Source organism: Pelecanus crispus, chromosome 26, assembly GCF_030463565.1.
Source record: "Pelecanus crispus isolate bPelCri1 chromosome 26, bPelCri1.pri, whole genome shotgun sequence".
In the NCBI taxonomy this organism is placed as follows: domain Eukaryota; kingdom Metazoa; phylum Chordata; class Aves; order Pelecaniformes; family Pelecanidae; genus Pelecanus; species Pelecanus crispus.
The window spans coordinates 1,450,055-1,579,507 of NC_134668.1; the positions used below are offsets into that span (position 1 = coordinate 1,450,055).

The window sequence follows — 129,453 nt, forward strand, 5'->3', positions numbered from 1 at the left end:
GCTCGAGGCGAACATCTTCAAGCCTCCTGTCGGGGTAAGAATTAGTAAGCGGCGTAAAGGTCCCTGCAGTTTCTTTTTCCCGACCATTGTTTCCATTAGCTGCCGTTTATTTTCCAACGTGAGGACTTTTTTTCCACCTTTGCTGCAAATAGAAGCTCGCTGAACAAACCGGCTGCTCAAAACCACCAAAGTTTGTGTCATTGGAAACGCTTCAAAACCCAGCGCGGGGGAAAGGTTTGCTTTCACAGAGAGCCCTCCATCCTGCGAGTGTCCCCGATTTAAATGCCGAGGAAGCGGCTCTGCCGCACGCTTGCCGGTGCTCGACGGCAGCTGGCACCGGTGCGGCCGGGCCCCGCTCGCCGGGGAAGACCCCGGCTTCAAGCGGTTCGACAGAGGCAGAAGTGAACGGAGCCACCTTTCAAAAGTGAAAATTAAAAGCGCTGTGACGTGGTTTATCCATTATAAAATAGTTCCCATTGTTGCCGTATTTTGAAATATATTACTAAGTAAGATGAAATGTTCATCGCTAACAAAAAAAAAAAAAAAAGATTTAACGCAATGCTGCGGTGGAGGACGGCAGCTGACAGCTCCTCACTGCTGAGCTGGGGACAGACCCTTCGTCTCCTCCGACATTTAGACTCAAGGCTACCCGGGAGCGAAGCAACGCCACGCAGCGCCGGTGGGAGAGAGGCAACGGGGATATTCTTCGGTTACTGCTGTAGGAACGGGCAGAAAAACGTCCTATCCCCCACTCCTAACCACTTGCGCTGGGGTCCGTCACACCAGCCGAGCTAACGTGGCCGCTGCACCCGACTGCGGGAGCCCGGCCTCGCTGCGGAGTCCTAAACCACAAAACCGGGTCCGGTATCATCCCCCCGCGATCCCACAGGTTATCGAGCGGAGACCGTCTCCCAGATAACACCCACGTTTCAGGTGCCTTAACCCAAGAACGGAGCAAAGACGGCTGCAGTTTCCGTCCTTTTTTATAAATAAAGCCAGTGCTTGACAAAACAGGGGAGGAGAGAGAGAAACCCTCCGAGGATCCAGACCCAGAAGCGAGGTCCGGCGGCGGGCAGGTGAGACGCCAGGCACTGTCTCCCATCGAAGCAGGGATGCCGTTTTTCGCTAATATTCACCGCATGCCATTTTTCACTAATATTCACTGCCCGGAGGAGCTCCTCCCAGCTGGAACCGCTCCTAATGCTAACACGACAGGACACGAGCCTTGCCCGCTCATTGATATAATTTCATTTAAAAGCCTACTGATGGAAAAAGGACTATAAACCAGCGCAGTGTAAAACGTAAAATTCCTCGTCTTACGCACGCTCCCGAGGTTCAGCGACTTCAACAAAGTTTTAATTCAAAGCAAACCCAGGGCTGTCTTCTCCCGTGTCTTTGTTCAGCGTCTAAAACCGTGTTGTGCCCTCTGGGCATCACCACAATACGAATAAATAATAACCGTGAGCAACAACGCTGAGCCTACAAAAGATGAAAAGACTTTTCAGGAGACCGCCCCGGCAGCGAAGGGAGGAAAGAGAAGTTCCTTCAGCGCTTACTTGGACAGACGGACAGATACGGACCGCAGGAGAGAGACCCCGGCCTTTAGGAAGCGAAGCCGTGCTGCGCTTTCAACGCCGTCGTTCGCAGCCCAACTTCGCTAACGAGGCTCACGCGCGTTTTAAATGGAGCTGATCCACCGAGAGCGGAGAAAAATTAATCCTCTGCTGGATGCTCCCTCCTCGCGCCCGTCCTGCGTCCGCTGCCCTCAGATAACCCCGAGGACAGAGACCACGTCGGCCCCTGCGGTTCCCGTAATTCCCCTCGGGAGCACAAGCCGCTGCTGTGCAAACAGAATCGGCGCTCCGGGGCCGCGCAGCTCGCTGGCTCCCCAGCTCCTCCAAACACTGACACCTTCACAAGGGCTCCAGAGCCCCGTCCGTCACGGCCGGCTCATCGAGGCCGCTCAGGTTTCCTCGAGTCCTTGGAAGCGAAAGCCAAGATGAGGCCAAAAATCGTTCTCCCGTCCTCGCCGCTCACCCCAGCTGTGCCACAGGACACGGCTCACCCTTCCCCGCTGGCCCCTGCCACAGGCACAGCCTCCGCCAAGGGGCACAGGGTGCGACCCGGCAGACGCAGACGCTCCCCGTTTTCTCTGTACCGGCACCCCAATACGCAGCGGGAAGGTATCCGCGAGCTTCTCCCGGCCAACACCGCCCTCGCCCCATGGACGCCGGCCTCGCCAGGCGCAAAGCGCAGCACGGGGACGCTGCCCGTCCGAAGCGCCAGCGCCTGAGGAAGTCCCCCCACGCTCGCAGCGCAGCCACGTGCCCAGGAGCTGAGACCCCACAAGGAGCAGCCACGAGCGGAGAACACATTTACAGCTGGGCTGCCCGCAGCGGCTTTGGCCCAAAAGCTTCCCCAGAGCTGATGCTGCCTCTTCCCGTGCCCCCCCCCGGGGTCTCTGGGTCCCCCTTTGGCAACCCCCATGGAGCGCCAGGAGCCGGGGCAGGGCATCAGCACGAAGCCCCCGTTTTAGACGACGACAGACGCACTCTCACTGCGAGCAAAACGAGTTGGTCGTTGGCAGCGCAGCTTCTCTTCAGGAGGGGTTCAACGGGAACGGAGTCAGGCAGCAGCTCCGGGACGCCGGTTCCTGGCTTTAGGGAACCCGTACCCACTCCCTGCTCCTCCCAAGCTGCCAGAGCCACGCGCTGCCCGTCCCGGTGCCCCCCCTGTGCAAGCAGGACAAGGGCGCAGCCCCTCCCGGGACCCCAGAGCCATTGCAGAATCGGGAACGGGGAGCAGAGGGGGGTACTGGGGAAAACGGGCTGGGCAAGACAAAAAATGGGGGGTGAACCCCACATCCGAGCATCCCTGTCACACAACCAAAGAGGAGGCTCCGGCGTCTACAGGCTGGTTGGGAAAACCCTGCCCGGAGCCAACGGCTTCACCCAAAAAGCGGCACCCACTGCAGCCTTGACCCCGGAGCCACCGGTGCGGCTGCATTACAGAGGAGTAAAAGTGCTGGGAAAAGGCTCACCCTAAAACCCCAAAGAAATGTCCTCTAAAATCCCCCTCTCGCAAAAGCCGACGCTCCAGAAAACGGACGCAGAGAAGGGAGGGAAGCAGAGGGGAGCGATCCCAAACGGAGCCCTTGGCGGAACAGGGACGCAGAAAAAGCACAAAAACTTCAGCGGGGCTCCCTGCTCCCCCCCGCGCCCGGGACCCCAGCAGCCCCCCACGCTGTCCCTCCGGCCAAGCCCGTTGCTTCCCAGAAACGTCATCCGCTGCTCCAGCACCGAGGGGGGGTCCCCCGCATCCCCTTCCCCGCCGGCGGGGATGATCGTGGCTGGGTCCCGGCGAGGGAGGCAAGACACCCCCAGCCCCCTCGTCCTCCGGAGCAGCCAAGTTTCGGGGCTGTCCCCCCACCCCCCGCAAGGAGGGACACCCCCCCGCACCCCAGGCCGGCTCCAGCCCCCCCAGCCGTCCTGGGGACAGGGGCTCGGGGAAGATTTTGGGGCCCAGGCCCTGGCAGTGGCCGCGACAGCAGCCCCCCCCCCCCCCCGCGGGGGTCTCGCAGCTCCCCAAAACACCCCCTGCCCACCCCCCCCGAGGTAGAGACCCCACTCAAAACCGTGACACCCCCCCCGAGACACAGCCCGCAGCACACGGACACCCCGTCGGAGTGCTCACACACACCCCCCCCCCCGCCCCCCAAGCCAGCCCCCCCAGGAGCGACCCCCGCCCCCCGGGGCCGCTCCCGCAGCCCCCCCCCCCCCAGCGTCCCCCCCAGCCTGACCCACCGCCCCCCACAGCCCCCCCGACCTGGTCACACCCCACTCCCTCCCCCCCCGCCCCAAACCAGCTCCCCCCGCCCCCCCCCGAGCCCGGTCGCTCCCTGACAGCTCCCCCGCCCCGGCCCGCGGCCCCGGCCCCGCTGCCCCCCACCCCGCCCGGCCCCCCGACAGCGACCCCGCTCTCACCGGCGGGGCTCGGGGAGGGCCCCCCCGGCCCGGCCCGGCCCGGCCCGGCCCGGCCGCAGGGCGTGGGGGAGCGGCGGGGGGGGGGGGCTCAGGGCCGCGGCGGCGGCGGCTCCGGCTCCATCGGCGGCGGCTTCACCTGAGGACCCCCCCGCCCGCCCCGAGCCACTTCCGGCCCCCGCGCGCAGCCAGGCCGCGCAGCCGAGCGCCGACGCCCTCGAGCCGCCGGGAGGGGGGCGCCGCGGCCGCCATGGGCCGGCACGGGGGGGGCTCAGCCGAGCGCCGGCGCATCGAGCGGCCGCCGGCTGCCCAGGGGCGGGCAGCGGAGCGCCGAGCGCGGGGCGGAGCGCCGAGGGCATCGATGGAGGCGGGGGGCTTCTGCGGGGGCGGTAACCCATAACCGATAACCGATAATCGATAACCGAGAAGGGATACGGTGGAGACGGACTCACGGGCAGGAGCGGCGACGCACCGAGAGGTACCGGGACCGTGGGCTCAGCGGGACCCCCGCCCCGGGGCGGCCCCAAGGGGACCGGTACCGGATGGGGGGAGCTGTCGGTGAGGCCGGGAGGCCGCAGGGTCGGGGGGGGCTGTGGGGGTCGCACAGGCCAGGGGGAGGGCCCGCGGGGAGGTTGGGGGGCCCGGGGGGGCCCGTAGGGTCGAGGGTCATACAGGGTCATGGGGTCCCATGGGGTCTGGGGGCCAGAGGGGTCCCGCGGATGAGGGGTCCCGGGGTGACCGGGGGCCAGAGGGGTCCCGGCAGCCGGTCTGTAGGGTGGAGGGGCTGTGAGGGGTCCCCCAGGGCCACCCCCCCCGTCCCCGTCCCCCCCACCACCAGCACCGCTGCCCCAGGAAACCGCCGAGTCCATAAAACTGCGCAATCTTTATGGAGCCACTTTCACACGTCGGGGACCGTAAAAAGCGATGACCTTTGAGCCGCCGCCGCCGTGGCCACGCAGGGAGAGCCGCCGGGACGGTCAGCGGCTGACGGTGACGCGGACGCGGTGCCAGGCGTTGCTGAGGACCCCGCGTAGGTTCCAGATGGGTGCCACGGTGTCGGGCTGCACGTTGTAGCTGCCGTCCACCGCCTTGCAGATGATCTCCAGCTCGGCGCCTGCCGCCACCGGCGCCTGCAGCTCCCACAGCGCCCAGGCCCAGGCGCGTCCCGGCACCGGCCGCTCGCCTGCCAGCCGCGCCACTCGCCAGGTCCGGCCGCCGTCCAGCGAGACGTCCACCCGCACCACCTCCCGCCCGCCTCCGCTCCAGGCATAGCCCTTCACCGTCAGCTCTCCCGCCGGCACCGCCGCCCCGGGACGCGGGTGGGTGATGGCCGACTGCACCGGCAGCTCCTGGATGGCCGGCGCCGTCGAGTAGTCCACCGTGTCCCAGTCCACGCAGGGAGAGAAGCCCTTGTAGTCGTTCCGCTGCCAGTGGCTGGGGCTCTCCGCCGGGCTGACGGCCACGCGCCGCAGCCACTTGACGCTGCGGGCGCCCACCACGCCGGGCACCACCACACGCACGGGGAAGCCGTGGTCGCGGGGCAGCTCCTCGCCGTTCATCTCATAGGCCAGCAGCACGTCGGCGGCCGGGCTGATGGCACGGCCGTAGGGGATGGAGGCACCGTACGGGGCCCCCCCGGCGTCGACATCCAGCCCCTCGAAGCAGACGTGCCACTCGCCCTCCCCGCTCCTCCCCGAAGCCGGCGTGCAGCAGGACGTCGCGCAGCCGCGCGCCACCCCAGCGGGCCGTGCTGATGGCCCCGATGTCCCACGACAGCCCCTTGACAGGGCGGACGCGGCTCATCTCAGACCGGCGGTTGCCGGCGCACTGCAGCGTGGCCGTCACCTCGTGCTTGGGGAAGCGGCTGCGCAGCTCGGCCAGCGACAACGAAAGCGCCTGGCCCCCCGGCCCCTCCACCCGCAGCTGGTAGGAGCCGGGGTCCACCACCGGCACTGGCAAGTGGTTGCGGGTGAAGAAAAGCTCGTTGGGTGTCAGGAAGCGCTCGGCCAGCAGCTCCGCCGGCGGCTCCGCGTTGAATGGCTTCTGGCTGTTGACACGCAGGCTGGGGTGCCGGGGGGGGTCCCCGGCGAAGGGGTCCTGGGCGGCATCGGGGGCCGGCAGTGCCTCCTCGGGGCTCAGCTCCCCCACCTTGTACTCCCGCAGCAGCTCCAGGACGTGGGGCTGGCTGTGCACGGCGTAGAGGGCCCAGAAGGGCTCCAGGGCCCCACCGGCCGCCAGCAGCACCTTGTCGGCCCCCCCGGGGTGCAGCTCCACGAAATCAGTGACGTCGAAGACCTCGGTGCCGTGGGTCACCCAAACGCGGTCCTGGGGGGAGCGGTGCCGCCCCACCTCCTCCCGTGTGTACAGGGGGTAGCGGGGGGCCGGGGTGGCCTGGGCCGCCTGGGCGCTCTGGGGGACCCCGGCCACGTCAGCGGGGAGTGCGGCACCCACTGCCCCCTCCCTGGGTGTCCCCTCCCCGGGGGTGCCCCCGCTGCCCCCCGCCTGGGGTCTCCCACCCAAACCGGCCCCCCGGTGCAATGACCCGCAGCTGGGCGGGGGGATGTGGCACCCCGTGCTCCCCCCCGGCTGGCCCCCGGTGTCCCCGTCCCACGGAGGGACCGTGGCAGGGGTGTCCCTATGGATTTGGGCATCCCGGTGCCGCCTCCCCCCAGAGCAGGACCCAGGGGTGCCCCCCCCACCCCCGGAGGCTCCGGGCATCCCGGTGCCGCCCCCCCCCCCGCACTCAGTGCCCCCCCGGGCCCAGCCCCTCCCGGTGCTGCTCCCACCCCCCCCCGCTCACCCGCCGCCGCCGGTCTCCGTAGGCCAGGACGGCTCCGAGGCCCAGCAACGCCGCCAGCACCGGAGCCGCTCCCCGGCGTCCCCCCACGGCCGGGCTGCCGGCGGGGAAGCGGGAGCAGCCGCGGCGGGGCAGCGGCAGCGGCGGGAGCCTGCGGGGAGAGCGGGGCTGAGCGGCCCGGGGCGGCGGGGGGGGGGGCACCGGGGGGCCGCGGGGAGCCCCCCGGGGAGGGGGGGCGGCTCCTACCTGTGCCCGGCGACGGCTCGGAGCAGCAGCATCGCGGCGGCACCTGGGCGGGAGAGAGCGGCTCGGGCGGGCACCGGGAACCGGGCACCGTTACCGGGAACCGGGCACCGTTACCGGGAACCGGCCCCGGGGGAGCCGCCACGGCCCCCGGACAGCAGGGAGCTGCGTGGGGCACCCCCGCTCCGGTGCCCCCTCCCGACTCCGGTGCCCCCCCCCTCCCCAGCCCGGTCCCGTTCCGCCGCGCCGCGCACCTGCGTTACGGCTCCGGTAGCGCGACCTCCCGCTCGGCTCTGCCGCTTTAAGAGAGGGGAGATGGGCGTGGCCTCGGGGGGGCGAGCCCGCTGGCCACGCCCCCTCCCAGCCCCGGCGGGGCGGCGTGGGCGTGGCCTCAGCCCGCAGTGGGGCCCACCAGCGGCGGGACTTAAAGGGGCAACGGCGGGCGGATTTAAAGGGCCAGCGGTGCCACCGGCTGCACCCCCCCAGCCGCCCCCCGCCGCTCCCGGTGGGCAGCCGGGCTCGGTCCCGTTGCTCTCCCCGGGGCGGGCAGCGGCCAACAGCCGGGGGCCGCCGCCCATCTGCCGCTGTGATAAGCGTTATCAGGGCGGGGCCGGGGCTCCCGGCCGCTGTTGGCTCCTGCCCGGTGCCAGCAGCCGGGAGAGGGGGGTGTCCATCCCGCCCCCCACCCCCAATCCCGCCCTGAGCACACACAAGGTGTTTTTCCTTTCTTGGTTTTTTTTGTTTTTTTTTTTTTTCCGTTTGTTTGGTTTTACTTACATTAAATACATCAGTAAATCAGCGGTTGAGTTCTGTTACCATGATTGTTATTTAAATGCAATGGAGGAGCTTTCTCAAAGCAAAAAGAAAAGAAAAAAAAAAAAAAAAAGAAAAAAAATACAACCAGAGAAGCAGCAGAAGAAAAAGAAAGTGAGAAAAGCTGCAGTGTCCCCATTTGGTCCAGGGTTTTGGCCAGAAGATGGGGGGGGGGGGGGGGGGGAGATGTGGGGCTGCCAGCATCATCTGGGCAGGGTTCAGGTCACCGTGGGGGGCAATGGGGTCCCCAGCCCCGCTAGCCACAGGCCCTTGGTTAATTAAATACAAGCCACCGACTTGGGGGAGCTCCGCCAGCCGGACCCCAGCCCCAGAGAAGCCGCAGTCGTTGCCCATGCCGCGGCACGAGGCACCAGCACGAGGCACCGGCACGGCCGGGGGTGCAGGGGAAGCCAGGCTGGCCCCGGGGGGCTGCCCCGTAGCGGGGGCCTCATACGAGACGGCTCCCTCCGCCCCACAGCCACGGCAGCGAGCGGGTCTCCCCCGCTGCCCCACGGCCCTGGGGGGGGGCACAGAGCCCCCCAACCCTGCAAGCAGGACCCCCCAGAGGCGGGGGGGAGCGGGAGGCTCCTGGCGGGTGCTGGGAGCTACAGGATGCGGCCCCAGCCAGAAAAATGCCCGCTGGGGAGCAGGGACCCATGGCCCGGGGGGTGCTGCCCTCCACAGATGTGCTGCTGCCTTGGGGTGTCCCACATCGGGGTGTCCCCACTTTGGGGTGTCCGCCCGCTTCGGGGTGTCCCCTTGTGCCGCAGCATCCTGACCAGAAGCACCTGCGCATCACCCGGGGGTGCCACCTGCGTCCCCCTCTCCGTGGGGCCCTTTCGTTCCGCCGCCGCCGGGACCGACCGACGGCGCTTGGCAACGTTCCCGACTCTCCCGAGCGCGGCCGCAGTGCGACCGTGAGTTTCTCCCGCCAAGAAAGCTCCTTAGGGAAAGCAGAAACAAAACTCGATCAGCGCGGTGCCTCCTTCCCCCTCCGCCGCCCCCGAGGGCTCGGAGCCAACAGGACCGAAAGAAAAAAAAAAAAACCCAAACAAAAAAAACCCCAAGGTGCATCTTAACAGGACATTTCCACGACTAAAGTGCAAACCAGAGACGTCCCTCGCCCGCTGCCAGACGGGGGGACGGGGACAAACTGCAGAGGAAGAGGAGAGATCGGCAGGTTTATCGGCGACCGACCGCGTCGGGATGACCGGAGGGACCTCGCTCGCGGGGCGGCCGCAAGCGATAACGTGCGACAGCTCCACCGGCAAAAGTGGAGTGGCGACGGGGAAGGGTCGCTCGTGCGGGCTGCACGGCGCTCAGGGTGCGGCGGTCGCCCCGCTTTCCCCCTCTCCCCCTAAAAAAAGTCCCCAGGCACTTCCGATCATCCAGCAAAAAAAACCAAAGGCCACCTAGGAGAAAATGAAGGACACTGCAGCTTTTCTCCCCCCCCCCCCCCCGACAGCCAAACAGAAGAAACAGGAGGGGAAGAAAAAAAAAAAAAAAAAAAAAAAAAGGGAAATTAAAAAGAAATCCATGACAGACCCCCTCGGAAAAATCCCATTTTTTCCAGAGGTCTCCGGTTCCAGCTGGTTCGCCACAAGGTCAACCTCCGAGGCCGATGCTGCCGCCTCCTCGGGTCTCTCCCTGCCCCAGCTCTACGGGGAGGGTGGAAGGAGAGGCGATAACGGGAACACAGATTTACCAAAGCAGAGAGGGAGGTGGGAGAGGGAGGAAAACGGAGGGAAGAATCAGGATATTAGGTTGCTATTTGCACCTATAATACAAAGTGAAGAAGAGTTTGTGGTTTTTTTGTTGGGGTTTTTTGGGGTGGTTTTTTTGTTGGTTTTTTTTTTTTTTTTTTTTTTGAAGTTAAGTCCCCGGCTGCTCTAGTTCCACTGCCTTTGGGATGATGGTAACGGGTGTCTGGTGGTGGTTTTGAAGCATTAAAAAGTGCAGTTAGAGGGAGCTCTCGGGAGGGTTTTGGTTCAGACGGGTTTCTTGGTGTGCCGTTATGGAGGTGAGGTGTGCTGGACGGGGAGGGAGGTTATATCTTAGCTCTTCCTCTCGCGCGGGCGCTGGCGGAGGCCGCCTTTTAGTTGCTACAACACTGGCTCTTGTTCTGCTGGCTCTGCTCGTGCAGGTCCACGCCTCTGCTCCTGCCCGCTGCTCCGCTCGTGCTCTGGGGCTCGCTCTTTGGCAGCTTCTTGGCTGGAGGGGGAAGATGGGCGAGATGGCAGCGGCGGCGGGAGCGGGATAGGGACCGTCCCTGCGGCACAGCCCTGCCGCTGTGGGCTTCGGCGCGGGCCGAGGGATCCCGTGGAGACCCTGAAGCCATCCCGGCCGTGGCAGCAAAGCCCAGGGGGGGAAAGAGCAGTTCCCCTTCGAGCTGCTCTTGGTGCCGAGCATCGGCTCCGCACGCCTCGGCGCTGAGCCCCGGCGGCGGCACCGCAGCCCGTGGCACAGCTACCGCCAAGGCCACGAGGAGCCATGCTGGCTGGAGGGCAGGACGGGCACCGGCTCTGCTCAGCCTCCCAAAAAACTCTGGGGGTGAAGCCGCACCCTGGGGCAGACCCCCTTACACCCCACCCTCACCCCCAGCCGCTCCTGGAGCCTCACCGATGGCCAAGAAGAGGTCATTGACGTTCATCGCCGTCTTGGCCGATGTCTCCATGAACAATAGGCTGTTGTCATCTGCGTAGGCCTGCGCCTCCTGCAAGAGACGCGGGTGAGGGTCCGGCAGCCGAAACCCCAGTGCTGGGGCGTGTCCAGAGAAGGGCGACGGAGCTGGGGAAGGGTCTGGAGCACAGGGCTGGTGGGGAGCGGCTGGGGGAGCTGGGGGTGTTCAGCCTGGAGAAGAGGAGGCTGAGGGGAGACCTGATCGCTCTGCAGCTCCTGACAGGAGGGGGCAGGGAGGGGGGTCGGGCTCTGCTCCCAAGGAACAGCGATGGGACGAGAGGAAATGGGCTCAAGCTGCGCCGGGGAGGTTTAGGTTGGATATTGGGAGAAATTCCTTCATGGAAAGGGTGGCCAAGCGTTGGAACAGGCTGCCCAGAGAGGTGGGGGAGTCCCCAGCCCTGGATGGGTTCAAAAAACGTGCAGAGGTGGCACTTTGGGCCATGGTTTAGTGGGCATGGGGGTGTTGGGTTGATGGTTGGGCTGATGATCTTAGACATCCTTTCCAACCTTAATGATTCCTCGTTTTTACTTTCATTATAAATGATCCAGTCACCACGCCAGGAAAGATGAAATTATGACTCTCCCCTGAACTGGTTTAGTGGTAGACTTGGCAGTGTTAGGTTAATGGTTGGACTGGACGATCTTAAAGGTCTTTTCCAACCCAAACGATTCGATGATTCTATGATCTCCCGCGGCAGCACCAAGGCAGGGACAGGAGCTCGCAGCGACCCGGAGGAGCCTGGCGCCGACACTTACTTCGTACTCCACCATGCGTTTGCTGGCCAGGTCAGCCTTGTTGCCCGCGAGGGCGATCACGATGCTGGGGCTGGCTTGTCTCTGCAGCTCCTTCACCCATGTCTTCGCCCGTGCAAACGTTTCCTAGGAGCAGAGGTGGGAACTCAAGGCTCGTCCCACCGCTGCGCTGCAAGGCGGGCGTCTTAGAGGGAACCCCCGCCGCAGCAAGAGCCGCCCCCAATTCTCTGCGAGGAGACGGCCCCCCCGGGGAGACCCCCACAGCCACCAGCACCCCCCGAGCCGCGCAGGCCTTCGCTCCCGGGCAGTTTAACCGAGGTGCCTCGCGCCTGGCAGCCGAGGAGCACGGGGAGGGACCCTACCTGGTTGGTGATATCATAGACCACGATGGCAGCTTGTGCCCCCCGGTAGTACATCGGGGCCAGACTGTGGTATCTCTCCTGGCCGGCCGTATCCCAGATCTCAAACTTTACCGTTGTGTCATCCAGGCAGACGGACTGTGTAAGGAACGCCGCTGTCGAGAGGAAAGACGGTTGTTAGCATCACGTCGGCCGCCCCGGCTGCGGGCAACTATCCAACGGGCAGCGGGGAACCCTCCCCACACCCCCAGTCTGGCCCCAGAAGGGATGCGGACGTGGGCGCACCCCGACCCCGCAGCCGGCTCCAGGACCAGCAGAGCAGAGAAGCCCGTTAATCGAGCGCGTTAGTCACGTCGAGCCCAGCTTGCTGAGGAAAAAAAAAAAAAAAAAAAATCCCATCCGCTCTGCGCGAGCAGCGTGGTTAGCAGGGGATCGGCACGGGGTCCTGCACCGGCTGCGGCCCGCCGCCGCATCCACCGAGGCGTCACCGCCCGCCGCCGCGAGACTGCAGGACGTGGCGTGGGGACCGCAGCACGTGGAGCGCCGGCTGCCGAGCCGTGGCAGCAGGGCAAGGGCTCGGCGCGGGCTTGTAATAAAGGGGAAATAAAACCGGCGCAAGGCAAAGCTGTGGCGGCGGGGCTGCGGGTGCCCATGAGCGTTACTTGAGGGTGCGGGGAGTACCCAGGGTGGGCGCCTGTCGCCGACTCACCGCCGATGGTGCTCTCCTGGTACTCGTGGAATTGGCCCTTGACGAAGCGTAGCACCAGGCTGGATTTCCCCACCGCCGACTCGCCCAGCAGCACCAGCTTGAACTGACAGATTTTACTGGCTTGGGACTGCCCGTTCGGCCTGGCGGCTCCTCGGCTGGTCATGGCCTAGGTGCTGCTGGCGCCGCGCGCCCTGCGAACCGGAGAGCCGGGAAGGCACCGAGGCGTCCGCGCCGGGCAGGGGCTGAGTGCAGGGTGCTGGCCTTCAATCTGCTCGGCTGTCCTGGAAGGAGGAGAGAGCCGTCAGCACGCTGAACGCACACAGCGCAACGCTCCCACGTTCCCCCCGGGACCGTATCACATCCACGGAGACACGCTCCGCCGAGCTTTAGCGGGCAAAACTCTTCTTGCCTCAAGCTACAACGCGTTGCTCGTTACGGGGTCTTTCCCTGGGGTCTCCCCACCACCACCCCAAGCAACACGCGGCACAGACCCGCAGACCGCGGCTCCGCTCCCAGAGCCTTTATTCCAGAGGGATTTCACGGAGCAGCAAATCGCTCAGTAGGAACTAATCCAAGAGCCAGGCAGACGGGATCCTCGCGGCCGAGGAGGCTGGGAGTGAGTCAGCAGTCCTCCCGCTCCCGGCCGCCACGGCGAGCAGCCCCCAGTGCCGGGACATGCTGCACCGGCGGAGCCGAGGAGCCGGGGCAGCGGGGAAAGGGGCGGCGGGAGAGCGGCCAGCCGGCGGCAAGCGGCTCCAGGCCTGGGCCGCTCTTGTTTATGCGGCAGCCGGGGAAATGCCACAACAGCTCTGGCTGCTTCCCCGCCAGCCGGCCAGGAGGAGGGGTTGGAAACAAACTCCCCAGCTCTGCCTTAAAGTTCCTCAGCCCTGGTTTGGTTGTTTGGTTTTTTTTTTTTCTTCCCTGTTTTGCTTTGTTTTCTACACTGGACATGAGCAGCAGGGGTCTGACAGAGCTGGGGGTGCAGGCTGCATCCCCCTCGAGGATAAGGCATCGCCTCAGCCGGTCGTGCGTCCCGCCAGCACCAGCCCGACGCCGGCTGAGCAGCTCTGCCTGGCTGGAGCTGCCCTCAAGCAGCCGGCGCTCTCGATCCCTGCCCGCCGAGCAGGCTGCCCGCTCGAATCCGCCGTCAGCAGGATCCAGCACAGCACCCGGAACGACACGCGGCTCCTCAGAGCCCGAGAGGGTGGGCGCTGGGAGGGGGCACTCGGGGGAGACAAAACCCGAGGGTCACTGGGCAGCCGGAGCTTCGGCATCCGTGGTTCACGCACCCAGAGAACGTGGGAGAAAGCAGGATTTGTATATTTTTTTTTTAGGAGCTAATCTCACTCTCCCTTGTAACACTCCAGTCCCAAGGTTGCGGGGCCGCAGCAGAGATTTATCCGCGCCAGCGGGACCAGGCAGGCGACAGGACAAGGATCGCAGAGACCAGAAGCAACAAGCGGAAAGCTGTTTGCTGCCAGTTCCCCTTCCCCATCTGCCTGAAGACGTAAGCAGGGCTAAAGCCGGACAAGCCCGGCAGGAAACGCTCGCTAACCGCAGCACTCACGCAGCGCGGACCCCAACCCAGCCATCCCTGGACCTCTCTGGGAGAAGGGGGACGGCCCTTGCCTCCCCCAAAGCACAGCAAAGCCCCGGGAACACAAACTCAAGGGCACGGGGCTCAGCTGGGCGCAGGGAATGCTGCCTCCCTCCTCCAGCACCGCTCGGGAGCGGGATGGCTCAGCCGCGGCCTCGGCAGCATCCCGAGCACAGCTTGGCTCGGCATGACCTGCCGGGAGGCAGCCGGCATAGCCCGGGCTGCCAGACCGCTGCCAATTCTTTTTGGTTTGATCCAGAAAGGCATTGAGAGAGCTCACGCAGGATGAGGCCGGGCACGGGCGCGGGCGAAGTTCAGGAACACTTCAGCCGAGCGTTACTCTCAGGAGCTTAGAGGCAGGGATGAAGATTTGACAAGTATTTTAACTATTCCGAGCAGAAATCCCCATCCCGGCAGCAACGCAGCCCATGACGAGACCAGGGCAGAGAGCAGGACCCGCTCCAGTGGCGGCACCGGGGCACAACGCTCATTTCGGCTCCAGCCGCCCTCGAAGCCCAAAGCACAAGCGGGAATCCCAAAGCCCAGAGCACAAGTGGGAATCATGGGGATGCGGAGGGACCGGCTCGCTGTCCGCAGCTCAGCGCTTGGCCTCCCTCTGCCAGCCAGATCAGCTCCTTCCCCTGCAAACATCACCGAGCTCTGAAGCAACCGCTGCTGGAATCCACTTTGGGAACAGATCCGCCTCGCCCTCTCCAAGTCTGGTCTCGCTCTCCTTCGCCAGCTCAGCCCGGCGCTGCCGGGGCCGGTCCATTCCGCAGGCCGGGAGCGACAGCATCGGTCCCAAGCCAGCCCTGAGCACCGCAGCCTGGCTCCCTCCTTCCTCGGGGCAACTTTCCTGCCAAAAGCCGCTCCCCTCCCAGCCCGGGTGCTATTTCAGCAGCAGCCCGGGCTCCCCGCAGGTGCGGAGGTCGAGGGCGCTCACCCAGACCCCGGCCGCAGCAGCTCACCCCGCGGGGACTCCACGCCGACTCCGCACCGCCACGCCGTTAGACCTCCGCCACCCGCTTGCCGGGGATTTACGACACCAGGTCCCGGCACCCTGGCTCAGTTGGAGCCGCGCGGCGAGCGCCCAGAATAGATCCTGTGCTTATTTATAAGGGAGGAGCTGCCAGGCAGCTGCGGGCAAAGGGCTCCAGCTCAGAGGGGAATGGTCGCTCCCCACCGGACAGGGACCAGCCGGGACCCCCCGACCACGGGCAGCGGTTTCACCAGGCGCCCAGCCTCACGCCGCACCTCTCTGCAGGCAGTTGTTCAGCACAAATCCCAAGTCACCTCTTCCAGGACCTGAGGAGCCACGTGGCCCGTGGATCCTGGCCATCTGCGGACCCCCAGCATCGCATGGGTCTCCTCATCCTCCTCCTCCTCTGGACGGTGAGGTGGGAGCTGCCTCCTCCACGCTGCTCAGGTGGGTGCTCCAGGGAGAGCTTTGCATACAGCGAGCTCCTGGATAAAGCCATCGCCGTCCCATGAAGCCATCGGCTGCTGGGAGCACTCCGGGGTTTGCCGGAGAAACGGCCCCGAGGCTTTGGCTGTTTTCGCCGGCATCTGGAGCTGGACGGCTCTGTCCTCGCCCGCCCACGCTCAGCAGGACCCCCGGGCACCACCGGCCATGGAAGGAGCCGCTTCTCCTGCCCAGGAGCCACTTCGGCACACTGAAAGCACAGTGGCCCTGAAATCCTGCCTGCACCGGGGCTCCTCCGAGGGATTACAATACAACCGCTCGAATTCAGCTGCCCTCAGACGAACCTGGGCTTCAGGGCATCAGAAGATCCATAGACCCTCCGAGACAACCAGATATTCACACCAAAACATGGCCGCAACAGGTGAAAAGCTGGCTATATGTCGGTCTATAGAAGTCTGCAGCTATTTTCGGCGCGCTTTCGTGTCATCAGCAATTACTGTCAGCTGCTGGTTGAGCGAGATTTACGGTGTGACAACGGCGAGCACCAACAACCATGAGCGGGGCTGCAAAACCCGCCGGGATGAATCTGCTCCTCCGCTGCCGTGGCAGTGGAGGCTTTCCCCGGCCGAGGGCTGCGCCCGCCGCCGGTGCGGCAAACAGGTCGACCGGTGCCTGATGAGGTTCGGGGTTGTCCGAGGCCGCCTCACGCCGTCTCCTCCAAAATGCCCTTCCCAAACGGGATCCCAAAGGCTCCCGGGACGCGGCGTTCAGAGGCAGCGTCTCACCCACCTGCCCAACCGCCGGCTGCCGGCACCACCGAGCCCTGTGGCCGAGGGCTGCGCCGGCTGAACCGCGCTCGGGAGAAGGGGGCATCCCTCGCAGGGGAGGGTTGCAACAGCCCCGTCTGGGCTAACTGCTTTCCTGTTGCCAGCGATACTTTTCCTATGTCCCAATCGCGCTCAAGCAACCACCCAGAGGCACGCGGGGGCTCGGCCCGCCGCGGATTTGGCCAGCTGGTGCTGGGGGGGAGCTCCCAGTTACAGAGGGAGTCCGGCTTTTACCGTGCAGGCGGGCAGCCCATGCCAAGGGAGCTCTGGCTTGCAAAGCAAAACCGAGCTGGTATGAGCCGGCGAGCGTCATACGAAGTCACCCCACAGCTCTCGTCGCTGGGCATCCCTCCTTAACGAAATATTGAGATCTTGCGACTCAGCCAGCTCCAACGGCTTGGCGACGCGAAGGTCTCGGCGAGCTGCTGCGGAGGACGGTGGAGAGCCGGCTCTCCCCCAACCCGCACGGCACGTAAAGCCAGTTACAGCGGCCGTACTCAAGCTGTTGCACGGCAGAGCCGGTTCACAGCCCCGGTCAAGGGACGGGCTCCGGCCCCGCTCGGCCGCACACCATCCCCCCACGCCTCACCAGCGTCACACCCGAGATAGCGCCGACACGCGCTCAAGGCCACCCCGGCGAAGCTTCCCGTCTTCCCAGGAGGGATCCAGGCTCCGCTCCGGCACCAAGCCACCGCTTGCTGAAGGTACCCGGTACAAACAGCGAGCCCTGCACAGACTTGAGGGATCCAGCCCAGCTCGACGTCCGCAGCTGCGGTGGGAGATGCCCTGTGGAAGAGGGGCCCGGTGGGCGGCTTCTCGGAGATGAGACCAGCATTTATTGATCCGCTCTTCCACGACAGCGCCGGGTCCCTCCATCTTGCAGCGATTTGGGCAGCTCCCACCCTGTGCCAGCGGGTTTGGCACCGGCTTGGGCAGCCCTGACTGAGACCCGTGTGCCAGGGACGCTCTCCCTTCCTTCCTCGGAGTGGCCAAAGCCGCAGCCCAGGAGCCCAACCCCACGGCCCGGTCAGCACCTCCGGCCTGAGGCAGATTTCCTCAGAGCCAGGAGAGGCTCTGGAAGCCAAAGCTCCCGGCAAAAGCGCACGGGAAGCCCCACTTCTGGGAGAACCACAGCTCTGGCACAGAAATCGGTGGGAAAGTTGAACGCACGGCAGATGTGCATCCCGTATGGGGGTGTGGGAGACGGGGAGCCCCACATAGAATGCTGGGGCCTCTCCCAGCTCCTCTGGATGCCCCATGGAGCCTCGCACGCCCATGGGGACGGCTCGGCCTCGGCAGGCAGGAGCCGGTGCCGCTCCGCAGGGATCTCGAAGGGCTTCTTGGCCTCCATGATTCGCTCCCGCCTTTGCCCTAACTGCTGCGATGTCACACCAGGGCCTCGTACGGGCAGACGGGACCGCAGTCGGTCCATACCGGGGAAGAACAGCAGCACAGACCCAATCACCTGAGGCCTCTCGGGCACCAGGACCCCACAGACCAACACTTACCACTCCAGCACCAGCTCGGTGACACCGGGGGGAGGATGCACAGCGGGGACCCCCCGCACCCTTCTGCCAGGGACCCCCTGGGGGCACCAGCCCCCTCTCCGCAGCCCCTCTGCGGTGCCCCGAGAGGCAGGGAGGGAACCACCGACCCCACGGCGGGGCCGGGGTTGCCCAGGGGGGAGCGATGGGTGCCACGGGGACCTGCCGCACCCCACGGGCAGGGGGGCAAACACCCCCGCAACGGGCGGCAGCGGCTGCATGCCCCCATGAAGGGACTGGGGCCCCCGCCAGCCCTGCGGGTGGGCGACCCGCCGGGGCCCGGGGGGCTCCCACCGCTCCGGTTCCCTGCGGCTGCGGGGAGCGAGGCAGCCCCAGCCCGGGGGACGGGGGGGGAACCTCGCACCCCGCCCGCTCTGCCCGGGGGGTACCCAGCCCCACCCCCACAGGCCTCTGTCCCCCTCGGAACCCCGCGGCCCGGCCCCCCCCAGCGCCCCGCGTCCCCCCCCGGGCCCCAGCACCGCCACCGCCCCAGGCCTCCCCCGGCCCGCAGGGCCCTGGGCCCCCGCAGCCACCTCCCCAAGCGCCCCCGGAGCCGCCCTCCCCGGCCCGGCCCCCCCGGTACCTCGGCGCCCGGCCAGGCCCTCCCGTCGCGGCCCCAAGCGCACAAACAGCGGCTCAACCAAACCCTCCTGGAGCGGGCGGGATTAAGAGGTGGCTCCGCCAATCGCTGAGGCGCAGCCGGGCGGTGGGCACGCCTCTTCCTCTCCGTTGGACCAATGGGAGAGGCGGGATGCGCGCCATCGCCCCGCCCCGCGTTGAAAAGCCAATCGGCGGCGGCGAGAGGGCGGATGGGCAGTGGTCCGGCCAATAGGAGCGAGTAGAGCGGACGGCCAATGGTCGGCGGGAATGTCATGAGGGAGGCAGTGCTTGGGGTGAGTGACTAGGCGTGAGGCCAACGGGAAGCGCCGCCGCGCGGGGGGCGACATGAACAACAAATAAGGTGACCTAAGGGGGAGGACCCCTGAAGACACAGAGACCAATGAGAGCGCAGGACGCTGCCGCGTCGCCCAATCACAGGGCAGAAAGGGCCCGGCCCGACCAACCCAAGACCAGCGGCACGATGAGTGACGCGTGAGCGAGGCGGTGCCTCGCGGCCAATCACAGGACGCGCTGCCCATGATTGACAGCCCGCTGGGCAGGGCGAGCGCGGGGACCGCTGGGAGCCGCGACCCCTGACCCCGCCCCCAGCGGTGGCTCCGCTCACCTGAATGCGGCAGCGCCCTCCCCTAGGGGCGGAGCCTGGCTCAGCCAATAGCGGCGCTCCAGAGCGGAGATGGGCGTGGCCAGCCAAAGGCGTGGCGGGGGCGGAGCCTCTGGCGCTGGGGGCGTGGCCAAGGCCGCGGCGGGGGGGGCACCGGGGCCGCCTATGGGGACCTATAGCGGGGGGCGGGGGGGGGACACGGGGCAATATGGAGCCGTGCGGGAGGGCCCCGCAGCCACGGGGGCTGGGACCGGAGCGGGGGGGGGTGGGGGGGGCAGGCACCATGGCGGGGCCTGGGGTGGACAGGGGGTGGTCACGGCCGGGGGGTGGGGGGTGATGGGGGGCAGGGGGGGGTGACGGTGTCGCTGCCCCCCCCCCACGCCGGCGCCACACACGGAGTCCGACACCGAGTACAAAATTGCAGAAGTTACAAAAGTCGGCGAGAAAAAAACACGGGGTTGGGGGGGAGACCCCGAGCGAGGGGGGGGGAAGGGGGTTGGGGGGCTTCAGGTGATACGGGGGAGCACCCATCGCCCCCCCCGGGGGGCAAAGCCTCTGCCCCAGGCGTGGCGTCACCCGCAGGCAGTGCCGTCCCGGTGCTGCGGGGAGGAGGAGGAGGATGGTGGGGATGCGGGTGCTCCCCCACCCCGTCCCAGCCCCCCCAGAGGGGCTGTAAGTGCCAAAAGTCCGGGCGAGGCGGGGGGGGTGCAGGGGGGGGCCTCGCCGCGTTGGGAGCAGAGCGGTACGGGACCTTTGGGCAGGATGGGACCCACAGCCGGGCCCTGGCTCCGAGCCGGGGGGGTCCTGGCAGCCGCAGGGGGGGTCCCGAGCCCCTGGGACAGACGTCAGCGCTCACAGCGTGGGGACAGGGGGGTCCTTTTGGAACGGGGCACAGGAGGCACCCCCTGCCTCCAGCCCCTCGCCGGGCAGCTGCAGGTCCCAGCCTGGGACCCCCATGAGTGCGGGCAGGGGCCGGGGGGGGGCCAGGCAGGGGCTGGGGGGGGGCGGGGGGTCCGGGCCGCTCACAGCCGCAGGTGGGGGACGGCCTTGGTGACATCGCGGAAGAAGGGGGTTTGTCCCAGCGCCGCCTTGGCCGAAATCCGCTTGTTGGGGTCATAGTGCAGCATTTGCTGGGGGAGGGAGAGAGGGGGACATGAGGGGGGGTCCCCATCACCCCCCCCCAAGCCCCCCACCCCCTCCCCGAGCCCCTCGCTCACCGCCAGCAGCTTCCGTCCCTCCTCGTCGAGCGGCGGCACCACTTTGCCGAAGTCCTGCCGGGCCCATTTGGGGAAGCTGGGCTTGTAGTCGGGCATGGGCGGTGACGCCGGGCCAGGCCGCCTCGTCCGGCGTCCCCAGTGTGCGGAAGATGCGGAAGAGCTGGTCGATCTCCGAATCCCCAGGGAACAGGGCGCGCCGGGTGATCTGGGCACGGCGGGGAAGAACGGGGACCATCAGGGGGCCGGGGTCCCTCAGGGGGCCGGGGTCACCCCCTCCCCGGGGACCAGGCACCCCTAAAGCACCCCGTGACGAGGAGGGGGTGCAGCCCCAGGGGGGTCCCGGCGCCTGGCCTCACCCCACGACACCCTGCCCTTTCCAAACCAACCCCGTGAGCTCTCACACCGGCTCCTTGTGACCGTCCCCACGGCGGGAGCGGGCCCCGGTTTCCCCGGCGAGCGCCGCAATCGGCCACGTGACGTGGACCCCCCGGGGCAGGGTGGGGGGGTTCACATGACGCCCCAGCCCCCTTCCTGCACCCACAAAGCCCCTTTATTCCCCGGGCGCTGCGGCGGGCGTCAGCCCCACGCCCCCCGTGACGCGAGGGCCGGGAGCCACAGCCGCGGCATCACCGGGACGGGCAGCACCCACATGGCAGATTCTGGGTACACCCCGATGCGTGGGGACCCCAGCGTCACCCTCGGGGTGGGGGTCCGGCACCCCCCTGCCCCTCGGTCACCCACCATCTCCGCAAAGATGCAGCCCAAGCTCCAGATATCGACGGCCGTCGAGTAATACTTGCAGCCCAGCAGGATTTCGGGGGCTCGGTACCAGAGGGTCACCACCTGCCATGGGGGGGGGGGACACACGATGGGCACCGGGTGCCCCCAATTCACCCCCCCGACACGTGCGGGCCCCCCCCCCCCCCCCCGCAGCACCCACCTCGTGGGTGTAGGTGCGCACGGGCACCCCGAAGGCGCGGGCCAGGCCGAAGTCGGCCAGTTTGATGGCGCCGTCGGCATTGATGAGCAGGTTCTGGGGCTTGAGGTCGCGGTGCAGCACGCGGTGAGCGTGGCAGAAGGCCAGGCCCTGCAGCAGCTGGAACAGGTAGCTCTGCGGGGACATGGGGGGGGCTCAGTGGGGTCTTGGGGGGCTCGGGGAACCCCCCCGAACCGCCCCCCCCCCCACCATGGTGCTCCCCCCCACACGCACACCTTGATGAGGGGCAGGGCGATGCCGCTGATGGAGGACGAGTCCATGAACTTCTTCAGGTCCTGGTGCAGGAACTCGAAGACCAGGTAGAGCTTGTTCTCCGTGTGGATCACGTCCAGCAGCCTGGGGGAGCGGGCACCGCCTGGGCCGGCGCCGTGGGGCGCCCCACGGCCATGGGGCAAGACCCCGGGCCACGCTCCCCATGGCCGCGGGGGTCCCCACGGCCACGGGGGTCCCTACGGCCACGGGGGTCCCCCTGGGCCATGCTCCCCATGGTCACGGGGGTCCTGATGGCCATGGGGGTCCCCCCAGGCCATGCTCCCCACTGCCATGGGGGTCCCCATGGCCACAGGGGTCCCCAAAGCCACAGGGTACCCCCCGGGCCATGCTCCCCACAGCCACAGGGGTCCCTACGGCCACGGGGGTCCCCACGGCCACGGGGGTCTCCAAAGCCACAGGGCACCCCCTGGGCCATGCTCCCCACAGCCACAGGGGTCTCTACGGCCACGGGGCACCCCCCAGGCCACAGCTCCCCACTGCCACGGGGGTCCCCACTGCCACGGCTCCCCACGGCCACGGGGGTCCCCCAAGGCCATGCTCCCCACAGCCATGGGGGTCCCTACAGCCACAGTTCCCCACAGCTGGGGGTCCCCACGGGCCACAGCTCCCCATGGCCACGGGGGTCCCCACAGCTGGGGGTCCCCACAGCCACGGGGGTCCCCACAGCCACAGGGGTCCCCACGGGCCACAGCTCCCCATGGCCACGGGGGTCCCCACAGCTGGGGGTTCCCACAGCCATGGGGGTCCCCACAGCCATGGGGGTCCCTACAGCCACAGCTCCCCATGGCCACGGGGGTCCCCACAGCTGGGGGTCCCCACGGGCCACAGCTCCCCACGGCCACGGGGGTCCCCACGGCCACAGCTCCCCACAGTTGGGGGTCCCTACGGCCACAGCTCCCCATGGCCACGGGGGTCCCCACAGCTGGGGGTCCCCACGGGCCACAGCTCTCCATGGCCACGGGGGTCCCCACAGCTGGGGGTCCCCACAGCCATGGGGGTCCCCACAGCCATGGGGGTCCCCACGGCCCCCTGCCCCCAGTGCCACCGGGATGGAGCCAGGGCCACGGCACGGCTGTGGGGCTCCGCAGCGCCCCCGCTGCCCCCCGCCCCATCGCTCACGGAGCCCCCCGGTACCCCCGCGCCGCGGCCCCCCACTCACTTGACGATGTTGGGGTGGTTGAGCTCCTTCAGCAGGGAGATCTCCCGGATCGCCGTGCTGGGGACGCCCTCGGTCTCCCTGCGGGGAAGGCGGCTGAGCCCGGGCCCCCGGTGCCCCCCCCGGTGCCCGGTGCCCCCCCCCCGGTGCCCGGTGCCCCCCACTCACGTGTCCAACCGGATCTTCTTCAGCGCCACCACCTCCCCCGTGACCTTGTTCCGGGCCTTGTACACGACGCCGTAGGTGCCCTCCCCGATCTTCTCCACCTTCTGGAAATTCTCCATGGGGGGGGCCCGGGGGGCGGCCCCGGGGGGGACCCCGGGCGGGGGGGTGGGGGGGGTGTCCCCGGTGGGGGGGTGTCCCGGAGGGGGGTGGTGGTGTCCCCGGGGGGGTGTCCTGGGGTGGGGGTGGGGTGGGGGAGGTGTCCCCGGGGTCCCTGGGGAAGGGGAGGGGGGGGGGGGGGGGGGGTCCCGGGCGCGCGCGCGCGGCGGCTGTCACGATCGCGGCCGCCGCTTCCCCCCCGCGCGCAACAATGTTGCGGCGGCCCCGCCCGCGCCGCTTCCCGCCTTCCGCTGGCTCCGCCCACCCCGCGCCGCCCCATTGGCCGGGCTCGCGGTGACGCGGCGGGCGGCGCGGGAGATCCCTTAAAGCGACAGGAGCGAGGGGCGCAAACCCGCGCGGGGCGATGCCGGGGGCCGTTTCCACCCCACCCCCCCCCACCCCCCCCGGCCCCGTTGGGGTCACCGGGGACGGGGTCGCGGAGGCTCCGGCCGGGCTGGGGCTGGACCGGAGCGCCCGGGCCGGGGTCCCCCGGGGGGTCCTGGGTCACCGGGCGAGCCCGGAGGCGGCGGGGCTGGCACCGGGGACCCGTGGAAGCGTCACGGGCTGAGGATCAGCCCCACGGACGGGGGCGGCATCCCCGGGGGGGGGGGGGACACACACCCGGGGCTCTCCCACGGTCCCGGTCCCGCAGGATCAGGCCCACGCACAGACACACACGGCCGCGGGCACGGGTGGGACCCGCACGGGTGGCACTGGGGACGGCTGGGAGCTGCAAACGTGTCCCTCCGTGTCCCCCCCCCACGCAGGAAAGGGTCGGGGTCCCCCCACGTGTGCGGGGTGGGGGTCCCTGTGTGCCTGTGGGATCGGGGTCCCCCCCGTGTGTGTGGGATCGGGGTCCCCCTGTGTATGTGGGATCGGGGGGTGGGGGGGGTCCCCCCCGTGTCTGTGGGATTGGGGTCCCCATCTGTGTACGTGGGATCGGGGTCCCCCTGTGTCTGTGGAATCAGGGTGCCCCCCATGTGTGCGGGATTGGGGTCCCCCCCATGTCTGTGGGATTGGGGTCCCCGTGCATCTGTGGGATTGGGGTCCCCCTGTGTATGTGGGATCGGGGTCCCCGTCTGTGTACGTGGGATCGCAGTCCCCCTGTGTATGTGGGATTGGGGGGTGGGGGGAGTCCCCCCCGTGTCTGTGGGATTGGGGTCCCCATCTGTGTACGTGGGATCGGGGTCCCCCTGTGTCTGTGGAATCAGGGTGCCCCCCATGTCTGTGGGATTGGGGTCCCCCTGCATCCGTGGGATTGGGGTCCCCCCCATGTCTGTGGGATTGGGGTCCCCATCTGTGTACGTGGGATCGGGGTCCCCCTGTGTCTGTGGAATCAGGGTGCCCCCCATGTCTGTGGGATTGGGGTCCCCCTGCATCTGTGGGATTGGGGTCCCCCCCATGTCTGTGGGATTGGGGTCCCCATCTGTGTACGTGGGATCGGGGTCCCCCTGTGTCTGTGGAATCAGGGTGCCCCCCATGTCTGTGGGATTGGGGTCCCCCTGCATCCGTGGGATTGGGGTCCCCCCCATGTCTGTGGGATTGGGGTCCCCATCTGTGTACATGGGATCGGGGTCCCCCTGTGTCTGTGGAATCAGGGTGCCCCCCATGTCTGTGGGATTGGGGTCCCCCTGCATCTGTGGGATTGGGGTCCCCCCCATGTCTGTGGGATTGGGGTCCCCATCTGTGTACGTGGGATCGGGGTCCCCCTGTGTCTGTGGAATCAGGGTGCCCCCCATGTCTGTGGGATTGGGGTCCCCCTGCATCCGTGGGATTGGGGTCCCCCCCATGTCTGTGGGATTGGGGTCCCCGTGCATCTGTGGGATTGGGGTCCCCCTGTGTATGTGGGATCGGGGTCCCCCCCGTGTGTGTGGGATGGGGGTCCCCGTCTGTGTACGTGGGATCGGGGTCCCCCCCGTGTCTGTGGGATCAGGGTCCCCATCTGGGTGCGTGGCCGGGGTCCCCCCCATGTGTGTAGGATTGGGGTCCCCCTGTGTATGTGGGATCGGGGGTCCCCCCCGTGTATGTGGGATCAGGGTCCCCCCCATGTCTGTGGGATCGGGGGCCCCCCCCGTGTGTGTGGGACCGGGGTCCCCGTGCGTCTGTGGGATCGGGGTCCCCATCTGTGTCTGTGGAATCGGGGGGTCCCCTCCGTGTGTGTGGGATCGGGGTCCCCGTGCGTCTGTGGGATCGGGGTCCCCGTCTGTGTCTGTGGGATCGGGGGGTCCCCTCCGTGTGTGTGGGATCGGGGTCCCCGTCTGGGTGTGTGGGATCGGGGTCCCCCTGTGTGTGTGGGATCGGGGTCCCCCCATGTATGTGGGATCAGGGTCCCCCCCGTGTCTGTGGGATCGGGGTCCCCCAGCCCGTGCACCCCACCCTGCACAACCGGGAGGCCCGGGCTCGGTGGGTGCTGGGTCCCCATCCCGTCTCCCGCCTGTATCCAGTTCGTGGGACCAAATCCTGGGGGTCACCGGGACGGTGCTGAGAGCGAGGGGGGCGCCCGCACCCCCCTATTCCCCTCCCCGAGCTGTGGGGGGGGGGTCTCCGCGTCCCCCAAAAAGGACCCCACGAGTCCCCCACCCACCCCGGCCGGAGCCGAAGCGTGTGACCGGAGCCGACCGGGCGCCGCACACACGTGTGCACACGTGTCCCCACGCAATTCAACTCGGGGTGGGGGGGGGGGGGCCTGGTCCCCCTCTTTTTGGGGTGGGACTATGCAAACGAGAACCCCTTCATATTCCCCTGTCCCCATCCCCTTCGCCTCTCTGCCCCGGCGGTGCCCGAGCGTGGTGGGGGGGGAGACGAGGTCGGTGGGACCATGCGGGTGCACAGGGCCATGGCGGTTTTGGGGACCCTCCTGGTCTTGGTTACGGCTCAACGGCGTAAGTGGGGTTTGGGGGGGGGGGATGCGATTGATGGCGAGGGGGGGCTGGGAGCATCCAGAGCCCAAAATGGGAGCAGTTGGGATGGTCCCGGCCGGCCGGCGAGGGGGCTCGCGGGATCTGGGGGGCAGCGGCGCTGCCCCCCAGATCCCGCGAGCCCCCTCGCCGGCCGGGACCATCCCCAGCCCCCCAGGAATTATGGGGTCCATCGGTAGGAGCAGACCCCCCCTCTCAAAGCCAAATCCCACAGGGAGCAGGATTAGACCCCCGCTAAAAGCATGGAGGTCACAGGTGGGGGCTCATTGTGGGGTCCCCATCCCTCTGCGGGATGCAGGGGGGGACCCCCCGCAGCCCTCCGGGAGTGGGGTGGGATGTGGGGGTCCCCATCCCTCCATGCGGATGCTGTAAATGGAGGGGGAGGGGACACCCCCATCTACCTGCGAGCAAGCGGACAAGGAGGGGAGCTGGCAGCTCCCTGTGAATTGGGGGGGGGGACAGCGGGGACCCGGCAGCCCCCTAAGAGCGGGGGGCCGCGGGGGGGGGAGCGTTCACCCCATCCCACCCGCTGCCGGCGCCGGCTCAGCTGAGAGTCACATGAAAAGGCTTTGGGCAGCGCTCGGCGCCATGTGATGGGCTTTGCCCCCGTGCATGGCTCGGCCCGAGCCCCGTCACGTGGCCGCCGGGGGTCCCCGGGGGTCCCTGTATTCCGGAGGGGGGGGACAGCACCCGGCCGGATGCTCCGCGAAGGCGTCGCTGCGTCACCGTGGGCATCCCCGGAGGGTCGGGGTGGTCGGTGGCCACCCCACGCGGGTGCTCCGGGTGCCGCACGCGCCCTCTCGCCTTTCTCCCGCAGGAGCCGGTGGCCGGAATCGTGGCCGGAGCCAGCCCTGGAGCGGGCGGCCGGCGCCATTCCGGAGCTGGGACGCGGGGCTGTACCGGCCGTGGCAGGAGGGGACGGCGCGGCAGCGGGACTGCTGGCGAGGTGGGTGCCGGGATGGGCGCCGGGGTCCACGCCGTCCCTCGGCGCCGCCGTCCCTGAGCCGCCGTCCCCGTGCTTGGCAGGCGGCGACGTCACCTTTGACATCGGCAACGACGCTCCCACCATGTCGGGCGCCAAGGCCACCTTCTCCATCGCCCTCCGCTTCCCCAGCACCCAGGCGGTGCTGCCCGACGGCCGCGTCGTCTGGAGCCAGAACTGCACCGTCAACGGTGGGCGCACGCCCAAAACCCCCCCTCCCCGCCCCCCCCACCCCGCGCCCCCCTCACCCTCCGCTCCCCCGCAGGCACCCGCGTCGCCCAAGGTGAATCCGTCTTCCCGGAGCAGCCGGCCGAGGGCGCGGATGGCGTCTTCCCCGACGGGCAGCCGTTTCCCCCCGGCGCCGGCGGCAAGCGTGGAAAATTCGTCTACGTCTGGTGGACGTGGGGTGAGGCCGGCACCGACCCCCGCCGGGGTTTTGGGGGGTCCCGGAGGTGGCGTCTGACCCCCGTCCCCGTCCCGCAGGGCGTTACTGGCAGGTGGTGGACGGTGCCGCGTCCCGGCTGACGGTGGGCACGGCGGGGGTGCCGCTGGGCTCCTACACCATGGAGGTTGTCGTCTACCACTACCGCGGCCGCCAGAAGTTCATCCCCATCGGCCGCGCCAGCACCCAGTTCACCATCACGGGTGGGTGCCGGGGCCGGGTGTGGGGACCCGTGGCGGGGAGCCCGGTGAGCTGACGGCACCCCGTGTCCGTCCGTCCGTCCCCCCCAGACCAGGTGCCCTTCGCGGTGGACGTGGCGCAGGTGCAGGGCACGGCGGAAGGCGACGGGCGCTTCGTGCGGAACCGCGCCGTGGCCTTCACCGTGCGGCTGCATGACCCCAGCCGCTACCTGCGCGACGCCGACATCTCCTACTCCTGGGACTTCGGGGACCGGAGCGGGACCCTCATCTCCCGCAGTGCCACCGTCACCCACACCTACCTGGAAGCCGGCTCCTTCGCCGCTCGCCTGGTGCTGCAGGCCGCCATCCCCCTCAGCCCCTGCGGCACCTCCGCGGCCCCCGTCGTGGACCCCACCACCGGGCCACCGCCGTCGGCGGGACCCACGGCCACGCAGCCCGCTGGCACCACGCCGAGCGGCGCCGGGGCACCCAGCGTGGGTAAGGGAGCACGGAGCTGGCCGCTTCCCCGCGGGTGCCGGCTGCCCGGGGTGGGTCCCACGGGTGCCCCTTCTCCGGGGTGCCCCCTCCATCCTCGCCCTGCCTGCAGCACCCACGGCCTCCGACGCGCCAGTGGAGCCCACGGGGGGATCGGCGGCCGCGCCCTCGGACCCTGCCGTCACCGAGCCCGTCCTCCTGGCACTCAGCACCCCGGCAGACACCGCCGGCGAAGCCACGGCGACCGACCCCGCTGCGGCGCCTGCGGATGCCCTGCTCCCCACCTCGGTGGCCCCGGCCGGGGACGCGCTGGGCACCTCGGCACCTGCGGAGGGAACGGTGGCTGCAGGTGGGTGCTTGCCGCGGGGCAGGGGGTGATGGGCTGCGGCCAGGGGGTCCCCGAGGGCTCGGTCCCCCCTCGCCCTTCCCCAGCCTCTTCCCTGCCTCCTGCTTCTCCTGCAGATGCGGCGACAGCCGGAGCCACGGCGGGAGCCGCAACTGGAGCCACGGCCGATGCCACAGCTGGAGCCACAGCTGCAGCCGCAGCCGGAGCCACGGCTGATGCCACAGCTGGAGCCACAGCTGTATCCCTTGCTGCTGCCACAGCTGGAGCCACAGCTGCACCCGCAGCCGGAGCCACGGCGGGAGCCACAGCTGGAGCCACAGCTGTATCCCTTGCTGCTGCCACAGCTGGAGCCACAGCTGCACCCGCAGCCGGAGCCACGGCGGGAGCCACCGTTGCTGCCGCAGCTGGAGATACAGCTGGTTCCACAGCCGAATCCCTGGTTGAAGCCACAGCTGGAGCCACAGCTGTATCCCTTGCTGCTGCCACAGCCGGAGCCACAGCCGGAGCCACTGCCGGAGCAACCGTGGGTGCCGCGGCCGTATCTCTGGCTGCTGCCACAGCTGGAGCCACAGCTGGAGCCACAGCTGGAGCCACTGCCGCCCCCGACGGCACCGTCGCGCCGCTGGTGCTGGTGAAGCGCCAGGCGCCGGCCGCCGAGCCCACCGGCTGCATCCTGTACCGCTACGGCACCTTCTCCACCCAGCTCGACATCATCCGTGAGTGCGGGGCCGGGGGGGGGATCTGGGGCAGGGGGGCTGAGCCCACTCCGGCGGCCGAGCCCGCTCCGACGCCGCGTCCCGTTGCAGAGGGGATCGAGAGCGTGGCCATCGTGCAGGTGGTGCCGGTGGTGCCGGAGGGCAGCGAGAACAGCGTGGAGCTGACGGTGACGTGCGAGGGGAGGTGAGGGCAGCCGGGGCACCGGCGGTGACCCGGGGACGGGGACAGGGATGGCGCGCTGGGGTCTCGGGGGTCTCGGCGGGGGTCTGACCCTCGCCCGCAGCCTGCCCGAGGAGGTGTGCACCGTGGTGGCGGACGCCGAGTGCCGGACGGCGCAGACGCAGACCTGCTCGGCCGTGGCACCGGCCGCCGGCTGCCAGCTCGTCCTGCGCCAGGACTTCAACCAGTCCGGCCTCTACTGCCTCAACATCTCCCTGGCCACCGGCAACGGCCTGGCCGTGGCCAGCACCCGCGTCGCCGTCGGAGGTGGGAGCGGGGCGGGGGGGCGGGTGGGGGTCCTGTGGGGCCGAGGGGTGCTGAGCTTGCTCTGCCCGCAGGCGCTGCCCCGGCTGCCGGCAGGACCACGCTGTTCGTGGGGCTGGTGCTCATCGCCGCCGCCCTGGGCACCGCCGCCTACACCTACAGGTCGGGCTGGGAGGGGGGACACGGCGGCCTGGGGGGGACACGGTGGCGTGGGGGGACCCCATGATGTGGGGGGGGACACTGTGGTGTGGGGGGGACATGGCGGCGTGGGTGGGACATGGTGGCATGGGGGGGACACGGCGGCCTGGGGGGGACACGGTGGCGTGGGGGGACCCCATGATGTGGCGGGGGGACACTGTGGTGTGGGGGGGACACGGCAGCATGGGGGGGACAAGGCGGCCTGGGGGGACATGGTGGCGTGGGGGGACCCCATGACGTGGCGGGGGGACACTGTGGTGTGGGGGGGACGTGGCGGCACAGGGGGGACACCGTGGTGTGGGGGGACCCCATGATGTGGGGGGGGGGCACTGGTATCGGGGGGACAAGGCGGCCTGGGGGGGACATGGTGGCGTGGGGGGGACATGGTGGCGTGGGGGGACCCCATGATGTGGGGGGGGGGGACACTGTGGTGTGGGGGGGGACGTGGCAGCACAAGGGGGACACTATGGCATGGGGGGGACACCATGGTGTGGGGGGGACACAGAGGCCTTGGGGGGGACACTGTGATATGGGGGGGACACCATGGTGTGGGGGGGACACCATGGTATGTGGGAGACATGGTGGCATGGGGGGGACACCATGGCATGGGGGGGGGGGGTCACCATGGTGGGGGGAGGACACTGTGGCATGGGGAGTGACACCATGGTGTGTGGGGTGGGGACACGGCGGCATGGGGGAGGACACTGTGATGTTGGGGGAACACCATGGTGTGGGGGGGACACTGTGGTGTGGGGGGGACACTGGGGCGTTGAGGGGGACACGGTAGCATGGGGGGGACACCATGGCATGGGGGGGGACACCGCGGTGTGTGGGGGACATGATGGCGTGGGGGGGACACCGTGGCACAGGGGGGACACCATGGTGTGGGGGGGGGACACTGTGGCACGGGGGGGACACCATGGTGTGGGGGGATACTGTGGTGTGGGGGGGACACTGGGGCATTTGGGAGCACACTATGGTGTGGGGGGGACACCATGGTATGGGGGGGGGACACTGTGGCACGGGGGGGACATGGCAGCACAGGGGGGACACCATGGTGTCGGGGGGACACAGTGGCACAGGGGGGACATGGCAGCACAGGGGGAACACCATGGTGTCGGGGGGGGACACCGCCGTGGCCCTGCGCATGGCCGCTAACCCTCCGGCCACCTCCGCCTCGCAGACGCGTGAAGTACAGCCTGCTGCTGGCCGCGGCCCCCCCCGGCCCCCCGCTCCCGGGCCTGGTTGCCCCCCAGCTCTGCCCTCCGCCTCCTGCTGCACCGGGCCTTCGGGGGGGCTCCCAGCGGCGAGAGCAGCCCCCTGCTCCGCCCCAACGCCATTTAGGGACCCCCACCCCATGCCACCCCCCGCCTGGCCCGAGCCCCCAGGACCCGGGGGGCCGCAGGGGTGAGGGGACGCGCGGCCCCGGGGCTGCCACCATTAAAGGCTCAGCTCAGCCAGTGCCTCCGCCTGGTTGTGTGGCTTGGAGGGGGCGCGGATTTGGGGGTCCGGGGGGGATTTGTGGGTCTGCAGGGGATTTGGGGGTCCCCGGGGGGGATTTGGGGCGACCCACGGTCGGCACAGCCAGCGCCCGTCTCACCACCGGCTTTATTACTGCAAGAGGCACTTGAAACTGGGGGGGTGGGGGGAGTAATAAATAGGGTGGGGGGGCCCAGTGGGGCAGGGGGCTCCGGCCACCGCGGCACACGCGGGGCGGGGGGCCTCGCGCAGCCCACCGCCACCCTGGCACGGCACCCGCGGGCTCCGAGCACCCCTGGGTGCTGGGGGGGGGGGCACAGCTGCCACCCACCCCTGCCAGGGACACACGGGGAGGGGGGGGCGGTCCGCGTCCCCTGCCTGGGCGCAGCTCGGGGGGTGCGGGGCGGGTCTCCCCACCCGGACCCCTCAGGCCTCGGGGGGTCCCTTCTTGAGGCCGAAGAAGCTGGAGGAGCGGGGCGGCGCGGCCATGAGCATCGGCGTCTGGTTCTTGTGGGTGATCTTGATCTGCAAGACAAAAACTGGGGCTACCGGGGGGGGGGTCCCCAACACCCTTGGGGGGTCCCTGAGGTGCTCGGCGAGGGGCTGCCAGCACCCTGTGGTTGGGGGGGGGGGTCAACGTACGGTGCAGGGCGGCTGCATCCAGGGCTCCCCATCGATTTGCATGGGCAGGGGCTTCAGCGTCCTGCAAAAATAAAAATAAACCCGTGCTCCCCGGCTTAATCGGGGCCACGGCCGGGGCTCCCCCCGACCCCAGACCCCCCCCGGACCCCCCGGCTCACCGCAGGGTGATTTCGGAGCAGGTCGCCAGCCGCTTGCCCGCGCTTTTCAGCCCGGTGTAGATCTGCCCCATCTCCAGCACCCCCTCCAGCCCCACCACCTCCAGCCGCCGGTCGCTCAGGTCTGGGGAGGGGGGCACACAGAGGTGGGGGGTGAGGGCAAGCACGGAAGGGGACAGACGGAAAGCCGGGGGGGGTCCCCACGCACCCTGCACGCAGGTTTTGAGGGTCTCGGCGTCGGTGATGGCCGGGGGCTGCCCGGCACCCGCCGCCGTCTTGGCTTCTCCCGGCGCCCGCTTGGTCTCGCCCCAAAGGTTGGAGCCTCCGTGCATGCTGGGGATGTTCAGCACTGCCAGCCCCGCCAAGGCCCCGCTCAGGTCCAGGGGGGTCCCGCAGCACTGGGGGGGGGCAGGGGGGCAGGTCAGGGAGGGGCAGCCCCCAAACCACCGCCCCCCAGGGTGGGGACCCCTCACCTCCACGCTCAGGCACTCCTTGAGCTTCTTGCAGGTGGCGAAGATGGTCTCGGAGGTGGCGAATTCCAGGTACCACAGCTTGTTCTTCATCCTGGGGAGGGGGACATGGGGGACCAGGAGGACTAGGGGGGTCACGGGGGGACACCAGGGGACATGGGGGGTCCAGGGGGGACATGGGGGGACACTGCGGGACGCCGGGGGACAGTGGGGGGGACACGGGGGACATGGGGGGACACTGGGGGACACCAGGGGACACGGGGGGACATGGGGGGATGAGGGGGGACATGAGGGGGGACACCAGGGGACATGGGGGGTCCAGGGGGGACATGGGGGGGACACGGGGGGACACTGGGGGACACCAGGGGACACTGGGGGGGACATGGGGGGATGAGGGGGGACATGAGGGGGGGACACCAGGGGACATGGGGGGTCCAGGGGGGACATGGGGGGACACCAGGGGACACCGGAGGGGACACCGGAGGGGACATGGGGGGATGAGGGGGGACACCAGGGGACATGGGGGGTCCAGGGGGGACATGGGGGGATACTGGGGGACACCAGCAGACACCAGGGGACACCGGAGGGGACAGCAGGGGACATGGGGGGATGAGGGGGGACACATCAGGGAACACAGGAGGAGACCAGGGGACACAGGGGGACATGGGGGAACACTGGGGGGACACCAGGGGACACTGGGGGGACATGGGGGGGATATGGGGGGGACACTGGGAGACATGGGGGGACCAGGGGGGGTATGGGGGGGACACCAGGGGACACTGTGGGACACAGGGGTACACTGGGGGGGACACCAAGGGGACCGGGGGGGACACGAGGGGACACCAGGGGACACCATGGGACACGAGGGGACACCGAGGGGACTGGGGGGGACGGCCGTGTCGCCCACCCACCTGCTGTTGAACTTCTCCGGGTACTTCTCCCGCATGACGTGGAAGCGGTGGGCGATGGAGGCATCCTGGGGGTGGGGGGGGGGGGACACACACGACACAGAGTGGGGGTGAGGTCCTGGGTGGGGGGGGGGGCTGTGGGTGCCCCCCGCCGCCCCCTCACCCCACGCACCACCCCGATGGAGAAGTAGTTGTTGATGATCTCGTAGGGCACCGGGTCCCCCGCGGCCGCCGGGTCCTCGGGCAGCACCTGCACCCGCCACCGGTCCATCTGCACCAGGCTGCCGCCCTCCATCTCCCGCAGGATCTTCACCAGGTCCTCCCCCGTGTACCCTGCGCCGGAGACGGGATTTGGGGGGCGACCGGGGGATGCGGGGGGGGGGGGGGGGGTGGTGGTGGTCAGGGGGTGCGTGTGCCCCCCCCGTACGCCCCGTCCTGCCCCACTCACCGCCCCCCCAGCGCAGGCAGCGGGCCAGGTCGTTGCCGGTCCCCAAGGGCAGCACGGCCACGGGGGGCCGGTGGGGCAGGTTGGCTTTATCTGCAAGGAGAAAAAGGGAGGGGTCATGGGGGGCAAGAGGGGGGGTCTGCACCCCCCGGTGGGGGTGGTGGGTGGGCAGCACCCACCGATGGCATCCAAGATCCAGCCCACGGTGCCGTCCCCACCGCACACCAGGATCCGAAAATCTGGCACATCCCGGAAGAAATTGAGCCTGGGAGGGAGATGGGGGGGTGGTCAAGGCAGGATTGGGCCCCCCCCCCCGCCAGGCACCCTGCTGCCCACCCCCCCGGCCCCGCTCACCCAGGGGTGGGTCCTCCCTGCTGCAGGTTATAAACTTGCCGGGGGTTGAGCAGATACTGGAATTTGCGCAGCACCCTGCGGGGAGAGGGGAGCTGGGGGGGCTGGGGGGGGCGGCCGGCTGCCCCCTCCCTGCAGAGCCGCCAGAACGACCCCCTCGGTACCCCCAGACCCCCCCCTTTACCTCTCCCCCTGCTTCCCTCCGCTCTTGGGGTTGACGAAGACGAGGAGCGGGTGGGTGTCGGGCACGGGGCTGACCTGCGGGGTGGGGGGGTGAGGGCTGCGCCCCGGCCCCCACGGGGACGCGGGGGTGGGGGGGATTTGGGGGTCGGGGCTCACCCGCAGCGCCTGGCCCTCGGGGGTGGTGAAGAATTGCGGCGTCTCCTCCACCGGCGTCCCGCCGCCGTCCCTCTGGCTGTCCTGCCTCTCCTGCGAGCACCGGCGGCACCCCCGGCTCAGGGGGGTGCACGGGGGGCAGCCGCCCCGTAGGGGGGGCCCAGCAGCCCCCAGGGGACCCCCCCGCTGGACCCCCACTCACCAGCAGGACGGGGTAGATGGCTGCGGGGGGCAGGACGTGGTCCCGCAGCACCCCGCAGTCGCAGGCGGGGGGCACGAGGGGCAGGCATTCCTCGTGGATCTGGGGGCAGAGCGGGGTGAGGGCGGCCGGGGGGGGACACGGGGACACACGGGGACCCCCCGCCATGGGGACGCACCCACCTTCAGGTGGCACCAGACGCAGTGCAGCCCCGTCAGGCTCTGGAAGCTCTTGATCTTCTTCTGGCATTTGCCGCACTTGCTGGCCTCGCAGCCCCCCTTCACCCAAACGTGGGCCTGGACCTGCGCACGGGGCCCCCACCCCGGCGTCACCCCCCATCACCCTGTGTCACCCCGTGTCACCCCCCGTCACCCCGTGTCACCGCCCGTCACCCCCATCATCCCCCGTCACCCCCCATCACCCTGTGTCACCCCGTGTCACCCCGTGTCACCCCCCATCACCCCCGCGATGGGGGACCGGGGTGGGGGCTCGGACACTGGGTGCTCCCTGGGCAGGGTGGGTGGGTGGGTGCAGGGGCAGGTGGGGAGGGCAGATGGACGGACGGACGGATGGATGCACAGACGGACGGGCGGCTTTGGCAGGGGAGCAGCCGGATGGACAGACGGACGCACGGGCAAGGCGACAGGGCAGGTGGACGGGCGGGTGGAGCAACAGGCAAGCGGGCAGAAGGACGGGCAGGTGGACGGACAGACAGATGGGCGGATGGACGGACAGGCGGACGGTCAGGTGGACGGACAGACGGATGGGCGGTTGGACAGATGGACAGGCGGATGGACAGACAGGCGGACGGTCGGACAGACGGACAGGCGGATGGACAGACAGGCGGACGGTCGGACGGGTGAGTGGATGGACAGACAGATGGGCGGATGGACAGACAGGCAGACGGTCGGACGGGTGGACGGACAGACAGATGGGCGGATGGACAGACAGACAGGCGGACGGTCGGACAGACGGATGGACAGACAGGCAGGCGGACGGTCGGACAGGCGGACAGACAGACAGACGGACGGGCGGGCGGGCGGCGGCTCCGGGGGCCACTCACGCCGGCCTCCTTGCGGGACTTGGCGTAGGTGCTGATGCAGCTGGGGGGGGCCCGGCGGGCGCAGCGCTCATGGACCGTGAACTTGCAGACTGCGGACGGACAGACGGACGGACGGACGGATGGATGGGTGGGGCCTGGGATGAGCCCCGCCCCTGCCCCACCCACCCATCAGACTCCACCCCCACCCCCCCGACCAATCACACCACCACCGCATCTGGCCCGTCAGCCAATGGCAGCCCACCCTCACCGCTCATTGGCTGGCTTTGCGGTGGGTGGGGCTTAGGCACCGACCACGCCCACATGGGTGGGGCAGGGCGGAGCTTTCCCACAGCTGGAGGGGGCGGAGCCTCCCACAACAGCTGGAGCGGGGGCGTCCCTGCCCTGTCCCCCCCCATCCCCGTCCCAACCCATCCCTGTCCCATCCCATCCCCATTCCCATCCTGTCCCCATCCCATCGTCATCCCCGTTCCCGTCCCCATCCCATTGTCATTCCTGTCCCCTTCCCTGTCCCATCCCTGTCCCGTCCCCATCCCATTGTCATCCCTGTCCCCACCCCTGTTCCATCTCCATTCCCATCCCCATTCCATCCCCATCCCTGTTCCCCATCCCATCCCCATCCTGTCCCCATTCCCCATCCCGTCCCCATCCCCATCCTGTCCCCATCCCGTTGTCATCCCTGTTCCATCCCCATTCCCATTCCCATCCCTGTCCCACCCTGTCCCCATCCCTGTCTCATCCCATCCCCATCCCTGCCCCATCCCTGTCCCTATCCCTATCCCTGTCCCCATCTCATCCCCCTCCCATCCCTGTCCCCATCCCTGTCCCTATCCCATTGTCATCCCTGTCCCCACCCCGTTCCATCCCCATCCCATCCCCATCCCTGTTCCCCATACCGTCCCCATTCCCCACCCCCATCCTGTCTCCATCCTGTCCCCATTCCCCATCCCCATCCCATCCCTGTCCCGTCCCCATCCCATTGTCATCTCTGTCCCCACCCCTGTTCCATCCCCATTGCCATCCCCATCCCTGTCCCATCCTGTCCCTGTCCCATCCTGTCCCCGTCCCTGTCTCATCCCATCCCCGTCCCTGTCCCCATTCCCATCCCCGTCCCCATCCCATTGTCATCCCTGTCCCCACCCCTGTTCCATCCCCATTCTCATCCCCATCCCCATCCCTGTCCCATGCTGTCCCCATCCCTGTCTCATCCCATCCCCGTCCCTGTCCCCATTCCCATCCCATCCCCGTCCCCATCCCATTGTCATCCCTGTCCCCACCCCTGTTCCATCCCCATCCCTGTTCCCCATCCCGTCCCCATTCTCCATCCCATCCCTGTCCCCATTCCATCCCCATCCCATCCCCATTCTGTCCCCATCCCATTGTCATCTCTGTCCCCACCCCTGTTCCATCCCCATTCTCATCCCCATCCCCATCCCTGTCCCATCCCTGTCCCATGCTGTCCCCATCCCTGTCTCATCCCATCCCCGTCCCTGTCCCCATTCCCATCCCCATCCCTGTCCCCATCCCCATCCCTGTCCCTGTCCCCACCCCTGTTCCACCCCCATTCCCATTCCCATCCCCATCCCATCCCCAGCCCTGTCCCCATTCCATCCCCATCCCATCCCCATTCTGTCCCCATCCCATTGTCATCCCTGTCCCCACCCCTGTTCCATCCCCATTCTCATCCCCATCCCCATCCCTGTCCCATGCTGTCCCCATCCCTGTCTCATCCCATCCCCGTCCCTGTCCCCATTCCCATCCCCGTCCCTGTCCCCACCCCTGTTCCACCCCCATTCCCATCCCCATCCCATCCCCAGCCCTGTCCCACCCCCATTCTCATCCCCATCCCATCCCCAGCCCTGTCCCCACCCCTGTTCCACCCCCATTCCCATTCCCATCCCCATCCCATCCCCATCCCATCCCCATCCCATGCCGTCCCCCGGTCGCTCCCCGCTCACAGGTGCAGCACAGCCCCTGCTTGCGCAGCCCCACCAGCAGCGTCTCGCACACGTTGCAGTACACGGGGCGGTTGAAGTGCTTCAGGCGCCACATGTGCTGCCCGTCGTCCTTCATGTGCTGGGGGGGGACGGACACGGGGACACGGGCTCGGGGGGGGGCCCAGCCAGGCGATGGGGGGGCGGGGGACGGACACACGGACACGCCCCGCCACTCACCACCTCCAGCCCCAGCAGCACCAGCAGCGGGATGTTGGTGACCCCTCCGCGGAGCCACTCGGCCAGCGACACCGTCCCGCTGCCGTCGTAGTCGATCTCCCGCATCATCTCCTGCAGGATCTGAGGGGGGTGGCGGGACGGACGCGGGGGTCAGGATTTGGGGGGCGGGGGGGGAGCACAGGGCTGGGGGCAGCCCCGTCCCCGCTGTCCCAGCTCCGCTCACCGGCTTCAGCTCGGTGACGTCCCAGTCCAGGTACTGGGCCACGCGCATCATCTGGGTGATGATCCGATCCACCTCCTGCGGGCGGAGCGTCAGCGCGGCGCGGGGGGTCCCGCCGTGGCCCCCCCCCCCCCGCCACGCACCCCCGCCCCGGTGCTCACCGAGCTGTCCAGGAGCCCGTTCCCGTCCTTGTCGTACAGCTTGAAGGTGACTGCGGCGGGGACGGCGGGATGAGGGACCCCCGGAGAATGAGGAATCCCCGGATGAGGGAACCCAATGGGTTCCTGGGGACCCCCAGCAGATCCCTGGGGACCCCCGATACCCCCCCGCTGGGACCCCCCTGCACTCACACTCCAGTTTGTCCTCGGGGCGTCCCCCCTCCAGCAGCGAGAAGTAGCAGGAGACGTCGTTAATGCAGACGAGGTCGCTGCCTGCGGCAAGAGACCCCCCCCGTGAGACCCCCGCGGCGCCCCGGCCCCCCCACATCTCCGCCCCCCCCCAGCACCCCCTCACCAGCCCGGCTGCCTGGAGGGGCCGCGGCCCCGCTCTGGAAGGAGGCGAAGAGATGGCGGCAGAGCGGCTCCGGGACGTCGTCCGCCTCCAGGTAGCTCCTCAGGAACAGCGTGAACCCCTCGAAGTCGACGCACTGAACGAGGGGGCAGATTTGGGATGGGGGACCCCAGCTGCAGCCCCCCGCATCGGGGCCGTCCCCGGGGGATGCACGGCGGTACCGGGGCCTCACCTCTCCCTGGCGATGCTGCGCCAGGGCCCCGCCGCTGTCGAAATCCTGCAGCACGTCCTGCACCTTCCTGCTGCTGTCTGCGGGCAGAGGCGCCGGCGAGGCTGCTCCGGTGGGTGCACACGCGTGTGCGCCCCCCCACACACACCCCGACACGTATGCACGCGGGCAAGCTTGGGCCGGCACGCGGGTGAGGCTGCCGGGTCAGGCGCAGGCATGCGTGTGAAGCTGCTGTGGAGCATGAGAGCACGGGCAAAGCTGTCCCCGTGCGTGCACACACGTGCAAGGCCACGGCCATGTATGCACATGCATGCAGAGCCACGCCCATGCATGCACACAGGCATGGGAGACCACCCCTGTGCATGCACACGTGTGCAAAGCCACCCCCACGCATGTACACAGGCATGTGAAGCCACCCCCATGCACGCACACGCATGTGAAACCACTCCCAATCATCCACACAGGCGTGTGAGACCACCCCTGTGCATGCACACGCATGCAGAGCCACCCCCAAACATCCACACAGGTGTGCGAGACCACCTCATGCAGGCACATGCGTGCAGAACCAGGCACATGCATGCACACAGGCATGTGAGACCACCCCCATGCATGCACACATGTGCAGAGCCACCCCCAAACGTCCCCACAGGTGTGTGAGACCACCCCAGTGCATGCACACACATGCAGAGCCACTGCCACGCATGTACACAGGCGTGTGAAGCCAACTCCATGCATGCACACAGGCGTGTGAGACCACCCCCATGCACACACACATGTGCAGAGCCACCCCCACGTGTGCACACAGGCATGTGAAGCCAACCCCATGCATGCACACAGGTGCTTGCGACCACCTCATGCACACACACGCGTGCAAAGCCACTCCCAATCATCCACACAGGTGCGTGAAGCCAACCCCATGCACGCACACACATGTAGAGCCACTGCCAGGCATGCACACAAGCATGTGAAACCACCTCATGCACGCACATGCATGCAAAGCCACCCCCAAACATCCACACAGGCATGTGAGACCATCCCCATGTATGCACACATGTGCACAGCCACCCCCACACATGCACACAGGCATGTGAAGCCAACCCCGTGCATGCACACAAGCATTTGAGACCACCCTAGTGCATGCACATGCGTGCACAGCCACCCCCACACATGCACACAGGCGTGTGAAGCCAACCCCACACATGCACACAGGTGTTTGAGACCACCCCACGCACGCACACGCGTGCAGAGCCACTGCCAGGCACACACACAAGCGTGTGAGACCACCCCAGTGCATGCACACGCGTGCAGAGCCACTGCCAGGCATGCACACAAGCGTGCAAGACCACCCCATGCACTCACATGCGTGCACAGCCACCCCTAACATCCACATAGGTGTGCGAGACCACCCCTGTGCACGCGTGTGCGTGCACAGCAACCCCCACACGTGCACACAGGCGTGTGAAGCCAACCCCACGCACGCAAGCGTGTGAGACCGCCCCAGTGCACGCACACGCGTGCAGAGCCACCGCCAGCCACGCACGCGTGCGAAACCCCCCCCGCACGCACACGCGTGCACGGCCACCCCCGCGCACCCCTCCAGCCGCCGGAGAGCCGCTCCCACGCACGCCACACGCGGGGCGGCTGCAACCCCGAAGAAAGCGAGGTGGGGGGGGGTGTTTCCCCCTCACGTGTCGTATGCGTGTCGCGTGTCCCCCCCACGCACTCACAGTCCAGGTATTTTTGCAGCTGGGCAAATTCCTGGGGGCTGAGGGTGGCCCAGTCCCGGTTTTCCTCCATGGTTGCCGGACGCTGCCTGCGGGCAGGAGCTGCGGACACGGGGACGCCCACGGTTTTGCGGCGGGCGAGGGGAAAAGGGGGTGCGTTGGGGGCTTCCGCCCCCAACGCACCCCCTTTTCCCCTCGCCCGCCGCAGGCAGGGGTGCAGGCAAGCGTAGCCGCCACCTGCCCAAATCCGGGGCGCATCCGGCAAGCCGCCCCCGCGCCCCCGCAACCCACCGCCGCCGCGCGTTCGGTAGCCCGCCGCGTCAAGGCGCACGCCAGCGTCACGCGTGTGCGCGGCTCCCTGGCCGCCGAGCTTTGAACCCCGGCGAGGGAGCGGCGCCCAGATGGGGAGGGGCACCCGTGGGGGCAACCCTGGGGTGACGCCGTGGCGTGGGACCCCCGCCCCTCATCGTGGGGTGGGCGATGCCCTCCTGCGCCCCAGATGTGAGGCAGATGTGGGGTGACAGCGGCTCGGGGCTGCTTTTGGGCACCCCAAGGCGGGCACCCATGGGTGGCACCCCACGGTGGCTGCTCACAGCGTGGTGGTGGGGGGGGGGGGAACCGGGACGCTCCCACCCCCGTGGGACCCCCACGGGGCTGAGTCACACCAGGACCCGCCCAGCCCGGATTTGGAGGGGGGGACCCCAGGACCGGGAGCGGCACCGGGACTCCCCCCATGGATTCCCCACAGCCCGGAGGACACGGAGCCCCCCCGGCGCCCCCACCGATCGCCCCGGGACCCCCCGGGAGCGGCACCCACCGCCCCATCCCTACGCCCAGGCATCCCCGGTGCCTCTTCCTTCCCCTTCCCGTCCCCCCGCGCCGCCCCGGGACCTCCCGGTACTCCCCGGTACCACCCGCCCCGCCCCAACCCATCCCACCGGAGCCCCCCCCCACGACCCCGGGCGCATCCCGGTGCCGCTGCCCGGTCCGTACCTGGCGGGTCCCGCGGCGCCTGGTCCCGGCCCGGCCCCGTGACATCACGGCCCGGCGGGGCGGGGGCGGCACCGGCCGCACGTGCCACCGGGGCGTGGATTTTTTTTTTTTTTTTTTTTTTTTTTTGGGGGGGGGGGGGTGGGCAGCGCCCGACGGTAACGAGCGGCACCCGGCGCGCGCTGCCTGCTCCTCCCACCCTGCCCGCAAGCGCTGCCTGCGCGGGGGGGGGGGGGGGGGGGTCCCCGCCGTGCCCACCCACCCCCGCCGGTGTCGCCCCCCCCCAAAATCCCGTGCCTGGGGTGATGGCGGTCCCGGGGGACCCCACAGCGGGGCAGGGCCGCCGAGGGGGGAGGGGAAGGGGAGGTGGTGCCCCCGCCCCCCCGCAGCCCCCGGGGCGTGGGGCCCCCCGTGCGCCCCCCCCCCCCCCCGCTTGGAAATCCCCGGTGGCGGCTGCGTGGGCGGGAGGCGGCTGCCGCCTCCTTCGCTAACGAAGCTCCCGGCGAACCCCCTCCCCCCCCCCCCCCCGCCCACGCGGCGGGGCCGGGGGTGCCACGGGGTGGGGTGGGGGGGTGAGGGGCGAGGCGTGGGGTCCCCAACCCCCCCGCGGGGGCTGCCCCGGCCCCTCCTGGGCGCTGAGCGTGGGGAAGGGCTTGGGGACACCCCCCGGGACACCCCCCGTACCCGGGACACCCCCCCGGGACACCCCCCCCCGCCCGGGACACCCCCCGTACCCGGGACACCCCCCCGGGACACCCCCCCCCCCACCCGGGACCCCCCCCATGGCGGCGCTGGGGGGCGGCGGGGCCTGAAAGTGAAAGCGGTTGTGAGAGGGGGTGGGGTCCCCCCCGGGGGGGACCCTAAATATGGCGGGGGGGGGGGGGGACACACGGGGACGCGGGGGACACGGACACGCACACGACCCCCGAGCGGCCCCGAGGGGGTCCCCCCCATCCCGGCGGGGGTCCCGGGGGGAGCCCCGGGGGGGTGTCCCGGGGGGTGTCCCCATGGCGGGGGGGTTGTCCCCATGGCGGGGGGGTGCCCGGTGGCCGCGCTCCCCCCGCGCCGGCGCCGCTTCCTCCTCCCCCGCCGTATCGCGGGGTGCGATCGGGGTCGGCGGTGGCGGTTTCGGGGTTCCCGTCCCCACAGGCGCTCCCGGCTGAACCTCAGGGGGCGGGGGGGGGCACACGACACCCACACGCGTGTCCCCGCGGCTCCCCCAGCCGGGGGGGCGCGGCCCCTGACACCCCCCCGCCCCCCCCCGGGCCCGGGGGTCGCAGCCGTGTCCCCGAGGGACCGGGTCGGGGTGGTTTGGGGACACCGCGGGCGCCATGGCGATGGACCCGGGGAACGGGGGGGGGGGGGTGTGGCCTGGCACCCCCGGCCCGGGGTCGCCATGGCAACGTCGCACCTCGGGGAGGGGGGGGTGTTGGGGGGGGGCTGCCCCGGTGCATGCCGGGAGTCCCCCCCAACACGGGGGCGCTGCCCCTTTAAAAACAAAATGGCCGCCGGCTCGGCGGCGCGCCTCCGCAGCCACACCCGGCCCGCGCGCCACTTCCGGGGCGGGGCTGGCAGACCGGAAGTGTGTCGCGCTCGCAAGATGGCGACTCCCTATGTGACTGACGAGACCGGTGAGTGCGGCCCGGTCCGGCGCCGTGGGGCGGGCGGCTCTCGTGGGGCTGGGCCCGGCCCCCGTGGGGCTGCTGCCCTCCCCGGACCCACCGAGCTGGACGCAGCCCCGGTCCCCGTGCGCCAGGCCGCCCCCGTGCCCGTGGGGCCGGCTCTCTCCCCCGTGCCCGTGGGGCCTCTCCCTTGCCCCATCTGCTGTGGGGCAGCTCCCGCCCCCCCGGCCTCTGTGGGGCTGGACCCGCCTCGTCCCCGCACCCCGCTGTCCGTGGTGTCCCGCTGTCCGCACCCCAGTCCTGGGGCGGGGGGGGGGGGCCGTGGGGTGCTTGGGGTGGCCGTGGGGCGTCCCGGGATGCGTGGGGGCCCCATGGGGTGTCCTGAGGGCCCCGTTGGGTGTTCCGGGGGCCCCATGGGGTGCGTGGGGTGTCCTGTAGGCCCCTGTGGGGTGTCCCAGTGTGTCCCGAGATGCGTGGGGCTGCTGTGGGGTGTCCTAGGGTCCCCATGGGGTGTCCTGAGGGCCCTGTTGGGCGTCCCAGGGGCTGCGTGGGGTGTCCTGTGTGCCTGCGTGGGGTACCCTGGGGTGTCCTGGGATGTGTGGGGTCCCCATGGGGTGTTCTAGGGCCCCGTTGGGCATCCTGGGGGTCCTGTGGGGTGCGTGGGGGGTCCTGTGGGGTGCGTGGGGTGTCCTCTGGGCCGCCGTGGGGTGTCCCAGGGGCCCCGTGGGGTGTGTGGGGCATCCCGGGGCCGCCAGCCGACGGCGCCTTGGCCTCGCAGGGAAGTACATCGCATCCACGCAGCGCCCCGACGGCACCTGGCGGAAGCAGCGGCGGGTGAAGGAGGGATACGTGCCCCAGGAGGAGGTGCCAGTGTAAGTGGGGCAGGGGGACGGGGGTGTCCCATGGGTGGGGGGGGGCTCCCCGCTCCGGGGCTGGGGTCTGCTGTGCCGCGAAAGGGGAGCGGAGCTGCCGGAACGTCCTGTCCCCAGGCACCCCGGAACCTCGGCCCCGCGACTGCAAGGGCTGCGTGTGCCGGGTTACGTCTTGAGGTCTCAGTCTCTTTCCAGGTTGCCCGAGCAATTCCGACCCCCTCACCCTTACCCCATAAGCCGTATCCTGCCGGTACGTATCCACTCCCGCCCCAGTCCTCCTCGGGGTGGCCGTGGGGGTCCGGGCCGTCCCGCGGATGCGAGGAGGATCCCGAGCGGAGGCATCTGCCGGGGCGCAGAGCTCGGCAGCGGTGACCGGCTCCGAGGGCGGCTGCTCGGCCGCTGCGTGCCAGAGGGGGCAGAGCCCGCAGGTCCCCTCGTCCCCGGGGCAGAGCCGGGCCCCGGGGGCTTCTCTGCATCAGAGTTTTTGCCGGAGGTGCTGAGCATTCCTGGGGTTTGGCGCCGGGGTCTTTGACACCGCGCCGGGGTCCTCGGCACCATCCCGGGGTCCCTGCAGAGGGACGGCGGGGGAGAAGCGCCTTCACGGGCTCTCGTTCTGTGCAGGTACGAGAATAAATATGTGAAGTTTTTCAAAAGCAAACCCGAGCTGCCCCCGGGGCTGAGCCTGGAGGCCACCGCGCAGCCCGGCAAACAGCCCGGCAAGGCGGAGAGCGGCGAGACGGGACTGTCCAAGGCGGCGAAAAGAAATTTGAAACGCAAGGAAAAGAGGAAGCAGCAGCAGGAGAAGGGAGAGCGGGAGACGGACGAACTGATCCAGGCGCTGGAGAAGGCCTCTCTGTCGGAGGGCGGCGGCGGGGACAAGGGGCCACCGGGGGACAGTCGGGCGGCTGCGCCGCAGCCGGCCTGTGGCACCGGAGCCCCCACCGAGGGGGAAGTCCCCTCCTCGGAGAAGAGCAAGAAGATCAAGAACCTGAAGAAAAAGCTGCGGCAGGTGGAGGAGCTGCAGCAGCGGCTCGACTCCGGGGAGATAAAGCAGCCGACGAAAGAGCAGCTGGAGAAGCTGGGGCGGAGGAAAGCCTTGGAGGAGGAACTGCGGGACCTGGAGCAGGACTTGTAAGGGGCGGGCGGGGGGGATTTGGGGGGCGCAGGGACTTGGGGGTTGGGGGGACACACGGGCGGCGTCCCCAGTGCGTTGGCTGCCCGGACCGAGCGCCTGGCCCCCTGGCCCCGGGGATTCGGTTTGGGCGGGTGCTGTCGGTTTTATTTTTATTTTCCAGAACAGTTGTTCCCAGCTATCGGTGTTAGAAACCCGGTGACTCTCAAAATACCTCTCTCCTTTTTTTTTTTTTTTTTTTTCTTCTTTTTTTAATTTTGTTTGGGGTGGGGCCGGGCGGAGCCGTGCTGCGTCCAGGGCGGGGCAGCGGCCCCCGCCCCCCCCCCCCCCGCCCGATCTTCCCCAGCCCCTCGTGTTCTGTGTCGCGGCCTCTCTCTCCCTTTATTTTTAAAAATCATGCAATAATAAAATTGCAGTAGTGACCCGGCGCCGGAAGCTCAGTTCTGCCTTTCCCGGCGGGGGGAGGCCGCGAGGGACGCGGTGACGGCAGAGCCCGGCCCCCGCGCTGCTGCTGCCTGGGGCCGGCTGGAGCCCTCCCGGCAGCGATGGGGGTCCTGGCCGTACCCCCTCCCCCCCCATTTCCTGGGCACCGCCGCAGAGGGGATGAGCTGCCGGATTCCTCCCCGCTCCCCTGGGAGCTGCTGGGGTGGGAGCAGTCCCAGGCACCCGGCAAGGCCCCTCGGTGCCACAGAGCCACGGGTGCATGGGTGGGGGCACGCCAAAGTTCAGGAGCTGCTGGGGTGGGCAATGGTGGCGCAGCCACGATCACCAAGGGCGGGAGGTGCGGGCACCCGGTGACCCGAATGTGGGGGTGTCCTGAGCCCTGCCAGCCGGTGGGTGCCCCTGGGGGTGTCCCCTGTCCCCAGGGTGTCCCAGCAGCATCAGTGCGGCCGCGCTGCGGCGTGGATGGTCCCCTCGCTCCGCCGAAGGACGCGGGAGCACGCGTTGGGGGGTCCTGGTGACGTCCCGGTGACCGGCCAGGCAGGGCAGGGTGGGTGCTGGCACCCACGGCACTGCCGGAGGAGGGCAGGGTGCACCCAGCCGGAGGGCATTGCCGTGGCCCCAAAATTGGCCGTGGCCCGGGGCTCGGCACCCTCAGACCCCCGCCCTCGCGGCCCCCCGCACCGCCGCGGCCCCCAGCCCCCCGCACCGGCAGGACCTCCGTCGTCAAGGGATCCGGGGGGGTCCCCACCGCCACCCGTGCCCCCCTCGCCTCCGGCCGCAGGTGATGAGGTTTGGTGGTCCCGGGGGGCTCGCGCAGGCCCCCCCTGTGATGCTCTTTAATTCGGCAGCCCCGGTACAAGCCCCACGTGGGGCCACCGTGGGCTTTTGGGGGGGCTCGGGGCAGGGTTTGGGGGGCCGGGGAGGCCCCGTGGTGGGGTTAAGGCTTTCGGGACCCTCCACAGCCGAGGCGGGGAGCTGGGCTGGGCCCACAGTGCGTGCATAGAGTTTGGGTAGGTCCTACAAAAATAAAAATGGGGCTTTATTTTGAAGGGGGGGTCTCCTCTGGTGCTGGAGGGTAGGGTGTGGGGTGGGGGCTGTGGGGCAGGAGCAGCGGGAGGGCACGGGGTTTGTGTGTCCTTCCCCCCAGCCCCAGGGACCCCCCCCCCCAACCCTGAAGCCCCGCCTCCCCGTGGCCACACCCCCAGGAGGGCGGGGCACCTGGCATCTCATTTGCCTATTTAAAGGGGCAGGCACAGTGGTAGCGGGGGGCCCCGGAAGGCCCCCCAAGGCACGTCGGTGGGGCGCGGGCGCTCAGGGGCGGCGGCGGGGCGGGGAGGCGGTGAGGGGCGCGGTGGAGTCGGCGTCGGGGGCGGCAGCGGGGCCCGGCGCGGTCCCGCTCTCCAGCTGCCGGTCCCGCAGGCTCCGGATGTAGCTCTGGGGGGACACGGGGGGTCAGAGCGGCCCCACGGCCACCGGCACGGCCACGCCGGCGGCACCGGGACTCACCGGGGCCAGGACGTCGCCCGCATAGCGTTTGACCGGGGGGGGCTTGCGGCGGTAGGTGCCCTCGGCGGGGGCCAGGCTCTGCCGGCGTTTGGCCTCCTTCTGCCGGACGCGCAGCAGCTGCAGCCGCTTCTGCCGCCGGCTGAGGATGACTGCGGGGAGCGGGGGGCTGAGCCCTGCCCCGCGGCCCCCATGACGCCTCTGGCCCCGTCGCCCTCGGCGGCCCTGTGGCCCTCGGCCATCCGCATCCCCGGCGCCATTGCCACCCGCTCCACCCCTGTCCTGTTGCCGGCCCCTCCCCGCCTCCCCCACCGCTGCCATCCCTGTCCCCAATTCTTTCCCAGTCCCATCCTTGCCATCGTCCCTGTCCCCGTTGCTGCCCCGGTCCCCATCCCCATCGCCATCCCCGTCCTGTACTCGTCCCTGTCCCCATCCTGTCCCCATCGCCTTCCCCATCCTGTCCCCGTCACCGTCCCCATCCCCATCCCATCCCTGTCCCCATCCCCATCCCTGTTCCCATGCTGTCCCTGTCCCCATCCCCATCCTGTCCCCATCTCCGTCCCCATCCCCGTCCCATCGCCATCCCCATCTCCGTCCCCATCCCCATCCCATCGCCGTCCCCATCGCCATCCCGTCCCTGTCCCCATCCCCATTCTGTCCCTGTCCCCATCCCTATCCCAGCCCCACCCCCATTCTGTCCCCATCCCCACCCTGTCCCCATCGCCATCCCCATCCCGTCCCCATTCCCATCCTGTCCCCATCCCGTGCCCATCCCCGTCCCCATCCCCATTCTGTCCCTGTCCCCATCCCCATCCCTATCCCGGCCCCATCGCCATCCCGTCCCCATTGCCATCCCCATCCCGTCCCCATCCCCACCCTGTCCCCATCCCGTCCCCATTGCCATCCTGTCCCCATCCCCATCCCCATCCTGTCCCTGTCCCCATCCCCATTCTGTCCCTGTCCCCATGCCTATCCTGTCCCCATCCCATCCCCACTGCCACCCCCATCCCGTCCCCATCCCCATCCTGTCCCCATCCCGTGCCCGTCCCTGTCCCCATCGCCACCCTGGCCCCACCATCCCACCTCCTCCGCGCTCACCCGCACCCTGGGACGCCCTCCCCGCTGCACCCCCCCCCCCCCCCCGGCTGCTCCCACCGCCCAGTGCCCCCCGAGCTGGCCGGGAAGGGGGTGCCCGCCGTGCCCCCCGCTCACCGTCGGCGTGGGAGAAGCCGTCGGCCGTCAGCTTCCACTGGAGCAGGACGGCGAGGAGGCTGAGCGCCGGCCAGGCACCCAGCAGCACCCAGCTGTGCCAGCACAGCGGCCCTGCCGGCGCCAGCCGCAGCCGGTCGTAGACGTAAAGCACCAGCGCCAGCGCTTCCACGAAGTAATCGGCGCAGACGACGACGACGGCGGCGCCGAAGACGGCGGTGGAGAGGACAGTCAGGGCCTTCGGCCAGTGCAGCGCCAGGAGGGCGCAGAGCAGCGCCAGTCCCAGCAAGCTGCCCGCCGGCACCCAGGGGCTCGGCGGCGGCAGCACCGGTGCCGCCGCCACCAGCGCGGCGGTGGCCAGCAGCAGCCCCAGCAGCAGGCCGGTGGTGAAGAGCCCGACGCTGCGCAGCAGCATGGTGACCAGCCCGCAGAGCAGCCCGATGCCCAGGGCGATGCCCGCGCTGGCTTCCAGGCTCAGCTGCGTCTCCAGCACCCGCTCCTTGTAGCACAGGAGGAAGATGACGATGGAGCCGAAGAGCAGCCCCGAGAGGAACATGATGGCCTTGAAGCAGCGGTACCCTGGCGCGGGCGCGGCAGGGGCGTCACTGGGAGCTGCCCCCGGTGCTGTCCCTTCTGGCCGTGCCCCCCAGCGTGCCCCCGGGCCCCCTCCTCATTCCCTCAAAGCCCCCCACCGTGTGCTTGCCATGCCCCCGCCGCCAGCACCAGCTCTGCCCCCCGGCACTGCCCCCCGGCCGCGTATCCTGGCCGTGTCCCCCAGCCGTGCCCCCCAGCTGTGCCCCCCAACCATAACTGTGGCCCCCAACCCTGCACCTCAGCCATGTCTCCCAGCCGTGCCCCCCCACCGTGTCCCCCAGCCATATCCCCCAGCTGTGCCCCCCAGCTGTGCCCCCCAACCCTGCCCCCCAGCCATAACTTTGTCCCCCAGCCGTGTCCCCCAACCATGTCCCCCAACCCTGCCCTCCAGCCGTGCCCCCCAACCCTGCCCCCCAGCCACAGCCATGTCCCCCAGCCGTGTCCCCCCGCCATGTCCCCCTGCTATGCCCCCCAGCTGTGCCCTCCATCCACAACCCTGCCCCCCAGCCATAACCCTGCCCCCAGCCGTGCCCCCCAGCCACAACCCTGCCCCCCAGCCATAACCCTGCCCCCAGCCATGCCCCCCAGCCGTGCCCCCCAGCCATAACCCTGCCCCCCAGCAATAACCCTGCCCCCCAGCCGTGACCCCCAGCCGTGCCCCCCAGCCATAACCCTGCCCCCCAGCCGTGCCCCCCAGCCATAACCCTGCCCCCAGCCGTGCCCCCCAGCCGTGCCCCCAGCCGTGCCCCCGCCGGCGCTCACCGAAGCAGCCGCAGACGAGGCCGAAGAGGGCTCCGAGGGCGCAGAGGGCGGCGGGGCCGGGCTCGTAGGGGGGCCGGGGCTCCAGGGCGCAGCGGGGTGCGGGGGGGGGCCCGGGCTCCATCGCCCGGGGGCTGCGGGGCTGGCGATGGGTGCTGGGTGCTGAGCCCCCCCCACGCCCCCCGGCACCCCCACCCCGGGCTCTGCGGGCAGGGGGAGCACCCACACCCCCACCCACATCTGGCAGCCGCTGCGGGGGGGAACTGGGCAGGGGGGAACTGGTGGCTACTGGGAGGACTGGGCTGGGGGAACAGGGGAGCTGCCGGGGCGGGGAGGGCTGAGGGTGCTGGGGGCACTGGGAGAGGGAACTGGGAGCTACTGGGGGCAGCGAACTGGGAGCACTGGGAGAGGGAACTGGGAGCTACTGGGGGCAGCGAACTGGGAGCACTGGGAGAGGGAACTGGGAGCTACTGGGGACAGCAAACTGGGGGCACTGGGAGTGGGAACTGGGAGCTACTGGGGGCAGCGAACTGGGAGAGCTGGGAGAGGGAACTGGGAGCTACTGGGGGCAGCGAACTGGGGGCACTGGGAGAGGGAACTGGGAGCTACTGGGGGCAGCGAACTGGGAGAGCTGGGAGAGGGAACTGGGAGCTACTGGGGACAGCGAACTGGGAGAGCTGGGAGCGCTGGGAGCTACTGGGGACAGCGGAGCGGGGGCACTGGGAGCGCTGGGAGCACGGGGCCGGGGCGGGAGCGGGGCCGGGCGGGGGTCTCCGCTCGGTCCCGGGCCGGGACTCACCCGCTCGCTGCCGTCCCGGGGGTCGCGGTGGGGCCCGGCCCGGCCACGGAGCCCAGACTGGGCCGGGCGCGGGGCCGGGGCCGGGGGCGGTGCGGGGCGGGACCGGGCGCGGGGCCGGGGCCGGGGCCGGCGGGGGGCGGGGAGCGGCCGGCGGGGGGTCCCGCGCGGGGCCGGGGCCGTGGGGCGGGGCGGGGCGGTGGCGTGGGGCGGGGGCTGCGGGGCCGGGGGGGCTCCGGGACCGGGGGGGGCTGCGGGGCCGGGGGGGCTGCGGGACCCGGGGGGGCTGCGGGGCAGGAGCCCTTCTGTGGGGCCGGGGGGGGGAACCGGCGTGGGGCCGGGACCGTCGTGTGGGGCCGGGAGGGGTCCCGCGTGGGTGGGGGTCCCGCGTGGGTGGGGGTCCCGCGTGGGTGACGCCGCGGCCGGGCCACAGCCGCTTTGTGCGCGGGGGACGCGACGGGGTCAGCGCAGGACGCGGGGGTCCCCCCCCCGGGGCGGCGAAGGGGTTAACGGCGGGGGGGGGGGGGTGTGGGGTGTGCGCTGGCCCTTTAAGGGGCGGGGCGCCAGGGAGCGACGCGCCCGCACTCAGGCCCCACCCCCGGAAGTGGGCGTGGCCGCGGCGGGCGGGCGGAAGGCGGAAGTGAGGCGGGTGAGGGACCCGGGGGGGGGCGGGAGGCGGCGGCGACCCCCCCCCCCGCCACCACCGGCACCGGCGCGGTGAGTCCCGTCCCCCCCCCCGGTCACCTCGGGGCCACCCCCGGACCCCCCCCGGGTCCCCCCCGGGCCCCGCCAGCCGCGGGGGGGGGGGCGAGGCCGCACCAGGGGGAGGCGGCGGCCGAGCGGGGCCCGCGGCGGGACCCCGAGCAGCGGCAGAGCTGCGCCTTTTGGGGTGGAAATCCCCTGAAATCGGCCTAAAAGCGTCCCCGGGGGGGGTGTGTGCGTGTCCCGTGGGCACCCGGGGCTGGGCCAGGGGGGTTCCCGGGGCCGGGGGCTCCCGGGGCCGGTCGGGGCTGTGCTGACTCCGCTCTCGTCCCCAGGGCCCGGCGGGATGGCCGTGACCTAGGCCCGAGCGGGGCCAACGGGGCGGCGCGGGGCCGCCGGGATGGAGCAGCTCCGGCAGCGGGAGGCGGCTGCGGCCGAAGGAGGCGACGGCCCCGGCGGCTGGAGCCGGGACCCCCCCGGGGATGGCGGGGACAGCGCTGCCTGGAACGGGAGCTGCGGCCGGCCGCCGGCCACCGGTTTGGAAGACGACGACGATGAGCAGGACCTGCCCTTCCCGAGCCCCGAGTGCTCCTGCCGCTGCTGGGGCGAGCCGGCCACCCCGCCGAGCCCCGCAGCCGAGCGACGGGACGGATCCTGCAGCCTGAACTGCCACAACCGGGCCAGCGCCGCCCCGGTGCTGCCGCTGCCCCGCGGGCAGGAGGAGGGCGAGGAGGACGGAGCCGGCGAGGATGGCGCGGGGAAGGGAGGCCGGAGGACACGGCGGCGGCAGAGGCATCGCTCGGCCCCCAAGGAGAAGGAGGAGGGCGGCCGGCGCGAGGCCGGCGTGGGCAAGCGGCACCGGCCGGCGCGAAAGAGGAGCCGCGGGGACGGGACCGAATCGCCGGGGCTGGTGGAGGAGCTGGCCGGCTGCCGCGGGCTGCTGGTGGCGGCGCTGGCCCAAGCGCGCAGGCTGGGCGCGGAGGCTGGCGGGCGGTTGCTCTGCTCCTGTTGCCGCCTCGGTGCCCGTGACCTGGCCTCGGCGCAGGCCGGCGTGCGGAGCTGGGGCCGGCGGGTGGGCCAGCGGGCCCGGAGCGGCTCCCTGAGAGCGGCCCGGTGGCTTCGAGCCGGGGCAGGGTTCTTCCTCCGCCTGCTCTGGATGCTCTGCGCACTGCTTCTCCTCCTCCTCATGCTGCTCCTGGGCAGCCTGCGGCTTTGCTGGCGCCTGGGCGCTGCCGCGCTGGTTGCTGGCGTGGATCGGCTGGGCAGGAGCCGGTGGGTGGCCCGGCTCCTTGCGCTCCTGGACGTGGCCGTGCTCCGCAGGACGTGGGGGCTCCTCGGGGAGAGCCGGACGTGCCGCTACCTCTGGGACTGGTTGCAGAGGCGGCGAGCTCCCCCCTGGGTGCCCGGGGCGGGTGGGACAGGCGGGCCGGGGGGCATGGCGCCTGGCCCCGATGGTGGAGCTCCCGCCGCCGGCTCTGGTGAGGAGGTGAGCCGTTTGTTGGCCATGGCGGAGGTGCCCGAGGAGGAGCTGAACCCATTCCAGGTGCTGGGTGTGGAGGCGACGGCGTCAGACGCCGAGCTGAAGAAGGCCTATCGCCGGCTGGCGGTGCTGGTACGTGCGCGGCGGGGGCCTTTGGGCAGCGGGTGTCCCCCCACCACCTGTCCCTGGGATGCGGCGCTGAGGTTTCTGGCTTTTTCCAGGTGCACCCGGACAAGAATGAGCACCCGAGGGCGGAGGCGGCGTTCAAGGTGCTGCGGGCAGCCTGGGACATCGTCAGCAGCCCGGAGAGGAGGAAGGAGTACGAGATGTGAGTGGGCTCAGCTGTGGCCTGCGAGGGGAGGATTTGGGGGCACCGGGGCTGCCCTCGCCCCGTGCCAGCTCCCCGCTATGCGGGGTCTGAGCCTGGTTTTTCCCCCCTGTCACCGCCGCAGCAAGCGGATGGCGGAGAGCGAGCTGACGAGGTCCATGAGCGAGTTCCTGAGCCGGCTGCAGGACGACCTGAAGGAGGCCATGAACACCATGATGTGCAGCAAGTGCCAGGGGAAGCACAAGTAGGTCCCAAGGTGGCGGTGGCGGCAGCAATGTGCCCGGGGGGTCCCCAAAACCAGGAGCACGGGGTGACAGTGGTGGGGGGAGCGGAGCCAGCGCCGCAGGTTGGAAACGCCTGTCCTCGCCGCAGGAGGTTTGAGATGGACCGGGACCCCCTGAGCGCCCGGTACTGCGCCAAGTGCGGCGTGCTGCACCCCGCCGAGGAGGGCGACTTCTGGGCTGAATCCAGCTTGCTGGGGCTGAAGATCACCTATTTCGCCATGATGGACGGGAAGATCTACGATATCACGGGTGGGTGCCGCCTTCCCGGAGCCCCTGGGATAAGCGGGTGCCGCTGGCCGTCACCCCCCCTCGCCGGGGCGGCGTGACCGGCGGCTGCTTTGTCTCTTGGCAGAGTGGGCTGGCTGCCAGCGCGTGGGGATCTCCCCGGACACCCACCACGTCCCCTACCACATCTCCTTCGGCTCCAGGAGCTCCGGGCCGGGAGGGCGGCAGAGGTCGGTCACAGCGGCGGAGCGGTGATGGGAAAGGGTGGGATGACCCCTGTCCTTGGCGGGGGATAATGCGGGGCTCCGAGCTCAGTCGGGCCCCCCCGGACACCCGCTTTCCCCCCTCGCAGGAGCGCTTCCAAGGGCAGTCCCGCCTCGGCTGCCGACCTGCAGGATTTCTTCACCCGCGTCTTTCAGGGGAGCTCGGGGCCGATGCCCGGGGGGCCCTTCCCGCCGCCCCCCGCCCCCCCGGGGGCAGCAGCCTCTGCCGGGGTGCCCCCGAGGGCTGAGGGTGCTGCACCCAAAGGTGACGCCAAGCACAAGAGGCGGAAGAAGGTGCGTCGGCCGTTCCAGCGCTGAGTGGCACCGCGGGGCCGGGCAGACGGTGCTCTGCCAGGCACGAAAAGGGCTCTTTTGAATAAAAAAAAATCTATTTTTCTTTTTTTTTTTTTTTTTTTAAAAAAAAAAATGCAATCTCTGTATTTCAAAGTAACCAGGGTGTTTGTGGTCTGACACGGCCAACACGAGCAGGAGCTGTGCCTTGGAGCCAGCCGTACCAAAGAGCCCACCGGGCAGTTAGGTGGGGGCCGGGACGGCCGGACAGACGGACCGGCCGCTGGATCTCTTCAGGGTTATTGTAAACGTTCAGGGGACGTGGCTGCTGGAGCCGCTCCGGAGGGAAGGGAGCTGCCTCTGGCGTCACGGGTGCCCCTTCCCCTCCGCACCAGGGGCCGGGGAGCTGCCGCGCTGCTGCCGGGGGCCGTTGGAGGGGCTCAGGCGAGCCCCCCGCCTGCGCCGCGCCCCAAGGAGCCGTGGCCGGGCAGCCTCCGCCAGCACGGTTCACTTAGTTCTTTTTTTTTTTTAAGCAGCTTGTTCCTTTTTGCTCGTACGGATCTATTTATTACCGCATGCATCCCCTTTCTGTTAGTACAGCCACGTACGTCAGCTGCGGGCGTCTTCCTCGCAGCATGGCGCTGCCCAGCCTCTGGCTGTGCCGGTTTTGCTTTTCCTGCCTCAACTTGGCTTGAGAGACGCTCGTCCCCTTCCCTCGGCGCTGGGGACGAAGAGCGGCTTATTTTTTTTTTTTTTTTTAAAAAAAAAAAAAAAAAGCAAAGTCAGGAGGCAGGAGCTGGTTACAGGCCGCGGCCAAAATCCTGAGTTGTATTGCAAGTCATTTTTTGCCAAGACACGCGCGAGTGTCCGCCAGCTCACTGAGCGTTTAGCGTTTCCCAAGCCAGGACACGGCGGCTGCACCGGTCCTTAGCAGGGAGGAAGAGCCCTTGGGGGCTGCGTGAGGCTCCCCGGACCGCGCCAGCAGGGCTGAGCTTAGGTGCTCGGGGCGAGCCGGCAGCCGAGCTGCCGGCGTGGATGCTCCTGCTGGAGCCGAAACGCCCCGAGAACTGTTGCTGTAGGCCACCATTGCTTTTTTGCTAACCTTTTTGTACTTCCAGACCGGAGCAGCTAGGTTTTAAATGGCAGTGTACCTTTTTCTTATCACTTTTGTTAAATTAAAAATATGGTTTGAAGAAGTCCGGCTGGTCTGTGCGGGGAGGGGTGGGCGGGAGGCGTGAGCCGGGGCTGGTCCCACTGCGAGGATGCCGCTCCGGTCGCTCTAAGTTCTTTATTATGGTGGAAATATATAAAACGTGAGGACGAGGGAGGTGTAGGTGGGCAACTCTTCCCACTAGTCAGCAGTTCTCCCCTCGTCGGTGCTTTTTGCATGGTTACATGGAGGTTAGCTCGAAGGAAACGCGCACGTGCAACACGACTGCTCGCTCCGCCGCGCTCCTCTCTTCACCGAAGAGAGAAAGGCCAAAGCGAGGAGCCCCTTTGAGATGGAGGAGCATCGCTAAAACCCTGCCCAAAAGCCAGAGCGGTCCCTGCCCCGCGCCCAGCCCTCATGCCTCACCCCTGCTCTCCAGCCGGTGCCTCACGCCGCACCGGCCTTCCCTCTCCGTCCCCCGGCTCCGCTGCCTCTCTGCTGGAAGCGCCGCGTGCGCTGGGCCTCAGTACTTGTTGATGCCGAAGACCCGCACGCCGTGGAACTGGGGCAGCTTGGGCAGAAGGACGCTGAGCAGGGAGGCCGTGTTGACGACGAAGTGCACCGCGTCGTATTTGGTGTAAAAGCTGGTGAGGAGGTACCTGGGGGAGAGAGAGAGGCAGGCGCCGGATGAGCTCTGCGCCGCTCCCGCCCTCCCCTCCGCCTGCGCTGGCGGGATTTCGGGTGCCTCGCTGCTGCTTCCCGTACAAAACAGCACCTCACAGCTGGGGAAACCTCTCCAGCCTCAGGACCCGTCCGTGCCGGGGCGGCTGTGCTGGCAGAAGCCCAGCGGTCCCACTGCGCGCCCTAGACACCCCCCGGTGCCTTCCCGCCTCGTTCAGCAGCACTCACAGCACCACCGGGGAGATGCTGAGGAACTTGCGTGACGAGGTGCACTGCGTCCCGTAGTCTATCTGCTCCCAGTGCGTGAGGAGGCGATCCTTGCCCTGATCTGGGGTCTCAAAGGGGGTCCCCTTCACCGTGTGCAGCAGCAAGTACATGACCTGCAGGTTTCATGGGGAGAGGAGATGTAAAGCAAGCCCGGGACAGTCTGCTGCTGGGACAGTAACGTGTTTCATGCTGTTACCCAAGCTAATGAACAAGATTTCATCAGCTACGGCTCTCCCACAGTGCCAAACCCCCAGCCTTCCCCTCGGCGCGCCGCAGGAACCAGGGGCTTCCTCAGAGCCTGGGGCCATGGAACCGTACCCAGCAAAAGCCAGCCTGCGCGCTCGCCAGCCCTGGGAGAAAAGCGGGCCAAGCTTTGACTAACCAGGTTGTGTATGACATTGGTGAGCGTCCAGACCACAGGAATGCTGAAGAACGGGATGCTGAGGAGAACGATGTGGAGGACTCCCACGGAGATCACATACGCCAGCCAGATCCCCCGGCTGTTCATCACCCGCGTGTTGGGGTTCACCTCGCTGTGCGCCACGCCAACGTTCATCCTGGAGCAGACGAACGGAGGCTTCCAGAGGTCTCCTCAGAGAGGTTTTTCCCAAATCTCTGCGATTCCTAACTCAGGGCTCCTGGCGTAGCCCCAGATCCACAGTCTTCCTGCAGCACCGCTCACCCCGGCTTTCCCACCTGCTGAACCTCAACACGCCTCTGACGCCAGCTCCCTAATTAGCGACTCCGCACCTCAACCTTAAGGACAGGAACACGAAGGCAAGGAGAAAAGGAAGGTGTCACCAGAAATGCTGGGAACAAAGGAAGAACCACCCCGTAACGGGGCTCCCCTTGCCCCGTGCTGCTTCCCCCCCCGGGCGGGGAGGCAAAACGCCTGCCCTGCCCCGCGAGCCCAGCTCCTCGGCCCTAAGACATGCGTGGGGCCGGGGAACAACCCCGGATCCCTCCTCTCTGGGGGACCATCGCCTTCCCCATGGTCGGCTACGCCTGCTCCCCTCCGGGCCTGGCCCTGCCACCATGGCCTCGCACCCTGGCCCTCCCAGCCCTGGCCCCTGGCCCCCTCAGCCCTGTCCCCTCGCACCCCGGCCCCCCAGCCCTGTTCCCTCCTTCCCTGTCCCCCCCAGCCCCATCCCCAGTCCCCCCCCAGCCCTGTCCCCTCTCTCCCTGTCCGCCCACAGCCCCACCCACTCCCTCCCTGCCCCCCCCCCCCCAGCCCTGTCCCCTCTCTCCCCAGCCCCCCTCAGCCCTGTCCCCTGCCCCCCCCAACCCTGTCCCCTCTCTCCCTGGCCCCCACAGCCCTGTCCCCTGGCATCCCCAGCCCCCCCCCCAGCCCTGTCCCCTCTCTCCCCAGCCCCCCTCAGCCCCGGCCCCTTGCACCCCGACCCCCCCCCAACCCTGTCCCCTCGCACCCCCGGCCCTGTCCCCCTCTCCCCAGCCCCCCCCAGCCCTGTCCCCTCCCTCCCCGGCCCCCCACAGCCCCGGCCCCCCACAGCCCCGGCCCCCCCAGCCCTGCCCTCTCGCACCCCCGGCCCTGGCCCCTCCCTCCCCGGCCCTGGCCCCTCTCACCCCGGCCCCCCCAGCCCCGGCCCACCCGGCGGCTCCGCAGCCGTTGCCAGGACCCTGCCCGCCCCCGGGCTCGTCTCCAGGAAGTCCCCGCATGCGTCCCTCTCTGTCCATTGGCCGCTCCGCAGCGCTTCCCCGCTGCCGTTGGTCGGTTCGCCCGTCGCTCAGCACCGCACCGCCCCTCACGCGCTGGCGGGCCAATAGCGGGCGGAAGGCGCGGGTGACGACTGGCCAGTCGTGAGGGACGGTGTTGGGAAGTGGTTTGAAATCGCCGGTCCAGGAAGCGCGGCGCTGATTGGGCGATGGGCGGGCCGGCGGGGGCGGGGCTGGCAGCGGGGCTGCAGGGGTGACAAGATGGCGGCGGAGACAGTGGAGCTCCATAAGCTGAAGGTACCGGCCGAGCCGCCGCCGCCTCGGGCCCCTGCAGCGGGGGCCGCGGCCTGGCCGGGCCCGGGCAGCGGGGACCGCGGGCTCCCGCCGCCGCCTGGGCCTCGCCGGCTCCGGCCCGGGGGGCAGCGCCTGGAGCCGCGGCCTGCGGGGGCGGCCGGCGCGTCCCTGCGGCTGGGGGCCCCTCGAGGCCGCGCTGCCGGCCGCGCACGGACACGGGAGAGCTCCGGGGGCTGTCCCGGCTGGGTCCCCCTCGTACCCGGGCCCTCCTTCGTCTGGCCCGGGAGCCGCGTTCTCTCCGGTGCCCGCCCGGGGATGCGCCCTGCGAGGCCTCGGTCGTGGCGGGGGCCGGTGGCGGGCACCGGAGAGCGATCCTCCTCCGGGTCTGGGGGGACGGCCCGGCTACCCGGGTGAAACCCGCGGGTCTGGGGGTGCGGCTGGTGTTTAACATGGGGAGGCAGCCTTCGTGGCTCCTAAAAAAGCCAATTGTTTTGGCTTATTTTAAAAATAATAATGCTTTTCATAAAAAATGATGATTATTCCCTTGTTCCTTGGCGTGCTTCTGCACACGTGAGTGAACTCCACGCGCTAATTGGAAGCTCCTTCTCTTACGTAGTTGGCTGAACTGAAGCAGGAATGCCTGGCCCGTGGCCTGGAAGCCAAAGGCAACAAGCAGGATCTGATCAACAGGCTCCAGGCTTACCTGGAGGAGCACGGTGGGTGCTGGTGGGGCGGGCTGGGGTGTTCGTGGGCTCCTTCCCAAAGTTATCGGGGTTATCGGTGGTGAGAGATCTCCTGGGCTTCGACCTGCGTTCGCGCAGAACTCCGGGGTGAAAGAGAAGCTCCCCGCTCCGAGCGCTTTGCTGTAACCACCTTTGCTTCCCACTTTCCTGAATAAAACCCTCATAGTAGATTTTAGAGAAGCCAGAGATATTACTGAAGTAATCTGCTACTGCAATTGCTCTCTTGTTTTGTCCTCCAGCTGAAGAAGAAGCAAATGAAGAAGATGTCCTGGCAGAAGAAATAGAGGTGAGTCGTCTTTTGGGTAGACTGGCCTGCGCAGGGGTTTCTGGTTTGCCGGGCGGCGTGCGGCTGCGTGGTGGCTGCGTGCATGAGGGACGAGGCGATCCCTGCGGCCGCGTCTATATTAAAGCACCGTTGTCGTTCCTTGTGGGGTCTAAACCCGCTATTTTTTACTGCAAAGGCTCGATGGCGCTGCGTCAGCCTGCAGAATGCACGGTGCAGGTTTCTGGCAGCGTGTGTAATCTTGGTGCGTGGCCGCCGGTTCAGAGCGGGGTCATTCTGCCCATGTTCAGCAGGATTCACACTGTGTTGCCCTGTGTTTTTTGTCACGAACTGAACAGCAAACGTGGTTGGAGCGTTGGCGTGCTCGTAAGAAAGAGCGTATAAGAGAAAGTCGCCCAGCTGGTGCCTGCATGGTGGGCAGGTGTGGGCTGGGCTGGGTGGCCTGTGGGATCAAGCCTTAAAGCAGGAGAGTTTGTTCCGAGAGAGGTGAGGAGATCTGACCTGGGGCTGAAAACACCAGTGGAAAATGATTCCTCCAATTGTCAGGCTCTTTGCTGCTTGGCAAGCGCGTGCCCTGCAAGGACGGGTGGAGGATATGGAAGATTTCTCCTCATTTTCACAAAAAAATTATTTGGTGAGAAGTGAGACAGGTCTTACTGGATTGCTGCTGGGCTTTGAGCGTGAGCACCGTGTAGTTTCGATGTTCTTCGCTTGCAGGCTGGAGAACATCTCCCTTGAGTTACTTCCTAAGCCTCGTGAAGCCCAGACTTTCTGGTAAGGGAGTAGACTTTGGATAAATCAAGAGTCTGGTCCATAACAGCTAGGGTTCAAACCCTGCCAGGCTGAGGCTGTCAGCACAGATTATTACTTCTTGCTGCAAACCTTGCCTTAGCAGGCAGAGTTAAACACATAATGCTGAAATCTTTAGGTGCGTGCGCCTTTTAAACCAGCGAGAACCCAAAAGTCTTGACAGTGTCCCCGCTGTGGTGTTTCTCTCTTGCTCAGCTGGCCGGGGTATTTATTATCTGACCTCCTCTCAACTCCTTGACTTTTGCAGGAGGAAGAGCAGAAGCCGGTAGAGCCGCCCGTCAAAGTAGAAGAGCCTCCTGTAAAATCGCCTGACGTGTAACTATCCTTTCTGAGTAGACCAAAGCAAACCCGTGGGGTGTGAGGGCCGGTGGCGATAAGCTTCCTACCGCCCCGTTTTGGAGTTTGGGCTGGAAGGGAGGTCGCAGCGCGCGTTGGAGCGGGCTTGTGGCCCTTGCCTCAGCCCTGTGTGGTAACGCGGTGGTCTGTCTGGTGGTCTGTCTGTCTCCCTGCGTGGCTGCTCTCCCCTCTGCGGCTCCAAGGATGAGGCGAGCCCGAAACGAGCCCCGGGCTTGTGGCGTGTGGGCAGGAGGGGGCGTGCTGTGCCCGCCGGCAGCGCCGGCGAGCGCCAAGGCCCAGGTCCCAGGCAGAATTGCTTCCTGTGAAAGTGCCATTAAGCCATTACTACCTTTCAGGGCATAAAATGAGAAACCTGTCCAGGAATCTGGAACAAAAGCAGTGCATTTTTCTAAATGGGAGACCTTAATGAGGCTGGCTGTGACCCACTGTTTTATGGGAGTTGTTTGGAGGAGGAGGATGCTATTTCATTTAGCCTGGGAACTTCCGAACTTTGTCTCTTCCTCTTTTGTTTTCCCTCCTCGAGCCTGAGCTCTGTTTTCGGAGCATAAACTTTGGAGCACGCCCACTCCATTATATTTTTGTTCAGTCTTTTTACTGGTCCCGCTGTTGTCAGCTGCACATTGTTCAGGAAGTGTGTGTTTGAAATGGAGCCTGGGCGCGGGGTGCTGGTGCTGACCTGGGGAAAGTTGCCTGTGGCTGTCCCATGAACTAGAACAGAACAATCCTTTGTATTTGAGGGCCATAAAGGAATAAAGCTCTTTGGGGCTTGCAGTCGAGGCTTTGGGCTTCTAACAAGAGCTGAATGTTACTGTTAAGAGCCTTAAGATGGGCAGGGGGTTATTCTTGGCTGCGTAGGTCTGCAGCCTCTTGCTGTAACATCCACTCGGCGTTTTGAGACGCATCTGCAGCGCCCCGCTAAAATTGCAGAACGTTTCTCTTGCCTTAAACGGGGTTAATTATTCCTCCAAGCCTGTGTGGAGAATGGATGAGAGTCTGGCTGGTTCTTGTGTCTTCTCCAGCTCGCCTCCCATCGTCGCCAAAGGAATTTGGGAGTACTCCAGGCGCTAGTTAGGCTTGCAGGAGAGCCCACGGCTGCACCTTCTCTGGGTCGTGTGTTTCCTGCCCCAACACACCCTAGGCTTCGGTTATTAAGTTTCACAGGCTTCATACTTCACTTTAGCATCGATATCTGGCTCTAAACTTGCCCTCATAAGGGGGATGCTGGCTTGTGGCTGCTTTCGTTTTAAAAACAGGCCCTCAGTTCAGGTGGTGGTGGTGTTTCCAGAGGTGGGTGGCTGGGAAGAGAACCCCAATACCTCTCCCAGGGGGGCATGCCTGTGAAACCAGCGGGAGCTGTTCTGACTGATTTCTCTCTTTCCCAACACCTCTAGGATTACGGAAAAGAAGGTAGTGAAAATAACGTCAGAAATATCGCAGATGGAGGTAAGGTTCCTTCCGCTACTTCATCCTCCGAGGTGTCGGTTTCCTTACTCGCTTCATTCAGAGTCTCTTTTGTGTGCTGCTGGGGCTGTGTCAGTGTTTCCATTGTAAACCTGCTTTATTTTTCCTTGATTTTATATTAATGACCGGTCGCTGGCTGTGGAGTGACCTGGCAGGGCGGTGACCCCATGGCACGTTTCATTTTGCCGCTAGGCCTTAAGGAATGTTTCTCTCAATTGTCCGTTAATGCCTCTTTCCTTGCTGCTCGCTGCCGTTGCTTTCCGCCACCAACCACCGTTGACCCTACCTCAATATTTCCAACTTAGCAGCGACAAGCTGAGTCATTGCTGGGGTGTCGTTCCATCGCAGACACAGATGGACTTTGCCCCGTAGCGTCCCCTGCTCTGGATGAGAAAGGCTGATAGACTTGAACCGCCTCTGTTATGACTCTGGTGTATAAATTGTGTTTCCTGCTATTGCGAAGATGAAAAGTTCCGCTGCGGAGTTCACCAGGCCATGGCACATCCCTGTCCCTCGGGACTTGCTGCAAGCCCGATTGCTTCAGAGATGTAAAACTACAAAGCTTTTGTTGAGGATACGCTTCAGGGAGTAATCGGTTGGGGAGGAGCTGATACGAGCTAACAGATCATCTCATCTTTATCTTCTCTAACTTTGTCACTTACATTTGCTGGGCTTATTTAAAACAAACACACTTAGAAGCTGCCGATTCCTCTGGGAAAACTTTGCGAAACTTTTGAGTTTCAGGAATCTGATTGTGGGTCTCTAATCCTCCCCCTTATTTTTTTGCTCGTGTTCCATACGGAAGAAATCGCTGTGAAAACATGATTCTTGTCTCCCTGCTGTTTGCCACTACTTTAGAGTTTTAATCTTCTGTTTGGGACACGATCATTTCCACAGCAACCAGGGTGATGTCGCAAGCGGAGGATTATAACCTCAGTGAAGGAGTAATGAGGGGAAATGCGGTACCTGATGTGAGCTGAAGGAGCCATGTGCCCCGTGATGTGGGGCTGCCCGTGGCTGTAGCTGCTTAAAGAGCTCATTAGGCGAACTTGCTGAAGTTAGGCTTTGTTTTTCTCTGAGTTCTGCTGTTCTATTCGTAGGAAATCCACTTTTTTTTTTGATTGAGTGTGAATCAGGTCTCAGCAAAATTATGTCGTAGATGGTTTTTGAAGATAAAAGGGAATTATTTTCCCTGTACGATGCATAATTGAACGCTGGAGGCTGTTAATGTGGGCTCTTACAGATGCTAGAAATACAGATGAGTTCAAAAAACCAGGAGACACATTCCTGAGGAAAGGCGCCCGTCAGGGATAAACGAATGCAAATGTGAGCGCAGCCTAAAAGTCAGTCAGTCGTTTGCTGTGGATTACTGGAGCCTGGGAGGGCGTGGAGGAGGCAGACCACCCATCCGCGTGTGACCGTCACCTTCGGGGGGACGCTGGGGTACTGGAGCCTCTGCTCTGCTCTGGCGTGGCTTGTCTGTAGTCGAGAGTCCTTTCAGAAGCTGCCCCTTCAGGTATTCCTTTTGGATGTTCTTCAAAGCGTCCGAAAGAATAAGGAAATACGCTTTGACCCGTGTGGTACATTTTTCTGTCTTTATTGTTTCTACTCGGTTGAGTAAAAGTTCCCCAGTACTGACACGGTTAGGAGTGGTGTTCCTAATCCATCTTTTCTAAACATTTATGTTTTGATGCACATGTTTATTACGCTCCTCACTGTGCTTTTGGCTAAAGTAAATGTTTCCGTTAAAATAATATCTGTTTCTCTAACCTTTAAAACACCAAACACATTTTTGGGCCCTTGTGTAATAATAAAATGTTAAGTATTTCCCTTAAGCTTTTAAGGGGATTTAATACTCGTAGGTGCAAACCCTTGCACTTCCGATGCTTCCAAGTTTTTCCGTGCCCAGGGCAACGTGCTCTAAGCCAGGCAAGCCCTGCCTGCAGCAAGGGCAGCAGGCAGAGTCCTTTCTACGTAGCTGAATTTCATCTTGAATTGCACTGCTAATGGCAAACTCTGCTTGCGAGGCTGAGCCAACTGCATGAATAGTGTCGGTCTCTTGTGAAAAGGCTTGTGCCAAATAAATAAGTTCCCTGAAAACAAACACCACCACCACCCCCAACCCCTTTTCTAGCATATTTGGCCTTTTGCTTAGGGGGGAAGAAAAGGAAATCTTGTTTGCCTCTCTTCTTGCAAATCAGCCGAAGCCGGTTTTGCCTACCGCTCGCTTCCTGCCTCCGGGAGGGAAGTCAGGGCTGCTCCCTTTGTAGTCCCTGCCAGGAGCGCTGCTCCTTTCCCTCTGGCACGAGGGCTTCCCTGGGCGAGGTGCGCAGCACTCCAGCCTGCGTGCTGGCACGCCGGCCTCCGGCACAGTTGCAGCCTTGTATCGTCTTAAAATAGTCGCCTGTCTCTGTCAGCTCCCTGGTCCCGTTCTCTTTTGGCACGTCTCCTTTCCTAGGAACACTCCCTGAGCAGCAGAGTAATGGCATACCTTTTTTTATTAGCTTTTTTTATTAGGGCTGTGTTTATCAGAACCGTGAGAGAGCACCTTTTGGTCAAGCGCACGTCCTGGGGGCTGTGGGGTGGCTTCCTGGGTGGCACAAGCCGAGGGAAGGTGCCTGCAGCGTCTCTCCCTGTACCTGCGGGTGCAGGGGGATGTTTTTCCCCTTTCCAGGCTGCATGCTGCTGGTCTAGCAGGGCACGGTGGAGCGTTAGTCCACCGCGTTTTGGGTTTCCCTGCTTCTCTCCATCCGCAGAACCTCTTTTCTGCACCCTTCAAACCTTCGCTTTTCCTCACTTGGTTCCTTTCTCTCCCTCCTCCAGCGAATGCAGAAGAGGGCTGAACGCTTCAACGTGCCCGTGAGCCTGGAGAGCAAGAAGGCAGCGCGGGCAGCTCGGTGAGTCTACGCTTGGAGCCTTCTCCCTTCTTCTTGCTTGGGAGGAGACCTCTCCGGACACGTCTGCCAGTGGCAGGTTGTGTTGGTGTGAGGTGAATGCAGCTCTGTGCTCGGGCAGTGGGACAACAACGCCGGGGAGGAGCCTGAAAAATGAGATGGAGGTTGTCCCCAGCCTGAACAAGCGGTGGACAGGATTACTGGAGGGTTTGCAGCCCCGTGCTTTGTTATACCTGCCGGGAGGTGGTGCTCCTCATGAGGCGGGAGACCCCCCGTGCCAAATTTGGGCTGTGTCTGACCGTGGAGTGCTTGATGCATGCTTTACTGGTTGCTTGGGCTAAAATACCGGTGAAATTTCTGGCAGTTTTCATGGTTATTCTGGAAAGACAGGGCAATGAAAGGGAAAAATGGTGAACTGCTGGTGATCCGACTAGCGTTCTGGACTTTGAAGTTGGTTTTATGAAGAAAGTGGGGAATTGCTGTACGCAGAGTAAGCGCAGGAGTTGCTGTGGTGATTGCATTAGCCAATAATAGCGTGTTCCAGTTGATCCTGCCCCCAAACCAGTTTTACTCAAGTACTCTCATGGAAAGTATTTGAAGGAAAAGTTCACACATAAGACCTGCCGTGTCAGGTACCGGCTGACCTTATCTTTGCCCCCGTCTCTGACTAAGCTCTGTTTACCTTCGGCAGGTTTGGTTTGGCCACAGTTTCGACTAAAGGTGAGGAGGTGAAGCAGAACCAATCCATGGAGCGACCTTACTGCAAATATTTGATTATTCCTTGAAAAAAAAATTGCCAGTGGGACTACCTTTGTTTTCGCTTCTGTCCCTTTTCCTGACCACACCCGGGAGCTCCGAACATGTGTTGTAGAATCGGGAAGAAAAGGACACATCTTGTTCGCTTGGTGGTTCAGACACTTTTCCCAGCATCTTTTTTTTTTTTTCCTAAGCACAACTGGAAGACACTAGCCAGATTTTCCTGTGATATCCTCGAACAGAGCGCCAAACTTTGTTTGCCTTCATAAAATGTCGGGTTCGAATGCCAAAGTTGTCTTAGTGGGGTGGGATTGGCGGCAGTTTTGCGGGTGGAGAAGCTGATTTGAAGGTGAAAAAGAAATTGGGAGACTCGTTCTGTCGTAAGCAGAGATAGAAGCTGGGAAAAATGAGACAGTGGTTCTTCACTAGTCTGTGGCGGGATGGGTGCAGGGCTGCTTCAGGCAGCGCTGTGACTTTACTGCACCTCCTTTTAGATAAGATGCTGCCCCTGACGTTTGTTCTTCTCTAACTGGGATTTCTCTTTCTTGCCTCCTCATTTCAGGCCTCTCTGCAGACAGCAAACCCACGGTAAGAAATGCTTCTTGTTTTCGAGTTACTGCTGGTCAGGCCCTTAACACGTGTTGTAATTTGTAGAACGAGGTTCCCGTCTCCAGGGGTAAAAACTACCAAAATGGTCCAGGAACAACGTATGTGGAGTGAAAGTTAATGGCATAACCCACCTGGATGTGTGGCCTGCCCTGAGCTTGAGGGGTTCCCATCCCTGTGGCTGCATTTTACGGCAGTTTTCTCAGATGGGCTGATGTTAGAATGAAATGCTGAAAGGAGCAAAGATGGATATTTGCTGTGGTTTTTTTTTTTTTTTAAAATATGTCTGATTTTCATTCTCTTTTTTTAATTGCTTAAATTATGCTTCAGGACTGGAAATGATGAACAACCTGTAGTAAACTACTCTGCTTTTAATGGCCAGTGCTGCTTTGCCTGTCCGACTTCCAGCTCTAAGTAGGAGGAACCAAAGTGTGCGGGGCTGAGAGCTCTGTCACACCGGGCAGCCGGCTCGGTATTTGCATGCTCGGCTGAGGATGAGCGGAACAGTTAAGCCACGACAAGATCTGTCACTGGGCAAGGTTATAGGTTTCTCTGGTGCCAGGGGCGTAAAAGATCTTGCGTGAGCATCTGCGAGGCAGAATAGCACCAGTGTTTCCTCTGCAGAACTACGTGCTGTGGAAGGCTTGTCCCGGAAGCTCTGTGTTCGTTAGGGATAAATGCCGTAACGGCGGCTGACGCCTCTCTGGGAAACCGGTCAGGCTGGGCGATGTGTTGGGAAGCTGCTTGGTCTGGAAGCCCGCTTAGGTGTGACACAATAGTTTTGGAAGGGTGAGGGTGAAACAATGGCTTAAACCTGCGGCAGCCAGATAGCAGTCGTAACTTTTAAGAGTACTGGCAAATTCGCCTACAAGGCTGTTTATTTTCTGTTTGTGTTGACGAGACCGCTACAGGAAAGGTAGCAGCTACAGCTGGCTCACGGTGACACTGAAACAGCCGCTCCTTCAGGAGTGGGACCGGCACCCGGGGTGTTGATCCTGCGGTTGGTTTGAGGAAGCGAAGGGGCAGATTGGCAGTTTCTGGCCGCCTCCTTTGGGACGCTGGTTCTGTCTTGCGGCCCGCGGTGCTGGCAGGAGCTGTCGCTGCTGCATGTCGGCGCGGCACGGTGCCCCGGTGTTCCCTGGGGCTGATCGCTGTGCACGAGTCTGTTCCGCGAGGCTTTTCCGCGAGGTGACCTTATCTCCATCCCTGTAACTTGAGTGATGGTGATTTAAAAAAAATATATATATAAATTGTTTCCTATGTCTTTATAGGTAAACATGGATAAATTAAAGGAAAGGGCTCAAAGATTTGGGTTGAATGTCTCCTCGCTCTCCAAGAAGGTAAGGTGCCTTGGCCTCCAGGACACTCTTTGCACCTCCCGATTATCCCGGTGCTCCAGCTCGTAGCGTGCCGTGACCGTTCAAAGCCTTCGTGCTGCTTGAGGTTTTACATCTTGTTATTAATGCAGCGGCATGGGCCCCGGACCCCGGGGGAGTCTTGTCAACTCTGTTTCCTTCATCTTTCCTTCTGTTTGTTTTTGTGTGTGTTATTCTTGATACGGTTTTGAGAGAGTTACGACTGCTGAATAGAGGTGTTGAATTTTAAGACCCTTCATCCAAATTTTAACGTGGGAAGAGACACCGTTTAGCGGGCTGTGTAATTGGTTTGCGTTCAGGCATTTGACTCGCGCTGCGTAAGCGGGACATTTCTGATTGGGGTAGGAGCCGAGTCTGTAAAGAGCAAGGTAATGAGCTCTCTGAAGAGAAGGCGTCCAGAGCTCCCTGGTAGGAAATAACTCTTTGAAGTACAAATGAGATGAGCTTTGTAGGGGGATGAATTTGGTCTTAAAGCTATTTATTTTTTTCCAGGGGAGAAACACGCACAAGCGTAACCCCTCTTCTGGTCCTCATACCTAGCAGCTGATTTAGCTCAGCCCTGACGTGCTGGGGCTGACTGCAGGGGTCTGTCAGTGGGGCAGGAGATGGGGGCCCGAAGGACCCTCCAGCTGGAAGGGTGGGCTTTGCCGAAGGGCGCTGAGCGTGCTGGGGGGCCGCAGGGTGTGCTTGGAGGTAAACGTGTGCCGGAGAATGGCGCGCTTACCGGCGCGGTAATCCCTTGCCTGAATGTGTTCTGTAGCAAACCGGGGAGAAAAGATGACTTTAGCGTGTTTGGGGAAAACAGAAGAGAGGATAAATATATGCTCTGAGATTAATACAACATTCTGTGCGCTTCGCAAACAAAAATAGCCTTTTCTTCTTCTGAGCTGTAACGAACCTCGTGCTGCAGCACTGTTCAGAAATAGTGGTGAGTGAAAAAGAATTGTCCAGCTGTAACAGCTGGATAATGTTGGCATGGAGACCTCTCCTCTCGATGCGGAAAAGGGTAAGAGCCAGGGGAGGTTCATCTTCTCTCCATCCCTGTGAAATAAGCCCCTCTCCTCCTCAGGGGGATGGATTTGACCTTTTTTGCTGCCTGTTTCTCCACGTACGAGTGTTCTGCTTTATTCCGCTGGCCCTGGGAATTCACTGATGTAGAAAATATCTGGCATTGGAGGTCGCTGTTCCCCCCCCCTTCCCTCTCCTGTCCCTTTGGGGGTGGGGGAAGGAGGCCAGTGCATTAAAGCTGGGATATGTGGAGCTCAGGGTGAGAGGCTGCTCAAACATCATTAACCCTGTCACTAGGAGCTCCCATTTTTCAGGAGGAATATATGCCTTGTCAATGTTTATGGCCGTGGCCTTCCCTGGGTAGAATTATGTGGCTGCAGCTTAATAAAGCCGGGGCTTATGGAAGGAGCGGGCTTCCCGGGTTGCGCTGTGGCCCCTGTATGTGCCAAAAACCTGAAACCGGTGAAGTGCGAGGTCTGATCTCCCCGAGCCGTTCACCGGCGAACGCGGCTCGCTGTTTACTAATGAACTGCTCCCCGTTGTACAGATGGAGACCCACCGGCGGGGAAAATGACTCGCCCAAGGTCAGGAGTCGGTGGCAGGGCTGGCTCTCGCCTCCAGATTGCCCGATGCCGGGCTTTGTGTCCCCCGCGAGCTCCGGCCGCGCGCTCTGCGGAGCGGTGTCCGGCGGCAGGGCTCGCCTCCCCGCGCCGTGTCCCTTTTTTGTTTGCTCCACCAGGAAGCCGAGTTCATGGGCTTAGAAGTGGCTTCTCCCACTGAGCGGAACACACTCTTGCATTCCTGGGAGGAATATTATTGGTTACTTTAATTAGCTGGTAGTATTGTGCTTCCCACCTGGGTGTTCTTTATAGCTTTTCATTACGGAGGAGCCTGGCAGTTGCGAATGTTTACATGTGTCTTGGCAGGTTTTTATACCGTGCGTCGCAGCAAAAACTTTACAATAAACCATTGTCTCCACGGAGCCACACTTCATTTCCTATTCAAATTGGTTTGGGGAGGGGTAGGGATGTGGGGGGGAGAATCGTAGCTAAGGGGGATTTCAGACCCGCTGTGAGCAGGGAGCAAATGCAGAGCTGCGTTAGTGGCTGTGAACTCATCTGTAGCTTTGAACCCCCCTTCCCCCTCTGTTAGCCCTCTGGGGTGGAAATCTTTCAAGTTTAAAATCCTCTTCCTCTCTGCCTAAAGGGAAAGCGAGACCCGGGTCGCTGGGAGGAGAGCAGGCGAACAGAAAGGTTGGCGGTGCTGGAGCAGAAGAGGCAGGTGCTCATTTGTCTCAAGGCAGCACGGGGCCATCAAATTAATTTTTAAAATAAATCAAGCAAGCGTTTATCTCCCCGTAGCACTGACTCTCCCCTCCGAGGCCTCCTGTTAAAGCACACGCTGGCTGACCTAAAGCTACCATCCCTTGACTCCTGTTAGTTGTACTTAACCCCCCACACTTGTAAATGTTCCCTCTCTATAGCAGCTGCTCCCTGTAACACTCAAACTCTCCGCTCCCCGGGGAGGATGTTTAGCTGCGTGTTTTATATGCAGGGTTGGACGCTGCAGAGGGAGCTGCCTGCGCCGTGGCTGCGATTCAGAAGCATTTCTCCAAGGGGGTGGTTTGCTCTTTATGTATAAAATAGCCTTGTAAGTCTCCTGCTGAGAAAGTGTTGGCACCAAATGGACAGCGAGAGCCCTTGGGATAACATAAAAGCTCTGTTTGCCACCTTTGTATTACATTATCAAATACCTTTCCCGATCCGAACAGATGACTAAAATAATTGGCTTTTATAGCTCCTCTTTAAGGTGGAGGTCTCAAACTGCCTTATGAACAATTAGCTGATTAACCCTCGGCCGTTCGGAGGTTGGGAGCAGAGAGGTGAGGCGACTGCTCCGAGGTCGCCCCGAGTCAGGAGTCCCCACTCGGAGCCCTCTTCTCCCCAGCGCCTTTCCCTGAGCTGGGGGTGAAACAAAGGATTTTTGTTGCCGCAAATCTCCGTTTGCGCGCCTAGCGTTCCTGTTCCGCGTCGTGGGGAACCTGTCCCATCACCAGCTCAGTGACTTCTTGGGGCAGGGGGAAGTTTCTGTGTCGGAGAGGCGGAGTGGGGAGCGCGACTCTCAAAGCGGGTGTCACCTTGACTAACTTCATTTGTCTTTGCCTGGTTGTGCTACAAGGAGGGTGCAGTGAGGTGGGGGTTGGTCTCTTCTCCCATGTAACCAGCGATAGGATGAGAGGAAATGGCCTCAAGCTGCGCCAGGGCAGGTTTAGGTTGGATATTAGGAAAAATTTCTTCACGGAAAGAGTAGTCAAAGCATTGGACCAGGCTGCCTAGAGAGGTGGGGGAGTCCCCATCCCTGGAGGGGTTCAAAAAATGGGCAGAGGTGGCACTTGGGGACATGGTTTAGTGGGCATGGGGGTGTTGGGTTGATGGTTGGACTGATGATCTTAGAGGGCCTGTCCAACCTTAATGATTCCTAGTTTTTACTTTCATTAAAAAATAATCCAGCCCCCAAGCCAGGAAACATGAAATTGCTACTCTCCCCTTGATTGGTTTAGTGGTGGACTTGGTAGTGTAGGTTAATGGTTGGACTGGGTGATCTTAAAGGGCTTTTCCAACCTAAACCATTCTATGATTCTGTTCTAAGATGAAGTCCTCCATTTCACAGCTGGAGCGTTGTAGCCATAAGACATGTCAAGAGCCCTGCAGGCGTCCCAGGCTGGATCCTGAGCAGCAGTAGCAGCACAGGATGCCAAAGTATCCCCTGTAGCAAAAGGTGCTGACTGTCCTGACTAGGAAGAGTTAATGTTCTCGTACAGCCAGCAGTCGTGATTCTAGATTACTGCTGGTTTAATTCCGGTTAATGAGAATGTGTTTTACGTGGAGCAGATAAGAGCTGCGCTCGCCTGAGATCAGCTGGCCGGAGCTGGCAGGCCGACTGCGTGACGTTCGTGTGGTGTTGGAGGAGAGCAGGGGTCAGTGGACCAGCAGAAAGTCTGTGTGTGTACAAAATAGCTAAATGAGAGAGAGAAAACAATTGCCTTAATTGTTTGGCTTCCAGCAAGCTTATAATAACGTGCTGAGGAGGAATCCTTTTCCTGGATAATTTTTCTGCCTGCAATCTTTCCAAACACCCCCTGCCAGCCCCGGATGAGAAGCTATTAACCACCAAGGAGGCGAAGGGTGGTGGTGGGGGAGACGTGCTGATGTTGGCAGAGGAAAGGAGAAAGGCTTCGTGGACGAGGATTGTTGCTAGCTCGCGCCAGGGACGGACGTGTCACGCGTGGTGGTATACGCCTGTGTTTTTGAGAAGCATGATGGGCTTATGTGGCCAGTTTGTCGTCAAGAAATGCCTTGTGCTGTCACTTTGAAGACATGGCTCCTGCATTCTTTGAAAGGGCATGTGCCCCTGAATATTACTTTTTTTTCCACCCCCAAACTTCACTTTTTCTGGCTGTCATCAGCTTTATGCCTTTCTGTTGCTGTCCTCTGCTTTCTACCCCGTCTCTGCTGTGGCAGAGTGGAGGAGAGCCGTCTCCTCCAGGTTATAACCCAGCCCCTTCTCTTTCCACGTGCTTCGTCTTAATTCCTCTTTCTCTCTCACCTTCTCTTTTACCTTCTGTAGTGCATTGTGATTAGAATATATATGAAAGACGGCTCAGCAAAGTGGCTTCACCGCGCCACAAAGTCGTAGCGAGATTGTATTTGTCCCGAGAAGTTGATGGCTCATCTGCGTGTTGTCCGTGCATCCTTCCTCTTCAGGACCGCTGCACGAGTTCTGCTTTTTGAATGGGCTTATGGAGCACTTGGCACTTCTTAAATCAGCCACGTGAAAGAAGTTTTTTTTTTCCTCCCTTGGAGCAGCATCACAGTGAACAGGCAGGGTAGCGTGCCAGATGCGGAGGAGCTGGTATGTCACGATAGACTGCACGGTGAATGAGAGCGCTTCTGTGGGCAGAGTCCCGGTACCGCGCTCTTTCCCCATGCCCTGAAATTCCCGTGACATTGTGCTTTTAAATCTTAATATTTGTAGGTATTTAAAAAAGCTGCTTTAGGTAATTTTTAAAGGATTTTCCATCTCCCTCTGAGTTGGACTAGTGGTAACTAAGGCAGCTGGATTTACAGAGGGAGAAGATTAAAAAATAGTCCTGGTTTAAAGAGTAAAATGAAAGCAAAGCCCTCTAAAACACCCCTCATGTTTTTACTTGTTACAGGACCTTTTCTGTAGTCCTGCAGAAAGTAGAAACTAGGTCAGATAGAAGAATGCAGCTAGACTTGCATGGGTGTGCAGAAACAGAGTTGGAAGATCCAGATACAAAATAATGCAACTAGCAAGGAGCGTCGAAGCTGGTGAGATGCGATTCTGTGCGTCCAGAGGCCGTTTGTCCGTGCTCACGGTGGGACTGCTTGGGGAGGGCTCAGCAGCAGATGACTCGAAGGCGGCTGAGCTGTTTTGTGCCTTTTTGGTTTTTTTTTTTTTGCCTTAGCTGTTGCTGAGCAGGACTGACTGCCGACAGGTAACAGCGTCCGTATCAAAAGGTAAACCTCAGTCTTGAGGAGAGAAAAAGCGGTTTTGGGGCACTCCAGCCTTAATGCTTTTGCAGGTAAATGCTGGAGAGTTTCCAGCTGGCCCCTGTAAGGGTTTATAGAAGCTGCGCACTAATCCTCAAAGAACTTATTTTTCTTTCCTGGCTCCTGGGCAGGAGCCCCGCGTGGGTCCGTGTTTGGCTCGCTGCGTGCTTCAGCTGCGTGCCGCCGTAACTATCGGTGCGCGCCGCCTGTCCCCTCGCTGCCTCTCCTGCCCCCAAGCCCTGCGAAGCGACGTCACTATTTTCCAAGTTGAGCCGCTGAATGCGGGCCTGTTGGTTTAAGATAATGGGAAGTGACAAGGTGAAGAATAGTGCCGGCAGTCATGGACGTTTTAACACAAGGGTGCTGTAAGCGAGGCCTCCGCCGCCCCTGCCCCCTCCCGGGGGTCGCTCAGGGAAGGGGTTGGCGTCGACCAAATCGCCGGCGCAGGCAGCATCCCTGGGCAGAGGGCAGGGCGGGTGAGATGTTTACATTCGCCCTTTGTAATGGCAGGGGTGTTGTAGGCTTGTTGTTAACACTCCTGCACCCAGAGAGCCCTCCCTGTCCCCATCCCGGACGTGGTGAAGCTCAGCACCGGCATGCCTCTGGACAAAGGCTGTCGGATGCCGTTGAACGCGGGCTGCGTGGCGTGCTACAGCCCGGCCCCGGCTCTGACCCGGGCTGCGGGGCGCAGGGCAGAGCAGCCGCTGCTGGAGACGTGGGCACGGGAAGGGAAGGCTCGGCAGTGCCGGCGCGTGGCTTACCGGTGTGCTTGAAGGTGAACCCACACCTTCATAGGGCTGCAGCCACGTGGAAAATCAGACCTGAGGTTACAGGACGAATGTAAAGGTTTAACGGACCTCAATTTTTTTTTCCCCTTTTGTGTTTTTTCATTTAAGACAAAGCAATAGTTTCCCCGTGAGGGCCGTGGTGGTCTTTGCTGGCCTGATGCGCTCCAGCCAAGGGCAATGCAACAATCTCTTCTGGGAAGAGGGGGTGGATTTGTGGTTTCCAGTCCCGATCCCTGGTGATGCAGCTGGCATTCAATGGGATTGTGCAAGGCAATTAGGGTCTTGTGTTTCCTAGAAGGCAAATAAGGAGTTTTCTCCAGCCAGCCTTGTTTGCAAATAACTCTAGACTAACTCTAGACTGGTATGCAGGGGGGAAAAGAAATCGAGGTTTGCTGCTAGCGGCAGAAACCTCGCTGAAGCCCTAAGGAGCTTGAGGTGATGTGGACCTGGCCACTGCAATCGCTGTGCGTGGGGGAAAAACCAGCCTCTGCGCTGGTGTGTTCGATGGTCACGTATTGCAGGCTGCTGCGAGCCTGACTCCGTGCGGGTTGATTCCTGTGCAGGGGAGTAAAGATGAATTTGAAACACAAGGATTGGATTGAGACGCCTTTCAAGGGATTGTCGCCCTTTCTGGACTAGGTAGATCTTAAAAGCTTGAAAAATGCTCAAGTTTCCTGCCTCTACAGTCTCTCCGCTGTTTTAGTGGCATAATACTTGTTGCTCTTCTAAACGGTCTACTCCCTGCCCCTGGGAATAAGTCACGCTAATAGGAAGTAGTGAAGTTAATGAGACGCAAAGCTCGGTCATGCCGCACAAGGTATGAGGAGCCTTAGGTGTGTTGTAGCAAACGACAAGTTACGCTTTTCAGGTGGGAGCGTAATTTCATGGTTTCAGACTGACGGCGTGCCTGCAGGCACATAACCACACAGGAACGCAAGCGTAGCGCTCCCGGGAAGCCCATCCTGCTGCCTTGGCGGAGGTGCCGGTGCTTTCCTGCTGCTCCCCTAAAACTCACTTGTGCCAGAAGGGTTCAAGTTCAGCTGTGCAGCGGGTAAGTCGCTGTGCCCGAGGGGCTGGAAAGCCGGCGAGCCGGCGTCTCGAAGCGTCCCTTCCCCGGTGCCTGTGCTGTGACCCTCGGTCACCTGTGCTCTCAGCTGCTGTTATTTCCTCCCCTCTGGCATTTCCTCTCCAGCACATCCAAAATAATTTCCCTCTCTCCTGCTGCCTCAGCTACCCACACTCTTGTAAATCTTGCCACCGGCTTCTTCCCCTTCTCGGCCGGCCGGGGCAGTGGCACGGGTGTTGTGCGATGGCAGCGAGCAGGGTGCTGTGGCCAGTGCTGGGGTTGCAGAGCCACCCTGCGTGTTTCTTGGTCGTGGTGTTTTCTCCCATCGCGCTGGCTGTTTTCTGGCTGCCACGCACGTCAGCAGGCGTCACCGTGACCAGGCTCTTCCCCATCTCCCCAGAGCCTTTGGTGAAGCTGCTTCCAGACAGAACTCTCCCGTCCCTCTTGCACGTGCTGTGCTGGGGATTCTGTTCCTTACCTGCCAGGGCTTTCCTGAATTTTCAATTCTGGACCTTCCGACTTTGCACTTCACCAGGGGCTTTGCAAGGGCTTAGTTCTCGCATCCCCGTGAATAAGCTCCACGTCAGGCAAAGGTGGAGCTGCCTTTTACTGTGGTCGGTGCTTAAAGCGACTGGGGTGTTGGTCCCGTGGGAATTTGGGGTGTGAATGACCTGGTCGTGAGGGTTTCGGGCTGTAGAGCAGAGGGAGGTGCTGTGCGGAGCCCGTGTGCCACCCTGGGGAGGTGCGAGGTGCCCGGAGCCTGCCCTCGGCTCTCCTACGCACAAGAGCAGTCTCCAGGGTTGTGCTTGGGTCCGTACGCTGTGTCACTGTCCTTCTCTTTGTACTGGAAACTCTCGTGGTTGGGCACATGAGAACATCTTACACCCGATAAGAACATCTTACGCCCTCCTACGCTCGATAAGACTGCGGCTTTCGTTATCTTTTCAGCGCTTACTGGGTATCATGTGATGTTTTCTCTAGCCTTTGCCTGGGCAGGATGTGAAAACAGCGGTTGAAGCAACCCCTGACTTTGTTTTCAATAGAAATGTCAACTTGGCATCCAGCTGCCCTCTGAAAGGGCTCGGAGGGTCTTCTGCTGGGCTGCAGCACCAGCGTGGCGGTGCAGCACCAGCGTGGCGGTGCAGCACCAGCGTGGCGGTGCAGCACCAGCGTGGCGGTGCAGCACCAGCGTGGCGGTGCAGCACCAGCGTGGCTCGGCTAACCCGGTCCCAAAACTGTGGTTACGCGTTCGCGCGGTCCTAGCGCAAAGGGGAAAAAGCCGCCGCGAAAGGAACAAACGCGAAGTGACTGCGTGGCTCAGCGCTGCGCTGTCGCTCCCGTCTGCCGCCGGCTCCGGCTCCTGAAGTGATTTGGTGTTTACCATCATTCCTTGGGAAGCGCTTCCCCCTCCGCCCCAGCCCTTTACGCGCGCTTACACACACCCACGATGTCATCTTAAAAATAAATGACGAGAGCGCTGTGCGGGGTCAGGGGGACTCCTGGTCGCGCATTGATCCCCGCGCCGCCTGAAAGGGCTCCGCATCCCGGACAAACCTTTGGGGAGTGGCGAAGGGCTCGCTCCCGGGGGGGACAATGCTGGGGGGGACTCTCTGACCTCCCTCTGCCCAGTCATCTGGTTCTTCATTGGTCCCCGCTGTGAAACAGAACTTCGCTTTTGTCTGTAACACAAATACATCTTTTCCCCACCCCCCCTTTCCCCCTCTATTATGATTCAATCAATGATGTCATTATGTCCCATTCAGGGGCTCTTGAACCATTTGGCTGCAGGAATTTGGAGGAGCGGCTGGGGAAGAATGGCAGACCCGGCTCTCGCTCCCGGCCTTCCAGAGCCTATTCGAGTCTCAAGCGGAGAAACAAAGTCAGGTTTCCCCTTAACCCCTCTTCACTGCAGAGGACAAAAATAAAAACAGGCCCCCCCCCCCCCCCCCCCCCCCAAAAAAAACCCCGTTGTGAAACGCGCGGAGGGGTGCGTGCACTGTGTGCATGCGGAGGGGGGGCCGCGAGGAACGTCTGCGGGCGAATTGAACCTTGCGCGGTTCTGCCGGGGATCCCCTCCTTTCCGTTTAATCCTTTTAATTAAGATAACTTAAGTGGCTCTTTCTGTTCTTGGGAGGTTTAATGGGTTTGCATCCCCCGGCAGCGCTGGGCTCTGCCGTGATGTTGCACCAAGTCTTTGGTTCGTGGCTGTGGTTTTTGAGGGGGACTCTGAGCTTCCTCTTCACGGCCGCGTGCAGTGCCGATGGTTTTGTAGGAGCATTAGAAGAACCTCCGTAAATGCAAACGATCCACACTCTTAGGTCCCCAAAAGTTTTCCTAGTCTTACTAATTCAGCAGTGGAAAGCCTCACTTCCTCAGAAAACCCTCTCCCATTCGGTTATTGGATAGCAGAGCTGATCTTTCCCCGCTCTGCGCTTTCTGGAAGGTCCTTTAGGGCACCGACGGGCGCAGGGCTGGGGAGCGCTGACCTCGTGGGGGCTTAGAGACCCCCGAATGCGGATCCAGGACCACCTCAAATACCTTTTTCTACCAAAGCATCTGTGAGCGGGTGCCCTGCAGCGACGCCGCTGGCATGTGGCTGGGAGTCTCCCCGGCCTGGCTTTGCCGGAACACGCGGATTTAGGTGTTCTGATGGTTGAACTGCGGCTGCGTAATGTCCTGTGGTAGGTTGGGCCGTTAGGCAGCCAGGCTCATCCCGCAGGGCCAGAAGAAGCTTGTTTAAAAACCTGGTCTTATAATAATGTTTGGGATGGAACAGCTTACATTCCACGGGTAATTTAGTGGCTGATATACCTTTGCCTGGGCTCTGGCCATTCTTGTTATTTTAAAGACATAAAAGTGAGTGAGGGGGTGTTCGTATGGGGAGCCAGGCTGGGAGGGGAGAGGAGGGGTCCCCATGGATGAGGCTGTTCCTGCTCTGGCGTGCAGCTGGCACGCGAGCTGCCGTCCTGGAGGGATAAATACACAGATTTAACAATTACTGGGGTTCAGTTAGTTGAATATTTGCAGAGCAGTAGCTCTCTTCCTAGATTTCCCTTCGAGCTCTGCTAGAATCTGAAGCTTTTACTGATACTGGAGAAACCAAATTAAGTGACCATAAAAGATCAAACATAAGGGACTTTGAGTGCTTTACCCACCGCCTTTTATCTCTTCTGGTTGAAAGAGCTCTGAAGACTTTGTACGTGCGGAAGGGATGAGCGTCCGCGTAGATCCTGACTCTAGAGGGGCTGGGCTGTGCGCGGATGCGGGCTGTCAGCCTGCGTGTTTCCTCTTTTAGCCTGCTACTCAGACATCTGGTTTTTTCCGTGGTACCTTGCCAGTTGGAGGCAGCCCTGGATGCTCTTGGATGTCGGCTCTTTCTGTAGCGCGATTCCTGTTTGCTGGGATAGGGCGGCTAAATTCTTGAGTTTGGTTCCCTGTCCAAAATCTGAGTGACCCTCTACCCCAGGTCCTCCCTCCGCAGGATTTTGTCTTTGCCTTTCCACGGGAAGGTAGGGCTGTTCTGCTCATCCCTGCCGCTGCTGCCCAGGAGGAGGAGGATGGTCTGTGGGGTGAGGCTGAGAAACCAAGCGTCCAGCCTAGAAGTCAAGCGTGGACCGTCCCCTGGCATTGCTTGCATGAAGGGTTGGCCTGTCGGCGCGGGGACGTGCAGGCTCCAGGCGTGCCCTTGGCTCAAGGCAGTTATTTGGCACAGAAACAAAGGTTGGGTCGAGGAGAGAATTGATAATCCAGCCTTTGGTCTGCTGCTTCTCAAAAAGAGAAGCCAGGTGTAAATGGTGAGAGAAAGGCTGAGTTACGGCCAGCGCTGTGCTTCTCTGCTTGGAGGTTAGTGCTTGAAGTAGTTCGTAGATTAGCGCAAAGTCTCTTATAATTAAACTCCAGGCAGTGAAATTGCACCGGGAGGTGCCACTCCGCCCTTGGCAGTTTCCTCCTGCAGGCCAGTTTGGTTTTCCCGGTTGTATTGGAACTGATGGGTCCCTAACTCTGCTCCCTTGAGCCGCTGACGCTGCTTTGCAGTGATCTGTGGGGTGCAAAGCCACTGCCAGGCCACGGGTGCCTTGGGAGCTTCTGGGCAGCAGGAGGAAACTCTTTGGTCTCTCTCCCAACCTGCTTCACTTTATGACTGAAAAAATCTTTTACCTTTGGGATTAGGAGTGGGGAGCGCTCAGCTGGCTTCCCAGGCCCTTGGGTATGTGTACAGAGCCTGGAGATAAAACCGCCTTTGAGTCAAAATTAAGCTATGTGCCCCGGGATCCCCGGGAGAATAAATGTGCATGGCTCCGGTGATCGTCTCCACTGTCCACCCTGGCAGCTGCAGCGGGCACGTTTGCACCCAAGAGTTTTCTTGTTCTACAAACTCACTGCAATTTCATCTCCTTTTACAGGCGCTTATTCTAGCTTGTAAAGCAGCAGCACTTAGACAAGTAACCAGCGATAGGACGAGAGGAAATGGTCTCAAGGCGCGCCAGGGGAGGTTTAGATTGGATATTAGGAAAAATTGCTTCGTGGAAAGAGTGGTCAAGCATTGGACCAGGCTGCCCAGAGAGGTGGGGGAGTCCCCATCCCTGGAGGGGTTCAAAAAACGGGCAGAGGTGGCACTTGGGGACATGGTTTAGTGGGCGTGGGGGTGTTGGGTTGATGGACTGATGATCTTAGAGGTCTTTTCCAACCTTAATGATTCCTAGTTTTACTTTCATTAAAAAATAATCCAGCCCCCAAGCCAGGAAACATGAAATCGCTACTCTGCCCTTAATTGGTTTAGTGGTGGACTTGGTAGTGTTGGGTTAATGGTTGGACTGGGTGATCTTAAAGGGCTTTTCCAACCTAAACGATTCCATGATTCGATTCTATGATTCTGTGACGGGCACTTCTCAGCTGCCGGAGCCGGCAGCGTGGTGGGCTCGGCATGTCGCGCTGCCTTGCAGATGCGCGTGGATTTGCACTGCCGCTTGCAGGGGAAGGGTTAATGTTGCCGTGGTGTGTTGCCGTTTTTGCGCTTGTTGGGTTTGAATAGGATGGATTTGTTTTTTTTTTTTTTTTAAATCTGGGGCTAATGTGCAATTCAAATCATGTTTAGTCATCGCCCGATTGCCTCTTTTTAATAACAGCTGGACTCTTCGAGGGAAGACTGTCTTGCTCTGCCAAGCGGCTTTAACTCTGCCGGCCTCCAGAGCCAGGTGTATCGCTCTTAAACGTGCTCCTGGGGTCTGCGCCGAACGCGGGGGGCTCGCCTCAAAGCCTTCCCACGCTGGGGCCAGTGAGCTTTAGGAGGGAAGAGCCTCTGTAAATGCCATATGATATTTAAGATGCTGTTCGGCGGGTACAAAGAGATAAAAAGCCCCTTCCGAGGCCTTTTGCTTTGTGGTGCACCTGAAATGTGTCTCCTTCACTGGGCCGTGCGGCATTCCTGACATGCTTCTTTCATCCCTGACGTCGAAGTCGAAGAATGCTTTTCAACTCGGCGCTGGGAGAGTTGCAGGTGTACTCTTAGCACATGTCTGTGACTTTCTTCTCTTCCTCCCCTGCTGATCCCGTTTGGGGCGAGCATAAACTTCTAACTGTGAAAGCCGTGGTGTCTTGACACAGAAAAACCTCAGAACTGCCGGCTGTTGCGGCTCCTGCCCAACGCGATGCACAGAAAAACACTGCAGTTGGGTTAGTTTGGGGTTGGTTTTTTTGCCTTCCCAACCTGTTTTCCAAGATGTATGTTGGAAGAAAGGATGAGGAGCGAGCTTGGGGTTGCCGGTTTCCCTTAGCTTGTGTAAAAAATAAAAAAACCAAACGTTGCTGAGAAAGTGAGTTAGTCCAAGAAAGCAGCACTGCTCCTGTGTCGCTCAGGCTTCATCAGAGTGATTGAGTGAATCGGGATCTCCCCGGTGTGCAACCAGAACGGGCACGGCATTTTAAACAACTCGTGCTCTTTCTGCTTCCCATCCCCTGTGATAAATAAAGATCTTCAGAGACCCGCAGCTTGGTCTGCTCTTGCACTGGACTTGTCCCCGGCACTTAAGAGTAGGTTTTTAACAGATGAAGTGAGCCCAAAGATCAAGCTTTGCTCTAACTGTAGGTGACTTTGTGGACTAATTCTGTAATCGAGTTCCAGAAGAGACAGCGGGGAGCGTGCCGATCGTCCGGGGGCACAGGCTGGCCCGGGGTGTGAGTGAGTGAGACCCTCGGTGAGACCCAGCCGCGTTGGATGTCACCGCCGGCTTGATGTGAGACGGTGAAGGGGATGTTTCTCTGAGTCCCCACGTTGAGCTCCCGGCGCTGGGGGTTTGGTGTCCATTTCCCATGGAGATAAAGCCGTGTTTGACGTTTCTGAAACGCGTCGAGGCCCTTGGATCCGCCTACGTTGTGTGATTTTTGTATAAGCTGTGCTGTTTAAAAGTCATTCCTACATGGCAGCGGAACAGAGGGTCCTTCTAACACTAGCGTACTGTTTGTATAAGGACCGCGATAGGGACTTTAATGTATATTCCTGCCGCATGTATCTAATCTAAGTGGGGTCCTTATGTAGGCGGTATTTTGGAGAAAGGCTGTGACTATCTCTGCTGGCTCAGTCTCGGCATGTATCGCTCTGCAACCAGCTCCAGATCTGGGCTGGAGGCATGAAGTGCTGTTGGAGATGAAAGAGCTGTGCTGACTTGCGTTGAAAGGGGCGGCTCGAGATCACCCCTGTGTTCTGTCGGGCTTTTGGAGGAGCGGAGTGTGAAACCCGGCGTCGCTCCTCGTTCCTGCGCCCTGCTCTGTGTGCTGTGAGGCGAAGATCTCCTGCGGGAAAGGCAATTTGCGGATGGAAATGGGAAGGGGGTGTAAGGCACACGTGGAATATTTCGGTATAAACCCTGGGCTTCCCTGTTGCTTCCCGTCCCCTGCTGAACGCTTGCTGGCGTACGGGAGCATCAGCTCCAGGAGGACTTGGCAGCGTTCGGAGACTGCGAGGGGAAAGAAACAGGAGGAGTAAATACGTTGAGATGAATTTCAAAAAGGTGGTGGGTGACAGCTGTGCGTCCTAGGATTGGAGTGTTTCTGAGAATAAAACCATCAGTTGCTGTCATTCACCCTCCGGGTATGAAATTGGAAGCCCAGTTACCCTTGAGTGTTTCATAACCTTTACCTTTTGGAGGTCAAGGCCATGTCATCATTAATCTACCATCGCCTGAAAGCCTCGGGGCTCTGCTTTTCATCCTGCCATCCGTCATGCTGCAGCGAGATACAGGAGAGTGACCAGAAGGGTCCGGTTTTATACACACATGTGGGCACACACCCTTCCATTCTCCGAGAATGAAAACACCGAGGATGCGATTACGGAGGCTCGTGTCTGTCTCTCTGCATTTGTGATGAGGATACTCCGGGCTTCATCTACAAATCCAGAGCAGTTTCCTCCTGGGGATGCTTTAATCTGCGGAGAAAGCAGCACTCTGCCCATGCAGCATGAAACTTGGCCTCGGGGGCAGAGATTTCATAGCGACCTGGGCTTTTAAAATACAGAGTGGGTGCACCAAGCGAGTCGTTTCCCTCCACGTCGGGGAGCTGCCCCTTTGAAGAAAGCTGTTGCCTGACCTTGTACGTGGCTGTTACTGCGCAACGAGCCTGGCCAAGCCAGGGCAGCGAGCTGTGAGCTGACGACGGGATAGCTGCAGCCGACAGCTGAACACGTGGAGCATCTCCCGTGCGTTGGTCCCTTTCCCCTGGTCCAAATCTGTGCCGGGGTCTCCTGGAGAGCCAGGCTGGTTCCTCATGCTTCTCCCTACCCAGCTGCTCGGGATGAGCCCGACGTTGCTCCTGAAGCCTCATTTCATAGCGCGCACGTGGAGCAACCGCTGTTGAATCTACGTCTCCGAGACTTGGGCGCTGTGAACACGGAATGGGATGTATGAACGGCTGGCGGGGCCACGCTGGCCTCGTCCTTTGCAGCAGCTCGCTCGGTGCGGACATCAGAGATGCCCGTGATGAATCGTTTATTAGAAACTCATAGGCGCTGGGGGCCGAGGACGCCTGTCCTGCTTCTTGCCCCGAACACCAGAGGCAGTGAGATGCCTTTAGGTGATCTGGGATCAGCTTGCCCGCCCTTTAAGAGCGAGGCCAGCGGTGGGGTTTTTCCCCTTCTGTAAAAGTTTGAATCCTGCAGGTAAGTTAACCAGAACACGGCACCGGAGCGCTGCTGCCGCGGCTCCTCATTTCCACCGCTGCAGGAATTGCAGCTTGCCGAGCTCAGGTGGGAGAGGAGAGCGGCGGGCTTGCTGTCAGCCAGGGGCTGAGATCTGCCTTGCAGGGAGCTCCTGTGTCCTGCTCAGAGGTAACCAGCTGTGCTCCGCCTGCCCCGAGCTGGGATCTGCTCTGTTGGCAGGGCAGCGGCTAGTGCCAGAGCTCCGCGCACCATGGAAACCACGAATTAATGCCTTTTGGCATTAACTCTTCCAGCACCAGCAGTAGCACTTGGCCTTCTCCCGGGAGAGAGGGAACGATCCAGTTTTTAAATGGATCCTTCTCTCTTTTTGGGAATAAGCGATGTGAGCCAGAGGACGAGCCGTTAAACCTGGATTTAATCCGTGCTGACAGGCACTCTTCCAGTCTGGAGCTGTACGGCCCCTGTTGCCCTTTGGGACCTCTCCCCGTGCACACCGGGGAGCTCCCGCATGTCACTTGCTTCAAGGAAAAAATAAAAAAGATCGCTTGAAGCCCGAGGTTCCTATGGATGCTGCACAGGGCTCACCAGAAGGCCGAGCCCTCTTTCCTCGCTTCCCCATTCCCTGCGTGGAAGAGGGTAGGCAGCAGCTTGGGGACATTGGCCTTGGGGCCAGAGGGGCCTGATTCTGCCTGGGGTGCTGCAGAGTCTGCCCCTTCAGTGCCCGGAGTCCGTGGGGTTTAGACTGGGCATTCCGGACAAAGAGGGATTCCGGATTTCGCACGGAGAGGAAGCGGATCCCCAGGCAGATTCCCATGGTGGTGGGATGCTGTTAGTGACAGCAGCCCCGTGCGGAGCCGTGCCCTGCGGTCCCGCAGATAGAGTTCAGGGGTGAAAATTTAAAGCTTCGGGACTGCATACGGCGCAGATCTATCGCTACCCTTGCGTAAATGCTGCCTTGTAACCAGATTGCAGGAAAGACTTTGCTTCAGGGCTTGGAGTCCTTCGTAAAAGCTTTTATTCCTCTTCCTTCCCCCACCCCCCCCTTTTTTTTTTTTAGACAAACTACAAAATAACTGTCATGGCGTGAGTGCAAAGGGAACAAGCCTAGAAGTAGTAAGGTTAGAAAATAAATCTGACATCCTGCCAGAAAGGTCAGCTTTCCCTGCAGATGCTGGTGCACCCATTTGCACGCTGGAGCACGGCCCCGGGGCACTACCAGGGGTTGATAGATGCAGAGATAGCAGCGTTTTGATAGAGGTAATTTTCCTCAGATGGGTTTCAGCACCCCATGAATCAAAACCTGTCAGCGAGAAGCTAAAGATGGAGTGAAGTTTATTGTACGCGTGTTTGCATCTGACACTGTCGTGCTAGGGGGTCAAGTGAGCGAGATCATTAGGACCGTGTTGATTTAGTAGGACGGTTATGTGCTTTCCCTGCAGGGCAGGGGTGGGGGCGGGAGGCATGGGGGTGGCTTACCAAAAAAATAAATAAAAACCTACAGCTCGGTGCAGTCCCTGGGAGCCTCCCGTGTCCTTTTATTAAAGACACAGCGCTTTTCTTCTTGAAAGTGGCTTTGGGGCCATCCTCTTGCTCGTGGCGTTTAAACCACGCGGGCGGCAGCGATGGTTTTTAAGAGCCTTTTTAATGTCGCTAATGCCCAGGTTGTGGATTTGCTTTGTGTGGCCACGGTTTGCGCATACGTCGCGCTGCTCTGGCGACCAACTTTTCCTTCCCTTCCCTGTCCCCGTGATGATAATCCCTCCCGGCGTCCTTTGTTCACAGCCTTCAAGTTTTGTTGCTTTTCTGGGACATTGCTTCTTCCCGAAAGCTGGGGTAATCCTAAATCCTAACCTGGGTGGGGTGCTGGGTTGGGAGAAGGCTCTTGGCTGCGTCTCCCACGAGAGCCTAGGACCAATACGTACCTGCTGTCTTCCACGAAATGGGAGTGGGGAGGGCAGGGAGAGCCTGGTTTAACCTTTGCTCATTGCTTCACGGTCAAACCACGGAAAGGAGGACGGGCAGAGTAGAGCAGGTGGGTGAGGCTGGCGATATCCCGAGGACAGAGCCGTCTTCCAAGCGTGGTCCTGCGCAGAGGATTTCTGGGAAGGAAGGTTAAGCTGCGGGCTCAGTGGGGCTGCCAGCGCTTGCCGTGGCGTTCGGCAGCAGTGCCTGCGGTGAGGACAGCGGGGGAAGCGAACGTGTTTGGGCCGCGGCTGCTGGTGGCTTCCTATGGAGCAGGAGCTTGTGAGAACCTCGGAGCTTTCGGTTCAGACACCTCGGCCAGCCCTGTTGCCACAACACACGTCCGCATCGGGAGTCGTGGCGCGGGGCGGGTTGCTGCGGCGTTTACGTAAGGCGTTGATACGGCGAGGTTACCCCGCGGCTCGCTAGCAGGGTGCCCGGTGCTGCTCCGGTCAAATTTGGCTGCTGATGGAGTGGTTTATGACCTCAAGCTTAAACGGATAAGCGTCTGGCTTGATTCCTCTGCTTGGCCGGCTAATTCCAGTTGATCCGGGTGGAGCGTATTTTCTTGGAAATGGTGCTCCTGCTCTCCTGCTGCCCCTTGCTCTAAACCCCAGGTGATGGCGTTGGCACCTCTGGTTCCCCAGGGCGGTGGAAGCCGTGCGTCGGGGCGGCGCGGCCAGGGCCCCTTCGGCGAGCGAGAGCCGCGCTCCCATGGATAACGAGGTGTAGGGAATGGGGTTATGGGGAGTGAGAGCTCTGAGATGTGCTTAATGACAGGGGAGGGAGAAGTGGTAGGAGCCGAGCAAAGTAATCAGGCAGCCTTAACTGTAGAAATGGTCTGAAAGAGGCACGAAACAACCAGAGGTAGGAATAAATCTTCAGAAAATGGATGCGTTGAGGCTTTTACGGGTGATGATGGGTTTGGCTATTACTGGCGATCAAGATGACAGCACGGGTGATGGCAGCAGAGGTAAAAAGCCTCCACGTTTTTTTGGAGAACCTTGAGAAGCAGGGATCGGAAGGCTCTGGGAAACGTCAGTAGAAATTTGCTTGCTCAGGCTGGAAAGAAACTAAAGGAGACTGAGGAAGCTGGGGTGAGTGCTGAGCCTCCATCTCCAAATCGGAATGTTTCCGAGAGAAGCGGCGTGGCGTCCGTACCTTGGGGTGACTGTCAGGTTCCTACTGCTCGCTTTCCCAAGGGCGTTACGAAGGTCCCTGCCACAGCCGTAGATGCTTCCCCCAAATCCTCCCCAGACCACATCCAGACAAAGGTGAGGTTCTGGCCGCTGAGGTTGGATTTTCCTTCGCACGTGCCCACCTGCACCCTGCCACAGGAGCTGTGACGAGGTGCTTGTCCTTTCCTTCCACCTTTCTTCGTGCTCGCCTTTGAGCGTGAAGAAATTCAGAGCAAAGACGATACGGGGGCTGTAACGATGGGCAGGCTTGAGGGGGGCTGTGGCTTTATTCGAGGAGGTCGTGCCGCGGGCTGGTAGGTGGACGCTGCCCTTGTGCGCCTTCGTCGATGGCTGTGGCAGGACCAGAGCCGCCCGCGGTATCTGACATGCTCCGCAGGAGCTCTTCTCCAGCACGTGCGACGCGTCCCCTGCGGCCAGCGCGCTTTGCCAAGGTGGAGGAGAAGCCCGCTCCGTTCTCGGCGTCTCCGCTGCCTTGCTCCAACTTTTAGCAGGTCCTCTGGTAGCCGACTGCGGGAGGAGTGGGGGTAGGAGGGAACATGATTTACCATTAAACGAGCACCCTGGGGCATCGCCAACAAAATAAATCTTCGTCCTTCTTTGTGCCAGAGTGAAGAAGACGAGAAACTGAAGAAGAGAAAGGAGCGGTTTGGCATTGTAACGAGTTCAGCCGGGGCTGGAGCTACAGAGGACACAGAGGTAAAACCTTTTCCTGAGCGGGTGGGGAGCGGCCGAGGATGCTGAGGGGAGCAGTGACGGTGCCGGGGGTGTTGGCGTGACCCCGCACCCCTGGGACCTCGCTCAGCACCGGGTCCCCAGCGCTGGCGTGGGGCTGAGCCCGAGCTGTGGGTGGGTGCGCTCCCGTGGCCGCTCAGCCTCTTGTCCTTAGCGAGCGTTGAGCTTCTGCCATCCATCCGTTGTGGCTTTTTCCCTGCCTCTTGCTGGAAATAGGCTCCTCTGGAGTCTACCAAGCCACGGGAGCGTGCCAGCACGTGTTGGCGTCCAGCTCCTCCTCTGGCAGGATGGCACGGATGCTTCCAGAAGAGGCGGGGGCACATCTGCTCTACCCCAGTTCCTCCCACCCTGGTTCCCCCTCCCATCGGTTTGAGCTGACTCTATCTGTTCCCTGGACCCCGTAATTCCCTGCGTCCTGGATGCTTCTGAACCCTCTGCTTCCCCTTGGGCGATGCTATTGTAGGTCTTCATCAATAAATCCCCAGAGACTCTACAATATAATGAGGATTGAGATGCTGACCCCGTTTCCAGCTTTTCTCCTTCCATGCTTTGTTCTGTCCTCTGTGCTTTTGGCCCACCTTTTAAATCTGTAAGCTCCTCAGGGCAATTTTGTGCTCTTTTTGCGTACTTTTACGCTTTCTTCTGCTTCAAATTCATCCAAGTCACCACGCAGGCTGCGCTCCGGCGCGGTAGCTCCTACGTTAAGTTAGGTGGGGAGCGCCGTGCGCCCTATGGTGCCGCGTAAATACGGCTCCGGCGCGGATCAGCCGGAGTCGGGCACCCCTCTCCTTGGGGACAAAGGGACCCCGCCGGGCTGGGGACCCCTGCGTTAACAATTAAATGGCAAAGGTTTGCGGTAGGGCAAGTGTTGGGTCTCGGAAACTGCTTAACCAGATGGCTCCTGGGCTCGACAGACGAGAAGTGGGTTTTGTTTGGTTCCTAAGAGCAATCTCAACAATTCAGGTGGGGTTTAGGGTCTTTTTTTTTTTTGTGTGTGTGTGTGTGCGCGTGTTTTGTTTTGGGTTTACGGCAGAAACGCTGCCCTGCGCGAAGCAGGGAGCGGCGTTCCCAGCCTTCTGCTGAGCATGGGAGAATGAGCCCCTCCGGCCCGCGCGGAGGGGGCGGCTGGGCGAGGGATTCCATGCTTTTCCGTTAGGTCACTTGGAGATTGTGCCTGGAACAAAAAGGTCTTTTTACTGGTATTGTGTGCACTCAAATGCACCTTTCCCCTGGAGATTCTTGATTAGGGCTTCTGTTGCCCCCGGGCTATTTATCCTGCTAAAAATTAAGATTTATACGCCCCTCGTGTATCGGCTTAAAGGCATATCTGAGAGACGCAATAGTATATTTAATGCGTTTTAGTGTGTCCCTCTCACCTTTTCCATGAATAGGAGAGTGTTAACCCTTTGCCCTTTTACATTTCCCACCTCCCCACTGCCTGGAAGGGTTTCCAGGCCTCTGAAGTAGTCATTGTTCCCAGCTCAGCCCCTTTGTAGCGCTTTGCCAGCAAGACGAAGTGACTTCGGCAGCACTGTATCTCAGGCACTGTATGTTTCTGCTACTTGATTTCGGGGCGCTCTTTGTCCCAACGTTAGAATAAAAACTTCGTAGCTCCCTCGAACTAACGTGGTGTTGGTGCACTCAAGAAGGGGCTGGAGCTGCTGAGCTCCGGCGTTGTTACCGATGCCAAACATCTAATAAATTCTCCGTCGGGTTGTGTGAGATTTTAAAGAATTTGTTCATTTGTTTCTCTTTGGTTTTGATTTTTTTTTTTTTTCCCCCTTGTAATTCCTCTCTGCAGGCAAAGAAGAGGAAACGAGCAGAACGCTTTGGGATCGTCTGATGCTGGTCCTTTTTAGCTTCAGCCCATTTGCAGTGTGCCTCTCGAGTGCGTGCATACTCTTTCTCTCTCTTCCCCCCACTTTCTCTCACTCCCACACTGTTTCTCTAGGTTTTAGTGATGAGTAGACAGGGAATCCCCCGTAGTTGTATGATTGTGCTACTTATTTTTTTCAAGTTACCAAGTTTAAAAATGAAGAAAAGTTGAGCAAAAAGAAGAAACTGTTCTCAGTGCATCTCCAGTAGCCCGCAGTCCCGTGCTTTCCCAGCTGCTGTGGTGGGGTCATTCGCAGCAGCTCGCACCGGAGGTACCGTCCGGTGGGGAGAGATGGAGAGCGTCCCGGTGCCTTCCGAGTGCCGCTGGGAAACGCCTGTGCAGGGGAGAGTCAAACTCTGCCCAGTAAGTAGACAGGCAGATAGAGCAACGGTAGGAGCCCAGCGTCTGCTGTGCGCTGAGGAAGGGAAAACGTTGAGGCATGGAGACAGAGCAGGGTTTGTGCTGCCCTCGGCAGTTGCTCTTCTAGTTTGAGGACTCCTGGTACGCTGCTAAAGCGAGGACCGGTTTGAAGTGTGTGTGTTTGCCGTCCGATGCCGTCTCCACCGCTCGGACTTGCTCCGGTCCTCTCCTCCTCCGCCCCGCGCACCGGGCTTCGGCCGTGTCGTGGTCTCTTCCCAGCAGCTGGGACGAGAACGCGCCTCGTCTCGAGAGCACGAGGCGTTAACACAAGGCCTGCTCTGGATCTCTGCTGCTTTACCCCCGGCTCCTCTTGAGATCTGACAGGTTGAACGTCAGGGAGGGATTTTTCTCAATTATATTGTCTCAACGTTTTCAAAAATGGAAGTGGCGTGTGTGGTTGCCGACACGCGGGGCAGTTTCACGACTGCCTTCCTTCCCCGGGTGAGGCTAATGGGAATTGTCAGAGCAAGAATTGCCAATTAACCCTAGATCGAGACCAGTGTCCTAAAACGAGGAGGAAAACATAGCAATGCGTTCGCAAATGGAGCCTGTTCTCACCGCTTCATTTATCCCGCCTTGTTAAGCCCTCTGCGGCTCGTGGCCCGCGTTTTCCAGGTTCCTCTAAGGTCAGTGATACGTTTCTCTCCTTAAACGACGAACCAGCGGTTGCTTTGTCCCATGTGTGTTCTCAGGCTGGATTTTATCTTGTCCTCTCTTTGCCTCAGAGTAGCTGCCAAGCTGGTTTAACTCGCAGACTTTGCTGAAGAAGCCTCAGTCTTCTCCGAGCTGCCAGGTGGTGCAGGCGAGCACCGGCGTTATCCTGGGACCTGTTTTGAGTCTGGAAGTTCTTGGTAGCTGCGCAGGAACACGGTTCCTTCTGCTGCGCTAGCCGTAACCCTTTCGGTGAAATTACGGGGGGGAAAAAAAAGAAAAAAATCTGGCCGAGTCACGTGAAAGGCAGCCGCAGCTCGCGAAGCGCTTCTTGCCGCTTTAGCGTTTCAGACGGCACCTTTGTTCTTGGGGAGCTTGCAAAGAGCAGTTCCCCGGGGTGGCTCGTGCCGAGCGGAAGAAGCGGTGGCAGCGGAGAAGCGTAGGACCCCGAAGCCGGTGGCGCTGGACCGGCAGCGCTGGGGCAGGGAGGAGCTGCCTGGTGCCCTTTCCTCCTGCCTAGAGAATTAGTCTCACTCGCAAGCGTTCGTTCCCGCTGCGTCTCCCACCCTGGGCAGAGCTTTCCCTCCCGCACGTACCTCGGCCCCGGGCGTACGCAGAAATCTGTCTGCTTGGATTTTTAGGTGGGCATTGTGGCTGAAATCCTTCTCTTGTCTGAAGACTGACGTCCTAGGATTCTTATTTCTAACCGTAAACCTCTCACCGGAGAAACATTTGCCTTGTCCATGCTTGGTTTCTTAAGATGCTAGAGAACAGCGGGTGTGTGTACAAATCAAGCTTTCCAGAGGCTTATACCTGATCCTTAATAAGCAATATCTATATTTTTTAACGTAGAAGTCTTCAAACCGCTTCTGTTCCATTCGTGTTTGCAGTCTGACTGCGTCCCTGTGCCCTCGGTGACTCTAAGCAATACCTTGGACGTTTGTTTACTTTCCCAAAGGGCAGCTAAAAGCCACGGGGTCCGGGTTACGTTGTGTGTCTTGGGTTGTCAGTGGCTGAGTGAATCGAAGCTCCCTTGCTCCTTCCCGATTTAATGTAATAACGTTATTCTGATTTTTTTTTTTTTTTTTTTTTTTAACGTCAGATTTTGTAAGATGTATTTTCTATTTGGCTGATGATCTTTTTTGCTGGTTATTCGCTTGAAATGTTTTGTAGTGTGCCAGGGCAAAACACTGCATTTCATTCTCGGTTTCATAATAAAACTGCTTCTCCAAGGCAATTCTGGTATCTGTCAGTTTGATGCATGGCGCGGCCGAGGCTCGGGGCCGGAGCGTGCCGCCGGGAGGGAGCCGGAGCAGATGGAGATTTGGCCGCTGCCGCCTCCGCGGGGGTGGCTGGGGGGGAGCAGAGACCCTGCCGTCGCCGGCGATTGGGGATCGTCCTAACGTTAACTTCGCGTGGCCTGGCCAAAGTCCTAACCCCCCTCCCCACCTCCTTGCCTCTCCAGATTGCCCTTGCTGCTTCCTTCGGATGCAAACCTGGCTTCCTGCTGACCTCGGGAAGCTGCGCAGGCTCCTCGGAGCTGGGAGCTGGCCGTAACCCACATCGGGGCTACGTGCGAGGAGCGGGGTGGTCGCTGCTTCCCACAGCTGATGGTTTGGTGCTGTAGACCAAGAACTTGAGAGCAAAGCGCAGATGCCTCGCGGCTTCGCTCTGTCCGCTCGCTTCAGGTCCCTCCGTCGCGGCTTGGGGACGAGCCCGGGGGCTGCCGTGTCCCGAGATGCTGCTGGTCCGGGAGCTCTCCGGGGGCTGCAGCTCGGGGCTGGCCGGATCCTGAGCTTGGAGGGCGAGGAGGCGCCGGGGCTGCGCTGTCTCCTGTCTTTGGGTAGTGCTGGTGATGGCGCGTGGGACTTCCACCCCCGTGGTGGGATGCCATTGCCTTCCCCCTGAGACCGGGGCAGAACCAAGGACTCCCAATTTCACTGCCGGCTCCGCGCTCTGGCCCGGGGACCAGAGCGGCGGGGGGGTCCCAGCCCCGCTTCTGCCCTGCCTGGCCACGCATCCTCCTCCTCCCTGGGCCGCTCACCTCTGCTCGTGGGGTCCCGATGCTGTTTCTGCCCCAGTGCATCTCCTCCCAGGGCTGGTGATCTCCTGGGGCCGGTGGTGATCTCCTCCCGGGGCCGGTGGTGATCTCCTCCCGGGGCTGGTGATCTCCTCCCGGGGCTGGTGGTGATCTCCTCCCAGGGCCAGTGGTGATCTCCTCCCGGGGCCGGTGATCTCCTGGGGCTGGTGGTGATCTCTTCCCGGGGCCGGTGATCTCCTCCCAGGGCCGGTGGTGATCTCCTCCCGGGGCTGGTGGTGATCTCCTCCCGGGGCCGGTGGTGATCTCCTCCCGGGGCCGGTGGTGATCTCCTCCTGGGGCCAGTGGTGATCTCCTCCCAGGGCCGGTGATCTCCTCCTGGGGCCGGTGATCTCCTCCTGGGGCCGGTGGTGATCTCCTCCCGGGGCCAGTGCATCTCCTCCCAGGGCCGGTGATCTCCTCCCAGGGCCGGTGGTGATCTCCTCCCGGAGCTGGTGGTGATCTCATCCTGGGGCCGGTGGTGATCTCCTCCCGGGGCCAGTGCATCTCCTCCCAGGGCCGGTGGTGATCTCCTCCCAGGGCCGGTGATCTCCTCCCGGGGCCGGTGGTGATCTCCTCCTGGGGCCGGTGATCTCCTCCCGGGGCCAGTGATCTCTTCCCGGGGCCGGTGATCTCCTCCTGGGGCCGGTGGTGATCTCCTCCCAGGGCCGGTGATCTCCTCCCGGGGCCGGTGGTGATCTCCTCCTGGGGCCAGTGCATCTCCTCCCGGGGCCGGTGATCTCTTCCCGGGGCCAGTGATCTCTTCCCGGGGCCGGTGGTGATCTCCTCCTGGGGCCAGTGCATCTCCTCCCGGGGCCAGTGATCTCTTCCCAGGGCCGGTGATCTCTTCCCGGGGCTGGTGAAGCGACGTGTGCATCTTCTCCCCCTCCCTCCCGCCGCCTCCTCCCCTCCTTGGGAACGAGTTTCCCTTGGCCGTGGTACCAAGATTGGGATGAGCTCCACTCCCTCCCTCTCCGTGCGGATGTGCCGGTGCCCGGGGCCGGTGCAGGCCCTCGCTCTCCTTCCCGCCCCGGCTCCCCGAGGTGCCGGGGGCTGTTTTGCAGAGGACGCCGCATCTTTCACCCACCGGGCTTTCCCCTCCTGGGCGCAGGGGAGAATCATTCCGATCGCGCTGTGTTTAAAACACCACCTAATTTATTTTTCCTCTCCGAGCTGGGGGCTGCTCGTGACTAATTTGGGCTGAATAGGGGAAGAAAAAAAGCAGCAGGCACACAATGAGCGGGGGAAAGTGTGGGAAAGCGAGCGAAAGAAAAGGAGGGCCGGGGCTTGCAGCGTGAGAGCTGGTAACGCCGAGCGGTGCCCAAATTCAGCATGAAGTCACTTTTCACGGCAGACGCTTGGGCTGTAAATGCGAGCGGGACGAGAGGGTCAGGCCCGGGGTTGGGGGGGGGATGAGAGGGAGACCCGGGGGGGTTCGCACAATGGGGCGAGGAGCGCGGCGGGGGGGACGCGCGCTCCGGTGCCAACGTGGTCCCCTCCTTCCAGCTGCGCCGTCCTCGTCTCCCAACGGCCTCTTGCCCCCGGATCCTCCACCGGCGGGTTGGAAACGTCTTTTGTGTTCAAATTCAGAAAAATTGGGAGACAAAAGAGCCGAGCCTGGACGTGCGGATGAGCCCAAGGAGGGACGGCACCACAGCCCGGCACCAAGCCCCCCGTCCTCTACTTGTGCCGGAGCCGGTGAGTGTGGCCGGTGTCCGTCCCGGCTCGGTGCCGCCGTTCCTGCAGCTGGGAGCCGGGACCGTGCTGCAGGATCCGGGCAGGATCCGGGATGTGCTGGGCCCTGCTGCGGGGCTCCGTGGGGGCTGAAGCGGGGGGTTTCCATCGCAGGAGGTGGCCGTGGGCCGCTGCGGGGAAGACTTTCTCCTTCCCTCTCTCCAGATTCACCGCTCTTGTGCATCTGCTCCCCATGGAGCCCGAGCGTTGACGTTCCTCAGCTGGTTGCTCCCATCCCGCAGGGCCTTTCTCCAGCGGCAGGAGGCCGGCCGGGAAGCAGGAGCCATGGCTGGTCGCTGCCTCCATCCCCTTGAATCCTCCCTTCCAGCCCAGGCACCGCTGCGGCTGGGGAGGAGGTGGCTCCATAAGGAATGTCCTCGCTGGGAGACGGGGAATTGCGACGCTTCAAATCCTGCTTGTGAGCAACCTGCTGCCCGGAGCCTGGGATGGTTTGGGGATCTTCGGGATCGCGTCGATCGGCGTGCGATCTCCGCGGCAGCGCGGCATCCCGCCCCGGTGGTGATGGCGAGCGGCGGGGGGGCTGGCCCGTGCCCAGCTCTCCCGGATAATCGCCCTGGTTCTGGCGTCTTCCCCCCAGGGCCGCGGCAAGGCCGGTGGAGCTCCGCCAAGCTCCCCGTTGATGGTTTAATTACTGTGAATGTTGCATGCGGACGGTCTTGTTAGGCGGCGGAGGGGAAGGTTCGGGGGGCCGTAGTGTGTCGTGGTGCAGCTGTGGGTGGTCGTCCGGATGTCCCTGTCCTAATTTGTGTCCGTCCCCCCCCCCCCAGCCCTGACCCTGGCTCTCTGAATTAGGTCACCCAATGGCCTGGGTGGGGGGAGCAGTGATGTGGGGTGCAGCCCCCACGGCCTCGGGGGGAGACGTGACCAGAACAAAAGCAAGCGCTCGTTAAACTCTTGACATCGTCCTCCGAAGCAAACAAACCGACTCCCGTGGGACCTCCGGCGGCCCTTCGGGGTGGGGGGCACGGCCTGGCCCCCCCCAGGCGGACCCCAAAGCCCTGGCCCCCCCCCAGGCAGACCCCGAGGCCCTGGCCCCCGAGGGACAGCGGGCAGAGCGGGGGCTCGGTCGCAGCGGGGATGCTGCGGAGCCGTGGCTGGGCGTCCCCGTCGGAGCTGCGTGTTGCCCCCCGGGGCCGGGGGGAGCGGGGCCGTGTTGGGGTACGGGGGCTGTCGTTTCGTCGCGTCGTGCTTCGCGCTGCCCCGTGGGCGCCGGTTCGGTGCCGTCCTGCGCGTCCTGAAGCCCCCCAGGAGTTTTATCCATGGGGAAGCCGAGTCCGGAGAGGGCAGAGCAGGCAGCTCCCCCCGGAGCAGCTCCGGCGTCGGAGGGACTTGGCGCCTTGTCCTCCACCGCGGCCGAGACCTCGGCCCGGGCTGGGGCTGCCCGTGGCCGCACCGCGAGCCCTCGGCCGAGATGGGGCTGGGGGTCTCCGGGGGGAGCAGACGGGACCCGCAGCAGGAGCGAGGGGTGCAGGGCAGGGCTGGGGTGCGGAGGGGGCTGGGGTGCTGCTGGGGATGGGGGGTGCGGAGCCTCCCAGCTCGAGGAGGGTCTCGGCTCGAGGACGGACGGACGGACGGACGGAGCGAGAGGGCGGGCGAACGGCCAACGTCCGCCGAGCCGCCGCTGCCGGCAGGGCCTGGGACCCGGCTGACCCCAGCGGGGTGAGAATCCGTGCCAGAGCCGCATCCTCGTGTCCGGTCCTCGCTTGTGCCGGAACGTTCCCCCGGCCCGGTGGGCAGCCACCCTCCGCTGCCCACCCTGTCCCCTCCCGCCGGCCACGGCTGTAATTAGCTGCCACATTCTCGGCATACCTGCAGCCCCTAATGAGGCTCCATAAAGGCTGCCCCTGATCTCGGCTCCTCCGGCACTTGGGGCCACTTGTAAATCTCAGCTTTACAACGGGGAGCTGGGAGGAAGCGGGGGCCGGCGGGAGGGCGGGGGGCTCCCGCCCCGGGGGGCTCCGGCTTTCGCCATCGCCCGCAGCCGGCGGTCCCGTGCGGGGTGTCCCCGGCGCTGTCCCCCCGCCGTCTCCGGGTTCGCTCGGCCTCGCCGCCGCTCTCGGGATAAGAGCTCAGGATGGCGAACCCACCCCGCCGGCGGGCACGGGCCGCGCCGCGTCTGCCGCTGGCACGGGGACCTCCTCCTGCGGTGGGTCGGAGCAGGTTCGGGGGTGGTTGTGTTCTCCTGGGCTGGTTCTCGAGGCGCCGGTTCGGCGTTGGCTGCTAAAGCGCGAGGACGAGCGCGTTTGGAGGGGTTTGGGAGGGGAGGGGTCTGCGGTTTGGCTCCAGCTGGGAGATAAACCTGGGAATGTCCTCAGCCGCGAGCGGCTCCGAGCCGGGCACGGGGCATCGGGGCTGATTTCGTCCCCTCTCATCCGCTTGTCCGTGGTGCGCGGCCAGCGCCAGGAGCGTGGGAAAAATGAGAAGCATTAGGAAACGTTTCCCGAGCCGGTCAAAGCCAGGGTCGCTGGATCAGGCCGGGAGCTCCCGAGGGAGGAGGCGGGAGGGGGACGGCGGGGTCGGGCGCGGGGGGCTGCCGTGACGCAGGGACCCGGCGTGCGAGGCCGGGCGAGCGGACGGAGAGGCCGAGGGCCCGTCCCGGGATCGGCACGCGTGGGGCAAAGACCCCGAGGAACGGCGGGAATGCTCGCGCCCCTCCGGGCCCGCGCCCGGCCTTCTCCGTCTCCACTCCGGTGGGGATGCTGCGTGGCCAGCCCCAGGATCTGATGTCGACTCTGGGATCTGTTGCTGACCCTGGGATCTGTTGCCGACCCCGGGATCCGATGCTGGCCCTGGGATCCGATGCCGACCCTGGGATCCGGTGCCAACCCTGGGATCTGGTGCTGACCCCGGGATCCGGTGCCGACCCCGGGATCCGGTGCCGACCCTGGGATCCGGTGCCGACCCCGGGATCCGGTGCCGACCCCGGGATCCGATGCCGACCCCGGGATCCGGTGCCAACCCTGGGATCCGGTGCCGACCCTGGGATCCGATGCCGACCCCGGGATCCGATGCTGACCCCGGGATCTGGTGCCAACCCTGGGATCCGATGCCAACCCTGGGATCCGATGCCGACCCCGGGATCTGTTGCCGACCCCGGGATCCGGTGCTGACCCCAGCATCCGATGCCAGCGAGGGGCTGGGTCTGGGGGCAGCGAGGCGGCGAGCGGAGCGCAGTAACCCAAAGCAAAATGCGTTTGTCAGCAGTTTTCCCTTTTTTTTTTTTTTCTCCTTCTTTTTGGCTATATAAATTTTTTATTGTACAAAAAGTCTAAAAAAAAAAAAAAAAAAAAAACCAACCAAGGACGGAACCGGGACAGAGCAGTGGTTATGATATCGTACACAAGAGACTAACGCGAGTTACAGACCAAATGTCATTTATACAACACAGAAGTAACCGGGACGCTCATCACGCTTTTCCTTTCCTGTAGCTCTTCCTAATCCAGTTTGGGACCGAGGAGCTGCGAGTCCCGTCCCGGCACCCGGCACCGGGGGCACCCGCTCCCTCCGCTACTGCTGCCGGGTGCCGGCGCGGTTGCTGCCTGGTAGCGGAGGTGGAGGACGGCGTCGCCGAAAGGAGCTTCGTAACGAGGCCGCGGCGTAACGAGGGGGCCGGGCAGGGTCCCCCCGCGGCCGGCGGCGGCTCGGAGGGCGATTCCACGGCTCGGGGGGCTCGGCCGGGCGCGGCGGCAGCCGGTGCGGGACGGCGGGGCGCGAGGAGCGTGGGTTGGCGGCGTGGGTTGGCGACGGCGGTGGCGGGCGATGGCCCTTGGGAGGGGGGGGCTTCTCCTGGGGGAGGCTGGTCCGGATCCACCGATCCCTGTCCCCCGCGGGTCCCCTCCGTCCGCCGGCGCTACCGCGGCCTCCCTGGACCCGGCGCCCGCGTCCTGCCAGGCTGGTGGGGCTGGAGCCCCTTCCTCCGCCCCGGGGCCGGGGGGATTTCGTGCCCCGACGCTGCGGCACCGCGGTGGAGCTGGCAGCACCTTGGCGTCTTCTCCGGCAGCGAGGAAAAACCATCCCGGCGCAGACGGAGCGATCCTCGCGCCCGGCCAGCCCACGGACGCGGCTCCGGCCTGGCCCCGGCGCTGCGGCGAAGGCGACCCTGTCCTCGTCTCTTCTTTAACCTTCCATAGTGCAAATGGTTCCCCCGGCCCCGGCAGTCTCTCGCGGATTTTACGGGGAACATTCGGCATCCCCGAGGCCGCCGCTCCGCTCCCCTCCAGCCGACCTCACGCCACCGGCTCCGGCGTCACCGGCGCGGCTCCGGCGCGGTGACGCTTTTGCGCTGGGAGCGAGCGGGATCGGCGCGAGCCCGGCACCTCGCGGGACGTCGACGTGGCGGGGAGATGTGGCACTGCCCGCGCCGGCTGCGGGGGTCCCGGTGCTGCGGTGAGACCGGTGCCGCCGGCGCGTGGGAGTGCGGCCACGGTGCCGGCGGAGCCCCAGGCTGGCTGGGAGCCCCCCCAGTACGGGATGGAGCTGAAAGCTCTGAACTCTTTGATTATTTCTTTTTTAAAATAATTTTTTAAATTTATTTTTTAAATTTTTTTTATTATTATTTTTGACGTTCAAGTGCTGTGTTTGGTCACGCCATTAAACCCTCCCCCCCCTTTCCCTCGCCCCGACCATCCGTGGCCTTTTTGGTCGTGCGATTTGGAGCCGCCGCGTCCCCCCCCCAACTCTGCCGGGCCCGTCCTGAGCCCCCGCCCCGGCAGCCGCGTCCCTGTCCCCCCCCTCCCCGGCCCCCCCCGGACGACAAAACAAGGAACAAAACAACGAACAAACGAACAGAAAAATAACCTAAGACGTTACGCACAGGACCGATACACCGGGTAAATAATAATAATAATAATTATAATAATTATAATAATAATAATATACCGACGGGGCTGCCACCCCCTGCCCGCCCTCGGCCAGTTGGCCCAGGGCACTGGTCCCAGTGCCGCCCGCCCTTGGGGGCTGTGGGACCAGTGCCCGGGGCTGACTGGGACCAGTGCCCAGGGATGACTGGTCCCAGTGCCTGGGGCCAACTGAGCCCAGTGCCGATGGGTCCCAGTGCCCGGGGCTGACTGGTCCCAGTGCCCAGGGATGACTGGTCCCAGTGCTCGAGGCTGATGGGTCCCAGTGCCCAGGGCTAACTGGTCCCAGTGCCTGGGGCTGACTGGTCCCAGTGCCTGGGGCCAACTGATCCCAGTGCCGATGAGTCCCAGTGCCCAGGGATGACTGGTCCCAGTGCCCAAGGCTGATGGGTCCCAGTGCCCAGGGCTAACTGGTCCCAGTGCCCAGGGCTGACTGGTCCCAGTGCCTGGGGCTGACTGGTCTCAGTGCCTGGGGCCAACTGATCCCAGTGCCGATGAGTCCCAGTGCCCAGGGATGACTGGTCCCAGTGCCCAGGGATGACTGGTCCCAGTGCCCAGGGCTAACTGGTCCCAGTGCCCAGGGATGACTGGTCCCAGTGCCCAGGGATGACTGGTCCCAGTGCCCAAGGCTGATGGGTCCCAGTGCCCAGGGCTAACTGGTCCCAGTGCCCAGGGATGACTGGTCCCAGTGCCCAAGGCTGATGGGTCCCAGTGCCCAGGGCTAACTGGTCCCAGTGCCCAGGGCTGACTGGTCCCAGTGCCCGGGGTGGCCCCATCCTTTCTTCTTCAGCGCCACCTGCCTGCAACAGCCGCCCGGGGCCCCGCGGGGGCTTTCGGGGCGATGGGCTGCGGGGTTGGGGTGCTCCGTGGTTCCCCCAATGCTGGGGGGCGGACGGGACGGCTGGACCCCCCCCTCCCCTGGCTGCGGGCTCCGCACCGGGCTGGACCCCACGGCAGCTGCGCCGGTGCAGGGGGACGATGGCCGTGGGGGGACGATGCCCATGGAGGGGGGGTCCCACCTGCCTCAGCCACCCCCTTGTTCGAGGCTCTTAAAAACTGGGAGGGGGGGGAACGCTCATCCCGGGCACCTCCCAGGCCTTCCCAGCTCCGAATCGCTGCCGCTCCCCCCATGCCGGGCAGGAAGCCCCCACGCCGGAGCCAGAGCCCGGCCGCGCACGGCCCCCTCCCCGGGGAAGGGCCACGTGCCCCGCGCGCGAGGCTGGTGGCCACATCCCGGGGCGGGGGGGAGCGAGACCCCCCCCCTCTCCCTGCCAGATGGGGCTTTGGCACATGGCGATGGTCGGGGCGAGGGGGGCAGGTGGATCCCAGCCAGATCCCAGCCAAATCCCAGCCAGATCCCAGCCAGATCCCAGCCAGATACCAGGCAGACCGCGGCTCCCCTGACGCCGGAGTGGGATCCTGTGGCCGGAGCGGCTCCGGGCCCTTTCCAGTCCCTTCCAAGCGGCTTCTGGCTCTTTCCTGGCACGTGGCTCTGCTCCTCGGTGGCTGCGCCGTGCCCGGCACCTCGCAGGGCCCGGGAACACCGGCCCAGGTGCTGGCGATGGCGGGACGGTGCTTCTCCGTGCCAGCGCATCCTCGGCCGCGTCCGGTGACGTTTCGGTGGCGGAGGGGAGCGACGACGGCCGGTCCCGGCGAAGCCGCTCATGATCCGTGAGCGCCGGGTGGAAGCGAAACAGGAACCGGCAAAATTATTTCCATGAGCAGCTTCGCCGGGACCGGCTCCGTCGGCATCACACGGGCACCGCCGGGGCGGACGGCACCGCGCGTCCCCGGCTCAGCGGGTCAGGAGGGGCTCGCCCCTGCCAGGCGGGCGGCTGCTCCCTCCGGCACGGGATGCACCGGCTCCATGGTGAGACCCAGCGCTGCCGGAGGACGCGGCCCCCCGAAAGGCACTGAACGGCAGGGAGAGGGGGTGCCTCGGTCCCCAGCCCTGGCTGCGGGGTTAATTCCCCTCCGTCCGGGCCGTTCTTGTATCCGATGTCTTGCGAAAGCCGGCAACGACCCACTGGCAAAACCCACCGGCGTGCTGGAGCCGGGGCTCGGGGATCTTGGCCATAAAGCCGCCGGCGTGGGGCCGTTAGCCACGGTGCGACCGCAGGCCGGCGTTTTGGGGCTGAGCTGTGCCCCCTGCGCAGCCCCGAGGGGTGACGGTGGCTGGGGGACGCTCCCCCGGCACAGCCCCCCGGCACCCTGCCCCTCGGGGGACCCCGGCTCTCCCCGTCCCCGTCCCCTCGCCTCCGACTCCTGCCGCGAGCCGGAGCCGCGGGGTCCAGCCGGGGTGCTGGGAGCCCCCGTGATGCCGCGGTGAGGGCTGCAGGGCCCCGCCATCGCTGAAGCCACTGGGCCGGTGGCATCGGTGCCGGTGGCGAGACCCCGGCAGTGCCGGGAGCCCGGCGCGAGGGGCCCTAAGTGCTTCGGCGCCAGGCGGGGTGGCCGGGGTTCAGCGTGGCCGGGGTTCGGCGTGGCCGGGGTTCGGCACCGCTGGGCCAGCGCCATGTCCTCGCCCCGGCACAGCCTCCTCCTTGTAAGCGCTTTGGGCTCGGCGGAGCCGGAGACAAGTGCTAAATATCCCGGGTGCCCCCGGCTCCCCGGCTCTGCCCCCGGCGCCTTCCCGGTCCCCGGCCACCCGGCGCTGTCCCTAAGTGCTACGGCGGGGTGTGGACGTGCCGGGCTGGCCCGGCCGCGGCCACGGGGTCGTTCCCCGCGTGGCCCCGGTGCTTCTGCCCCGCAGTGCCGTGGGCGAGGAGGTACGGCCATGCGTCTCCCGGCCGGAGCCATCCGGCACCCTCAGGATAAGTGCTGGGGCCGGGGTCCGCGGGGGCTCCCCTGGGCCGCTCCCCCCGGCACGGGCAGAGCCGCCGGTTCCACCCCGGCACGGGGTCGGCGGCCGCCTGGCGCCAGGGACGGCTCCCGGCCGGGACCCGGCGCGGCCCCGGTTGCATCACCCCGGCCACGGCACAAGCGGAGGGGAACCGCCGGAGCCGCCGGGGCGGCTGAACTCTTGGGAAAGCGGGAGCCTGTTCTCACGCGAAAATAATCCCAACGCCGAGGGCAGGGGGGAGGCGAATCTGCCGCGTAAGCGAAATTTCTCCCCAGCCGGAGCCTCCGTCCAATTCTGGCCGGTGCCGCCTCCGGATAACCCTGGGCCACCGGCCACCCTCCCTCCCGCCGGAGGAGACCCCCCGAGCCGCCGGCTCCTCCGGCTGCCCCAGGAGAGCGCGGGGCACCAGGACGAGCTCCGCCATCCTGCCGGCAGCACCGGGCCCGAGCGTCACCATCCCGCCGGCAGTGCCAGGGCCGGATCCGAAAGCGTGGGCGGCAGCTCCGTTTTCTCCTCAAGCCATCCGTGCCCAGGGATGCCGCGGGATGCTGCCGGTGCTGGTTGCCACCGGGCCGGTCCCCGGGGGGCGGGAGGGGGGGCTCCAGGGCCGTCCCCACCGTCAGGTCGTGGGTGCCGGGTTGGTGCCGGTGGCGCAAAGGGAAGGACCAGGGCGAGCAGGGGGGGCTTCCCGCAGCAAAGCGCTGGCCGGGAGGGTGATTAATAAATAAATAAATTAAAGAAGGGAGACGGTTTCCTCCCGGGCCGCAGCTGCCGCCGGCGCTCGCGTGGCCCAGTCGCCCCGGCGTGCCCGTTCCGGGGGGTCCCGCTGCCGGATCCTGCCGTCCTCGCTCCGGCGGAGCACGCGGAGCGGGGCTGTCGCGACGGAGCCGTCAGGTGCGCGGGGTCGGGGTCACCCGCCCTTGGGTGTCACCTTGGCCGCGGGGCGGGCAGGGACGTCCCCGTCCCCTCTGCCACTCCAGAAGCGTGAGGAGATGCGGGGTCCGCTCGGCCGCCTCCTCTCCCCGTCGCCGCTGAGCCGGGGCGGGAGAGCCGTCTGGTGAAGAGCCGTGCCGTGCCGTGCCGTGCCGTGCTGTGCCGCCGCGGGTGCCGCAGGCGGGGGTGGCGGTGCTGGGGGTCCCGGCCGCCCCTTCCCTTCTCCGTCCGGTTGCTTTATTGCACAATGCATGTCGAAGCGCAGGTTTGGTGCAGCGTTTCTCCGTGGGATTTTTTTTCTTCTCTCTCTCTCTCTCTTCCCCCAACATCCAAAGGAATTTGAACGCTTTGTTCTTTGTATTTTTTCAGGAAAAAAAAAAAAACCAAAACACAACAACAACAAAAAAACCAAAACGGTGGAAGAAAAGAGGAGTTTGTTGGTGGAGGGGGGGGCGCGGGGCAGAGGGGCAGCACCAGCCGGGCTCTAAGAGCATCCGCATCTGTCAACCACCATGCCCGGGATCTTGCCGTAGATGATCTGCTGTTTGTCGTTGAAGTAAAGCATGTTGATGGGGGACATCTTGGTGGGGGTGCAGCAGGGCCCCGCCGAGCCCCGGGGGTTGGCCTGCTGCACCAGGTGGGTGTGGGGGTACTTCTGCATGAACATGTACTCGCACTGCCCCGAGCAGTAGTTGGCTTTGTATCTCTTGGGGGCGATTATCCAGTCCCAGCCGAAGGCCTCGAAGTCGACGGTGAGGGGGTAGCGGCAGCAGCGCGACTCGGTCGAGTGCTCGTCGCAGTCCAGCCCCAGGTTCCGCCGCGAGCGCTTGTTGTTCTCCAGCACCCGCAGCTCCATGAAGGGGTGCTGGGGGGGGAGGGGGGGGGGGTGAGCCCCACGCACTGTCCTGTGTCCCATGTCCCACCATCCCATGTCCCACCATCCCACCGTCTCACTGCTCCACTGTCCCATGTCCCACCATCCCACTGCTCCACTGTCCCATGTCCCATTGTCCCATGTCCCACCATCCCACCATCCCACTGCTCCACTGTCCCATGTCCCACTATCCCACTGTCCCATGTCCCACTATCCCACCGTCCCATGTCCCACCATCCCGGCTCCTCGGGTCCCACACAGCCCCACAGAGCTGCCACCAGCTCCCTGGAGCTGCCACCAGCCCCACTGAGGTGTCACCAGCCCCACTGAGGTGTCACCAGCCCCATCGAGGTGCCACCAGCCCCACTGAGGTGCCACCAGCCCCATCGAGGTGCCACCAGCCCCACTGAGGTGCCACCAGCCACATCAAGGTGCCACCAGCCACATCGAGGTGCCACCAGACCCATCAAGGTGCCACTAGCCACATGAAGGTGCCACCAGCCACATCAAGGTGCCACCAGCCACATGAAGGTGTCACCAGCCCCACTGAGGTGCCACCAGCCCCATCAAGGTGCCACCAGCCACATCAAGGTGTCACCAGCCCCATCAAGGTATCATCAGCCCCATCAAAGTGTCACCAGCCCCATTGAGGTGTCACCAGCCCCACGGGGGTGTCACCAGCCCCACGGGGGTGTCACCATCCCCACGGAGCTGTGACCAGCCCCATGCAGCCGTAACTGGTCCCACAGAGCTGTGACCATCCCCGCGGAGCCATAGCTGGCCCTACGGAGCTGTCATTGTCCCCACGGGGCTGTCACCAACCCCATGGAGGTGTCATCAGCCCCACGGGGGTGTCACCAATCCCATGGAGGTGTCATCAGCCCCACGGGGGTGTCACCAACCCCATAGGGGTGTCATCAGCCCCACAGGGGTGTCACCAACCCCATGGAGGTGTCATCAGCCCCACGGGGGTGTCACCAACCCCATAGGGGTGTCATCAGCCCCACAGGGGTGTCACCAACCCCATGGAGGTGTCATCAGCCCCACGGGCGTGTCATCGTCCTGTGACCAGTCCCATGGAGCTGTCACTGTCCCCATGGAGCTGTCACTGTCCCCATGGAGCTGTCACTGTCCCCGCAGAGCTATGAACACCCCCGCAAGCTGTCACCAGCCCCACAGAGCTGCACCAGCTCCCGCGCCCGTCCCTGTTGCCCCCCAGTTCCCCAGGGACGGCTGGGAGCCCCGCGCCCAGCCCAGCACCGGGACCGTCGCGACGTCCCACGCGCTCCACGCAGCACCGAGCCCCGGCACCGTGGGGACCCCCCAGCCACGCGCCCACCCCGCCACGGCCACCTACCAGCCCTTCGGCCCCGGGTCCCAGCGAGGTGACGGCCAAGTCGTTGCCGTTGGGGTCGAAGGCGTTGATCTCGATGCCCCAGTTGTTCTGCGGCTGCTTGAACCAGTTCTGCAGCACGTGCTTGAAGTCGATGCTCTGCCAGTGCCCGATGCGGGAGTTGAGGTCGATCTTCAGGGAGCGGATGCGGATGTGGCGGCTGCCTTCCTCCGTCACCGGCTTCAGGCGGAGGATCTGCAGGTAGACGGTGGAGGTGTGCTGCACCGGCCGCAGGTACACCCACAGCTGCGCCTTCACCACCTTGGTGAACATGATCTTGGGGCTGAAGTTGAAGAAGCAGCAGTGGGGGTTGCCCTCGATCTGCACCACGGGGTCCGCTGCGGGGAGGAAGGAGGTGTCAGGGGCGGCCCCGGGACCCCCCCCCGCCACCACCTCCGTCGGACGCAGGGTCGGGGCGAGCTCCTCCTCGGTCGTTAGGAGTTGAAGGTCGGGTCAGAGGCCGCCCCAGGGGTCATTGCCCCTCCATTCGCAATAAGGTCCCCGGCTGCCCCCTGACCCCGTGGCACCGGGGATTCATGATCCCCCGCGGGGGCTGCGGGGAGCGAGCCCCCCGCTGAGCAGGGCCGGGCTGAGCGGGGCGGGGGGCTCCGGCCCCTCAGCACCTGCTCCGGGGCAGCCGCTTCCCAACACATCCCTGCGTCGGAGCCGGGAACGCACCTGGGGATGCGGCAAAGCCCCCAGGAGGGTCTGTGGCACCAAGTTTGGGGTAGGGGTGCCACCGGGCTCCCCGCCAGCGGTCTGGCCGGGTCTGCATCTCCAAGGACATCCGTCTCCGAGGACGTCCATCTCCCACCGTCCCATCTCCCACCCTCCCATCTCCCACCGTCCCATCTCCCACCCTCCCAGGGCTTATTTCTGGGGCAGCCCCACACCTCTGCCAGCCTCGGCAAAGCAGCCGGTGCCGCTTCACCCAGGACGGCGGCGGGTCCTGCCCCGGGTGATGCTCTCGGAGACGGCGAAGGCGAGCGGCCGACCGTGGGGACGGGGACACCGGCCCCGGTGGGATGGCAACGGCGAGCATCCGCGGCCCGAGCAGCCGTCGGATCCGGGGGTTCCCCGGCCGCCCTTCCCCAGCCCTGCGGCAGCACCCCGGCCGGAGCCGGCCCCGCGCCGGCCCTCCCTGCTCGGCAAACATCTGTGTCAAATTGAGCTGGGAATTTCCCCCCCCTCCATGCAGCCCCCCTCCCCCTGCCACGCACCGGTCAGGTTTAATAGCACCCAGCTGCAGCGCGGGGCCATTTGCTGCGCGCGAGGCCTCCCCGAACACATGGGGGTCACGACACCGGCCGCAGCCCCGGGAATGCCATCCAGCCCCCCGCCGCGCCGCACATAAACCAAAGTGACAGGGGCTGGGGGGCCGCGGGCGCCGGCCGCCCAAACCCCTCCCAGCAATTTGCTGCGCACAAGCCCCCGATTAAAAACCCGCGCTCCCCCGGGACCCCTCCGGGGTGCGGTTCCCCCCCTGCCCTGCGCAGCCCCGTCCCCAGCCCCGGGGCAGGTTGTGCCCCCCGCGCCCCTCGGCTGGGGGCTTTGCCACCCCTCACCGGTGGGATGTCGTGCCGGGCCGGTGGCCACCTCGGGGGGCTGTGGGTCCCCGGTGGTCCCGGCGGCACCGCTCCCACGCTGCGCAGAAGTCCCCCGTGGCCTTAGGGGACGCGGTGCCGGTTTGCTCTGGGCTCCGCGGCGAGGACGGCGCCGCTGGGGTTGTTTTTGTAGGGTCTCCAGGTGAGAGATGCCAAAGCAGCGCCGGAGCCGGCGCAGGTCCCTCAAAGCTGCCACCGCAGCCCCTCGCCGTGGCACCGGCGGCACCGCCAGCCCTGATGCCAGGGCCTGGCATCCCGGGGGGGACACCGGGCATCCGCGGCCCTGGGGGGCGAGCGGGGGGTCTGGGGTGGCTGGGGGGGGGATCCGAGCGCGGCGGCTGTGCCACGCTGGCTGCTCCTGGCACGGGGCTGCGGCGGTGCCAGGATGCTCGTCCGGTCGCTGTGGCAACGGGGGATAAAGGTTACCGGGACATCGGTCACAGCTGAGTATGTGCCGGGAGGGGGGCGGCCCCCAGGGCCCCCCCGGCTCTTTGTTCCCACCGGCTCGGATTTGGGGCTCCCACCTCTGCCCCGTTAACCCCTCGCCTGCCGCGGGGGACCGGAGACCCCCCCCCTAAGTCCAAGCACCCTGGGGACCCCCCCGTCGCCCCGAGGTGTCACGTGCCAGCAGTGCCTCCGCCGCGTCCCCCGCGCCCCCCGCGTCCCGCTGACCTTGAGCCGCTGCGGCCCCCCCGGCCCCCGCTAGCCCCTCGCCCCGGCCCGTGCCCGGCCTGGCCCCCCATCGCCCCTCATTAAGCTCCCTCCACCCCGCAGGTCGCGGGGGTCACGGGTAGCCCCTAAATGGGTTTAGGACCCAATTAACCTTCCCGGGTTCCTTCTGCCGTTAAAAAATAAAAAAAAAAACCCGGGGGGGTGGTGGGTGCTGGGGGTGGTGGCTTGGGATTAAGGGCGGGGGGCAGCCGGGGGGAACCCGAGAGCTTTATGGCTCTGCTGCCTATAAAGCCCTTTCCCTCCTTCTGTTCAGGAACCATAAAACCCCACACAATTGCCACGGGGGGGGCGAGGAAGGAGGGGAAAAAAATTAAAAAAAATCATAATAATAACGGAGCGGCCGCGGCCGGGGCAGGCCGGACCCCGCGGCGCATCCGGCTGCGGGGCTGGGGCTGCGGGACCCCCGGAGCGGGGCCGTGCGGGGCCCGGCCGGCCGGGAGGAGGGGCTGCCCTCTGGTATTTATTTTGGGGGCCCCCGAGCTGTTAAGGGGCAGGAGGGGGGGGCCCGGGGGCAGCGAGCGTTAACGCGGCGCGGGGAGGAAAACCCCAGCGTGTTGTCAATTTTATGGGTAATAAAATTTCAAAGCCGCCCGAGTCTATTAATGCCTGGGAAGGAAATTCGTCGGGGGGCTGCGGGGCGGGGGGGGCAGCGCCTCACACTTCCCTCCCTTCCGCTCGCCCTTCGCACCCGGCCCCGCTCCCGGGGGTCCCGCAGCCCCCGCGCCACGGGGGTCCCACCGCCTCGTCCCGCCGCCGGAGCAGGTGGAGCCGGGGCTGGGACACGCGGCACTGCGCCAGCACCGGGGGAAACTGAGGCATGGAGAGGTGCGGGGTGCAGCCGCCCCCGGAGCCCCATCCGCTCGCCCCCTCCTCGCCCGCGGACGGACGGACGGACGGAGCCATGTCACAGCGCAGCGAAGCCCCCGTGCCCTGTCCCCTCGCTGCCGCGGACCCCGGGCTGGAGCCCCTCACCGTGCCGGCCGCGGGCAGGCCCAGGGCAGGCGCCTGCCTGTCCCCAGCACCCTGCTGTCACCCTGCCACCACCCTGCCGTCACCCTGCCGTCACCCTGCCACCACCCTGCCGTCGCCCTGCCGTCGCCCTGCTGTCACCCTGCTGTCACCCTGTCACGTGCCACAGCAGGAGGCGAGCGCTGGCACCCACTGCCCGGCAAGGCCCTGGGGGTCACCGTGCCGTCTGCCCCGTGCCCCCGGTCCGGTGCCCCGGTGCCAGTGCCGAGTCCCAGCACCCAGTGCCGGGTCCCAGTGCCAGGTCCCAGTGCCGGTGCCAAGTCCCAGCACCCAGTGCCGGGTCCCAGTGCCGGTGCCGAGTGCCAGCACCCAGTGCCAGGTCCCAGTGCCAAGTCCCAGCACCCGGCACCGGTGCCGGTGCTCAGGCTGGTGCCGGTGCCGGGTCCTGGTGCCTACTGCCGGTGCCCAGTCCCACAACCCGCTGGTGCCAGTGCCGGGTCCCAGTCCCCAGTCCCAGTCCCTGCTCCCAGCTCCCGGTGCCCCGTCCCGGCTGCCGGCCGGGCTGTCCCATCCCCGCGTCCCCGCGTCCCGGGGGTCCCCGCGTCCCCTCACAGCGCGCTGCGTCCCCCCGCGACTCCCACGGAGCCGCCCCGGGGAAGTGGGGGGGTAGGGGCTGCGGGGAGCCCCGGGGGGAGCTCGGGGGGGACCGGGGGGCAGCGGGGGAGCCCCGGGGGGAGCTCGGGGGGGGTAGGGGCTGCGGGGAGCCCCGGGGGGAGCTCGGGGGGGACCGGGGAGCGGCGGGGGAGCCCCGGGGGGGGTCGGTGCGTGCCGGCGGATGGAGGGGGGACGGGACAACGGGGAAGGGAGTAGGGGAGGGAGCGGGGGGCACCCGGGGAAGGCGCGGGGGGAGTCCGCCGGCGAAGTTTGCAGCGGCGGCGGGGCGGAACAAAGGCGGCACTGACTTTCCTGGGCCATGCTGATGACGGTCTCGGTGGTGGCGTGGTACTCGTCCTCCTCCAGGTACTCGTCGTGCTGCAGCGAGTCCCCCTGGAAGTCGTGGAGGTCGAGGAGCTGCTGGAGCGGCGGGGCCTTGGGCAGGAGCTGCTTCACCACCTCCCGGGTGATGTTGGGCGCTTCCTTCAGCCGCAGCTTGCTGAGGATTTGCGACTTGATGCTCTCCAGCCGCAGCTCCTTGCTGTGCCGCCGCCACAAGCAAACGGGGCAGGCGGCTTCGGAGGCGGGGGGCTGCCCTTCCGACCCCCCCCCGGCCGCCGTGAGCGCGAGCACCGCCAGCAAGCGCAGCAGCAGCGGGGCCATACCGGGGGAGAAAAGGGAAAAAAAAAAAAAAAAAAAGCAAAAAAGCAAAAAACCCAGGGGAAAAAAAAACCAGAAAAATAAAAAGGGGAAAAAAAAACAGGAAAAAAAAAAAACGGGGAAAAAAAAAAAAAACAGGGGGAAAAAAAAAACAGGGAAAAAAAAAAAACGGGAAAAAAAAAAACCCAGAAAAACAGACACACACAAAAAAAAAAAAGATAAAACCTTCCCCGCCGGGCCGCCCCCCCCCGCCCGGCTTTCCACCGCAACGCGGAACGGGGGGAAGGCGGTAACGGTGGCGGGGGGCGGGGAAGCGGGGGGGTGGTTGAGGGACCAAGGGGGGGGGGTGGAAATGGGGGGGGGGGGGAAGAAAAAAAGCGGCGGTAGCGGCGGCCCCGGGGTTTTATACCCCAAGAGAAGTGTGTCGTCAGCGGCCTTGATTGGCTGCGGGCGCACAAAAGAGGGTTCTGGCAGGGGCTTGTCACCAGCCGCCGCCGGCCCCCCGAGCACCGGGAACGGCCCCGCCGCCCCCGCAGGCTGCCCGGTTCGCTCCGGTATCCCCCCCGCCTCCGGTTGCGGGGGGGGGGGCGGCGCGGCGGGACCCAACTCCCGGCAAGTGCGGCGGGGCCGCCGCACTTGCCGGGAGTTGGGTCCCGCCGCGCCGCTCCGGTAAGACCGGGGGGGGATGCTCGTCCCGGTCCCTCCACCCCCACGTCAACCCCCACCCCCTCCCCAGCCCCTCCCGCTCCGCCTCCTCAACCCCATCCCGCTCCCCGACCCCGCTCCCCAACCCCATCCCGCTCCCCAACCCCATCCCGCTCCCCGAACCCATCCCGGTTGCCCGAGCCCATCCCGGTTGCCCGAACCCATCCCGGTTCTCAGCCGTTCCCCGCTGCTCCCGGGACGGGGCTGGATCCCCCGCTTGCCGGTGCCGGCTCCATCAGAACCATGGAGAGGGGAAGGAGCGAGGTGATGCGCCGGCACCGGGGATGCACCGGCACCGCTCCCGGTTGAGCGGCGGGGCCCGATCCGGCGCCGTGAGGCGGTGGGGGAGACGCCGCACCGGGGGTGGGGGGAGTCCCGGTGTGGCGGGGCAGGGGGTGAAAAAGGGTCCCCGTTATCCACCCCCCCACCCCCCGCCGCCTCCGGTGACCGGTAGCGCAAACGCGGCCCGCCAGGGGGCGCGGCGGGGGGGGCCGGCTCCGGAGCGAGGCGCGTGCACACCGGCGCCGGTAAAACCGGAGCGAGGCGCAGCGCCGGGGCGACAGCGCCACCGTGCGGCGCGGGGGCGGCACCGCTGCACCCGCAACCCCCGGGGATGGGGACGGGGCGAGGGTCCCGGGGAAAGCTTAGCGGAGGGGGGGGGTCCCGCCGTTACCCCCCCCGCCGAGTCCCGGTGCGGGGAGCCCGGGGGGGGTCCCCACGGCCACGGCATCACCGCTCCCCGGTGTCACCGCTCCCGGGGCTCCCGCGGGGGAGAGACGCGGAAGCGGGAGGCGGAGCTCAGAGCCCCAACACCGGGGCCGTTCCGTGCCCCTTCCCACCCCCACCCCGCCGCGCCCGGGACCCCTCGGACGCCCGGGAGCCCCCCCCCCCCCGCCCGCCCGCCGGGCCGCGGCACCGAGGGGGTTAAGGCGGCGGCGTGACGCGTCCCGGCCCCGCCCCACGGGTGGCCCCGCAGGAGCTGTCAGCGGCACCGGCCCCGGTAACGGCAGCGGGGGGCAGCGGGCGGCTCCCCGGGACCCCCCCCGGGGGCGTCGCGGGGGGTTGGGGGGGGCTCCGCGGGGGTGGGGGGACCCCCGGGGGGGGGCATCCCGCGAGTGGGGGGTCCCGGGCGTGGCGGCCTCCCCACGTGGCGCGGCCCCGGGGGGCTGCGGTGCTCGGGGGGCGCGGGGCCGTCACCCCACGCCTGGCCGGGGGGGCGGGGGCCTGGCCCCCCCCCCAGCCCTGGCTGCTTCCTCCTCCACGCGGGACCCCCCCCCCCCCCCCCCCCCCCCCCCGCGCCGGAACCCCCCGGTGGGGCCGCGGGCCTGGCCAGGGACAGCCCCACGGCCACAGCCCCGTGTCCCCACATCCCCCGTGTCCCCCGTGTCCCCACATCCCCCATGGCCCCGTGTCCCCGTGTCCCCCGTGTCCCCACATCCCCCGTGTCCCCACATCCCCCATGTCCCCGTGTCCCCGTGTCCCCCACATCCCCCGTGTCGCCGTGTCCCCCATGTACCCACATCCCCTGTGTCCCCGTGTCCCCATGTCCCCGTGTCCCCCATGTCCCCATGTCCCCCGTGGCCCCACGGCCCCACATCCCCATGTCCCCCATGTCCCCATGGCCCCACGTACCCATGGCCCCACGGCCCCCATGGCCCCCATGGCCCCATGGCCCCATGGCCCCCATGGCCCCATGTCCCCACGTCCCCACGTCCCCATGGCCCCGTGTCACCCATGTCCCCATGGCCCCCATGTCTCCCATGTCCTCCAAGTCCCCACATCCTCCATGTCCCCCACATCCCCCATGTTCCCACATCCATGTCCCCATGTCCCCACATACCCACGTCTCCCATGTCCCCCATGTCCCCACGTCCCCATGTCCCCCATGTCCCCACGTCCCCATGTCCCCCATGTCCCCACGTACCCATGTCCCCATGTCCCCACATCCCCATGTCCCCACATCCCCACATCCCCCATGTCCCCACATCCCCACGTCCCCACGTCCCCACGTCCCCCACGTCCCCACGTCCCCGTCCCTGTGTCCACACCCCCACGTCCCCATGTCCACGTCCCCACGGCCACGTCCCCACCTCCCGGCTGTGGCCTCTGGCAGCCGGGAAGGATCCTCTGAGCCAGGTCCCCACCCTGGGCCCAGAGCCGGGCAGGATGCGGCCCTGGGCGCTCCCCGCAGCCGGAAATTACGGGCAGGGCGCTTGGGCCCCGGGCCCCGGCGGGACGGGGGGCGGTGGCCGGTGCCCCCTCAGCCCCTCGTGTCTCCCCCCGAACAAGCCCCGGCCATGGCGGGGCTGCTGCAGGCCCTGGTGAGCGCCTCGGAGAAGGCGGCGCACATCGCCCGGCTGTGCCGGCGAGAGGAGCCCCTCTTCCAGCTGCTGGTGGCCGAAAAGACGGGGGCCGAGAGGAACAGGAGGTTCCTGCAGGACTTCAAGACGCTGGCGGACGTCCTCATCCAGGAGGTCATCAAGCACGACCTGGGGAAGGAGGTAGGGGACGGGGACGGGGGTCCGTCCCCAAGGTACCCCCGCGTCCCGCTGCGCTGTGGCCGAGCCACCCTGTCCCCCCCTCCCAGTTCCCGGCGCTGCAGGGCCACATCCACGGCGAGGAGTCCAACGAGTTCAGGACCGGGCAGGGTGAGTCCCCGGGGCGGGGAGAGGGGGAGCAGCGGAGCCGGGGGTCCCCCCCGGACGCCGGGGGCCGCCGGGGCCGTCGCTGAGGCGCGGGGTGCCGGCAGGGGAGACGGTGGCGGTGAAGGTTTGTGCCACGCCGGGAGAGACGGCGGCCCTGCTGCTCTCCGTGCTGCAGCCCGAGCGGGCGGCCGCCGAGCTGCTGGCGGCCGCCGTGCACCAGGACGTGGTGCTTGGGGACGCGGAGCTGGCCGGCGTGGCGCTCAGCATCCCCCCCCAGGACCTGGCCATCTGGATAGACCCCATCGGTGAGGGGGTGCTGGGAGAGGGCGGGTCGGGGACCCCCCCCACCACCACCACCACCCGCCCCACGCGCGCCGCGGCTGAGCCCCGGCGAACGCGGCTGCACCCGCAGACTCCACCAACGAGTACATCGGCGGGCGCGAGGACGTGGCCCCCGTCGACGGCATCGCCCCGGCGGGGCTGTGCTCGGCGCTGGTGCTCATCGGGGCCTACGACCGGCGCACGGGCTGCCCGGTGCTGGGCGTCATCAACGAGCCCTTCTTCCGCCGGGACCCCCTGACCCGCAGGTACCGGCACCGGGGTGGGCGCATGGCCAGATCCTGGCCCCCGCCCGGGAGCCGGGGAGAAGCTGGGGACGCGGTGACGGGCTCCGCGCTCAGGGTCCCCGTCCCCGCAGGTGGCAGGGGAGGTACCACTGGGGCGTCGCGTACGGGGACACGCGGCTGTGCTCGCTGAGCCCCCCGCCGCCGCGCCCTGCGCCCTGCGTGGTGCTGAGCTGGGCGGAGGGGCCGGCGGTGCGGGCGGCCCTGGACACCCTCTGCGGCGACCACCTGCGCTTCGCCGCCGGCGCCGGTTACAAGATGCTCTGCGTCATCCTGGGGCTGGCGGACGCCTACGTCCTCTCCGAGGGCAGCACCTTCGCCTGGGACGCCTGCGGCCCCCACGCCATCCTGCGGGCCCTGGGCGGGGGTGCGGTGGCCCTGGCGAGGACCCTGCGGGCGCGGCGAGCGGGCGACAGCGGGCCCCCCCCCGAGCTGGTCTACAACTGCCCGGTGGAGGGGGCAGCGGGGGCCGAGCGCTGGGCGAACCGGGGCGGCCTCGTGGCCTACCTGAACCCCCAGCACCTGGAGGCCGTGCTGGCCGCGCTGGCCACCGTGCCGGGGCTCTGAGCCCGCGGCGGCCCCCACCCCGGGGTGCAGGGCACGGGGTGGCTGGGACCCCGGGGTGCAGGGCAGGGGGTGGCCAGGACCCCGGGGTGCAGGGTGACTGGGACCCTGGGGTGCAGGGTGACCAGGACCCTGGGGTGCAGGACATGGGGTGACCAGGACCCAGGGGTGCAGGACACAGGGTGGCAGGGTCCAAGGGGCACAGGGTGGCTGGGACCCCAGGGTGCAGGACACATGGGGTGGCTGGGACCCTGGGGTGCAGGGTGCCAAGGACCCCGGCATGCAGGGCAGGGGGTGGCAGGGTCCAAGGGGCACAGGGTGGCCAGGACCCCGGGGTGCAGGGCATGGGGTGACCGGGACCCCAGGGTGCAGGGTGACCAGGACCCCGGGGTGCAGGACATGGGGTGGCAGGGCTCAAGGGGAACCAGGTGCTGGGGACCCCGGGGTGCAGGGCATTGGGTGGCCAGGACCCCAGGGTGCAGGGTAGCCAAGACCCTGGGGTGCAGGCAGGGGCCAGCCAGGACTTTGGGGTGCAGAGCATGGGGTAGCCGGGACCCCGGGGTGCAGGGTGACTGGGACCCTGGGGTGCAGGGTAGCCAGGACCCCGGGGTGCAGGGTGACCGGGACCCCGGGGTGCAGGGTGACTGGGACCCCGGGGTGCAGGGTAGCCAGGACCCCGGGGTGCAGGGTGACCGGGACCCCGGGGTGCAGGGTGACTGGGACCCCGGGGTGCAGGGTGACTGGAACCCCGGGGTGCAGGGTAGCCAGGACCCCAGGGTGCAGGGTGACCGGGACCCCGGGGTGCAGGGTGACTGGAACCCCGGGGTGCAGGGTAGCCAGGACCCCGGGGTGCAGGGTGACTGGGACCCCGGGGTGCAGGGTAGCCAGGACCCCGGGGTGCAGGGTGACTGGGACCCCGGGGTGCAGGGTAGCCAGGACCCCGGGGTGCAGGGTAGCCAGGACCCCAGGGTGCAGGGTGACCGGGACCCCGGGGTGCAGGGTGACTGGAACCCCGGGGTGCAGGGTGACCGGGACCCCAGGGTGCAGGGTGACCGGGACCCCGGGGTGCAGGGTGACTGGAACCCCGGGGTGCAGGGTGACCGGGACCCTGGGGTGCAGGCCATGGGGTGACAGGGCCCAAGCAGCACAGGGTCCCCGGGACCGGGGTGTTTGGGATCCCCGGACGCCGGGCCACAGGCTGGGAGCTCTGGGTGCTGGGGTCCCCCCATTGCGACCCCCCCCCCCCCCATGTCCCCCCTTCGCGGGCCGGTGGCTCCGGCACCATTAAAGCGTCCCTGGCACCCGCGTGTCTGTGCTGCCCCGGGGCGGGGGCCGGGTGCGGGGCGGGACCGGAGCCACGGCGGCGGCGGGGCCGGGGCGGTCCCGGGGCGGGGACGGGGTTGCCTGTTGACTCCCGCGGCCCCATCACATGATCGTGGAGCAAACGGCGGAGCAGCGGAGCCGGTGAGGGCCCGGGGCGGGGGAGCGGCGGCACCGGGAGCGGGACCGGGAGCGGGACCGGGAGCGGGACCGGGACCGGGACCGGGACCGGGACCGGGACCGGGACCGGGAGCGGGAGCGGGAGCGGGTTGAGAGCGCAGCGGGAGGGGGCCCGGGATGCTGGGGCTCGGGCACCGGGAGCGGGGCGGGGACCAGGAGGGTGGGAACCGGGCACCGGGAGCGGCACCGGGAACCGGGCACCGGGAGCGAGGCGGGGGCTGGGAGCGGGCCCGGGCGCGGTGCCGGGGCTGAGGTGGCGGCTCCCGCAGGACGGGCCATGGCGGTCGAGGGCGGGATGAAATGCGTGAAGTTCCTGGTTTTTATCTTCAACTTCATCTTCTGGGTGAGTGCGGGGCCGGGGGGGGTCCGGGGGGGGACTCCCCGGGGCCGGCAGGACCGGGCAGACGGGCCCTTGCCCACCGTGCTCCACCGGGGACGGGCCCGCCCCATGGCAGCACCCCCGCCCCGTGGTGCTCCCCCCCACGACGCAGCTCCCCCCCCGCCACCTACGGCCCCTTCGACACCCCCGTCCCCCCCCTTTTCGGGCCTTGAGTTGGGGGGTGTGGGGACCCCGGGGGGGCCCTGCTGCTTGGGGGGGGGGGTGTGCTGCAGCGGGGGCTGGGGGGGCAGAGGGGTGAGGAGAGGCCTGGCAGCGGGCAGCGTTGCAGCCATCAGTAGGTTCCAGGGGTAACGAGGCTGGGCAGGGCCAGGCTGGCACGCCCTGGCCGAGGGACGCCGAGCCCCGAGGTCAGGGTGGGGACACCACGGGTGGCCGGGTCCCCCCAAGCCCCACAGCTCCTGGCTGCCGCAGCCGGGGTCCCCGAGTGGGGCAGGGCGCGGGTTTGGGGAAGTTGGGGTGAAGAAAGAGGCGCGAGGAACCCAACGGCCGTAGCGGGGGGTGACGATAGATTGGGGGGGGGGGGCGGGCACCTTCCCGGCCGTCATCCCGTCCCCCCACGCAGGGAGTGACTCGTCCCGGCCCCCACCCTGATCCCGCCGGGCTGAGTCACCCCTGAAGTACCGGGGCGGGGGGGGCTCGGGCCGCTGGCCAGCGCAGGGGGACATGACGGGGACACCGGCGCCAGCCCCCCCCGGCCCCCGCCGCCGCGAGTGTTTGTGCAGCGGGCGGCCAGGCCTCCTCGCTCTATTTACCCACGCCCAGCGAGCAAACAGGGCCGACGGCGCTCAGGGGGGCCGGCCTGGGGGGGTTCCCCACCATCACGGGGAAACTGAGGCCGGGGCGGGGGGTCCCACCCATGGCGGGGGTGCGGGAGACGGGCGGGATGGACCCGCTTCTGCCCCAGCACCGGGAATGGCGTCCTGGTTCCCATGGGAGTGGGCTGCCTGTGCCCACCAAGACGGTGCCTGGTGTGCCCCCCCGCCCCGCGCCGGCACCCCCCGATTCGCCTGCGGCCCCCCGGAGCCAGTGCCCGCTCCCCCCTCCGAGGCCTCTCGCCGTGGCCGGAAGGCCGGACTTCCCGTCGTTCCTGCGGCCGCCAACCCGGCTCCCCCCTCGCCGCAGCAGGCCTGCGGAGCGTCCCGCCGTGGGGCAGGACCGGGGTCCCCTCCCGCCGCCGTGCCCCCGTGGCGACATCGCTGTCGGGGCTGCGCTGGGGTGGGGGGGGGGTGGGGGCAGAGAAGATCCCCCCCCCCCCCGCCATCACCCCCAAGAAAGGGGTCCCCAATTTGGGGCCGAACCCTGGAGCTGCGGGTGACCCCCCCCAACCCTGTTGGCTCTGGGGGGGGGTGCCGGGCCTGTGGGGTGGCAGCTGCACCCCAATTCCCTCTGCCCCCCCCCCCCCCCAGGTATGCGGCGTGGCCCTCATCGCCATCGGCATCTATGCCCAGGGGGCCCTGGGTAAGGTGCTGGTGGTCAGCAGCACCTCGGCCTCCAGCTCCCCCATCGCCATCCTGGTGCTGGGCGTCATCATCTTCTTCATCTCCTTCTTCGGCTGCTGCGGCGCCTGGAAGGAGAGTTACTGCATGGTCACCACGGTGAGCACCCTGACCCCCCCCCCCCCGACCCCCCTACGCACACCTTAACCCCCCACCCTGACCCCCACCCTCTCCCCCCGCCGCAGTTCGCCGTCCTGCTCAGCATCATCTTCTTGGTGGAGGTCGCCGCCGCCATCGCCGGCTATGTCTTCAAGGACAAGGTGGAGACACGTGGGGAGGGGGCGCGGACCCCGCCCGGGTGCTGCAGACCCCCCCTTCGCTGCTCTCTGACCCCCCCCCGATCCCCCCGCCCCAGGTCCGCTCGGTGCTGGAGGACGGGCTGTGGAACGCCATGCACAAGTACGGGGAGGACAGGCTCTTGACGGAGGCGATAGATGAGCTCCAGAGGGATGTGAGTAACGGGGTGGCCCCGGGGTGGGGGGGCCGGCTGTCCTCGGCTCGGCCCCCCTGACCCCCTGGGGTCCACGTTGTCCCCCCCCCTTGGCAGTTCACTTGCTGCGGAGCCAACAACTACACGGACTGGGCCACCATCGAGCCGTTCAAGACCAACGACACCGTGCCCCGGTCCTGCTGCCGCATCAACACCACCTCCTGCAACGTCCACCCCAGCCCCACCACCATCTACGAGGAGGTGAGACCCCCCCCCCATGCCCCCCACACCCCCGGGGGTCCGACCGCCCCCTGAGCCCCGCTGCTCCCCCAGGGCTGCCTCCAGAGCATCGAAGCCTGGGTGAAGAAAAACATCATCACCGTGGCCGCGGTCGCGCTGGGCATCGCCTTCTTTGAGGTAGGACGTGGGGCTGAGCCCCACACCCCGCCCCATGTGGGGCTGAACCCCCCTCCTCGCCCCATATGGGGCTGCGACCCCCCCCGCTGCGTGTGAGGGGCCGTGCAGGATGGGGGTCACCCCCCTCCCCTCTCCCTTTCCAGATTTTGGGCATCATCTTTGCTTGCTGCCTGATGAAGGGCATCCGCAGCGGCTATGAGGTCATGTAGCCCCCTCCAGCTCTTGTTGCCCCCCCTCCAGCTCTTGTTGCCCCCCACCTGAGGGGCTCTGGGGGCCGCTCGCGCTCGCTTGCCCTCTGCAAGCTCCTCCGGGGCAGGGTCCCACGTGCCAAACCCACCCTGGGTGTCTGCGCCGTTGGACCCCTCCCCACGGGCCGGCAGGGGCTTGGGGGGGGGGGGGTCCGCAGGGGGGGAGCACTCCCAGGTTCAGAAATAAAAATCTGGTTTCCATACAGGCACGTGTCCCCCTGCGCCCGCCGGGCTGGGCGTGGGATGGGGTCCCTTGGGGTGGGGGTGGGGGGTCCCTCTTGGGGGTGGGGGGTCCCTCGTGGGTGTGTGTGGGTCCCTCTTGGGGGTGGGAGGGGTCCCTTGGGGTGGGGGGGTTCCTCATGGGGATGTGGGGGTCCCTCGTGGGGGTGTGTGGGGGTCCCTCTTGGGGGTGGGAGGGGTCCCTCGTGGGTGTGTGTGGGTCCCTCGTGGGGGTGGGAGGGGTCCCTTGGGGTGGGGGGGGTCCCTCGTGGGTGTAGGGGGGTCCCTCGTGGAGGAGGTGTCCTCCCCCCGTGGTTCATGGACCCTGTGGGTGCTGCAGGGCTAGGGGAGCCCCCGGGTGCTGCCCCGTCCTGTGATGGGAACCTCCCCACCAGGAAGGGACTGGTCCCACTGGGAGCAATGGGAGGGGGGGGGCTGGCGTGTGTGGCATCGGTGTGAGCAGCCCCATCCCACGCGGTGCTGGGGGGCAACCGGGGGGGCCAGTTTGGCTTGGGGATGCTTCAAGAGGATGCCGTGCCGTGCCGGTGGAAGGGCAGTGCCGGGGCCGGTGGAAGGGCAGTGCCGGTGGCCCGGTCCCTGCGCGTCCCCCCGAGGCCCGTGGCCCTGAAGCCCGGCTGCAGCGGGGCTGGGGTCTCCGTGCGCCATGGCAATGCCACCAGCAGTCCGGGAGCCGCTCGGGGACCCCGTCCGGCCCCGGGGCTGCCACCAGGACGAGCACCACAGGCAGCGGTTTTTGCACGGCACCCGGGACGGGCGGTTTATTCGCAGCGCTTGGGGAGGGGGTGTCCGGCAGCCCTGGGCGGCGGGGCTGGCGGCTGCAGGAGTGGGCTAGCGGACGCGGTGGGCTGGCTTGGGCAGGATGGTGGCCAGGGCGAAGTCGACGAGGCAGGCGGGCAGGTAGGAGGCCGGCAGCCAGAGCAGTTTGGCGTCCCAGCCGGCGCTGTAGCGGGTGCGTGGGTGCCGGGCGCCCAATGCGTGCTCCATGCAGCGGGTCACCTTGCTGAGGTCCGCGTCGCAGATGACGTTCATGATGAGCCGCTGCACCTTGAGGTCTGGGGGATGCAGGCAGGGGAAGGGGAGGGGGTCAGGCAGGGGAAACTGAGGCAGCGGGTGCCCGCCCCGCCCCGCCCCGCTCACACTTGTGGAAGAAATCCTCGCCGTAGCTGAGCCGCGTCTCGGGCGCCAGGCGGTCCCAGAGCTGGCGCAGGGACGCCTCGATGCTCTCCAGGTTGGTCACGGCCGTCTTGAAGAAGCCGGGCTCCACGATGCTGACCTTCACCCCGAAGTGGTACATGTCGCGCCTGCGGGACGCACGGCCGTCAAGGCGCGGGGCGGAGGGTTGGGGGGCGGCCGTGGGGCGGGCGAGGGGGGCCGGCACCCACCGCAGGCTGTCGGAGAAGGCCTCGATGCAGTACTTGGAGATGCAGTAGCCGCCGCCGTTGGCGGAGAGGCGGCCCAGCACGCTGGAGGTGTTCACCACCCGGCCCCGCGCCCGCTTCAGCAGCGGCAGGAACTGGAGCGTCACCTCGATGGCCCCGAAGGCATTGACGGCCATGACCTGGCGGTAGTCCTCCATCCCCATCCACTCCGTGGGGCCGATGGGGTTGGCCACCCCGGCGTTGTTCACCAGCCCAAAGAGACCTGGGGGGATGGACACACGGTGGCCACCGTCCCCGTCCTCTGTGCCCCTGCTCCATGGCACCTCCCCTGGGACCCCCGTCCCGTCCCCAGTGTGTCCTGGTGGGACCCTGCCCTTCAGCACCTTGCGGGGACCCCCCCCCCACCCCACCCTAGAGCCCCTCGCCGGGGCTCCCCCCCACCCCACAGCAACCCCTGGCAGGACCCACCTTGCCCCGCAGCCCCCCTCCAGAGCCCCCTCGTCCTTCGCCTTGGGATGCCCTGGTGGGACCCCCGCCCCATTCTGCCCTGTAACACCCATCAGGGACCCCAGCACCTCCCCGGGTCCCATCCTGCCCCCCAGCACCTCCCATGGGACCCCACATTCCTCCCTGGGTCCCATCCTGCTCCTCCCCTGGGACCCCATGTTCCTCTCCCCCAGCACCTCCCCTGGGACCCCATGTCCCTCCCCGGGTCCCATCCTGCCCCCCAGCACCTCCCCTGGGACCCCATGTTCCTGCCCCCCAGCACCTCCCCTGGGACCCCAGCACCTCCCCGGGTCCCGTCCTGCCCTCCAGCACCTCCCATGGGACCCCACATTCTTCCCTGGGTCCCATCCTGCTCCTCCCCGGGACCCCATGTTCCTGCCCCCCAGCACCTCCCCTGGGACCCCAGCACCTCCCCAGGTCCCCTCCTGCCCTCCAGCACCTCCCCTGGGACCCCATGTTCCTCCCGGGGTCCCATCCTGCTCCTCCCCTGGGACCCCATGTTCCTGCCCCCCAGCACCTCCCCTGGGACCCCACATTCCTCCCTGGCTCCCATCCTGCTCCTCCCCAGGACCCCCCGCCCCTCCCCGGGTCCCATCCTGCTCCTCCTCACCTTTCTCGCCCACCTCTGCCCGCACCCACTCGACGGCCTGGCGGATGCTGTCGGAGCGGGTGACATCGAGCAGGGTGGTGCGGAGGTGGCCAGAGCAGCTCCGCTGGAGGCCATCGGCCCCTTTCTGGGTCAGGCAAGCAGCCAGCACCCGGTAGCCCCGACGGGCCAGCCGGCGTGCCAGCAGGTTGCCGAAGCCGCTGTCGCAGCCGGTGATGAAGACATGCTTGTCCTTGACGGAGGGCAGGGTCCGGCGGTCCCGCAGCAGCCAGCCCAGCGCCCAGGCCAGCACCGCCAGCAAGAGGTACGGCCACATGGCGGGGGGCTGCAGGGCCGGGGTGGGCGGTGGGAGACCAACCCGGGTGGCCCTGGGCCATGCCACCCCCCCACCCCTTAACCCCTGCACCCCAAGTTGAAGCCATGCACCCTGCGCAGTGGACCCCCCCACCCACCCAAATCCCCTGGCACCCACCGTGGGGGGTCAGAGCCCACCCAGGCAGAGGGTGGGAGAAGGGTGCTGAGGGTTGACCCCCAGCTTGGAGTGGGGTCCTGCACGGGGCTCAGTCCGTGCCCAGGCGCCACAGGGCACCTGGGGACCCCCGGGCGGTGGTCCCCGTCCTCCCGCAGTGGGGCTGAGCACCCCACATCACCCTCCTGGCGTGGGGCCGAGCACCCCGCGTCCCCCCCCCCCCACCCACCCACCCTTGGATGCGTCTCCGACTGACCAACCTCCGGCCGGGCCTGGCCTCAGCGCGGCGTGCCGGGGATGTGCCGGGGATTAGCCGGGCGCAGTGCGTCAGCGCCTGGCCGGCACCCAGGGCCCGCGGGGCAGCACCGGGGCGAGGGGGGTCCCAGCTGCTGCCCCCCTGGCTTAACCCTGTCCCCCTCCCCGGGCAGGGACGACCCTGGGCGTCCTCCGCTCCCGAAGGTGACTATCACCGCTGTCCCGGGACCCCCAACCCACCTCCCGTAGCCCTTGCAGGGGGCTGCGTCCCGTTTTTGGGGGTCTCTGGGGGTGTCAGGCTGCTCCCATTGCTCCCAGCAGCGGGTGCTGGCTGGGGGGGGGGGCCTGGGCTGGGCCCCCCCAAAGAGGTGACAGCCCCCACCCTTCCCTGCCCTTGGGGCCTGTGGGGGGACATCCTGTGTCTGTCTGGGTCCCCGGAGCCCGGTGAGGGCCGGAGCCGGTGTGGGCTCTCAGCGTGCACGAGACCCGACAGACTCATCTCACCGTGGCCATGGGGCAGACCCACGGCGCGGGGCTGCTGTGGGCCTGGCTCCACCTGGCACCCTTGGCCCAGCTTGGGGTGCGGAGGGGAGCCCACCCACCGAGCCCCCAACCTACCTTCGGCGGGGCAGAGGGCTCCGGGCGCTGTGGTGGCTGCGGCAGCAAAGGCCGTCTGAGCCGGGGGGGCCGCGGCCACTCCTCCCCCTGCGCTGGGGCAGAGCCCGCAGCCAAAGTTCAGGGCAGGCCGAACCTCCCCGCCCCACGCTGGGTGCAGCTCCAGGGAGGTGCTGGGGTGCCCCTCGCCTTGGTGGGGGGACCCTCACCTGAGGAGGAGCCCCTGATCGGAGCCAGGAGGGAGGGCAGCCCCCACCCGGGGCACGCAGAGCCCCCCAGGTCCCCTTCCCCGCCCTGGGAGGGGGCATTGCCCGGAGCTGGGGGGCCGAGCTCTGCCCCTCTGGGGGGGATTAAAGCCCTCCCGGCACAGAAGGGACCCTTTGTCCAGGAGAAAAAGGGGCCTCAGAGCCCGAGCTAAGCGGTAAAGAGGATGAGGGGGCTTAGGAGGGGGCAGCCGGTGGCCGTGCCAGGGCCCCAGCACGCGCCTGGCCTGGCCTCCATGCACTGCCTTTACAACCACGCTTTATTCTGCCTGCTCCCCCGGTACGGAGGGGTCCCCCGAAACGACCAGGGAGCTGCCGCAGCATCACGGTTGGGCCCACGTTATCTGCCGGGACTGGCTGCAGCGGCGCGGGGAAGGGGACGAGCCTGGCAGCGGCGGCTCAGGAGCAGGAGGGCTGGAGCTGCCCCTTGTAGACATACTCCAGGGCGGTGGCGATGGTCCGCATGTCCATCTCGATGCTGCGGGCCCAGTTCTCCACGTCACCGATCTCCTGCCGGGATGAGGGGGCTGTCAGGGAGCTGCCGGTGGGATTTGGGCAGGGGGGAGCCCACCCTGGCTCGCTCCCCCCACACTGGCTCACTGCTCCCACCCTCCTGCATCCGGCAGCCGCAGCGCGGTGGGCGCTCGGGGCTGGTTGGGACCCCCGCGGGTGCTGCCCGCCCCAGTGTGAGCAGGCAGACGGCACTGCCAGACTGTGCCGACGTCGAGCTGGGGTGCCGCAGCCCACCCACCCTCTGGCACCGGGCAGGCTGGACCGTGCCGGCGGCGGGCTCCCGGCGCGCATGGGGCTGCGGGACGCCGTCCCTTAACCGGCGCCGGTGCCGCGGGTTCCCACGGCGCTGCTTCTCCACGTGTCCCAGAGGGAAATCCCACCCCGTGCCAAGCCGGCGTCGCGGCGGCGGGGGGAGACCTCCCTGCCTGTGTTTGGGGGGGGGACACGGGGACCCCCACCTTGAGGGCCTGGTTGAAGTTCTCCACCATGGTGATCCACTGCCCCGTCTGCTTGGCGAACTGGGCTGCCTGCACCTGCAGCGTCTTCACCTCGTGGTCCAGCTTCCGCTGGTTGACGTAGGCCTGCGCCACCCTGCCGGGGGGGGGGACACCGGAGATGGGGGGGACACGGGGGACGGCAGGGACACACAGGGGATGGGGGGGACACGGGGGATGGGGGGGGACATGGTGGGTGCAGTCCTGCCCCAATCCATGGCCCCGGGGTGGGGGCTGGGGGGTCCTGGGGAGGGGGTGGCTGTAGGGGTGAAGCCAAAGCACTGGGGAGCCTGGGGGGGGGGGGGCGCTGGGGGCGCCCGGGTGGGGTTTGGGGGGGGGGGGAAGGTGCCAGGGAGTTAAGGGGGTCCCCGGGCAGGGGTTTTGGGGGGTGCAGGGGTTGTTGGCTGGGGGTGTGGGGGGGAAGGGGCTTTGTGGGGGGTCCCTGGCCGCAGGGGTTAGGGGTGCAGGGGTCCCTGGGTGGGGTTTGGGGGGGTCCCTGGCTTTGGGGGGAAGGGGGTACCAAGGTGGGGGGGTCCCTGGCTGGGGCTTCCAGGGGTAAAAGGGGCTGGGGGGGTTCAGGGGGTCCCCACTGGGGCATTTCGGGGGGCAAAGGGCTGGGAGGTTTGGGGGTCCCCACCCAGGGGATTTGCAGAGGAAGGGGCTGGGGGGTTGGGGGGAGTCAGGGTGCAGGGGTCCCTGGGTGGGGTTTGGGGGGGTGCCTGACTTTGGGGGGAAGGGGGTACCAATGTGGCGGGGTCCCTGGCTGGGGCTTCCAGGGGTAAAAGGAGCTGGGGGCATCCAGGGGGTCCCCACTGGGGCATTTCGGGGGGAAAAGGGCTGGGGGTTTGGGGGTCGGGGTCCCTGCGTGGGGTGTGGGGGGGTCCTTGGCCAGGGGTTTGGGGGCAAGGGGCCTGGGGGGGGGGGATCCCGGCTGAGGGGCCGCAGCCAGGGGTTTGGGGGGGTCGGGGGGCCCCGGCCGAGGGTTTGGGGGGTCGGGGGGTCCCCGCCTCACCCCACGTTGAGGTGATCGACCAGGGCCTCGGTCAGGCGGGTGGCGGCGGCGATGGCCTCCCTGCGCCGCCGCTCTGCGGGGACGCGGCCGTGAGGGCCGGCGGGACCCGAACCCGCCCTGCTCCCCCCACCCCCCGCCTCGCCCCTTACACGCGCTGGCCGTGACGCCAGCAGGGAGCCGCGTGACGTCAGCGTGCGGGGGGGTGACATCACGCCCCACCCTGCCGGCCTCCCGCCCCTCACCGCCACGGCCGCTCCCCCCCGCCACACATACACCCTTGACGGACAGCCCCGCCGGCCAATGGGATGCGCGCCCGCGCTGTTTCCCCCCACCCCCGCCGTGAGCGGCAGCTCCCGCCGCCAATCGCGCCGCTCCCCGGGGCGCGGGGCGGGGCCTGTCGCCATGGGGACGGGGGCGGGCTCACCCTGCAGCTCCCGCCGCTCGCTCTGCCGGGCCTGGTGCTCCCTCAGCAGCCGGGACAGCATGGCGGCCCCGGGACGGCACCGGCACGGCCCGCGTCACCTGACCGCCGCGTCACCGTCGCGTCACCGCCACGGCTCCGCCCCGCCCCGCCGCCCCGCCTCCCTGGGGCCTATAGGGGCCATAGGGGCTGGGCTGGCGGCCCGGGGGCGCTTTAGAGAGCCACGGGGGACTGTAGGGGCCTGTGGGGTCTATAGGGGCCTGGGCGAGAGCTATAGGAGCCCAGCCGGCAGCCCGAGGGGGCTACAGGGGCCTGGCTGATGGCATGAGGGGGCTATAGGGGCCATAGGGGCTGGGCTGGTGGCCCCGGGGGGCTATAGAGTGCCATTGGGGGCTGTAGGGGCTGGGCTGGTGGTCCCGGGGGGCTCTAGGGGCCTGGGTAGGGGCTGTAGGGACCCGAGGGGTCTATAGGGGCCTGGGTGAGAGCTATAGGAGCGCAGTTGGCAGCCCGAGGGGTCTACAGGGGCCTGGCTGATGGCGTGAGGGGGCTATAGGGGCCATAGGGGCTGGGCTGATGGCCCCGGTGGGCTCTAGGGGCCTAGATAGGGATACAGGGACCCGAGGGGTGTATAGGGGCCTGGGTGAGAGCTATAGGAGCGCAGTTGGCAGCCCGAGGGGTCTACAGGGGCCTGGCTGATGGCGTGAGGGGGCTATAGGGGCCATAGGGGCTGGGCTGATGGCCCCGGTGGGCTCTAGGGGCCTAGATAGGGATACAGGGACCCGAGGGGTGTATAGGGGCCTGGGTGAGAGCTATAGGAGCCCAGCCAGCAGCCCGAGGGGGTACAGGGGCTTGGCTGATGGCATGAGGGGGCCATAGGGGCTGGCCTGGGCTGGGCTGGGCTGGTGGCCCCGGTGGGCTCTAGGGGCCTAGATGGGAGCTGTAGGGATCTGGGGGGTCTATAGGGGCCTGGGTGAGAGCTATAGGAGTGCAGCTGGCAGCCCAAGGGGGCTACAGGGGCCTGGCTGATGGCATGAGGGGCCTGTAGGGGCTGTAGGCGCTGGGCTGGTGGCCCTGGGGGGGGCTTTAGAGAGCCATTGGGGGCTGTAGGGGCCCGGGTAGGGGCTTGTAGGGGCCTAGATGGGGGCTACAGGGACCTGAGGGGTCTATAGGGGCCTGGGTGAGAGCTATAGGAGCCCAGCCGGCAGCCCAAGGGGGCTACAGGGGCCTGGCTGATGGCATGAGGCGGCTACAGGGCCTATAAGGGCCAGGCTGGTGGCGCCGGGGGGCTCTAGGGGCCTGGGTAGGGCCTCGTAGGGGCCTAGGTGGGGATACAGGGGTCTATAGGGGCCCAGCTGGCAGCCTGAGGGGGCTACAGGGGCCTGGCTGATGGCATGAGGCGGCTATAGGGGGCCATAGGGGCTGGGTGGGTGAGGGTGACAGGGGCATGTCGGGGCCGTAGGGAGCTGTGGGAGGGAGTGGGGAGCAGAGGGGGCTCTGGGAGCCTGGCTGGGTGCTATAGGGTGCTGTAGGGGTTTGTGCTGGGGGACTGTCTTGGGTTTGCGTGGCACGGTTTTGGTAGCAGGGGGGGGCTGTAGGGGTGGGTTCTGGGAGAAGCTGCTGGAACCTTCCCCTGTGTCCGATAGAGCCAACACCAGCCGCCTTCAAGACGGACCCGCCGCTGGCCAAGGCCGAGCCCATCAGCAGCGGTGGCAGCGCTTCTGTGATGATGTATTTAAGAAACAAGCAAACAAACAAAAGGCCCGGGACACAAATGGCAGCTGGAGAGAGCAGTGAGAATACGTGAGAGGAACGGCTCTGCGGGCACCCAGGTCAGTGCAGGAGGGCAGGAGGTGCTTCAGGCACGGAGCAGAGGTTCCCCCGCAGCCCGTGATGAAGACCATGGTGAGGCAGCTGTGCCCCTGCACCCGTGGAGGCCCCCGGGGGAGCAGGGATCCCCCTGCACCCGGGGAGGAGCCCACGCCAGAGCAGGGGGATGTGCCCAGAGGAGGTTGTGATCCCATGGGAAGCCCACGCTGGAGCAGGGGGATGTGCCCAGAGGAGGCTGTGATCCCATGGGAAGCCCACATTGGAGCAGGGGGATGCGCCCAGAGGAGGTTGTGATCCCATGGGAAGCCCACGCTGGAGCAGGGGGATGTGCCCAGAGGAGGCTGTGATCCCATGGGAAGCCCACGCCAGAGCAGGGGGATGTGCCCGAGGGAGGCTGTGATCCCATGGGAAGCCCACGCCAGAGCAGGGGGATGTGCCCGGAGGAGGCTGTGATCCCATGGGAAGCTCACGCCAGAGCAGGGGGATGCGCCCAGAGGAGGCTGTGATCCCATGGGAAGCCCACGCCAGAGCAGGGGGATGTGCCCGGAGGAGGCTGTGATCCCATGGGAAGCCCACGCCAGAGCAGGGGGATGTGCCCGGAGGAGGCTGTGATCCCATGGGAAGCTCACGCCGGAGCAGGGGGATGCGCCCAGAGGAGGCTGTGATCCCATGGGAAGCCCACGCCAGAGCAGGGGGATGTGCCCAGAGGAGGCTGTGATCCCATGGGAAGCTCACGCCGGAGCAGGGGGATGCGCCCAGAGGAGGCTGTGATCCCATGGGAAGCCCACGCCGGAGCAGGGGGATGTGCCCAAGGGAGGCTGTGATCCCATGGGAAGCCCACGCTGGAGCAGGCTCCTGGCAGGAGCTGTGGCCCCATGGGGAGAGGAGCCCAGGCTGGAGCAGGTTTGGTGGCAGGAATTGGGACCCCATGGGGGACCCACACCAGAGCATTTGTGACCCCACAGGGGACCCCACGCCGGAGCAGTTCGTGAGGAACTGCAGCCCGTGGGAAGGACCCACGCTGGAGAAGTTCATGGAGGACTGTCTCCCGTGGGAGGGATCCACGCCGGAGCAGGGGAGGAGTGTGAGGAGTCCTCCCCTGAGGAGGAAGGAGCGGCAGAGATGCTGTGTGATGGACTGGCCGCAACCCCCATTCCCTGCCCTGCACCACTCGGGGGGAGGAAGGAGAGAAATTGGGAGTGAAGCTGAGCCCGGGAAGAAGGGAGGGGTTGGGGGAAGGTGTGTTAAGATTTGGTTTTATTTCGCATTACCTTACACATGTTCTCGCTCCTCTCTCCTACTCAGTTTTGACTGGCAATAAATTAAACTGATTTTCCCCAAGTCGAATCTGCTTTGCCCGTGACGGTAATTGCTGAGCAATCTCCCTGTCCTTATCTCGACCCACGAGCTTTTTCGTGAGATTTTTCTCTCCCCTGTTCCGGTCGAGGAAGGGGGAGCGACAGGGTGGCTTTGCCGGGCGCTTGGCATCCAGCCAGGGCCAACGCACGGCGGGGACGTATGGCTGCTATAGGGTCCCTGCGGCATGACGGCTCCGCGGCTGCCCCGTGCGCCGCCCGGGGTGCTGGGCTCCCCTCGCGCTGCTGGTTCCAGTTCCTGGCTGCTGGTCCCAGTACGAACTGGGAGGGGCTTGGGCTGCGCCCCATGAGTGACCGAGCCCGGCTCGGCTGTGGCATGAGGTGCCGGGGTCCCCACCCCAGTTTTGGGATGCTGGGGGGGTGGGTGAGCCGTCTGTCCTTCTCCCCGTGAGCTGCGATGAGTGGGGCAGGGCTCAGCTCCGCGCTGGCAAGGGAGAGGCCAGGGGTGCCTGAAAAAGCTGAGCACGACTATTAAATCCGCTTTGACTTCCCAGGTGGACCAGCCTGCGCTGCCTAGGAATTCCCGGACTCTCGCCTGCTTCCCGGCTGCGGTGGGACCAAGACTGTAGCTAAAATAATGCAGAATCGTCCTTGTCCGGGCGTCCCAATGTCAGGTACGGCCGCCTGGGCTGTTCCTGTGCCAGGACGTAATGGATGGGGCTGGTAGCCAGAGAAATGAGCTGGCAGGGGGTGGGGGAGAGCCGGCCGGGCTCCCGAGGTGCAGCTGCTGCCAGCAAAGTGCGCTATGAAAATTAAATTGGCCTGCAGAGTGCCGGAAGGGTGAGCTGGCAGAAATGCCGGGATGCGTCTGATCTCACCGGGCTTCATCAGCTCGAGAGCTGCGATGAGGCTGCTCTGTTGGCCGGGTGCCGGCTGGCCGCAGCCGAGCAGAGTCAGGAGGAGGAGGAGGAGGAGGATCTCGTCATCCCCTCGGGTTGGCAGGGGAAGGGAGTTATCAGGAAGGCGAAAAGAAAAGGCTGGGACTTGCGGGGAGGGGGCTGTGGCTGTGCGGGTCGGTGTTGGTGGGGTGTGGGCAGGGCTCGGGGTGCGGGCAGCACAAAGTTCTGCCTGCTCGCCGCTGCGGTGTTGGCTGGATTTTTTTCGTCTCGAGCTCCCTTCAGGGCAGTCCTGGCAGGGGTTGCCCACTCACGGCCCCATCGGGAGCGGGATGTGCGTCTCCGCATCCCAGCTGGATTCTCCCTGTGGATTCAGCTCCTCGTTCCTTTGCTGTCCCCTTGCCTTCGTGCTGGTGACC

General features: G+C 65.5%; 15 protein-coding genes across 20 annotated transcripts; 6 read left to right on the top strand and 9 right to left on the bottom strand.

Moving 5' to 3' along the window:
- Positions 1-4,953: 4,953 nt before the first annotated feature.
- Positions 4,954-7,055, bottom strand: SUOX (sulfite oxidase). Its single transcript, XM_075725063.1, is given in 4 exon segments — positions 4,954-5,662; positions 5,664-6,389; positions 6,781-6,928; positions 7,024-7,055. Coding segments are annotated over 4 exon segments (1,611 nt in total). The 3' UTR covers positions 4,954-4,957.
- Positions 7,056-9,185: 2,130 nt separating this feature from the next.
- Positions 9,186-12,496, bottom strand: RAB5B (RAB5B, member RAS oncogene family). Of its 3 annotated transcripts, none has more exons than XM_075724866.1 (5): positions 12,336-12,496; positions 11,628-11,739; positions 11,269-11,391; positions 10,453-10,546; positions 9,186-10,044 (listed from the first exon to the last, which is right to left on the bottom strand). In XM_075724866.1, the coding sequence occupies exons 1-5, from the start codon at positions 12,494-12,496 to the stop codon at positions 9,929-9,931; spliced, it is 606 nt and encodes a 201-aa protein (XP_075580981.1). In that variant the 3' UTR covers positions 9,186-9,928. The 3 variants fall into 3 exon arrangements, with proteins under 3 accessions (XP_075580981.1, XP_075580980.1, XP_075580982.1); XM_075724865.1 differs by having other exon boundaries at positions 11,628-11,779; positions 12,334-12,496; XM_075724867.1 differs by lacking the exon at positions 11,269-11,391 and having other exon boundaries at positions 11,628-11,779; positions 12,334-12,496.
- A 7,472-nt stretch (positions 12,497-19,968) lies between these two features.
- CDK2 (cyclin dependent kinase 2) lies at positions 19,969-22,873 on the bottom strand. Its single transcript, XM_075725048.1, is given in 8 exon segments — positions 19,969-20,076; positions 20,164-20,259; positions 20,261-20,368; positions 20,905-21,006; positions 21,104-21,274; positions 21,376-21,496; positions 22,593-22,670; positions 22,758-22,873. Coding segments are annotated over 8 exon segments (900 nt in total).
- Positions 22,874-25,728: 2,855 nt separating this feature from the next.
- On the top strand, positions 25,729-31,014 carry PMEL (premelanosome protein). Its single transcript, XM_075725046.1, is given in 13 exon segments — positions 25,729-25,792; positions 26,646-26,774; positions 26,855-27,001; positions 27,076-27,216; positions 27,294-27,455; positions 27,543-27,965; positions 28,039-28,275; positions 28,461-28,988; positions 29,079-29,172; positions 29,273-29,475; positions 29,547-29,634; positions 30,854-30,878; positions 30,880-31,014. Coding segments are annotated over 13 exon segments (2,376 nt in total).
- A 561-nt stretch (positions 31,015-31,575) lies between these two features.
- DGKA (diacylglycerol kinase alpha) lies at positions 31,576-40,645 on the bottom strand. Its single transcript, XM_075724885.1, has 23 exons — positions 40,576-40,645; positions 38,852-38,928; positions 38,623-38,755; positions 38,460-38,540; positions 38,271-38,320; positions 38,113-38,187; positions 37,890-38,009; positions 37,674-37,791; positions 35,719-35,807; positions 34,838-34,957; positions 34,644-34,757; positions 34,460-34,549; positions 34,305-34,378; positions 34,124-34,198; positions 33,949-34,034; positions 33,773-33,862; positions 33,497-33,657; positions 33,328-33,392; positions 32,420-32,510; positions 32,155-32,344; positions 31,950-32,070; positions 31,792-31,852; positions 31,576-31,674 (listed from the first exon to the last, which is right to left on the bottom strand). Exons 1-23 carry the CDS (start codon positions 40,643-40,645, stop codon positions 31,576-31,578), a joined length of 2,250 nt encoding a protein of 749 aa, XP_075581000.1.
- A 2,499-nt stretch (positions 40,646-43,144) lies between these two features.
- Positions 43,145-45,191, top strand: PYM1 (PYM1 exon junction complex associated factor). Of its 2 annotated transcripts, none has more exons than XM_075725070.1 (3): positions 43,145-43,193; positions 43,963-44,056; positions 44,678-45,191. In XM_075725070.1, exons 1-3 carry the CDS (start codon positions 43,163-43,165, stop codon positions 45,189-45,191), a joined length of 639 nt encoding a protein of 212 aa, XP_075581185.1. In that variant the 5' UTR covers positions 43,145-43,162. The 2 variants fall into 2 exon arrangements, with proteins under 2 accessions (XP_075581185.1, XP_075581184.1); XM_075725069.1 differs by having other exon boundaries at positions 43,163-43,202.
- A 1,752-nt stretch (positions 45,192-46,943) lies between these two features.
- LOC142596105 (transmembrane protein 198-like) lies at positions 46,944-49,821 on the bottom strand. Its single transcript, XM_075725086.1, has 4 exons — positions 49,701-49,821; positions 48,348-48,923; positions 47,139-47,287; positions 46,944-47,066 (listed from the first exon to the last, which is right to left on the bottom strand). Exons 1-4 carry the CDS (start codon positions 49,819-49,821, stop codon positions 46,944-46,946), a joined length of 969 nt encoding a protein of 322 aa, XP_075581201.1.
- A 1,774-nt stretch (positions 49,822-51,595) lies between these two features.
- DNAJC14 (DnaJ heat shock protein family (Hsp40) member C14) lies at positions 51,596-54,093 on the top strand. Its single transcript, XM_075725065.1, has 6 exons — positions 51,596-52,807; positions 52,897-53,003; positions 53,128-53,247; positions 53,376-53,536; positions 53,640-53,742; positions 53,865-54,093. The coding sequence occupies exons 1-6, from the start codon at positions 51,596-51,598 to the stop codon at positions 54,091-54,093; spliced, it is 1,932 nt and encodes a 643-aa protein (XP_075581180.1).
- Positions 54,094-55,704: 1,611 nt separating this feature from the next.
- ORMDL2 (ORMDL sphingolipid biosynthesis regulator 2) lies at positions 55,705-57,808 on the bottom strand. 2 transcript variants are annotated; one of them, XM_075725018.1, is made up of 4 exons: positions 57,774-57,808; positions 56,547-56,920; positions 56,126-56,277; positions 55,705-55,875 (listed from the first exon to the last, which is right to left on the bottom strand). In XM_075725018.1, exons 2-4 carry the CDS (start codon positions 56,718-56,720, stop codon positions 55,740-55,742), a joined length of 462 nt encoding a protein of 153 aa, XP_075581133.1. In that variant the 5' UTR covers positions 56,721-56,920; positions 57,774-57,808; the 3' UTR covers positions 55,705-55,739. The 2 variants fall into 2 exon arrangements, with proteins under 2 accessions (XP_075581133.1, XP_009482349.2); XM_009484074.2 differs by lacking the exon at positions 57,774-57,808 and having other exon boundaries at positions 56,547-56,980.
- A 276-nt stretch (positions 57,809-58,084) lies between these two features.
- SARNP (SAP domain containing ribonucleoprotein) lies at positions 58,085-91,066 on the top strand. Of its 2 annotated transcripts, XM_075725009.1 has the most exons (11): positions 58,085-58,135; positions 58,749-58,848; positions 59,115-59,161; positions 60,216-60,283; positions 61,717-61,768; positions 64,610-64,683; positions 65,372-65,400; positions 65,999-66,024; positions 67,314-67,382; positions 86,771-86,860; positions 88,698-91,066. In XM_075725009.1, exons 1-11 carry the CDS (start codon positions 58,100-58,102, stop codon positions 88,737-88,739), a joined length of 633 nt encoding a protein of 210 aa, XP_075581124.1. In that variant the 5' UTR covers positions 58,085-58,099; the 3' UTR covers positions 88,740-91,066. The 2 variants fall into 2 exon arrangements, with proteins under 2 accessions (XP_075581124.1, XP_075581125.1); XM_075725010.1 differs by lacking the exon at positions 67,314-67,382.
- An 11,724-nt stretch (positions 91,067-102,790) lies between these two features.
- On the bottom strand, positions 102,791-109,195 carry GDF11 (growth differentiation factor 11). The gene is made up of 3 exons (XM_075724975.1): positions 108,841-109,195; positions 104,538-104,911; positions 102,791-103,171 (listed from the first exon to the last, which is right to left on the bottom strand). Exons 1-3 carry the CDS (start codon positions 109,193-109,195, stop codon positions 102,791-102,793), a joined length of 1,110 nt encoding a protein of 369 aa, XP_075581090.1.
- A 2,999-nt stretch (positions 109,196-112,194) lies between these two features.
- INPP1 (inositol polyphosphate-1-phosphatase) lies at positions 112,195-113,732 on the top strand. Its single transcript, XM_075725003.1, has 5 exons — positions 112,195-112,398; positions 112,485-112,545; positions 112,647-112,847; positions 112,955-113,129; positions 113,240-113,732. Exons 1-5 carry the CDS (start codon positions 112,195-112,197, stop codon positions 113,730-113,732), a joined length of 1,134 nt encoding a protein of 377 aa, XP_075581118.1.
- Positions 113,733-115,153: 1,421 nt separating this feature from the next.
- Positions 115,154-118,352, top strand: CD63 (CD63 molecule). Its single transcript, XM_075725004.1, has 8 exons — positions 115,154-115,193; positions 115,499-115,572; positions 117,036-117,224; positions 117,311-117,385; positions 117,481-117,576; positions 117,673-117,816; positions 117,889-117,972; positions 118,116-118,352. The coding sequence occupies exons 2-8, from the start codon at positions 115,507-115,509 to the stop codon at positions 118,179-118,181; spliced, it is 720 nt and encodes a 239-aa protein (XP_075581119.1). The 5' UTR covers positions 115,154-115,193; positions 115,499-115,506; the 3' UTR covers positions 118,182-118,352.
- Positions 118,353-119,288: 936 nt separating this feature from the next.
- Positions 119,289-121,269, bottom strand: RDH5 (retinol dehydrogenase 5). Its single transcript, XM_075724978.1, has 4 exons — positions 120,957-121,269; positions 119,843-120,101; positions 119,598-119,761; positions 119,289-119,512 (listed from the first exon to the last, which is right to left on the bottom strand). The coding sequence occupies exons 1-4, from the start codon at positions 121,267-121,269 to the stop codon at positions 119,289-119,291; spliced, it is 960 nt and encodes a 319-aa protein (XP_075581093.1).
- Positions 121,270-122,864: 1,595 nt separating this feature from the next.
- BLOC1S1 (biogenesis of lysosomal organelles complex 1 subunit 1) lies at positions 122,865-125,059 on the bottom strand. Its single transcript, XM_075725085.1, has 4 exons — positions 124,999-125,059; positions 124,575-124,647; positions 123,527-123,659; positions 122,865-123,065 (listed from the first exon to the last, which is right to left on the bottom strand). Exons 1-4 carry the CDS (start codon positions 125,057-125,059, stop codon positions 122,955-122,957), a joined length of 378 nt encoding a protein of 125 aa, XP_075581200.1. The 3' UTR covers positions 122,865-122,954.
- Between the last annotated feature and the right edge of the window lie 4,394 nt (positions 125,060-129,453).

Excerpts from the sequence above, each read along its gene's own strand:
- RAB5B (XM_075724865.1), bottom strand. The coding sequence starts at position 12,496 with ATGACCAGCCGAGGAGCCGCCAGGCCGAACGGGCAGTCCCAAGCCAGT. Across the intron at positions 11,392-11,627 it reads TCTATGATATCACCAACCAG|GAAACGTTTGCACGGGCGAA; the intron begins GTAGGGTCCCTC and ends CTCTGCTCCTAG. Across the intron at positions 10,045-10,452 it reads TGACCTCTTCTTGGCCATCG|CCAAGAAGCTGCCAAAGAGC; the intron begins GTGAGGCTCCAG and ends TTCCCCCTCCAG.
- DGKA (XM_075724885.1), bottom strand. The coding sequence starts at position 40,645 with ATGGAGGAAAACCGGGACTGGGCCACCCTCAGCCCCCAGGAATTTGCC. Across the intron at positions 38,541-38,622 it reads CCCTCCAGGCAGCCGGGCTG|GCAGCGACCTCGTCTGCATT; the intron begins GTGAGGGGGTGC and ends CTCTTGCCGCAG. Across the intron at positions 33,863-33,948 it reads CTGGATCTTGGATGCCATCG|ATAAAGCCAACCTGCCCCAC; the intron begins GTGGGTGCTGCC and ends TTCTCCTTGCAG.
- PYM1 (XM_075725069.1), top strand. The coding sequence starts at position 43,163 with ATGGCGACTCCCTATGTGACTGACGAGACCGGTGAGTGCG. Across the intron at positions 43,203-43,962 it reads TGACGAGACCGGTGAGTGCG|GGAAGTACATCGCATCCACG; the intron begins GCCCGGTCCGGC and ends TTGGCCTCGCAG. Across the intron at positions 44,057-44,677 it reads CCCCAGGAGGAGGTGCCAGT|GTACGAGAATAAATATGTGA; the intron begins GTAAGTGGGGCA and ends CGTTCTGTGCAG.
- LOC142596105 (XM_075725086.1), bottom strand. The coding sequence starts at position 49,821 with ATGGAGCCCGGGCCCCCCCCCGCACCCCGCTGCGCCCTGGAGCCCCGG. Across the intron at positions 47,288-48,347 it reads CGGCTTCTCCCACGCCGACG|TCATCCTCAGCCGGCGGCAG; the intron begins GTGAGCGGGGGG and ends CGCTCCCCGCAG. Across the intron at positions 47,067-47,138 it reads CGGGCGACGTCCTGGCCCCG|AGCTACATCCGGAGCCTGCG; the intron begins GTGAGTCCCGGT and ends GTGTCCCCCCAG.
- DNAJC14 (XM_075725065.1), top strand. The coding sequence starts at position 51,596 with ATGGAGCAGCTCCGGCAGCGGGAGGCGGCTGCGGCCGAAGGAGGCGAC. Across the intron at positions 52,808-52,896 it reads ATCGCCGGCTGGCGGTGCTG|GTGCACCCGGACAAGAATGA; the intron begins GTACGTGCGCGG and ends GGCTTTTTCCAG. Across the intron at positions 53,248-53,375 it reads AAGTGCCAGGGGAAGCACAA|GAGGTTTGAGATGGACCGGG; the intron begins GTAGGTCCCAAG and ends TCCTCGCCGCAG.
- ORMDL2 (XM_075725018.1), bottom strand. The coding sequence starts at position 56,720 with ATGAACGTTGGCGTGGCGCACAGCGAGGTGAACCCCAACACGCGGGTG. Across the intron at positions 56,278-56,546 it reads CCAATGTCATACACAACCTG|GTCATGTACTTGCTGCTGCA; the intron begins GTTAGTCAAAGC and ends TGAAACCTGCAG. Across the intron at positions 55,876-56,125 it reads AGCATCTCCCCGGTGGTGCT|GTACCTCCTCACCAGCTTTT; the intron begins GTGAGTGCTGCT and ends TCTCTCCCCCAG.
- SARNP (XM_075725009.1), top strand. The coding sequence starts at position 58,100 with ATGGCGGCGGAGACAGTGGAGCTCCATAAGCTGAAG. Across the intron at positions 59,162-60,215 it reads TCCTGGCAGAAGAAATAGAG|GAGGAAGAGCAGAAGCCGGT; the intron begins GTGAGTCGTCTT and ends TGACTTTTGCAG. Across the intron at positions 64,684-65,371 it reads AAGGCAGCGCGGGCAGCTCG|GTTTGGTTTGGCCACAGTTT; the intron begins GTGAGTCTACGC and ends TACCTTCGGCAG.
- GDF11 (XM_075724975.1), bottom strand. The coding sequence starts at position 109,195 with ATGGCCCCGCTGCTGCTGCGCTTGCTGGCGGTGCTCGCGCTCACGGCG. Across the intron at positions 104,912-108,840 it reads CATCAGCATGGCCCAGGAAA|CGGACCCCGTGGTGCAGATC; the intron begins GTCAGTGCCGCC and ends TCCTCCCCGCAG. Across the intron at positions 103,172-104,537 it reads GACCCGGGGCCGAAGGGCTG|CACCCCTTCATGGAGCTGCG; the intron begins GTAGGTGGCCGT and ends CTCCCCCCCCAG.
- INPP1 (XM_075725003.1), top strand. The coding sequence starts at position 112,195 with ATGGCGGGGCTGCTGCAGGCCCTGGTGAGCGCCTCGGAGAAGGCGGCG. Across the intron at positions 112,546-112,646 it reads CGAGTTCAGGACCGGGCAGG|GGGAGACGGTGGCGGTGAAG; the intron begins GTGAGTCCCCGG and ends GGGTGCCGGCAG. Across the intron at positions 113,130-113,239 it reads CGGGACCCCCTGACCCGCAG|GTGGCAGGGGAGGTACCACT; the intron begins GTACCGGCACCG and ends CCGTCCCCGCAG.
- CD63 (XM_075725004.1), top strand. The coding sequence starts at position 115,507 with ATGGCGGTCGAGGGCGGGATGAAATGCGTGAAGTTCCTGGTTTTTATC. Across the intron at positions 117,225-117,310 it reads GTTACTGCATGGTCACCACG|TTCGCCGTCCTGCTCAGCAT; the intron begins GTGAGCACCCTG and ends CCCCCGCCGCAG. Across the intron at positions 117,577-117,672 it reads TAGATGAGCTCCAGAGGGAT|TTCACTTGCTGCGGAGCCAA; the intron begins GTGAGTAACGGG and ends CCCCCTTGGCAG.
- RDH5 (XM_075724978.1), bottom strand. The coding sequence starts at position 121,269 with ATGTGGCCGTACCTCTTGCTGGCGGTGCTGGCCTGGGCGCTGGGCTGG. Across the intron at positions 120,102-120,956 it reads GGCAGAGGTGGGCGAGAAAG|GTCTCTTTGGGCTGGTGAAC; the intron begins GTGAGGAGGAGC and ends CCATCCCCCCAG. Across the intron at positions 119,513-119,597 it reads CGAGGATTTCTTCCACAAGT|ACCTCAAGGTGCAGCGGCTC; the intron begins GTGAGCGGGGCG and ends TGCATCCCCCAG.
- BLOC1S1 (XM_075725085.1), bottom strand. The coding sequence starts at position 125,059 with ATGCTGTCCCGGCTGCTGAGGGAGCACCAGGCCCGGCAGAGCGAGCGG. Across the intron at positions 123,660-124,574 it reads GTCGATCACCTCAACGTGGG|GGTGGCGCAGGCCTACGTCA; the intron begins GTGAGGCGGGGA and ends CCCCCCCGGCAG. Across the intron at positions 123,066-123,526 it reads ACTTCAACCAGGCCCTCAAG|GAGATCGGTGACGTGGAGAA; the intron begins GTGGGGGTCCCC and ends TCATCCCGGCAG.